We start from the raw sequence: 144179 nt of genomic DNA, 5'->3' as shown, positions 1-144179 counted from the left end.
CGGTGTTATTAAAAATGTTAAAAAAATATCAGTTGCTTAGACAATCATGGAGATATTTTTGGTTGATTCTATAAAAAAATCTCAACTTGTGTTTCGAACATATAATATCCTAATTCTATTAGCATATTCTGGTGCTAATTTGTGAGTAGAAAAGTTTGTTTGGATAAATTATGAGTCATTAAAATACAAAACTTTAAGAATTATTTTTTCTAAATCGCCCAAAATTCAGCAGGAAAAAATGCCAGCAATCTCTAAGCGAAAAATTTTGTGACGGAAAAAAATATTATTGGACCTTTGGGTACAGACATAAAATACTATGATTTAAATCATGTGATGTTACTAAAAATGTAAAAAAATCATCAATTACTTATACAATATTGGGGATGTTTTGGCCAATTCTGTCAAAAAAATAACTCAAGGCTTTTTCGTGTTTCGAACATATAATTTCCAGTCAACAACCCTGAGTTTTGCTAATTTGATGATTCCCCCCTTCTCTCTCTTCTATAGTGTATTTTTGCATATGTCAAGCACCTATTGTGGGTTTTTGCACCCGTGCCCCACTCGCAAGATCCTGACATATTTTGTGTTTATAAGTTTCTGGCCTACTTATAGAACAGTGGTGGTTTCACAATCAATCTGAAGCTTTCTTTCCTCTGAGGTACTCCTAGTCACTATTATAAAACTTATAGACTCAAGTTTGCTTTGTTGGGTCTGTTGAGTACTTGTCTTCTTCCCTTCATGTATTCACTTTAATTTCAGCTGCAGTGGATATCTTACGAGGATAAACATAAGTGATTCAGATTATGATAACACAATATCCCCAAACGAAGCTGGTAAGTATATCTTAATTTCCTTTTCTTAATACTTAAAGTTGGATGAAAATTATTGTATTAAATAAGATAACTACAGGAAAAATCCTTGTAACTAATGCTAATGCTAAAATTTTTGTTGAAGGTAGAACTCCTGGGACCTGAGTCTCACCTCACGGGACATTTGGATCAGAAAATTCCCCCTGCTGAAAGTTCCTCCGGTATATTTCCCTCCTGTCCTGCAGATCCCCCCCCCCCGAAGAACTCTCTTCGGAAAATTATCAAGAAATTATACCGGGAAATCCTACCCACGGAAATTTCCCTTAGAAAGTTTCCCAACGCAGAAAATTCCCTCCAGATAATTCTTCCTTTCTGGAAAATTCCCCCAGATACAAATTTAGGCAGCCACAGAGAAATCAAAAGCTGTATACCTTATAGGGCTGCATAAAAGGTGATTGGAACGACTGGGCCTAATAGGGCCCTGTCCTGCCATCAAAACGAAAGTTTTTTTTCTAGAACTAGAAATATTCTTAACAATTTCAATAAGCATTAGGCTACCCTGGAGAGAGATCATTTCTTTAGGCCAAAAGCAATAAAATCTATCTGATATCAACAATGACTTAGGGATGATTAGATAGTTTAGCAATTATGTCAATTGAATGTATTATATTCAATTATATTTTAAAACAGTTTTATTAATTATATTTTAAAACAGTTTTAAAAGAATTTCTAGAACAAAAACATAGAAATATGTCAATTTATGTATTTATATTTTGTATTTAAAGTCCAAAGGGAATTTAGAGTAGTTTCATATTATCTAGAGGACAAAACAGTAAAATAATATAAATTCAAAATGAGCACTAAAAAAGACAAAAGAAGATAAAGATGTAAACTTACAGTGAACAAACTGGACCATCAAATGAGGCAATATAAAGATAATGACCTGAGAAACTCAAATGCACCGGTGAAAATAAGCAGCCCATAGTATCAAAAGTGTCAAGATCAAGTCGAGCAGCTAACGCAAAGGGCATTGAAACTATGTCTGAAGTATTGATAAACAAAAATAAAGAATAAGAAATATGCAGCTAAAAGACAGGAATCGCCGAGAATTAAAACGACTCAAAAACCAAATTGAAGATCAAAACAAAAAATACGGCTACACGACATGTGACAGTTAAATCAAAAATCAGAAGAAAACAAAATAATAATGATGAAATATGTGGTTGGAACATATGCAAAAGTGAGAACAAAGTAATATACAGTTAGAAGATAAGCGGCAGTGAGAAATAAAAGCGACAGCGGGAATCAGAACTTAACAAATGAAACTGAAGAACGAAGAATTGTAGAGTTTGCAGATACGCTAAAGGAGTATCACAATGTTTCCAAAATTAGATTGAAGAATAACGAATGGTGCTGTTGGAAGACAAGCGAAAGCGAGAGTCTGAATAAGTCAAGAATGAAAGTGAAGAGAAAAAAATATTACTTTAGAAGAAAATCGCCATCGTTATCATATGCGCCAGCAAACTATAATACAAAACCCAGCAAAAAGCTATAAAGATGCCCTAAAGTACACAAATACTGATTACAAGTCATTAAGACCCTCCAACGTTATGTGTATTCACTGTGGGGTCCTCCATTTTCCCGCAGGAGATGTACCAAATAAAGGTGATATTTTCAAGATTTAATAATTTCAAATCTTTCATATATTACCTTGATATAAATAGGCGTTATTTTTATTTTTCTATTTTTCCAATTCTCTAATGATCTGAGCAAAATATAATTAAGTTCTTATATACCTGAAATATAAGTAGTAGGTCTCAAACAAGGTGGGCATGAGAAAACTTAAGCTCAAAAATGTTAAATCTCCAAAAAAGTATAAGATACAATAAAAATATTTACTATTTCATAAGAATTAATAATAATTAGAAATTTATTGCATTAAAAAAAACTCAAATTTGGACATTTTCAAGACTTAGGGTCTGAAAATACAGATTCCTTGTATATAAAGCCTTTTCTTTAATAAATAGGAACATGGAGATAACTGAAGAACAGCTACTTTAAAATTAACCATTGAAATCAAAAACAAATATGTCGGGTTAAAATAAAATCTGGGATTCTAAGCTCGTAAGTATATGCGATTCAGATTTTTTTTTTTTAGGGGAGTAGTCAAACACATAATTGTCAAAAAATTAGCATTTTAGTCGGTAAGGGCTAGACGATTTTCCCCGAATAAGTGTAATATTGATAAAATTTCTCCAATATCTACCGTTCAAAATAAAATACTCCATTCACTTTGAGCTGGGTTTTGTGACTTTCGCCGAATTGAGATGGAAACCTCAAAAATTTAGTATGTAGAAAACAGTCCCAGCATTGGACTGTAGAAGCGCATAATAAACATTCCTGAATTTACAGGTCATGGAGAAAGCACTATTGTTCTAAATGACTTAAAGTCATAAGTCCGAGTTATATAGCCCGTCTGTTCTTGTGAGTGGAGGGATCCTATGTGGGGCATATAGAGTTGCAAGTTTTCTCTGATAAAAAAAAATATAACTTAAACTAGCCTACTCTAAAGAACAAATGATCGTCTCTAAATGAAAGAAAAATATTTATATTAATTATCTGCCCTTAGCTTTCGTTTGAAGGTGAAGCGAGTTTACAGGTTGCGTCAACCCGTAAACGATCTTCCAGTAGGTTTCTCTCTCTTATGAGTGAACAATATTCTGTCCGTGGAGGTAATTTGTGCTAACGCACAAGCAACTCACTGTGGGAGGTGTCTGTGAAAGAATAACCCATTTAAATTTAGATAGAAAATATTATGTAATATTTTGTCACTTTTTCCTTAGATACAACAACTTAGTCTGTCTCAGGGGTTAGTACTGAAAAAAAGTGTTAAAGTCATTCTGAGATGTGATTCTCACAAACGTCTCTGGTAAAATTATTGTCATTAGTACGTACATCAAGTAGTAGGGAGCCCCTGAAAGTGACGTATAAGGCCCTTAGAAAATACCTCAAAAACTTGCGCTGCTAACACTACCTAGCAGTAAGGTTTGGAACTAAAAACTACCATAAGGACTGATGGATATCTCTTTACTAATGACAAAACATGATGCTACAGTGTTTGGACACACATAGATCCTTACCTGTAAAATTGTTTAATCAGGTTTGATTAGTCAATAGATACTATATTTTTTTTTTTACAATGTATTAACAGTGTTAAGATTATCAATAAAAATGTGATAAATTAAACCACTGCTTAATTTGTGCTGCTCGGTCTAGCCTTATCATATATAATAAAGATTACAATATAAAAGTAAGGTTACTCCGCTCTGACACTCTTTTTTATCCCTTCTATTTTTAGTACAAAACGAAAGCAGTGTCAAGGCTCAGGATATTGGTCTAATTGTGCTTTTGCATAGTGTCAACAAGATAGCTGATTCTGAGGCGGTAATTCAATTTTTGTTTTTTTCCGCTTTCTTCAATGATGTGTTTTATTTCTTATAGCCTAAATGGCGTTTCAGTTTTAACCTTGCTATCTTATTTCTCCTTCACACAATATATTTTGATTCTATGAAAGATGAAACAAAAAAATAAAATCTTTAAAAATCTAATCATACCAAACAGAAAGTATTTTCTAAGACCTGTAAGAAATAATTAGAAATAGTTCAAATACCGTACAGCACTAATGTGAACTGATTCCGGCCAAGGGTAATTAACGATTCATTAGCCTAGGTGCATGTTTAGAAAATTTTTTTCAAAAGTTTTTTGCATAGCAGGGAAAGGTGTTGTCCATCATGTTTCCTTTTAAAGTGTATTTTACTTTCTTTTATTCTATTGTGGTTTTCCTGTTTTCTACTACATCTAAATTGCTTCTATTCTGCATAAGAACCCTTTTCTGTTAGTTTTTCACTGTCAATTTTTTATCGTTTAGTCCACGCACTGTTATGTTTTAGTCCATGTTTTGTTTCTTAAAGTCATTTTTCTACTTCTATCTTTACGCAAATTGCGTATTGTTTGGTCTTTTGGTCTGTTTTGTTTGGTCTTTTTTAAATTTGTCGCTAATACCTGTAATTTTTTTTATCAAAAAAGATAACAACAATCAAATTCTACCTTCGAATATTTTGGAAAGATCCGAGATTGCAAATGAAGAGAAAGAAGGAAGTACGTGTTCCATTTTATTTGGCCAAATGCTTGTGGCAACCGAACTTTTACTTTCCAGAAGCAGCTTGGGAACGAAGGAAGCAAATCATATTTTCTGTTTATCCCAATGGATCCGTTAGAACCACCACTTTGTGAGTTGCTACTTTCTTAATAATTTGAAAATCACAGATAACGACAGGACTTCTCCTAAATTGTTTCTAGAAATCGCTCCAAACTGATTATAATTATTATCATCCAGTCTTGTGGCCTTTGGAATCAAGTTTAACTTTCTCCAGGGTTAATGTTCAGTTTCTTCATATGCATCTACATTTGCATCTACTATATAAGAATAACTATTTAATTTCTTAACAATAGATTTTTAATTAATTAAACTAAATATTATTCACAATCCAAAAAATGCTCTTCCCTTAAAATCCTACTTGTTTTTTTTTTCTATAAATTGTGATTGTGGAACACTTTACATGAGATCGACGAAATTCCATCATTTCTTTTTTATATAAACTATCTATGTTACTGTAATTGTAGTCTTTTTCCTCAAAGCTCTTTTAGTCAGAGAAATAATTTCTGAGATTCAATCTCTTCATATGCATCTACTTAAAATACACCCATCGCATAACGTCTAAATTACACAGCTTGGATTCTCAACAGAATTAATTGTAGCTAATATAAAAATAGTTATTTAATTTTGTAACAATAAGTATTTAATTAATTAAACTAAATTTTAGATACAATCCAAATAAAATACTCTCCCTTGAAAATCCTACTTGTTTTTTTTCTATGGATTGTGAATGTAAAATAGTTTACATACGACGAAATACCATCATTTTTTCCTTTGATTAAACTAAATCCATTTCCTCACAGCTCTTTTATTCAGAGAAATAATTTCTGAGATTCAATCTCTTTATATGCATTTACTTAAAACACACCCATCTCATAACGTCTAAATTACACAGCTTGGATTCTTAACAGAATTAATTGTAGCTAATATAAAAACAGTTATTTAATTTTGTAACAATAAGTATTTAATTAATTAAACTAAATTTTAGATACAATCCAAATAAAATACTCTCCCTTAAAAATCCTACTTGTTTTTTTTCTATGGATTGTGAATGTAAAACAGTTTACATACGACGAAATACCATCATTTTTTCTTTTGATAAACTAAATCCATTTCCTCATAGCTCTTTTATTCAGAGAAATAATTTCTGAGATTCAATCTCTTCATATGCATCTACTTAAAACACACCCATCGCATAACGTCTAAATTACACAGCTTGGATTCTTAACAGAATTAATTGTAGCTAATATAAAAACAGTTATTTAATTTTGTAACAATAAGTATTTAATTAATTAAACTAAATTTTAGATACAATCCAAATAAAATACTCTCCCTTAAAAATCCTACTTGTTTTTTTTCTATGGATTGTGAATGTAAAATAGTTTACATACGACGAAATACCATCATTTTTTCTTTTGATAAACTAAATCCATTTCCTCAAAACTCTTTTATTCAGAGAAATAATTTCTGAATATAGTATTTATTTTTTCACTAGAGCCAACATTACGATACCACTATTTTCAAATTTTAAATTAGTGGGAGATTCAATGAATATTTAATATTTTTGTTCATGTACCCCTTTGCATTTACACAGGGATGAATTTCCAACTAGTGAAGTGTAATTTTTATTCGTGATTCTTACTAGTTGATTTTTGCTAGTGATTTTTTTTTTTCCGAGGAAAAAAATGACAATTTTAAAAAAGCGAATCATTTCAATTCAACGAATGCTTTCCCTCCAAAGTCCCAATTCTTTTCATTGTAGATTCCAAACGCATGGTGCTTGCAAGGGATGTGATGCCAAATTTCAATAAATCACTTAATAAACTAAATCCATGTTCCCCAAATTTCAGCATAAACAAATCCAGCGTAGAAGATTATTCCCTTAGCTTGAACAAAGATTCCTGGGCTATTCGAGATCTTTTGCAGTTTTCAAATAGTGGGGATTTGAACTCAATCATTATTTGCTTTGATCATATACATTTCCCTAAGACTTATCCACAATGTTAATGCATCTAAACCACACAGACTGGGTTTTTCTTAGTAATATACATTAGTTGCATGAAAAGAAATTATATAAATACTAGCTGTTGGGGTGGCGCTTCGCGCCACCCCAACACCTAGTTGGTGGGGCGCTTCGCGAACCCCCAAGCCCCCCCGCGCGCGTAAGTCGTTACGCGCCATATTAGTTACGCGCCATTGTAGTTGTGTCCCTGTGTCCCACCTGTGAATATAGATAGATTTATATATGTGTTTCAAACTACGTAAAAATTGCGAATATACAACATTTTTGGCTTTCCCACTACTGGGAGCTTTCCGTTTCCAATTGACAGCAATTGATCTGAAAATGTTTGACCAGAGTCATCGTTTTGCAATCGGACACGCATATTTGTAGTTAATTTTAATATTTTTACGTGTGCCCATAAATTAGAATTTTTCAGGCAAGCATTCATTTCGTCTGCAGGAGTTAAACTACGTAAAAATTGCGAATATACAACATTCTTGGCTTTCCCATTGTCTGTGCATATACAAAGCCGTATGTACTAATAATGACGTCATATGCAAACGCTCTTTTTACAAACAAACAAACATGCATACACACAACTCGTTTTTATATAGATAGATAGATAGATAGATACAATACAAATTAACTGCGTAAAACTTGCGAATATACAACATTTTTCGCTGTCCAATTGTCGCTGCACATAAATAGATTGTCAGGTTTACCGACCCTCGAACATGCAACGCACAATTGTCCATGGGAAAAACAATCAGTATTAAGATCTATACCACATTTTTCAAATGATTGACCTTGAGCTTTGTTAATGGTGATTGCAAATGCTAATCGAATTGGGAATTGCAATCTTTTAAATTGAAAAGGCAGATCCGTTGGAATCATGGGAATGCGAGGAATAAGAACAGCCTCACCCTCAAAAGGCCCTGTCAAGATTGTGGCCTCTATTAGGTTTTCCATTGTTTTTTTTACGGCAAGTCGCGTGCCATTGCAAAGCTTTGGTGGGTTGATATTTCTTAAAAGTATTATTGGTACGCCTATTTTTAGTTGTAGCACGTGTGGTGGAAACCCTGAAAGATCTATGGAATTTAAAAATTCAGATGGATGGTCTCGAATCTTGGTTAAAACAATATTGTTGATTTCGTGGACGTCTATATTTTTGGGTGTGAGAATCGCTCTTTCACTTAGCCATTTATTATTTTATAATTTTTTAGAATATTCGGAAATACTTTTTCAATCAATTCATTTTTGGACGTCACTAAATTACAGAAATCAGCAGGTAGTTGTATACGTCCTGAAATTGAGTCTATCGTATCATAAATGTCTTTTTGTTCCGACGTTAACTTGGAAATGTTATTTTGTACATACGACAATAGATCATTCGTACTGTAGCTTTTTTCACGATCCAATTCTACACATGTCGAAACAGCAGCGATACGGTTAGGTGAAGGCATTCCCAAATCCTGAAGAGGTTTGTTTGCCATACGTACGCACAAATCTTCTATAATAACTAAAGTGTATTTATAAATTTCTGATGTAAAATCAAAAGTCATATCTGACGTCTCTAACTGTTTTCGATGGAGTATATCTTCGGACATTTTTGACTTATATTTTTCCCATAGCTCTGTAGGAGCTGATGGAGAGCAAGTTGTTAAAATGATGCCAAACAATGCACGAATTTGACTTGGGGTTGACGTTTCGCACTAATGGGGAATATGGAACAACCCACTGGTTATCTACTTCGATGGTGGTACCGTTGCCATTGTAGGTTCTTCAGTCATTTTACAATTAGAAATTTCTCTTTCAACGGTCTTCTTACAATTAAAAATTTGTCTTTGAACGATATTCTTAAATACCTGTGTCCTGGTCGTCATTTATATTCCCTGTGTCCCGGTCGTCATTTGTGTCCCGGTATCCCAGTCTGTAATTTCTCTGTGAGTGTCCCGGTCGTTATTTATATTCCCTCTGTCCCGGTCGTCATTTGTGTCCCGGTCTGTAATTTCTCTTTGAGTGTTTTTTCTTTTTAGTATTTTTTAGTTTTTTACATTTTTTCTTTTTTCAGTTTTCTTTTTCTTCTTTATTTTTCAGCTTCACTATGAAATACATATCGCCGAACCTTTGTTTTTTTAACTAAAATCTGGTAGGCATTGATGACCTTATCCAAGTCAAAATCCCAAACCCAATCATCATCGCTATCATTTTCAGTTTTGATATGTTTTGACTCTCGCTGTCCAGGTGGATCTTCATCTAACTGCGCGGTTTTGCGTTCTTTAGCCTCAAGCCTGTTTCCTTGCTGTTCTTTTGATTCCTCGGCACGCTTTCTTTTCTGACTTTCTCTATCAGCAGCAAGTTTTTTGGCATAGACTCTTTGAGCATCTTCATCGGCTTTTGCCATTGTAAGTTCATCAGTCATTTTAAACTTAAACATTAATAGATTTCTACGTGAACATATATGTCTTAAATATCTTTAATGACGTCACCGCCATAGCAAAAATGACGACAACTAACTTCATGACGTCAGTAGACACAGAAACATGACGTCACCTGATCCACAGACAGACACACAGACAGACAACTTATTTTTATATATATAGATTCCCTCTGTCCCGGTCGTCATTTGTGTCCCGGTCTGTAATTTCTCTCTGAGTGTTTTTTCTTTTTAGTATTTTTTAGTTTTTTTACATTTTTTCTTTTTTCAGTTTTCTTTTTCTTCTTTATTTTTCAGCTTCACTATGAAATACATATCGCCGAACCTTTGTTTTTTTAACTAAAATCTGGTAGGCATTGATGACCTTATCCAAGTCAAAATCCCAAACCCAATCATCATCGCTATCATTTTCAGTTTTGATATGTTTTGACTCTCGCTGTCCAGGTGGATCTTCATCTAACTGCGCGGTTTTGCGTTCTTTAGCCTCAAGCCTGTTTCCTTGCTGTTCTTTTGATTCCTCGGCACGCTTTCTTTTCTGACTTTCTCTATCAGCAGCAAGTTTTTTGGCATAGACTCTTTGAGCATCTTCATCGGCTTTTGCCATTGTAAGTTCATCAGTCATTTTAAACTTAAACATTAATAGATTTCTACGTGAACATATATGTCTTAAATATCTTTAATGACGTCACCGTCATAGCAAAAATGACGACAACTAACTTCATGACGTCAGTCGACACAGAAACATGACGTCACCTGATCCACAGACAGACACACAGACAGACAACTTATTTTTATATATATAGATGATGAGTTATTTTAACACAAAGACTATATGCATTAAAAAGCCTGTTTTTTATTCACTTTAGATTTCAAATGTTCAAAAGACTTTTCACAAAACCCAGCACACAAAATATCAAAGTTTCCTTAATAAATTGCTTATTTTCCCTTATTTTTTTCTTATTTAAAGGAATTTTTCTAGAGCAGAGGAATCATGGTTCTTAGAGCCATTATCACTGTCCTACTGTGATTTATAATTGTTTTAAATTTAAGACTTGAAGTTTAACGGGCTGCTTGACCCTCATATATAGGGAAAGTCATGTCTCTTAAATTTTCAAGAATTTTCTTTTGCGATATGAGTAAAGAGTAAAATAAAACCTGGAATGACCTGAAACTGCATTAAGCATAAAAAAGTATACAGTGGCCCATTTGACAAAGGTCAATGACGACTTTGTAAATTCAGTCTTTCAATTAGGCTATTGGTGGGTTGAATTCGATCAACATTTGTACTTTGCTAGGAAAATCAAGCTATCAAGCTAAATCGAACTATATGAAAATTTTGAAATCACCAATGAAATCACCAATATGTCTTGCGTGGAATCAATTAATTACTACTACTACTACTACTACTAATAACTCACTGCAGCACCAAGCCGCCTGAGGCCAACACAGCTACGCACGCTCCTCCTCCAACCTAATCTATTTAAAGCCTCCCTCTTTACACCCTCCCAGGAAGTTCCCATTTCCTTCAAATCCTTATTTATGACATCCTCCCAACCCAGACAAGGACGACCTGCTTTCCGTGTAGCCCCAGACGGTTGGCCAAAAAGGACAATCTTCGGTAATCTGTCATCCTTCATCCGTAGAACGTGGCCTAGCCATCTCAACCTTTCTTTCATTATAGCCCCAGAAAGCGGGATTGAACCACACTTTTCGTACAACCTACTGTTTGAAATACGGTCAGTCAGCCGGGTACCCAGAACAATCCGTAGGCAATTTCTCTGGAAAACATCTAGTAAATTTTCATCTGCTTTTCGGAGTGTCCATGCTTCAGAGCCATATTTGACAACTGTCATCACTGTAGCTTCCAATATTCTAATCTTGGTTTGTAGGCTTATCTTTCTATTCTTCCAAACTTTTTTTAACTGTGAAAAAACACCCTGAGCTTTAGCTATTCTACTTTTAACATCTTCACTGCTCCCACCATCTTTACTAATATTACTACCAAGGTAACTGAAGCTCCCAACCTGATCAATCTTTTCGTTACCTAAGGTCACCTGTTCATCTTCACTTATTCCTAGCCTTAGTGACTTAGTCTTCTTAACATTAATTTTCAAGCCTATTTTAGCACCCTGAACTCGTAAAACCTCTAAAAATTCATTCATTTTGCTCACACTTTCATCTAATATGCTTAAAACATCAACATAATCTAAGTCCAGGAGCGTTCTTCCTCCCCATTTGATTCCATGGTCTCCAATTGCCTTTCCTGTGCTCCTTAAGACGAAGTCCATCAAAATGATCCATATAAAGGGGGATAGAACACAATCCTGCTTAACTCCTGATTTAATACAAAACCAGTTGCTAACCTCATTTCCTACCTTAACCGCAGCAGTATTATTCTCGTACATAGCGCAAATCACTTTAATGTATTTTTCTGGTATACCATATAACGATAAGACCTTTGTTAACGCTGTTCTATCAACAGAATCGAAAGCTTGCTCATAATCGATAAAACTAAGGACCAAAGGTGTTTGACAACGAAGGGACTTCTCAATTATTAACCTAAGAGTGAAAACATGGTCGACACATCCTCTACCTTTTCTAAAACCGCATTGTTCTTCCCTTAAAACTTTGTCTACAGCATGTCTCAGTCTAAAAAGTATCATATTACTCAGTAATTTGCTACCTACAGAGACCAGACTAATGCCTCGATAATTCGATCACTCTTGTCACCTTTCTTATACAGTGGTTTAATTAAGGTTTTCCTAAAATCATTGGGTACTTCCCCTTTTTCAAAAATCATGTTCATAATCTTCAGTAGCTTATTCCTAACCTCAGAGCCACCATATTTAAGGAACTCATTAATCATACTATCAGCACCTGGGGCCTTATTATTTTTTAATCCTTCTAATACTGTCGCTAATTCTTCCTCACTAAACAAATCTTCCTTCACATCCAAGGTATCACAAACTTTTTCATTTTCATCTATATCTTTTCCTGCAACTGTATCTCGGTTTAGTACATTCTCAAAATGTTCCACCCATCTTTCTTTAACTTTTTCCTTATCACTAATTGTGGCCCCATTTCTATCTTTAACTGGGACTAGTCCGGATCGGCTACTCCCTTTCAATTTATTAACATGCCAGTATAATATTTTACTATTATGCCGTCCAGCCGCATCTTCCAGATCCTCAGCAATTTTATCCATCGCCTCCATTTCACATCTCCTTAATTCATATTTTAATGCTTTCTCCACTTTCTTTACATTCCTTTTGTTTTCATACGACCTATCGCTCAGATAATTCTTATACAAACCCCTTCTACTCTCTATTAAACCTAAAGCTTTTTCACTAATATTCCTAGTTGCTGTCTTAGCACTCTTCCCTAGGACACCATCAGCAACTTCACAAATTGTTTTTCTGAAATTATTCCATCCATCTTCCACATTGTCAAATTTTAAACCCCTCAAGTTTAGTACTCAACTGTTCCTGGAATTTTTTTCTCCAATTTTCATCCTGAAGTCTACCAACATCATAACTTTCCGGGAGGGAGTTACTCTTCCGAAATTTCAGCTTTAAATTAACCTTAGACACTACTAGATGGTGATCTTTACTTTTAACATCAATAACGGCACTCCTATACACCCTAGTATCTTGTATTGATCCTGCTAGTCTTCTGTTTACAATAAATACAACTCAGCAGCTTAAATACCCCTACCTAAATCGAACATAACTTTAGCTATTTTAATCGAGCCTGACTTCTGCTATTATAGATATACTAATGTGCCAAAACAAATTGTGCCCCCCCCCCCAGTTTAAAAGTTTTTCAGTTTAAAAATAATAAAACTGAAATTTCAAGTTTTTGGAAATGCCATTTTTTCCAATGACAGTTTCTTGAAGGAAATAGTGATTATAGTTGGTACAACATATCAATTTTCAAAAGTTTGTCAAAAAAGACCATACACTTATTCTGCCAAGCTGAAAAAACATAAGCCTGTACATGGAACTTTTTACAAAAACTACAAAATTTATTTCCATCAAAGAAACTAAAAATGTGTTTGCAAACCTTTGTCTACTATGAATCCTCCCTTCCCCATTGTTAAAACAAACAATCCACACGTATATTTCTAGAAATGTTTTGTTTCTGCTGCATCAGGATCCACGTCTCAAAATAAATCTGAGAAAAATCGATTAAGGATTGAAATTTAGGTTAAATTTTAGGTTACCAAATACCGCGAATACCAAGTTAGATTTGTCGCTTTTTTATAACCACTAGCGATATGAATGTTTCCAAAAAGAAATCGGAGACATTTAACTTGAAATGTTGTTTCTACTTTTTGCTTCAAACTCTAGAGCCTAAATCTCGAAAAGAAAGCTTAAATTGTTTCTCTGCAAAGATTAAGTATAAGAAGTGAAGGTAAATGAGTCCATTAAATCATTTTATTTGCAGCTCATCTTGAGGGAAAACTAAGTTTAGTGCTTTGAACCCAGGTCAGGCCAATCTGGATCTGTAGCCAGGGCAGTAGCTTGTTGATATCTTGTATTTAGAAATATGAAACTGTCTGAAATTGGGGATGTTGGCTCCTGCTTTTGTGGGTCTAATATATCAGTTGGATAACTTGATAGTGCATACGGAGAGTATCGACTTCGCATAGCTACTTTTGAAGACCGCTATACCAGGATAAATGAGTATGTGACGTTTGACGAAAAAAAAACAAACAAAACAGGAAACAGACATTGTTGATGTACAACCCCTACCCCCACACCAAAATAAGAAATCCCAATTAATACAATGAATTTTGTAAGCTAAAAAGTACTCGTTGTTTTGCTATCGAGGAAAGTCTCAGAAATAAAACAGAAACCCACCACCTCAGATTATTCACGCCATTTGGGAGGGTCTTTCAGTTAAGCCCATAGATTTTGAAAAATATCTTTTCTGTATGTTAATTTAAAACTATAAAAAAATCATCTGTCCTACCTTTTTAATAATAGCTTTTTTACATCTTCATTAAAAAAGAAGATTTGAAAATCCTTGCCCCACTGCGTTTTCATGAATCGGTACCACTACTCTGGATCAATTTTGAAAACTGCCTTTAATTAAATCCAATATATTAGATTCATAATGATACCGGAATTAGCAAGTGCCCATTCAGACTTTAGATGTTCTTGGGTCCTGAAATTGGTAAACTATTGCCCGATTCTAGATCCCAATTAAATAAAAGAAAATAGTTATTTAACTGGAAGTAAAGAGCGACATTAAAACTTAAAACGAACAGAAATTACTCCATATGTGAAAGGGGCTGTTCCCTCCTCAACGCTCCGGTCTTTACGCTAAAGTTTGACTCTTACTCTCAACTCTACTTTTTAAAACAGTAAAAACCATTTGCGTAAAGAGCGAGGCGTTGAGGAGGAAAACAGCCCCTTTCATATACGGAGTAATTTCTTTTCGTTTTAAGTTTTAAATAGTTTTAAGAAAAACTATTTCTTTCTGTTTAATTTCTGAACGTTTTTGAATTAATGCGTGTTTTGGATTTTGCTCTCCGCACATGAATAATTGAAACGAAATTTGCATATTAATTTATTTTTTGACTAAATGGATTTTTCATAACTTTGATTGGACGATTTTGAGAAAAGAAAGAGTGAGGGAGGAGGCCTAGTTAACCTCCAATTTTTTGGTTACTTAAAAAGGCAACTAGAACTTTAAATTTTTATACCAAACGTTTTTATTAGTAAAAACATACGTAATTCACGTAATAACTTACGTAACGAACTTACGTAAGTTCCCCTCGTCCCCTCGTCAGTACCTCGCTCTTTACAATAAAGCTTAAATTTTTTCCCAGTTCCTTAAGAACGACCCCTGAATCACAAAGACCGTAGAATAAGTAGTTGAAATTACTAAAAAGACTTTAGCGTAAAGAGCGAGGTATTAGGGGAGATGAACCCCTCATGTGACTAATAATTTCTGTTTGTTTTAAATTTTAATGCTGCTCCTTACCTTCAGTTGAAAAAACTTTTCCATAATTATTTTTCCATTTTTTTAATGCTAGAAAAACCTGCACCCCCTTCATGGAAATTCTCTTCCCCCATGGCAAATTCCTTCATGGAAAGCTCCCCCACATAACCCTCTCCCCTTAACCCCTCCCCTCAACCCTGAAAACGTCTATACACTTCCCAATAACCATTACTATATTTAAACAATGGTCAAGGTTTGTAACTTGAAGCCCCTCCCACGGGGACTGTGGGGGAGTAAGTCTTCCCCAAAGATACAGTTATTAGGTTCTTTGACTATGGTGAACAAAATTGCTATCTCAGAATTTTGATCCGGTGACTTTTGGAAAAATGAGCGTGGAAGGGGGCCTAGGTTCCCTCTGATTTTTGGTCACTTAAAAAGGGTACTAGAACTTTTAATTTCTATCAGAATGAGCCATCTCACGACGTTCTAGGACCACTGGTTCAATACGATGCCCCTGGGGAAAAAAAACAAAACAAATAAACACGCATCCGCGATCTGACTTGTGGCAAAAAATACAAAATTCCACATTTTATAGGTAGGAGCTTGAAACTTTTATTGTAGGGTTCTCTGATACGTTGAATCTGATGGTGTGATTTTGTTAAGATTGTATCACTTTTAAGGGGTGTTTGACCCTATTTTCTAAAATAAGGCAAATTTTCTCGGGCTCGTAACTTTCGATGAGTAAAACTAAACTTGCTGAAACTTACATATTTAAAATCAGCATTAAAATTTAGTTGTTTTGATGTAATTATTGGTATCAAAATTCCGTTTTTTAGAGTTTTGGTTACTATTGAGCCGGGTCCTCTTTACTGCAGTTCGTTACCACAAACTGTTTGAAAACTTTCGATCCACGTAGCGATGACATAATTTGTACGAGATCCTCCATCTTGTCTGCCATCTTTAGGTCCTTTAACGTCCTTAGCAGTAATCCTGTTTTTGGCATATGTTTTCGGGAAGAAACGAATTTTCAATGCTTGAATTGTATGCTAGAAGTTTATTTTATTAGTCTGACCTTAATATTTTCTGTTAATAATGATAATAGTTACAATTTCATTTTAATTTGCAACAAAGTTTTCATAGTCTGACAACTCAAAGCCTTGAAATTACTAGAATCTCAACTTTTTAAACTCTAAAAATCATAAGCTTGATTTTCACAGTTTACAAAATAAAAAAAACCTTCTCATGTTTAGAATTCTAAGCAATTTTACATTTTCACACTTATAAAACTTAATATTTTTACATTTTTTTTTATAAATTAAAGTCTTCAAACTTTCAAAACTATCTAACTCTTCTTGAAAATTCCACCATTCTTACACCTAATTCTCATAATTTGACAACTTCAAGCCTTTAAGTTTCAATAATATTGATAAACTACAAATTTTTAAGCTTCTCACACTTATGATCTATTCAGTTGAACCTCAATAAGCCCCCAAATTTTCAAGAATCTCAACGAATGTAATTTTTTTCAGAATTTAGCCATTTTTCTGCTTAATTTGGTAATGTGGCAACACAAGATCTTTTTATTTTAAGAATATTGACAAATTTAACATTTCTAGACTTAAAAGGGTTTTTGATTTTCAGATCTTTATAGCTAATACCTTCATGTTTCAAGAATCAGAATTTTTTCGAAATTTCATATTTCTTGCTTTCCTAAAGCTAAAAGAAGTGTATTTTCAACTTCGTTAAAATTGCTTGGAAATAGGTTAATTTGTGTGAATTTAGAGTAACATCGCTACAAGGGTGATTTCTAAGGAGAAAAAAAAACAACTTTCTCTTGATAAATATCACATTGTTCAACTTTACTCATCTACTCTTAGCTTTTGTTCATATAAACTATGTTTTTTTCAATTTTGCCCAGCAGTTTTTATATTTATTCAATTTCTATTCATTTAATTCTAATGTTGTGATTTTATCAGAATTTTTACATTTTTTTCAGTTTTGGTTCCAATAATTTTTGTTCGGTCAATTTTTATCAAGAGTTTTCACTACTTGTATTTTTTTTTAATTAAGTTGATTTTCATTTCTTTTCCTTGGATTTCAACTTTCTTCAATTTTTATTCTATTAATCGTCTTTTCTATCTTTTCCAAAAGTTCTCTCCTCTTTCAGTTTTTGTTCCGAAACTATGAAATGCATTGCTTTTAGGTGGATAAATATTTCATTATTTTCAGTCTTTGTCCCAGATATTACACCTTTTTTAATTTTTCTCACAAATTTTTCACATTTTTCAATTTTAGTCCCAATTTTCACCATTTTCAATTATATAATTTTATTACATAATTTTCTTTGTTCCATTCTTTACCCCTATGTTTTCACTGTTATAAATCTTTATTCACAGACTTTTCACTTCTTCACTTTTTATTCATGTAAGTTCGCCTTTTACCTTTTCGTTGCTATATTTTCACCAATTCAAATTTTTCCTCGCGTAATCCCGTTTTTTTTCAATTTTTATTATAATGTCCAAGGTATTAGTTTCACTTAATAGATTGTGGTTTGATAATTTGTCTTAATTTGTCTATATGTGTGGTGATCAATGACTAATGGTGTCTTTCGAAATTACAGGCAGCGCAATAGTGCTACTTAAGTAAAGAGCGATGTGGACACATTGTATTATTTATTCTTTTATTCATTTTTTGATCTTAGGCAAGGAAACTTTGTATTGAAGGACGTATCGTAGAAACTTCGCAAAGAGCTCAATCGTTTGGAAATTGAAACGGCTAGTGCTCTTATAATGTTTATATAGAAAGGGTGATCGTATAAAATTTGGAGGGGGCTCATTGGATTGATAATCAAAATTTAGTGTAATTAATCCCAGAAAGTTTGAAGGCAAGAAACCCACCTTCCAAGCCCGCCATTTCCCCAAACCCATTCAATAAAAATTTTTAGATAGCCATTTTGTTCAACGTATTTGAAAGGTCCGGAAATAATGTATTCGAGGATGGCAACTCCCCAACAACCCTCAGGGCAAGGGTTATAAGTTATAACCTGGGGGAATATAAGGTATTAGAGGCAACGCTACAGCGTTGCCTAGAGTAAAGGCCATACGGCTCCATTGTTTTATTGTCTATTTATTATTATTTCCCAGAGGCATTTCATATTGAATGGGTCGTCGTATAAAATTCAAAGGGGGCGCATCAGGCTGGAAACAGACAGTTTTGTGCCCCTTTCAAGAGTCAAAAATGATCAGAGGGCAACGAGTTCCCCAAGGCCCTTTTCCTCAAATATATCTAACAAAAATTTTGAGGTAGAGATTTTTTTAAAAATAGTTGGAGATCATATAACAAAAATTCCAGTATCGACACAGCCCCTAAGGGCCCAGGGACAGGCGTTGCAAGCTATGCCCTGGGGGCAAGTATGGTTTTTACAGAAAGGATGCTTGTATAAACTTCAAATAGGGGTCATTTAATTGGAAATTGAAAGTTCCAGTTCGCTTTTTAAGAGTCAGCGATGATTGGAGGATAGCTATCCCCCCATGCCCTTTTCCCCTAACACATCCTATAAAAATTTTAAGGTAGCCGTTTTGTTACAAATAGTTCAAAGATCATATAACTAAGGCTCCAGGTCAACACAACCCCTCAGGCGTTGTATGTTACGCCCCGGTGGCAAATATAGTCCTTATAGAAGGGATGCTCTTATAAACTCCGAAGAGAGTCAAAATTCAGATTCAAAAGAGATCGACGGGCAACTAGCTTCCCCCCCCCCTTTCACCCTTTTTTCCCCAAATGCATCAGATAAAAATTGTAAGATAGCTCTTTTGTTAAAAATAGTTCAAATGTAAGATAACGAAACACGAAACTCCCACGTCGACACAATCGCTCAGGGCCCGGGTACAGGCGTTGTAAGTTATGTCTTGGGGGCATATAAGATTCCAATGGAAGGTATGCTCATATAAAATTCAGAGGACTCATTTGATTGAAAAATGAAATTTTTAGTTCACTTTTTCCGAGTCAAAAGAGATCGGAGGCCCCGCCCCTCCTAGCCCTTTTACCCCAAATGCATCAGATAAAAGTTTTGAGAGAGATATTTTGTTAAAAATAGTTCAAAGGTCAGATAACAAAACTCCTATGTCGACACAACCCCTAAGGGCCCGGGGGTAGGCGTTGTTAGCTATGCCTTGGGGTTGTATATGGTTCTTATGGAAGGGATACTCGTATAAACTTCAGAAAGGGCTCATTTGTTTGTAAACTGAAAGTTCTGGGTTCACTTTTTAAGAGTCAAAGGAGATCAGAGGGCTACGGTTTCTATGGAAGGGATACTCGTATATATTTCATGGACGCCTAATTTGTTTGGAAAGTAAAAGCTCTTGTTCACTTTTCAGAGTCAAAAGAGATCGAAGGGCAACTAGCCCTTCCCCCATGTCTTTTTCCCCAAATGCATCAGATAAAAATTTTGAGATAGCTATTTTATTAAAAATAGTTAAAAGGTCAGATAACAAAATTCCGGTGTCGACAAAATCCCCTGGGGCTCGGGGGCATTCGTTGTAAGTTATGCGCTCGGAGTATATATGGTCCTTACGGAAGGCATGCCCGTATAAACCTGAGAGGACTCATTAGATTTGAAATTGAAAGTTCTAGTTCACTTTTTAAGAGTCAAAAGAGATCCATCCAATGGCAACTAGCTCCCCCAGGCCCTTTTTTCCCAAAGCCCATCCGAAAAAATTTTGAGATAGCCATTTTTTCTAAATAGTCCAAATATCATATAACAAAACTCCGGTGTCGAAACAACCACCCAGGGCTCTGGGCAGGCGTTTTAAGTTATGCCCTGGGGCCAAATATGGTTCTAATGGGAAAAATGCTCGTATAAACTTCAGAGAGGGCTCGTTTGATTGGAAACTGAAAGTTCTAGTTCAATTTCTAAGGTATAAAAGTGATCGGAGGGCAGTTAGCCTCCTCCCCCACGCCTTTTTTACCCAAATGCATCAGATACAAATTTGAGATTGCCATTTTATCAAAAATAGTTAAGAGGTCCCTTTTTGTTGAAACTATAAATGCTCGGAACGCCTGCTTCTTTAAAAGTTTAAATGACTCATCTGAAGAAAGTAAAAATAAATATATTCGTCAACGAAATTTAGTGAATATGTTTAGAGTTTCTGAAGAAAAGAAATATTACATTGAAAATTTTAACGAACAAAAGGAGATGTCTGGGGCACTTGGCAGACCATTAAAGGTGTGATTAACGGCACAAGTAAACATGATGGCCTCATAAATGGTATCACTATCAAGGGTGTTACAGTCACTGATAAACAGCAGATTGCTGATGAATTTGGTAAATTTTTCTCTGTTATTGGGAGTAAAATCAAGGAAGATACTTCGCACGGAGACCCAGGGAAAAGTGACACGCTCTTTGAGGAGAAAATCATAATTTTCAAATTGAAAAAGCGTGAACTGAAGAGGTAGCGAAAATTATGAAAATTTTGAAGTCAAATGCTGCTGGTATTGACAGGTTGAATCTGAAAGCCTTCAAAGTAGTTTCAGCGTATCTACTACCATGTCTTCTTTATCTTGTTAACCTGTCACTTGAAGTCTCCAAAGTCCCCGACACACTTAAACAAGCAAAATTCCTCCCACTCTTCAAATCAGGCAATAAGCAAGATATGACGAACTGACTACCTATAAGCTTCTTACCACTATTCTCGAAGATATACGAGAAAATAGTAGATCGACGGTCGTACAAATATTTAGACAAGATCGGAATATTAAGTGAGTCACGGTTCGGTTTCAGAACTGGACATTCAGCTGTTTATGTGGTATACCATCTAATGGAGTGAGTTCATAGTGCCCTAGAAAGGAACCTCAACCCTCTTACTGTGTTCATAGATTTTAGAAAAGCATTTTATACTGTTTATTTTAATTTTTTATTCTGTAGGTTAACTTGTTTAGGAGTCCGCAAAAAGAATTTGGAATGGTTTAGGTGTTACCTGCGTGGTAGGTCCATCAAATTTATGATAGATGATGTGGTAGAGAAAGCCTTCATTGTGGAGTGCCTCAAGGTTCTGAATTAGAACCCTCACTGTTTTTGGTTTGCGTGGATACAATACGTTTTTACCTTCTTGAAGCCGTAGTTACATCATTCGCAGATGACACAGCGCTTACAGTGATTGCGAAATCTATTGAGAATCCTATAGAGAATACTAATATAACTCTGAGGAATTTACCTCAGTTCACAAAGCATAGTTTTCTTGCAGTGAATATTGAGAATACTAATATATGATTTTTAGTCGCATTGGTAAAGTTGTAAATAATTGTAATAGTATTCTTTTACAAGGTGTTTCTCTTAGTCAGATTTCTCAATGTAGATATCTAGGATTTTATTTTGATGTAAATTTTAGTTCGATTTATCATTATAAAGTTATATCTCAAAAGTTGGCTCGTAGGGCTGGTATTTTAGGAAGATTTCACATTTTTTTTCCTCTACATGCTCTGAAAGCAATTTATTATTCAATTGTTCATCCATATTTAGTGTATGGTTGTTCATTGTATGCAAGCAATTTTTCTAGTCACGTGAAAAGGGTCCATATTATGCAGAATAAGGCAATCAGAAGTTTGGGCAAGTATCTTGCGTGTGGTAGCACTAAAGATTGTTTAAGAGATTTATATATTTTGAATATTGATTGTATTAAGTCTCAGCAGATTTTAATTTTTTTATACTAGGTTTTAAACGTCTCCTCAGTATTTTAGAAGTTACTATAGATGTAATTGAAATTATCACGATTATTCTACTAGGAGTTAACTAGTGAAATCAGGCATACAGCACGATCTGGATTTATGGTTAAACATGTGGGTGTTGATATTTGGAGCTCAATCCCTGAGAGTGTTAGGTGGTCTGAAAAGCTTATGTTATTTAAAGGAAGAATAAGAAGTATTTTTCGAATAAATTGTAAATTATGGTGGTTAAAATTTAACCCTCTGTTTTTTTCTTGTTTTATTTTGAAGATGAGAGATGGTTGTTTAGAGACTGCATAGTTTCTCGTCAGTTTTTTTCTTTTTTAAGTAATTCTTTGATCTTGAATGAATAAGTTACCATTTGTCGTTTTTTTGCTTTTTTTTTTTTGCTGCTTAACAGGGACATTTTAAATCCCTAAACTGTGCAGAATAATGGTGACTGTAGTACAATTTTAATAGATTTTTGGTCGAAATAAACGTATACCAGCCTGCCTATCTACCTACCAAAAGGTTAGATAACAATAAATCTGGTGTCAAGACGACCCCCGAGGCCCCGGGGACAAGCGTTATAAGTTATGCCCTGGGGACATATATGGTTATTATAGAAGGGATGCTCGTATAAACTTCAGAGATGGCCCATTTGATTGAAAGTTCTTGTTCACTTTAAAAGAGTCAAAAGAGATCGAAGGGCAATTAGCTCCCACTCCACACGCTTTTTCCCGAAACCCATCATTAAAAATTTTGAGATAAACATTTGGTTAAAAACAGTTCAAAAATCAGATAATAAAAACATCGAGGTTGACAAAAAACCCCAGAGCACCGGGGCAAATGCTTTAAGCTATGCCCCGGGGCTAATAAGGTTTTTATGTAAACAGAGGTCGTTTAAATTTCAGAAGTGGCTCCTTTGATTTGAAATTGAAAGTTCTAGTTACCTTTTTATGAGTCAAAAGGTATTGGAAGGCATCTACCCCTCCCCACACACGCACTCTTCATTTTCCAAATGTATCCAATCAAATTTTTTAGGCTGCTAGTTTGTTTGAAGTAGTACAATGATCAGATAACAAAAACTTCGGGCTCAAAATACCCCCCCCCAGATCCCAAGGGTAGGATTTTAACTTATGTTTCGGGGACATATATGGTTTTTATACAAGAAGTGTTTGTGTGAACTTTGGAGGGGACTCAGATGACACACCCCTAGCATTGAATCTGACCCCTTAATATCCTCATATTTGCAGCGCAAATGGGAGAATAGCTCTATATAGTCAACTGCTTGTTAGTGGTGATCTGTTATGTAGAGTTATTTTAGTTTTTTGTAATTAATGTTTTTTCTGCTACTAAGTCTTAGACAATAGAAAACTAAAGGTCATATAGGCAATAATATTTTGATGTGTTATTGCTTTTTTTAGTTATGCACTAAGATTAGTGAAAACAGGGCCAACACGGCAAGGTTATGCACAGCCGGCCCCGCACCCTAGCATTAAACAAGACCCTCGAATATCCTCCCGTTTGCAGCACATGCGGAAGAATAGCTCTCTATACTGCTTGTGAATGTTTATCTCTTGTGTTAAGTTATTTTAGTTTTTTAAATTATTTTTTTCTGTTACTAAGTCTTAGCCAATAAAAAACTTAAGGTCATAAAGGCAATAAGATTTAGATGTTTATTTTCTAGTTTTTAGGAAATTGAAAGTTCTAGTTACCTTTTTATGAGTCAAAAGGTATCCGAGGGCATCTACCCCTCCCCAGACATGTACTCTTTTTCCCAAATGTATCCGATAAAATTTTTTAGGTTGTTAGTTTGTTTGACGTAGTCCAATGATCAGATAACAAAAACTTCGGGGTCAACATACCCCCCAAATCTTTTGCCAACCTCAGCCCCGCCCACCCCTTAGCATTAAACCCAACCTTGAATATCCATCCATTTTTATCGCAAATGGAAGGATAGCTCTATATAATGCTTATGAATGGTTATCTCTCATGCAAAGCTGTTTTAGTTTTTTTTTTTTTTCTGCAACTAATTTTTAGACTAAAATTCATAAAGACCATGAGGCTTTGATGTTTTATTGGGTCTTTTTCTAAAAATTCCTTATTTTCTTAAAACAGCCCAATTGACTAGTGATCTCGTTTCCTTTTAAGAGTCAAAAGTTATGAAGAGGGGAGAGGGCAACCAAGTCCATCCTCCTCCCTTACATCTCTTTTGCTCAAATGGAACCTACCAAATTTTGAAATAGCTAGTTTTGTTCAAAGTATTCCTAAGGCAAAATATTACTGTGACATATAAGGTTTTTTATGAAAAAAACCTTTTCTTCAACCCTGAAGTTAAGGGTAAATTATACTAGCAGCCCATCGTTAACATATAGAGCTTCTATAGAAAGTGTGAGCGTATAAACTTTGGAGGTAGTTCATTCAACCGGAAATTGAAATTTATTATGCCCCTTTTAAGAATCGAAAATGATCAAAAAGTAAAATTCCTCCCCCCCCCCCTGTGCCTTTTTTCACCAAATGCATATAAATTTTGAAATAACCATTTGTTTCAAAATAGTCCAAAATCCAAATTACTATAACTTAAGGGGATTGAGAAATCCTCCATAGCCTCTGGGGCAAGAATTGTAACTTATGTAAGTTGCCTATTACTAGAGTATCAGGTTTTTGTGGAAGGTATGGTCGTATTAACTTTGGAAGGGGCTGGTTTGACCGAATATTTAAACTTCTAGTTCTTTTTTAAGAGTAAAAAAGGGGGCAACTAGCCCACACCCAACTTTATGGCATCTGATCAAAATTTAGAGATTGCAATTTTGTTCAAAAAAATCAAAGGTCAAATAACTATGCTTTGGGGTTGAAACCCCCGCCCCCAACCCCGAGGAAGTGGCTCTGACTTAAGGAACTTGCTTATTGTTACTTTGACACTTTGTTTACTTCAATACTTGGATTTAGTATTTACGTGGCAACTTCGATTTACGGTGCAAGGGCTTTAAGTTATGAAAGTTGCTTATTGTTAATTTGATATCTTGTTGCGTTACGAGAGCAACACTTTGGTTTTGTCCCGTTTTTTTTTTTTTTTTTATGCTGCCGATCTCAGCTTATTCCTGGAAACTGGTAAGGGTCTAACCTGTGCGATTTTTACGGAAAGTGTGGACCTCAGGCCGGATTGATGAATATGGCATTACATTTTGGAAAGCTCCATAGAACTCTTGCCTGGGGCTAAAAAGGATGGTTTTTGCTTGTCCACGAGCCAGAGCCTATGGTGTGCGAAGTGAAATAGAGTTATGTAGCCTATGTCAGAGAGGAGTATCTGAAGTTGCGCAGCCAAGCTTTCGTTTCATCAAACCATGTTTCTGCTTTCGAGAGGAAAGCTCCGTTCTAGCAGGCAAGCAGGCAGGCACCACTTTCAAATTGAAGATGGACTAAAATCAAGAAATATATGTGGCAGTTACCCGGCCCCACAGCCAATATATCTTCTTTTAGTGATAAATAGAAAAATTTATAGAAGCCAAAATGTGGCATTTTCCAACGAGTCCGACCCATTTCTGTTCGTGATTTCAGCTGAGTTTATCATTCGGTTTTTCGGACTTGGGATTGCGGTAGAGAAATGGTATCATATGTGCCTAATAAACTTTAAAAGTTCTCTCATTGCTAAAGAAATTGGAGCTTATCCTTTGCTCCTTTCTAAGTGGTGACGTTAGAAAGTTGGCCTACGGCAAAAAAAAATCAAGTTTTGAACTAAGATAGATAGAACTTTTTTTCACAGGCAATCGAGAGCTCTTGATGAGCTGATCAAAGTATATGACATTCTTTTTTGGTACAAAAATTCCTTCATGAGGTATACCAGTTCGAAAGTTTCAAGGGGTTGACAACTTCAGTAGTAAGGTGCACACTGAAACGAAATCTAGGCCGATACAAATCGTGAAACATATAGAGGACTTGTAAGCAACAGTTGGCTGTTAGGTAATAATCACCTTCGGCAATGAGGGGCTAGCAACTTTTGCTAGTTGGTGTATCTATTATTTGTTTCCAGTGTATTTGATGGTAAAACCAATTTGGTTCCAGTGGTAAGACATGTAGGGGACTTGTAAGTAGTAATCTGCTCTTAGGCTACAGTCAACTTCAGCGATGAGGGGTTTGCAACTATGCTAGTTTGTTTCCGGTGAACTTGATGCCTATTACGGGAGAGGGACTTATAAGTAAGAATCGGTTCACTTTGGGCGAGAAACGGCTGTTAGCTAATAATCATCTTCGGAAATGAGGGGTTTGACACTTTTCCAAGTTGGTGTACCTATTATTTGTTTCCGGTGTATTTGATGGTTAAACCAATTTGGTTCCAGTGGTAAGACATGTAGGGGACTTGTAAGTAACAATGGGCATTTGGGCTACAATCATCTTCAGCGATGAGGGGTTTGCGACTTTTGCTATTTGGTTTACCCGTTTATTTGTTTCCGGTGAATATGATGGGTATCACGGGAGAGGGACTTGTAAGTAAGAATCTGTTCACTTTGGGCTAGAAATTTGTTCAAATTGGTGCACATTGTATTCGATCTCTTTAAATCTGACAGAATTATGTGTTTACGCAACGGGTACAAACGGTAACGTAAAACAATGATGTAGTTTCGTAATAATTAGTGTCACCTATGGTATTTTAATCCTGAAAAGTTACGGATAGCTTTATAATACCAACTAGATTATATAAGATATTGTTTCCAGTTTTCATCCGTCACGATGTCTATGATTGAAAAGGATAAAGTTCAACTGGCTGCAAAGTCAATTTAGTCCTTCCTTTCGATATTATTTTGTAGTTCTTGTTTTTTCAACGCTGAGGAATAGATTTTGGTCATGTGATAACTTATTGCGTTCTTGTTTGAACATACCGTTTTAAAAACTTCAATAGGCTGACAACTTCATCATTTAATCGATAGTGAAGAAACAAGCACAAACGAGAATGTAAAACAATGAGATAGTTTCATAATAATTAATAGAATGTTATATATGGTATTTTGATCCTGAAAATTTAGGGATAGCTTTATAATACCAACTAGATTATATAAGATATTGTTCTGAGTTTTCATCCGTCACGATGTCTACGATTGAAAAGGATAAAGTTCAACTGGCTGCAAAGCCAATTTAGTCCCTTCTTTCAATACTATTTTGGTGTTGTTTTTTCAACGCTGATGAATAGCCTTTGATCATGTGATTACTGATCGATAGCGAAGAAACAAAACCAGTGTTGCTCTCGCAATACTTTAGTCGGCGAAACCGGACAAAGGTTGCCACAACGCTTCAAGTTGCCCGGGCAAACGCAGGTTGAGTTTACTTTGATGATTCATTTACTTTATTTATGCTTTTACTTTGATATTGTTACTTTGATACCAGTTTTGATACCTTGATGAGTAGTTGATGTGGGAAAAAATGTTTGATTTGGAATTAAAGAATTTTTAAAAACTTCAAATTTTTTGCATTCAAAACAAACAAAAGTTAATTTTAAAAGACTTTCCGAAAAAGACCTTTTTCAAAGAAAAGTAAAGGCCATTTTAAACTTAAGATCATCACATAAAAATACCAGTTAAAATTCAAACTCAATACGACCACAAATTACTACCAAAGAATAAATGAAACCCAAAACGAACGAATAGCAAAAAAACATACAACTGGTAATAATATAAATAAATAAACAAAACTCAAAGCGAGTAATGCTTGAGTTGTGTTGCGAGAGCAAAAATTTGGTTTTGTCGTTTTTTTTTTGGTCCTAGCACCCCGATTTCAGCTTATTCCTAGAAAGTGGTAAGGGTCTAAACTCTGAAGTTTTTACGGAGAGTGTGGACCTTAGGCCGGATTGATGAATACAACTTTGTATTTTGGAAAACTTGGCTTGGCGTGAGGTGCTAAGGCAAGGTTGCCTTAACACCCCACATTGCCCATGCAGCGTAGATCTAGTTGAATATGCAAATGAAGCTTAGAATAAAAAAAAACATTTCGCTATTGAAGTGTAAATGAAAGTTAAAAGAAAACAAAAAATTAAAAAAATTAAATTAAAGAAAATTAAATAATAGTTGAAAGGTCTGGAAATTATGTCTGTGACAACCCCTATACTTTCTCCGGACAAGAACATAATTTGCATTTTTCTGAAAAAAAATGGCTGTGGATTGTCAGTTTAGTACACTGACATTTATTTCTTAAAATTTAAAATGAAAACTCATTTATTAAAGTTTAAAAAGTTAAAAAAAAAATAAACATATTTTTTCGTTTAATGACGTAAGACATAACAGATTTAATGGCTTTTTAGTATTCAACGGGAAATTGAACGCAAAACAAATCCTTTTGTTTAAAAAAGAAAGAAACATAACTTTGTTCTAAAATAAGATTAATTGCTGATAATCATATATTATATATAAATTATAGCTATTGAGCTATTATATTCAGAAATTTACATTTTTGATGTGCCAAATTACTGAAAGATTAATACAATCTTAAGACGGTAAAACAATGGTGGTTCAGTGTTTAATTTCAATCTAAATAGTTTACAAATAGCAATCCATTTAAAACAAAGAACTATTTCACTTTGTTCCTACTTTCTTTGTCCTTTCTGGTAACGGGGAATAATGACCTAGTTTACTCATGTTGGTGACTCGTTGAATAGGCCCCTTTGCTGGTTCCCTTTCGGGTATACCTTACCTTACCTTTAACCTTACCTTTATTCTTCACCTTACCTTTACCTTTTAGGTATTGGTTTCGAAGTGTATTTTTCTACTGCGGTGTTTGAGTACATGTTTGTGGGAGTCGTTAGACTCAATATTAGTTGAAAACTTATTATGATTGCGATGGTCAGATAATTTTTCTCGATTCCTCATAAAAGAGCATATGATAACCTTTTTTAATTCTATATCCTGGTTACTCCCTATAGTGAGAAAGCCGATAACCTAAAAGGTTTTAATATTAATCATTAAGGGTATTATTACAACTTTGATAACAAAAAGATAACTATAACATTATTGTTATTTCTGCGATTCCAAAGTACAAAACAAGAAAGATAAATAAAACTTTTCGTTGAACAGTGAAAACACGAACCCTGAAAACGTTAAGTAGCTTACACACACACGGTCGATTGAAAGCATTGAAAATCGAAGTCAAGTGAACTTAAAGCAAATACTTAATTGATATGATGGATTTAAAGACTTTGAATTATCTCATCTAGATTATAAATAAAAGTAGCCTCAAATAAATTACCAAATTATATATATGAAAAAAGATTTATCAAATATTTATTTTATAGTTTATTTTATAGCCTTTTGGACCACTCCAATATAGAGCTGAATTATATGACTTTTTAGTTGAAATCAAGATTTCTTAGTTGGTATTGTACAGAGTTTACCCACCTCGAAAAAATTTTAACATCAATTTTTATATATGATGAAAATACAAATAAATAAGCTTTTAAAATATCATTAAGATTTTGATCCAATTTTCAAAAACTTTTCCAATGTATTACTTCTCTAATTTCAAACCTGAAATGAAAAATTCCTGCCTAACTTACTGAACCTTAGAAGAAAGGCTTAGAATGGCTTTTGAGTCTTCAACGGGAAAGTGAGCGCAAAACTGGTAAAAACACAAGACAAAAAAAAATGTTACATAACAAGATTAATAACTGATAATTAATAACATTCATTATAGTAGTTGATTAAACAGGCAGTTTCTGCAATTTGAGTGACTCTTATTAACATTTCCACTTTAGCTATTTAGATTTTAATTGATAACACTTCTGCAGGCAAAGTAAGGCAATTCGTAAAAAATAAAGGGGATGGCTTGATTTCTTCTCTTATTTTCATTTAAAGAAGATAGCATTTTTTTTATAGATGTATCGCCAGTTACTTTTATTTTTCATTTTTAGTCAAAAATTACTTGTATATAGTCCAAATAAGTAAGAAACTAATAGCAAAATTACTAGTTAGCTACAAAAAAGGACAAGAAAATAAGCTATTATAGCTATTAAACTAATAGCTATTAAGCTATTATAGCTTAAAACAGTTAAAAGTTTGTAGTTTAGCGTTTAATATAGATCTGTATTGTGTAAAATGAATAATCCAATTGTTTATGGCAAGTTGTTTTTATTTCTTTACCTTAGTTGGTCCCTAAAATGAGAAAGTCGATAACCTACAAGGTTTTAATATTAATTATTTAGGGCATTATTACAACTGTGACAACAAAAAGATAAATATAACATTATTTGTTATTTCTGCAATTCCAAAGTACAAAACAAGAAAGGTAAAAAAGACATATCTTTAAAAAGGGAAAACACGAACCCTGAAAACGTTAAGTAGCTTACACACACGCGGTCAATAGAAAACATTGAAAACCGAAGTCAAGTGAACTTAAAGCAAATACTTAATTAATGTGATGGACTTAAAAACTTCGAACGATTTCATATAAATTATACTTAATAGTAGCCTCAAATAAAGAATTTTACGCAGCAGTGGGGGAACTTGCACGTGGAGAATTTTTTGTTGGTAGAAATTTTTCCAGGAAAAATTTCCCAGGGGAAATTTTAAAGGGGAGAAATATCCAGGATGCATATAGGGAATTTTTTTTAATTCCCTCACTTTCTCTATGGTGGCTCAATTTCACACATCAAGAGATTGTTCGGAGGGAATTGTCTAGAGGGAATTCTTATGGGGGTACATTTTATCAAGGAAAAAATTGTCTTGGTGTGGGGAACGGGTATTATAAACGGGAGTAATTTCGCAAACGAAGAATTTACCGTTGAGGGGGGGGGGGGAATTTCCCAGAAGAAATTTTCTACGGAGTGGAATTTCATAGCTTTATTTCAAAAACGACCAGAAATTAAATTAAAAAACTATTTATTTTTCAACTTAAAATAAGGAGTATCATTAAAACTTAAAATTGAGTTCAGTTCAATTTTTTGTTATTTAATTTGCAGATTTAAATTAACTTTTTACTTTAAGGATATCATTAACCATTCCATACGAAGACAATCTGCGCGTATATCCGTTCGATGTATTGTCAGCGAAATTGAATCTTATGAGTTGTAAGTACGCCCGTTTTCGTTTTTGTGTGTTTCACCTTTTGATTTTACCTAGGCCTATATTTTTACTTCTATGTCTTAGTCCTTAACACACACAGTCGTTCACTAGCTTCCAAGTCGGTTACATCAGCTGAAATGTCACCACATTTATACAAATATAGGTACAGTACAAAGTAGTTACAAAAGGGCTAATCTGACATTGACATGATTTGATGGGGGGGACGCAAAATCTGTGGTGGTAACATTAAATATTTTATTTCACGATGATGCTAGTCAGAAATAGATTATTACCATACATGTGCAGTATGCACATACATAAGCTATTCTATAGATTAAACACAAACAATATGTCATTTAACATACATAGAAATACTGTACCTTAAATAAGTTTTTATTAAGGTCACTTATTGATATATTCTCAGTTATTGTCGTCAGTTCTTGTTATATATAGTTTATTGTTATTGCTATATGCTAAAACTACACTGCCAAAAAAGAAACCCAAGTCTCTTATTGTTTTATATTCATCCTCTATTCTTATATTATAAAACCGATATTTACGCAAGTATAAAATATTAGGAGACGTTTGTTACCAGGAAGATTACAATGAAAGACTAAATAATCCAAATGATCTTATTGACTGCTTGAAATCACGTCTGGCAGGCTGTTATTCAGCAAAACTAAGAGAAAAGTCCGTTCAATCGTCACTTGACAGCTATACTAACATCATTGGTCTTCAGGAGAAAATTAAAGAACGTATTTTCCAAGGGGGATATTTTCTGTGGGGTATTTTTCATGGGGGGTATTTTCTGCCGGGGGTATTTTTCTGGGGGTATTTTCCAGGGGGTATTTTCCGCGGTGTGTTTTTCAGGGGATATTTTTCGGGGGGTAAATGCTGGCCACCTTGGTGTAATATTGTTGACTTGCAATGCAAATGGATTTTGTAGTAAATACTTGTGAAATGGCCCAAAATTTTAAAAGGTTGTTTGTTGAAGTTGTCTAACAAAGACGGTGATTTTACAAGAGCAGGTAAATTTTTTGGTTAAATTTAGCAGTAAATTTTGACAGTTAAAAATAGCCGGAGAAAGTTTATTTGATTTACCCATGTGCTTGAAGACAGAAAGCAGTTGTGTTACTTTTTCAGCTGGATACACAGTGCGAATTAATGTACTGACACTTTTAGATTACAAAGAAGCAAGGCATAATACATTAGACTACCTTATATGGCACTTATCAGTCATAAGGGTAAATTTTGAAGACACCATTGATTATTATTGATGTTCCAACACATTGGGCACGTTTTGGACTATGCACCATGGCCTACTGCACTATTATTTGTTGGTATTTGATTGAAAAACTTCGATTCTGGGGTCTAAGACCATCCATGTGTCAATGATGCCAATTGAGAAGAGTTTATTTTTCAGCTTAGCATTAGTAAGCTTCTTCTAGAGTTTCCCTGGGTGAATTCGGGATCTTGAAGAACGATCCATTTAGAACGGGTTAGGGATTACGGTCTGGTCGGGAACAGTTTATTTGTCATTATTGCAATATCTTACTTACGTTGGTATGCTAGTTGAGACGAGAAGAACATGGCAAAGGCTGAAAAGTATTTTTAACATTCTTTATATCATTTCTTCTTTGTTTTTAGATAGTTATTCAAGTAGCATTTTAAAGTTCTATTGGTTGAGGCAGAAGATACTATTTGAATCCAAATTATCTGAATTCAAGCTATTGGGAATTGATGTTGGTGTATCTACAAGAATGATCAATTCAAGTGAGTCTTTGATACTCTTTGTTATTCTGTCTATCCCGCTACTTTCTTGTTTAAAACTTTATCACATTAGTAAAAACACTTTGTAAGATAAAAGCAAAATATACAAAAATACACTATTTTGATTAACATACTCACCTCTAAGCCATCCTATGCTCTACATTAACCATTTGATGAAGAAAAAGCATATAATGCTCACCCATAAAGTTCAGTTGAAATTAAAATTTGAATAAGATTAAAACCAATAGTGTAAAACAAATCAACACTGGACAGCCGCTGTATATTTTAGCCATACTAAGATTTGGGTCACTAACCATATCTTTTACTATTAGTGCTCTTAAAGTATTCAACCACATAATACTGGATCAACTTCAATCAAGCTACCATTATTAGACACGAGTCATTTCAAACCGAGTTTGCAATGAGTTTTAATCACGACTTCAAGTCAAGCACCAGTACGTGTAAAAGTTGAGTGTGAGTCGAGCTAAGGTCTTTAAATCTGACAGTTCAAGTCACTCTAAGACAGCAAAGACAGGCAGCTGTCTTAAGCCAGCATTAATACACAATTGAAAATGCCAATTGAAGAACAGTTGATTATAGAAGCGGTTCACTTCATCACGATCAGCTCTTGATTTCTTGCTTTCAATGATTTCCCCCTTTTTTTCATCTATCCAATTGAAAGAATGCAGCCTAGAAGGGTGATAAACAAGAATGGGATGTTTCTGTTTAAGTAAAAGACGCTGGTTTTGTTCGTGTGACTACTGAAAGCAGCCTGTTCTGTATTCAAAAAGCGATATGCCTCCGCATAGGATTCATAATTTTACAAACTTCGCCTCAAGGTAAAACTTATCTGACTCTTGAATCAACTAAACGTGATTTGAAGTAGACTAGGATTCATATTTAGTGACTTGGGCTTGGTTTATATTTCTTTTATTTAGTAAATAAGTTGGAAAACTTTGGGATGCTCCTTACTCTATGTAAATATAAATTTCAATCATCCATAGAATATAACATAATTAAAACTATAATTTGAGATTAAAGATTATAATTTTTTACTGAAATCATTTAATACTGAAATACCGTTTGTTTGAATTTAAGATTTACTTTAAGATCAGTCAGGTACTAATTGTAATTAGCCCTATCCACAAATAAAACAACAAATGGATGTGTCAGCCAAAATTCTCGTAATATAGAGGGGGAGAGAGCTGCTTACTACAGAGAATTGTACGAGTTGACGGAATTCACAAGAATTCGACAATATGGGCTTAAAAAAATAGTATTATGTAGGTTGCCCAGTAAGAGCTCCCCTGCGTTGGAGATCGCAGCTGTCTTTTAGAATGAAAGCATAGTAAAAAAAAAAAATAAACTTAAGAGAAAATTATCAAGTTCTCCATTAATTTTATTCTGGAAAATAGTCTTGATGAACAATTAAGTTCCCCGCCTAAAAGTTCAGTGATTTGGTCACATATTTGGAGAGTATAAGAAGCAAAGTGCGACTAAAATAATTGGAGCAACAAAATTCAGTGATTATGATTTTGAATGTAGTTTGTCCTTGAATTCAACGATTTTTACGTTAAAATTCAGAAACTCAAATAAAAATTCTATATAAAAAGAAATATATCCATTCCCTTTAAAACTGCACCACCTATTGGAAACATTACCTAAAATCTAACATTACCCTAAAATCTAACATTACCCTAAAATCATTAACATTACCCTAAAATCTAAAAACATTACCCTAAAATCATTAAGGAAACATTACCCTAAAATCTAAAAACATTAGAAGCAAAAGTCTCCCTTGAAAAACTTGAAAAAAAACTACCAAAGGATTTAATATTGATATTTCTATCCCCATAGTGGTGATAGAAGTTCAATATGGCACCTGTAAGGTAACCAAGACAAGTTTAGGAGAAAGTCAAGTCTCGAAACCCTTTCATAGCCATCCAACATTCAGTCCCTCTTTCAAGCCCTTATTAAGTTTTCTAACCTTAAGTTTTTTATATTCTATGCTCATCTTTTCTTTTTTCTATACTACATACACATTAATGTAATTTAATTTTAAACTATATAAATCGGTTTTAAACCCCATTAATTTTCTTAAGCGAAAATAATTAAAAACTTGAAAAAACTTAAAGAACTACATGAAGCATTATACCTTTTTTTAGGAACGATGATTGTTGTCGAAGAATATTGCAACTAAACATGAACGTAGAGAGCAAGAGGGGAATCTGACCGTGTCTTCATTATGGCTTTTTCAGGCAAAGTCGTCCGTGCTTTTAAGCTGTTTTAGGCCGCCCGTGTCTCCATTGGTACTTTTTAATGCTGAAAAAGACAAATCAGGTTTATTTGATTCCCTTTTTCAGAAAAGTTTGTTTTTTGACGGACAAAAAGCAGTTTTTACTCAGCCGACACAGCCTGAAAAAACCGTAATAAAGACAGGGCTTTACAGCTTTCCTCAAATTTAGGAAATGACTGAATCCAACAGGTCTTTCTTATGACATTTAAGTAAAGTGCGAGCCTTTTTAGAACAAACTGAAACTAAATAGAAATATACTGATTACAATATACATGTCATCAGAATCTAGTTTCTTATATTCTAATTCCCAAAACTCATCAATTTAAACTTGTACATCAAAAGTTATAAGAACAAAAAATTGCATAATTTTGAAAAAAGTTTAAACATTCTATAAAGAGACGCAAAATCCTCCGGTCTTCATAGCAGTTAAAAAATTAAAAATTTCTTTTCTCCCCTGAAAATAAGGAGCAATATAAAAATATAAAAAATATAAATATCAATCAAAAAATATAAAAAATAAGTATCTGAAAAGTAAGGAGCAACAACAAAACTTTATAATTCTGTGCATGAGGTGAAACCCTTCATGCTAAGATCTTGAAGTATATTAACAACGCTTTCATTCAGATTCAACGGCCTTTGTGTTCAGGAGTCTATCTGAAAGAACTGAGACAAAAATTCGAACTTTAATGTAAAGAGCAGAGGTTGAGGAAGGGCCAGCTTCCCAATAAATGAAATAGTTTCCGGTTCTTTCTAAGTTTTAATATTGCTCCTTACCTTAACTTTATAAATTTTTTCTTATCTAAAGTCAGACCGTTTTTCAAATAATATCTGGAAATTCTGCTCTCTCCCTCCAGTGTAAAATTTTTGCTGCATAATTTTCCCCATATATAATACCCACCCTAAGAAACCCCCACCCCAAAAAAATCATATATTACCCAAAAACAAATACCATGTGTGAACAGTTAGCAAATTACGTCACTCGGGGGGTCGGGTTATCCTGGAAGGGACAGCTATTGAACCTCTTAATTATGCTGAATCAACAGGCCGACTTGTTTTAAGCCTATGTTTCTAGACCCAGCGACAGCAGGTGGAGTTACTAATACTGTTATTGACTTGAAAAACTTGAATTCATTTGATCCAGTGTTAATTCCTACTAAGGTAGTTATATCAGGTTTTTCCGTCAATAATTTTGCCCTTAACAAATTTTTTTAGTCTTTCATTTGAATGTGGAGCATTTTCGGATGCTCTCAAGTGTTCTCGGACTATTGTTTTGCATAAGGGTCGATCAAGAAAAGACCCAGAAAGTTATCGATCAGTTGCAATTTAATTAGTATTTAGTAAGATCTTTGAAAAGACTATGCTTTCTCGTCACATCGCTTTTCTAAATTCTAAACATTTTCTTCGTGATTTTTAATTCTGTTTCCGAATGAAGCACTACACTATATATTCTTTTATGCCCCTTTTGAAATTTGTAAATTCTACGTTAGAATTGGGATTAATTCCTGCTGTTATATTCTAGGCTATTCTTAAGACATTTGATTCCCATGAAATTCTTTTATGAAAATTGACTCATTTTGGCTCATTTTTCCATTAAAAACAAGTGTCTATCAAGCCATTTGCCAATCAAACAGTTCGTGGTAACGAACACGTGGTAACGTGGTAAAGCAACAAGTTTTGTAGAAATTTTCAAATCACACCTTCAGATTCAGCGTATCAGAGAACCCTACTGCAGAAGTTTCAAGCTCCTATCTACAAAAATGGGGAATTTGGTATTTTTTGCCAGAAGGCAGATCATGGATGCGTGTTTATTTGTATGTTTGTTTTTTGTTTTTTGTTTTTTTTCTCAGGGGTGATCGTATCGACCCAGTTGTCCTAGAATGTTGCGAGAGGGCTCATTCCAACGGAAATGAAAAGTTCTAGTGCCCTTTCTAAGTGACCAAAAAATTGGAGGGCATCTAGGCCCCCTCCCACGCCAATTATTTTCCCAAAGTCAACGGATCAAAATTCTGAGATAGCCATTTTATTCAGCTTAGTCGAAAAACCTCATAACTATGTCTTCGGGGACGACTTACTCCCCCACAGTCCCCATGGGAGGGGCAACAAGTTACAAACTTTGACCAGTGCTTACATATAGTAATGGTTATTGGGAAGTGTACAGGCGTTTTCAGGAGGATTTTTTGGTTGGAAGGAGGGGTTGAAAAGAGGGGGATATGCTGGGGGAGCTTTCTATCGAGAATTTGTCATGGGAGAAGAAGATTTCTATGAAGGGAGCGCAGGATTTACTAGCATTATTTAAAAAAAAAAAACAATGAAAAAATAAATATGAAAAAGGTTTTTTCAGCTGGAAGTAAGGAGCAGCATTAAAACTTAAAATAAGCAGAAACTATTACCCATATGAGGGGCTCACCTCCTCCTAATACCTCGCTCATTACGCTAAACTATTTTTAGTAATTTCAACTATTTATTCTACGGCTTATGTGATTCAGGGGTCATTCTTAATGAATTGGGACAAAATTTAAGCTTTAGTGTAAAGAGCGAGGTACTGACGAAGGGGTGAACCCCCTCATATATATAATAAAAACATGAGAATACAAAATTTCTTTACGTAAGCTAATTTATAAGTTACGTAAATCTTTTACAAATAAAAAGATTCGTAAAAAATCAAAAGTTCCGCATTCATCTTTGGAGAACCAAAATCAAAACATGCATTGATTCAAAAACGTTCAGAAATTAAATAAAAAAGACGAGTTTTTTTAACTGAAAGTGAGGAGCGACATTAAAACTTAAAACGAACAGAAATTACTTCGTATATGAAAGGGCTGCTTCCTCATCAACGCCCCGCTCTTTACGCTAAAGTTTTTTACTGTTTTAAAAAGAAGAATTGAGAGAAAGAGTCAAACTTCAGCTTAAAGAGCGGGGCGTTGATGAGGAAGCAGTCCCTTTCATATACGAAGTAATTTCTGTTCGTTTTAAGTTTTAATGTCGCTCCTTACTTTCAGTTAAAAAAAAACTTGTTTTCTTTTATTTAATTTGAAACAAAGCAAAGATAGGTCACTGTTACCACGAACTGTTTGATACTCAACTCGTTCTTTAATGTTTTTCATTGTATTTTATAATCTATATTAGTTTCATTAGTTTCAACCCAGTGATACCGACACGGGAGGTGGGACTATGGGAACTTATAAAAGTAGGAACTATATGGTTGACTCCCCCCCCAAAAAAAAAAATATTACGAAAGACCCTCTACAGGTGCCTTTTACTTTTAAACAAATTAGCTTTTTCGAAAACTAAGAATAAAACTACAAAAGAACGGCAATAATAAGGGAGAATGAAAAATATAAGGTGATACTGAAGTCTTCATTAACAACTGAAAATAAAGGCGATTTTCGGCACATTCCTGACAAGCAAATAAAATTACACCGGGAGGACTTAAGCCTATCTTGCTAAATTGATTATTTGTAGGATTAATTACGAACATTTTAATTCGGTTACTATTGAGCTGGGTCTCTCCTTACTTACAGTTCGTTACCACGAACTTTTTCATACTCAACTCGTTCTTTAATTTTTTCACTGTATTTTATAATCTATGTTAGATAATTCGGATTTTTGTTTCAACTCAGTGATACCAACACGGGGGCAGGATTCTGGGGGTTTTCCAACAGTTCGTGATAACGAACTGTAGTAAGGAGCGACCCGGCCCAATAGTAACCAAAACTCTAAAAAATGGAATTTTGATGCCACTAGTTACATCAAAAGAATCGCATTTTAATACTGATTTTAAATATATAATTTTCGTCAAGATTAGTTTTACCCGTCAAAAGTTACGAGCCTGAGAAAATTTGCCTCATTTTAGAAAATAGGGAGAAATACCCCCTAAAAGTCATACGATCTTAACGAAAATCACACCATCAGATTCAGCGTATCAGAGAACCTTGTTGTAAAAGTTTTAAGCCCTTATCGACAAAAATGTGGAATTTCGCATTTTTTGCCAGAAGACAAATCACGGATGCGTGTTTATTTTTTTTTTTTTTTTTTTTTTTTTTTTTTTTTTTTTCTTTTCCCCAGGGGTGATCTTATCGACTCAGTGGTCCTTGAACGTCGCGAAAGGGCTCATTCTAACGGAAATCAAAAGTTCTAGTGCCCTTTTCAAGTGACCAAAAAAATTGGAGGGCACCTAGGCCCCCTCCCACGCTCATTTTTCCCCAAAGTCACCGGATCAGAATTCTGAGATAGCCATTTTATTCACCATAGTCGAAACACCTAATAACTATGTCTTTGGGGACGACTTACTCCCCCAGTCCCCGTGGGAGGGGCTGCAAGTTACAAACTTTGACCTGTGTTTATATATAGTAATGGTTACTGGGAAGTGTGCAGACGTTTTCAGGGGGATTTTTTTTGGTTTGGGGGAAGTTGAGGGGGGTTATGTGGGAGGATCTTTCCATGGAGGAACTTCTCATGGGGGAAGAGAATTTCAATGGAGGGGGCGCAGGATTTTCTAGCATTATTTAAAAAAAAACAATGAAAAAATAAATATGAAAAGTGTTTTCTACTGAAAGTGAGGAGCAGCATCAATATTTAAAACGAACAGAAATTATTACGCATATGAGGGGTTTACCTCCTCGTAATACCTCGCTCTTACACGCCAAATAATTTTTAGTAATTTCAACTATTTATTCTACGGCCTTTGTGATTCAGGGGTCATTCTTAAGGAATTGGGACAAAATTTAAGCTTTAGTGTAAAGAGCGAGGTATCGAAGAGGGATGATCCCCCTCATATACGCAATAAAACATATGAATATAGAAGTTCGCTACGTAAGTTAATTCGCAAGCTACGTATATTTTTTACTTATGAAAACGTCAGTAAAAAATTAAAAGTTATAGTTGCCTTTTTATGTAATCAAAAAATTGGAGGGCAACTAGGCCTCCTCTCTCGCTCCTTTTTTCTCAAAATCTTCCAAATATAACTATGAAAAACTCATTTAGCCCGAAAAAATTACTATGCAAATTTCGTTTTAATTATTTATGCGCGGAGAGCCAAGATAAAAAAATGTATTAATTTAAAAACTTCCAGAAATTAAACAAAAAAAAACAAGTTTTTTTAAATGAAAGTAAGGAGCGACATTAAAACTTAAAACGAACAGGAATTACTCGGTATATGAAAGGGGCTTTTCGACCTCAACGCCTTGCTCTTTACGCTAATTTTTTTTAATTTTTTAGAAGTCGAGTTAAGAGAAAGAGTCAAACTTTAGCGTAAAGAGCGAGGCTTTGAGGATGAAAACTTTTTTTTTTGTTTAATTAGAAGTAAGATCTATTTGGTTGACCTGAGTGGCCTATTTGGTTACCTGAGTGAGAGGCAAAGCTGGCATAAGCCTTTTTCAGGATTGCATAGAAACAATTATTATTGTTTATGGCACTTTTATGGCACTTGGTATCTACCAAGTGACATATAGTAATCGCAAATTCTGTCGGTCTGTCTGTCTGTCCTGGTTTTGCTACTTTAGGCACTTCCAGGTCAGCTCGGACTATAAAATTTGGCAGGCGTATCAGAAACCAGACCATATTATAGATATCAGGATAGATATGTGATTCACATAACCGGAATGGATCCACTCTCTTTGGGGGAGTTGGGGGGGCTAATTTTGAAAAATTGAAAAATGAGGTATTTTTAACTTACGAAGGAGTGATCGGATCTTAATGAAATTTGATGTTTTGAGGGATATCGTGTCTGGGCTTCAGCGTACGACACTGCAAACATTAAAAAGCGCCAAATACTTTGTCGTTCTGGTCGACGAAACAAAGGACAACTCGAAGAAAGAGCAGCTCGCCATTCTTCTTAGGTACTTCGACGAAGGAAAAGTAAAAGGAAGACCGATGAAAAGGATGCTATCACATGAAGAGCCTAGATTCTGAAAGTCTAGCAAATTTCATTAATGACACAGTGACAAGAATTTGATTCGATTGGAACTACTGTGTCGCGCAGTGCTACGATGGAGCAGGCGTAATGAGCGGACTGTTCTCCAATGTTCAAGCTCTTTTGAGAGCGAAATCGTCACAGGCATTCTATATTCATTGCCACGCACATAAGCTAAATTTGGTCATTGGGAGCTGCGTTGAACCTGTCGGCATTGTTGGTTCTTTTTTCTCACTGTTCCAGACTCTATACACATTCATTTTCAACAGCAACACTCGGCATCAGTTGTTTGTTGAGGCCCAGAAAGCTGCCGAACTGATAATTCTGGAGCTGGAAAGAAGTGCTGCCACACGATGGTCTTACTGGTATCAATCTATATCAAAGGTTAAACTCTGGTGTGAATGCATTTTAGCTGTACTGTCTGCTGTAAGCGAGGGAGCTGACGGCAAAGTATGGGCAGAGGCAGCTGGGCTGCAGAAGAAGATGGAATCTTTCCTTGTTATCTTCCAATTGCACTACATAGAAGCAATTATGTGAGCGACAAACTCGCTGTCTCAGCAGCTCCAGGCTGTCGACTTGGTTATTTCTCGATCGCACACCCTGATTCAGGCCACAAGAAGCGAACTCACCGACCTGCGTTCAGACGCTTCATTTGTATCGCTTTTCAAGAAGGCTAAAGAGTTTGCGACAGAACTCGAAATCAAAGTACCTGCTGTGAATGAACCCGCGACTAGACCCTCCTCTGTTGGTCAGAAAGGACGACCTCGAAGAACTCAAAAGATCACCCAGCATCTGAAACAATTTGTGAGAACTTTGACGCTAGGAAAGGATTTAATCGAATCTGGAAATCGGACTACGACTGTGGCGGATGAAATGAAGCGAATTAGAATTTGACAGAAGGTTCACAGATAACTTTCCAGTGCTGAGGTACACTCGAAGCCTTGGATCCAAGCTCAACCAAGTTTATGGGCACAGAGCTGCTCAAGCATTTCTCTGCTCTTTATGGCAAGCTGGATATCGACGACATTCTTCTCGAATCTCAAGCTGGTAATGCCAAGCGTTTCTTGCTCGATGAGGAGAAAAAGCCGGAAAACTTCCTAGACAATGTCGACCATCTTCAGGCATTACCAGTGGCTTACTCAGAAGTAATTCAAGTACTTCGTATTGCTGCCAAACTTTTTGTGACAACAGGGAGCAATGAGCGTTTGTTTTCTAGCCTAGAAATAGTGAAAAACTACCTGCGGTCTACAGCAGGAGACGATCGTCTCAGTCACCTCCTTTTGATATTTGCAGAGAAAGATTTAGTAAAAAATTTGGTCTACGACCAGCTTTTTGACGATTTTGCAAAGATGAAACCTCGGCGGTTCCCCTTGTTAACTTGAGTGTTGTAATATTATATTATCTTGTTATGTTTTTCCTTTTTTTAAATATATTTGATCTGGAAGATTTCTGCTGAAGGAAAACCGAGATTTTGGTTACAACCCTCAGCATGTAAATGAAGATTACTTTCACCGACGTATTGTTTACTTAAATAAGAAAGTTTCTCGCTGAGGAATGCTATCCTGTAGTCTGGATGAATTTTCCACTTTCAGTTTGATCACTTAACCTCGTTGCTTGTATTCTTCGTTGTTACAATTAATCTTAGAGGTCAGTGTGGCAGAGTTCCACATTCGGTTACAGTACATTTTCAAGCAACACACGGGTGCTGAAAATACGTTTTTTACTTAGAACATTCAATCGATGTACTGCCAAAACCCGCATCTTTCTTACGCGACACGAAGTGAATTGGGGGGGGGGGGGCAGATGGAGTTCATGTCCACCCCAAGATTTGGCCCAAATGGCGCCTCTGGAACAAGTGCCTTAAGCCTAATAGGCTAGTCCACTTAGATTCTCAGGCGGGCTACCGTGTTTTAGTATTGACACATGATAGACAAATCCCCTGGACTTGCAGGCGAATGGGGACACCTATAGTTTTTCTAGCGTTTTGGTAAACGGCACGGGCAAACGGTGGGAATAGCTATGACTCTCAAGTTGGAAAAATACTTGTGTGTTAGCTTTGGAGAGGCACGCCCAACTAGAGTCTCAGGGAGGTCGACCAGGTCTCAGAATTGACACATGACTGTTAAGTCACCAGGAATCCCAGGCAAACAAGCGTTCAGTACAAAGCCTTACAGGGTTTGCCCACCTACCTGGAGTCTCAGGCCAGGAGTCTCACTTTCAATTTGGACAATACTTGTGCGTTAGCTAGCTAAACTGAAATGAGTCAACTTTGACAGAAGAATTTCACGGTTAAGAATAGAATGTCTTACGAATAGCCAGAATTATAACAACAGGAATTAATCCCTATTCTAATGCAGAATGTAAAGAATTCAAAAGGGTCATACAAGAATATTCAGTGGAATGCTTCATTCGGAAACCTAATTGAAAATCGTGAAGAAAATGTTTAGAATTTAGAAAAGCGAGGAAACTAGAAAGCATAGCTTTTTCAAAAATTTACAAAATATTAATAAAATTGAAGCTGATCGATAATTTGCTGGGTCTTTTTTTGATCGACCTCTATGCAAAACAATAAGCCGAGTACCTTGAGAGCATCCAGAAATACTTCGGATTTAAATGAAAGACTAACAAATTATGTTAGAGGCAAAATTATTAAAGGAAGAACAGATTTGCCTAATTTATATGAAGACAAGTTTTTCAAGTCAATAACAATATTAGTAATTTCACTTGCTGTTGCTGGGTCTAGAAACAAAGACTTAAAACAAGGTGGCCTAAACAAAAACTTAAAAGTAAAACCTTAAAACAGAAAACTTTTAAAAACTATTTCTTTGAAAATAAAAATTTTTAACATCAAACTTTAAAACTATAACTCATAAAATCGAAAATTAAATTAATTTTTTTTAATTAAAAAAAAAAAACTTCAACGCCTATACTTTAAAACTGATACTTTAAAACTTTTAAAAGTAAAATTTTCAAACTGAAACTTTTAAAGTTACAGCTTGTATCAAAAATTTAGATCTAAACTTTAAAACTGATGATTTGAATCCAAAAACTTTGTGAATAAAAACTTAAAACCAATACTTGTAAAATTCAAACCTGAATTTTATAACTAAGCTCTTTAAAATTTCAAAATAAAAGTTTAAAACCAATGCTTAAGAACTAGATAAGTAAAATATTAAAGCTAAGACTTTAGAAGGAAAACCTTAAAACCAAAACCTTTTTTAAACTATTACTATAAAACTAATAGCTTTTAAAAAATAAAGCTTTGAATTTCAAACTTTAAAAGTAAACCTTAGATAAACTTTTTAAAGATAAAACTTTAAAATTGAAAGAGGCTTTAAGATCTAAACTTTAAAACGAAAATCTTTAAAACTATAAACTTTAAAATAAAACCTATTAAAAATAAACTTTTTAAAATAAAATAATTAAGATCTGAACTTTAAATCTGATAATTTAAAACCAAAAAACTTTATGTCTAAGACTTTAAAGCTAAAACTTTTAAAACAAAACCTTTAAAACTTTAACTCTTTAAACATAAAGCCTTAAAATAATTTTTTTTCTAAAACTACCTTTTAAATTAACGGAAGATCAAAGCTAGACTAGAGCTAATAAGTTGCAACTTAAATTTTAAGACTAAACTTTAAACCAGATGCTTTAAAATCTTAAAACTTTAAAATTGTCAGTTTAAACTAAAAGTTAAACTAAAGCAGGAATGCATAGTCTTGTCTTAAAGAAACGAGGCATTTTATTGAAACCTCAGGAGGTGTTAAGAGAATTTTTTCGATGCATGGGACTGAAACCTAACACTCAGTCAAAGACACATGGGGGGGGGCATTTTCATCAAAAGCTCTCAAAAATATCTCTCAATGTGGTTTAAATTAATCTCTAATGAGGATATACGAAATACGTAGAAGAATATTATTAAAATGTGCACTTTTCAACCAGGATTGTATACTCTTGGCTCAAAGAAACAAGGCATTTCCATTGAAACCTCAGGAGGCGCTAAAAGGATTTTTTCGACGGAAGGGGACTGAAACCTAATACTCAGTCAAAGAAACGGGGGGCATCTTCATTAAAAGCTTTCAAAATATTCCTTAATTTGGGTTAAATTTACCTCTAACGAGATTATGTGAAAAAAGGTTAGAATATTATTCAAGTGTGCACATGTCAACCAGGAGCTCATTGTTTCGGCTCAAAGAAACGAGGCATTTTCATTAAGGCCTTGGGAGGTATCAAAAGAATTTTTTGACGGAGGGGGTCCTCAAAACTACCACTCAGTCAAAGAAACAGGGCATTTTTATTAAAAGCTCTCGAAATTATTTCTTTATGTGGGCTAGATTCACCTCTAAGGAGAGTATGTGAAGTAAAAGGAAGAGTGTTATCCAAATGTGCGCTTGTCAAGCTAGAATGCATAGTCTTGGCCCAAAGAAACGAGGCATATTCATTAAACGTCAGGGTGTGTTAAAAGACTTTTTGGAAGGAGGGGACTGAAATCTTACGCCCAGTGAAGGAAATGAGTCATTTTCATTAAAAGTTCTCAAAAATATCTCTCAATATCTCTCAATTTACCTCTAACGAAAGTATGTGAAGTAAAAGGAAGACTGTTATTCAAATGTGCGCTTTTCAAGCTAGAATGCCTAGTCTTGGCTCAAAGAAACAAGGCGTATTCATTAAACGTCAGGGTGTTAAAAGAATTTTTGGACGGATGGGGACTGAAATCTTACACCCAGTCAAGGAAAAGGGTCATTTTCATTAAAAGTTCTCAAAAATATCTCTCAATTTGGGTTAAATTTTCCTCTAACAAAATTATCGGATCATCTGGTCATGCTTTTACCGTTTTTGTAAGTTCTGATTAGGCATACCACCCTGGACTAGAAATTCTTGGATTAGTGAAAGGTATGGTATTGTTGATCCATAGTTGGCCATTCAAAATCGTCTTTCTCGCTATGACCGATCTCTCTGCAAGAAGAATTCCCTGTATGGGTCGATGGTACCATGATTTTCTTCTTCTTATAAGCTATCTTTTTAGTTTAGTTATATTTTCTCTTGCTGTTTATGTATTATGTAGGATAAGTGTTTGGTTTTTTGGTCGTTTTGTTAATTTCGTTTGTTTTTCTTTTCTCTATTGGGTTATCTTTGTGGGTTAATGATAAATGATGAACATGATGAAATATGAGCGGCGGCCTATACTGTGTTTGTAGATATTTCTAGTTATCAATGCAGCTTTACTTCGTCTGTCCTACTGATCTGTTAATCTATTTTATAGTACTGTTTTTCTTTTTTATATTAGCTTTGTTGTGCTTGCCATTGTTGAGTTACGTGTGTTTTTGTTTTTGCTTTGTGCATTAATTTTTTTCTCTATACTCCACTGTTTGTACTTTTGTATGTTTTTGGGTAATAAATATTATTATTATTATCATTATTATCATTATTATTATTATTATTATTATTATTATTATTATTATTAATATTATTATTACTATTATTATTGTTATTATTATTATTATTATTATTATTATTATTATTATTATTATTATTATTATTATTATTATTATTATTATTATTATTATTATTATTGTTATTATTAAGCAAAATACGCAAAGATAATTATTCATATTTGCTTTTGCCAATCAGCAATGCATAGTCTTGGATTAAAGAAACCCGGCGTTTTCATTAAAACAGCACAGCTTTAAAAAAATTTAAATGAGGAGGACTGAAATCTAAACTCAGTCAGAGAAACGGTACATTTTCATTAAAAAACTTTCAAAAACATCTCTTAGTATGCTCTAAATTTACCTCTAACGGGTTTATGCGAAAAACGAAGAAGAATATTATCCAAATGCTTTGCTTATTAACCAGGAATGCATATTCTAGGCTCAAAAAAACGAGGCATTTTCATTAAAACCTAGGAAGGTATAAAAAGTTTTTTGACGGAGGGGGACTGAAATCATACATCCAGTTAAAGAAACGGTGCATTTTCATTAAAAGCTGTTAAAAACATCTCTACATGTGGGTTATAGTTACTTCTAGCAACATTATGCGAAATACGAAGAACAATATTATTCAAATATGTGCTTGTCAACCAGGAACGCATGGTCTTGGCTAAGAGAAAAGAGCCATTCTCATTAAAACTTCGGGAATGTAAAAGAATTTTTTCGACGGATGGGGACTGCAATCTAACACTCAGTCAAAGAAACGAGGGCCCTTTCATGACAAACTCTATAAATATTTCTTAATGTTGGTTAAATTTATGTAACGAGATTAAGCGATATAGGACGAAGAACTTTATTTGAAGGTGCGCTTGTCAAGCAAGAGTGCATAGCCTTGGCTCAAAGAAACGAGGTATTTTCATTAAAACCTCGAGAAGAGATAAAAGAATTTTTTCCACAGAGAGGGACAAAAATCTAACACCGAAAAAACGTACTGTAAAGTTGACATTTTCTCGTATTATTACTATTTTAAGTAATGAGGCTTTTCTGCATAAAGCGTAATACTTACGGTTCATTCCAAATGTGATTTTGCTAATAGCAAGATTTTAACTAATATAATGTCAAAGTCGGGTGCACTTAATAAAGTGATAGAAACAAGACATTTTCATTAAGGCCTCTTAGAAATATCTCTTAATATGACTTACATTTATCTCTATTAATGACCCACCCCTCTCCCCTCCCTTAAATAGCTTGCTAGGGGTGGGCCAGCCAGATATTTTCACGGTGGAGTGAATACGCATAGTCTTGGCTCAAAAAATGTGGCATTTCATTAAAACCTCCCAAAATTATCCCTTAATATTGCTTAAATATACCTCTGATAACAACCCTCCCCCTTTTCTCTGGAATTGGTTGCTAGGGTTCCCGAATTTCTTTAATCCGTTAATTACTTTTTCCGTGATCTCGTGATTTTAATAACTTTTTTTATTAGTAAAACTTGTATATACAATAAAAAAGCCTTCATTCTTTAGATTTCTTTTTCCAGGATGGATCTTCAATACGTAATCATTTACGTAATGAAATATCGAAAGCCAATTATATGCAACATCTTACTGGTTCAAAAGCTAACTTAACCTGTCTAAGTCATGTTAGAAAATTAATAACACCGTAACCAGCTGGTGAACATCAAATGTAACCAATTTCTAGTTATCGATTTCCCCTTACATGTCAATTATTGCTCACATAGGGAACATAGAATCCATAGCTTCATCGAAACGTTTCCTTTAGAAAGTATTCCAGAAAATAATACTAGAAAGGGACTCTTGGTCCAGCTGTCTAGCGCTCAATTCCTTTAATAAGGATCTAATATGGACAAATATATTTGGATTACACAGGTTCCTGCAAAAAAACTCATTGAAAGGAAATGAAGTCTCTTAAAGTATCATTTAGCATCCCAAGTGTGCCTCATCATTATGTAATGTCCCATGCGTTCGCTCTTAATACGTAATATTCCATGTTTTGCATCATTACGTAAAAGTAACGTGTACGCTGCCATTACGTAGCACCCCGCGTGTTTCCCCTCCTCAAGGGCCCTTGGAAAAACAAATCGTGCGATATTTCGTCATTCCCAATAAATCTACTTAGTCGCACAAGATTGCATGACCCTCAACATAAGTAAATAATCCCTATTCGATAAATAAATCTTGAAGAAAAAATAAATCTTGCAAAGATAAGAAGTATCTTGAAGGAAAAATTTCTTGAAGAAAACTGTCTTAAAAAACGTTCTGAAATGTTTTGAAACGTCTGGAAAAAACGTCTTGAAGAAAAACGTCTTAAAAACGTCTTGAAATGTCTTGAAAATGTCTTGAAGAAAGACATGTCCTGAAATGTCTTGGAACGTATTGAAAAAGGTCTTGACGGTGAAGTTGGATGCTAGAGCCCCGGTGAAACTGCTAGCTTTGGTCCGGTGTCTTTAGGCTAGCAGACCCTGAAGGTTTTTTCCCGCCCTCGTTAGTTTTTTAAACAATCAATGAAACTATTACGTAACGCTTTTTGAATCTTGACTAGCAGACTCTAACAAACCCTATTACGTAAGAAGCATCTGCATCTTAAAGAAAATTAATAAAATATGCGTCTTGATGGATTTGCCATTAAACTTCATCTTCGTCTTGAATCATTATAGACTGAGAACCGAGTTAAAGTACATAATTTATTACCTTCCAAGTTTTACGAATACCAATGCAACACGTAGAATAAGAGATTAGATGATCGAAAACTTTGTATCTACTCAAGGAATTATATATGCTCCCATAAATATTGAACTGTGAGAGGTGATTAACAATGGCTAAAGATGCAGATGACTGATAATCCCTGAAGAGACTACTTTTCCTTTTCCAGCTTTTGAATAGTTTTGACATGATCCATGCATTCCAGTAAAAAATCTCTTTGGACCTATGATTGGAAAGTGGTGCCTTACAAATGTTATCAATAGGCCCTTTTTTGGTCCCATAGTATGACTAAAATAAACAAGAAAAATCCTTATCATTACTAAACAGGCTTCGCGATCGTTCTGCTAATTTAGACCAAAGAAGAAATAACTCTTTCTCACCAAACTTAACAAAATAGGAATCAAACACTTGAGCCTAGATCATCTTCTTAAGCTTAAGACTGAATTGAAAATATGTCAATGAGAAAATGAAAATGATCAGAAATATCAGTAACTAAAATTGAGTTCCCCCTTAAACTAAGCGTAGAGAAAATATTATCAATCAAAAATGCTGCAACATGAGTTACGCGTGTAAGGACGGATGTAGATGGTAAAGTCCCTGAATTAAGCATGGCTGAAAAAAAAACGATTGAAGCTGAAGACTTTGGCTTCATCAAATTTATTTTAAAGTCGCCCATTATTATTAAATGGCACGGAAGTTTCAGCCTTGCATCAAGTATTTTCTCAAGAATACGAAGAAACAACAGAACGGCACCACTAGCAGAACGGTAAATATTACCTATGATTAGATCAATACCATTAGATCTAATTTCTATAGACTATGATTCAAAAATACCTTCAAATTTTCTTGATATATCACAATAAACAATGTGGCAAATTACTAGATATACATGGCAAAACCAGCTTTAGTCATCCTGGATCGGTTTATGTGTTCCTTGTAACCATGGATATCTAATAACATTTCATTGCCACAATCCAAGAATCTCTCACACAAGCCAACAACATCAAGCTGTACATCCGAAATAATTTTTCTTAAATGATCTATTGACGATGAGAGACCCTGCATGTTAAGCTAAAGCGCAGTAAGAGAATAATTTCCTTTGGTGACCTCCTCACTCCCCAAATTTGAAACATATTTACTATTACAAAAAGTGTTTATATTAATTTTGTTTAGCCTGAACCACAGAATTATTCACAATACTAATTACTACAAAAAGAATTATTTTGAATCTGGCAAAGACGCCTCTCTCGGGATAAAATGTTTTCAGAATTAGGTTTTGAGGTTTTGCTAGAGGTCTATCGAAATTACATGGTGAACAAAAAAAATCCTTACTTAAATCCATAATGAACAAAACCTACCAAGGCACATAGATAACTAATAGCACAGCAGATATTGTTGGAATGAACCATGAGCACGAAAAAAAAAAGAAAAAAGAGTTCTGATTCAAAAGAAAATCCAAAATCCTAACTATATTCACTGTTTTTATATTCTAATACACCATAGTACTCGATCTGGGCTTATCAGGTTCCTACCCAGATATTGTACTATTACTTAGTACATTTTTTTGCTTGTTTTACTAGACGACACATATCCCAACCTAGCATTTGAGTGCCAGAAAGGACCTAACCAATGGACCTTACAGTACCTGAAAGACGATATTGAAAGAAATATTGTAGGTAGCTCTCTAACTTATATAATGCTAAATTGTAGTTAGCTGTATTTTTAGAAATGTGTTAAAGATTTCTCGTTTTTTATTTTTATATTGCTTTTGTAGGTTTTGGAAACGCCTCATATGAAACCGCATGGATAACATTGAACCTATCAAGGTATCCTCAATTGCCAATTCTGTCAATATATCTTCCCGCGCTGATTGTTGTTGTTTCATCATGGCTAGCATTCCTTTTGCCAGAACGAGAAGCAGGGACAAAACTGAGCATTGGTGTTAGTTCATTTCTTGCTCTTTTGATGATAACAGCCTATGCTGAAAAACAAACACCGAAGGCACCGTACATCAGAGGTCATGATTTATTCTTTGGATTTTGCTTCGCAACAATGTTTTTCTCGTTAATGAGTAAGACATTTTTTTTTCTTTATTTCCCTAAAAAAATGAAGAGTACGCTACAATATAATATATAGAAAAGACAAATGATAACACTTACAATCAAAACCTATCAAATATTGATCAAAAACTGAAAAAGAGAAGAAAAAAAGATACAAAAAACACTTGCTAAAAAGTTTAGCCTATAAACAATCAAGTTTAACCTATAACTTTTCGCCTTATCTTCAAATGTTTTATATTTTATCAAATTGTTATGTATTTCACTTTGTTACTAAAAGAAAGGGGGAAACCAAGTAAAAATTTAAAATAAAAAACTTAAATCGGCGAAAGATCAGAAGGTCTGAAATTACGGAAGAGGAGGGACGGGAAAAATACGTGAGGCAGAGCAACAGCGCTATACATACGACCAAGGACGTCCCGACGGTAAAAACCCCGAAAACGAATTAAAAGACCAAATGCCTTGCGTAGTTTCATCTGAACATGCTGAACCAGGACTGGTATAAAATTTCTTTTCGAAGCAGCATAAGGTAATCCCAAAAAGTGGCTATTGGCGACGACTGAAAAATAACAGCATTGCCGCAATCGAGAGTCGCCCTGACATTATCCTTTAAAAAATTTACAACCGAAAATTTACATTTTTCAAAACTGATAGAGAGGCCAAAACCTTTTAAAAAATTAATTAAAATATTAAAATTAGAAACAAGACTAGACTTGGACCGGCTTAGAAGGATAATGTCATCAACATATGCAATGTAAGACAGATTTCGAGATAATGAAACAAAAGAGAAGGAAAGAGAATTAAGGGCAGTAGCTAAACATGAATTGAATGTATAAGGAGAAATAATTCCTCCTTGTCTAATTCCTCTATCCACTTGAATTAATTTGGACTGAGATGAAGACGAACTCGAACAAATACGGATCTTTAATCCAGATTACCAAGAGCGAAGGACTCAAATGACAGCTAGGGATAATCCAGCATAGATTAAAGTGAGCAGTGCAGATGCATGAGAAATACTATCAAAGGCCTCTTTGATATCAATCAAGAGGGTGTATAGCGGTTGGCCAGAGATTCTCGCTTCTTCAATAACTTTGCTGAAAGATGCATGGGAGTAGTCACATCCCAAACCTCTCTTGAAATCAACTGGATTAGAACCAGCGTCAAGAATTTCAAGAAGATCCTTCAAACAAAACTCAAACACTTTCCCAATCATAGAACCCCTAGTAATTGGCCTCCAGGAACTACAAGATGACAAGTCTTTTTTCCCGCTCTTAGGAATAGGCATAACTATACCAATATAGAATGACGATCGTACTAAACCAGTAATAAGTAAAAGGTTGAAAAATGCCAGTAGAGTAATAAGAAAAGAAGAAGGAGCAAGTTTAAGGTGATTAGAAAATACGCCATCATGATCCTTAGCCGACTGCGCCTTTAACGTTTTGATTGCTCTACGTAACATAACCTCAGAAACCCTGTAGTCAGTTGAAAGATTCTTCAACCTTCTATCTAATTGCAACACAACTCTGTTAGAATCGTGCGAAGTCGACAACTTAGAAAAATGATTTTCCCACTCGCTTTGCGATAGTGTGGAATTAGTATCAGGCATGTTAGTCCGCCTATTGCCTCGGAGAACTTTCCAAAGGAGATTCTTGTCCTTGTCGTTATCAATGTTTGAAGAAGCTTCTTCTATGATCAGGTTATTGACAACGGAGCTCCGCTTGGAATTCGGCCTTTCTCTTTTTCATTAGCAAAAAAACTGGATGCGAGTCTCTAGGCTTACCAAGCGCCCGCCATTCCCAATACGCTTGTTTTGCTGCCTTGTTAGAATTTATCAAAAAAGGATTGAGGCTCCAAAAAGGTTTCTGCGCGCCCAATCTAATCCTATTAGTAGGAAAAACTGCTGCAGCACCATACTTTAAGCAATGGATTAGTTAAAAATAAAGAAAGTTAATAGTCAAAGAGGGATTACTGTCCATTGAATCCAAACTATCAGGAATAAAAACTTTATCAATTAAAGTCCCAACTCTTTCTTGGTAAAGCGGTTTAAAATTTGGATTCCAATTAACGCGATCAAAAAATTTAGGAAGCTTATTACCAGAAAAACTAACTTGGGAAGGACGAGAAGGCAAAGCGGTAAAAGGAACTGAAGCGGCAAGTGGTCACTAACGGGGAAATCTTCGATTACAATAACCACAGGCAAAGGATCACTTTGGTTAGATGAAAAAACATGATCAATATTAGCTGTACTACCACTCCAATGAATATAAGTAAAACCCTGGGACTTCGGTAAAACAGAAAGATTAGGAAGACAAGATGATAAAATTGTACCCCTTTCATTTGCTATGTTTGGATCACAGTTAAAATCACCTAAAATATAAGCACGCAAATTTGACTGTAAACTAGAGACAAAACAACTAAGATTAAAATAGCATTGAGTAAACGCATGAAAAGAAATACCATCATGGTAATCAGTCGGAAAATAATAATTAATTAAAACTACGTTTGAAAAACTACAAGCTTAAAAAATTTGTATTAATTGCTAGAATAGTTGCATTAAGAGACCTGGGTAAAATAGTAGCTAAACTACCGGAGGAACGCCCACCAGTTGGTGTAGCGGGAACAGCAAAAATATCATGCTGAGTAGACAAACTAGAAAGCAGATTCAACGAATGATCAAGGAGGTGGTGTTCCTGAAGACATAATAACGATGATTTTTCATTCAAAAAACTATGAAGTGCAGGTAATTTCCCTAACACACGATTTGAATTAAAGGATGTAACACGAAGTAAAACATTCATTTACAAAACTTCTTTAAAATCCGACACCTAAAGCTGTAAACTGGATGATCATTCGAGCCGCAACTGGCGCATTTAACTAGCACTTGCCATGGGGAGTCTTTAGTCAAAATGTGATTACCGCTACATCGGGCACATTTGAAACATTCAGATTTACATTGATTTTGAACATGGTTAAAACTTTGACATTTAAAACAACGCCTAGGCTGAATACGATCACGTTCCACTCGGAAAAGCTCATAATCGAATTTGATGCCATGTGTGATTTAAAAATGCAGGTATTCTTCTGTTTCAAAAATGACTCTTACAGTTTGTGATTTTCCTAGCCGATTAAACTCGATTATACCCGGAAAGTCCAATGCGTTTCAAAATCAATGGCCACACTCCTGATAATTCTAAAAAATCGCCGAGGCTTGTATGCTTTCAGGAAAATTAACCTTTACATCAAAACTGAGCTTCGATGCATCTTGACATGGTACCAATACCATAACACTATCCTTAGTCGCTTTAACATAATGAATATTTGCACACCCTGTCTTATCAATTTTTTTCTTGCGGCAGACAGGATCATTCAGTAGGAGAGCGGGTGGGTTTTTTATCACTATGGTCTCTAATGGGACAGTCTTTAGTGGGAGAGGCGGCCTTTCATGGTGGGGCACAGTGGGGGGATTGAGATCAATATCATTGCCAGGCGTTATTTTTTTCTCCAAATTAGATTCGATACGCTCAATAGAAGACATTGTTTTTTCCAGCTTTTGGAAATAGTCATAAACAAGTTTATCAAGCCGGACGCTGATGTCAGACTTTAATACTGGACATTCATTAAAGCTCCGTGGGACGATTACAGACCATATGAACTGTTTCGAATCAAGTTCTATGATAACACACATTATGTCCGAGGCAGTAGTTTTTTCAGCTGTTTTTCCTCTCCTTTCTTGCAATCTACCAGCTTTACGACACAGACATGCGAGCAGCGTTTTTGCTATATTCAACTCTTCTAAACGATAGAATCCTGCCATTGCGTTGGATATTTCATCAACACTTATTCCGGCTTTCAACGAATCAAGAGCGAAGAATAATATTGAATTAACTACGACATACGAAATTCCTGTCTCTGACAAAAAAGTCTGATCAAAATTGCATGCATTGAGTGGCTGGCTTGTGACGTCAGACATATTGTCACTTGGAATTACTTCAGTGGAATGGTTATTTGGTCTTTAAATAGACTGGACTGACAGGTCCACGCCTCGGCTGCATGAATTTTTAGCTACAAAATTAGTATTAGCAGGAATGGATTTTTGACTGCTGATTATCGGGGATATACAGGGATTATTATTAGAGATGTAAGATTCATGAACTTCATCGTTATTTGAACAGATTAAGCAACTCCAATTCGGTTTTTCTCTACGCTCAGTTGGGGAAATGCCTGCACACTGTGGGTGAAACATCTCGAGACATTTTGTGCATTGCAGGGTGATCCCCTTGCCACAAGATTGACCACAACCAGGACAAATAAATATTGACATTTCTCACTCCTTAGGTCTGGGGTTAAATAAGCAAGGCCAAAAAAATAAAATCGCCTTTAGCGCTCCATTAAGCTTATAATGCAAAAAAATCCTTCAGGTTAAACTTGCAACACAGTACGTCTATGCGGTATGGACACTCAGATCTTCAAAGACAAAGGGGTGTGTGACTATCCCCCGTTAACAGAATATGGTCGAGCGAAAAATGAATTTATTCAATTCAGATCAAATCAGATACATAAATCTGCTCATATAGTTATATAAATTTAGTCACACTAAAGTAGATTGGTTTTACTCACAGTTCATAAATATACAATTCAAACCAAATCCTTTTACTTTGAACTCTGAATCAATATAATACAGTTATTTGAGATGTTCTCACTTTGAAAGCTAGTTCTGTACTGAAAACATATTTGAAAACATGTAATAAAGTTGGCCTCAGGCGGCTTTTGGCTGCGGTTAGTTGTTAGTAGTAGTAGTAGTAGCAATAGTGAATTATTATCAAAGATTTTAGCATCCTATTGCATATGACAAATTCTTTTGTCTTGCCTAAAAGACTAGTTAACAATCCTAACAGGGCGAGTCGCTTCCAGAATACTTTGCTCTGGGAAAAATTGCTCCTAAAGGAAGCTTTCCTCTCCGAAAACGTTTTGTGGGTGATTTCTCCATTAGAGAAAGTTTTCAGAATCTAATATCCCTTGCTAGGAAGCTTTAGCTGAAGGTAAGTTTTTCTAGGGGCAGTTTTAGAAATATCCTCTATGACAAAAGATGAGTGTGTATATTAGATGGTTCATCTAAGTAAATAACTATCAGGGTTAGCTGGTGATTTAGATAACAAAATGCAGCCTTTCTTCAGCTTGGCCAAGAAAAACTGACATTTCTGTCATATATGTCACCAGGCATGTGCTTGGGAATTTAGTTTACGAGGGGCTGACTTATACCTGGAAAAAAAAGGGGAATTTTAAGAAAAATATTAAAGAATACAAAAACTTGAACTTTCCGAGAAGCCTGGCAGATGCTTCCCCCTCCGGTTTGTATACATACAAGTATATACCCTTCTTCTTGTTGCTTGGATTCGTATAGAGATGCCCTTGTATAATCTCATAATCTGAGTCGACTTTGGAGGCTGCAATAGGTTGCTGCAACTGAGTTTGCAACTTTAGCACTTACTATGATATTTTTAATTCAAAAATCCGTCCAGAGAGATATAGCCTATGTTTGTGTGTGCGTAGTTATATTTCATGTGACTATTAAATATCGGTGTGTCTCGGGGTGGTATTGTACACTCTAATAGTGTAATGAAGAAAATACTGTAGCAAAATACACTTTAGTTAAACCATTGTTTTGAAACTATCTACAGAAATCAATTTTTTTTTGCTCAAGTTCTTTACGGTTTCTTCTTCTTTGCCTGCTATTCAAGACACAAGGTATGAAGTCTGTTATCATAGAGAATGGTTAAAAGGGGCGTATTATATTGCTGCATGAATGAGTACAAGAGGTGATTTGATGATAAACCTGTTTGGTGTTTCTATATGTGTAATTTTTTACTTACCCAAAAAATCTTGTGCGCATATTCAACAATGAATGTCACATGTGCATTTGTCGGAGAGGATTTGTGTTACAATTCTAATCTTGTCTGAGTGGTGGTTGTCTCCTGCGCTCTCGAGTTTCATGAACAGTATCTTATATAATCTGTTAAATATTCAGAATAATATAGGATATCTGTGCTTGGAGCATACCAAGATTGCTTATCCTTCAAGCCCAACTACTTATCCTCAGCGCTAATGACGTCGGTAAGGAGCATCACTACTTCAAAAGGTCTGAATTAGTTATTGGAAGAGTTTCACCTGCTAACCCTAGAAAAATTTGTGATAATCGTAGATAAGTGACGTCATATGTCTACAAGCAATTCAGTCACTCCAAAATGAAAATAAAGGAAACACATGAAATTAAGGACAAAGAAAAAAAAGGGAAAGTAACAGTGAAAAGTGTTACACCATCAGGTCTCAACGTGAGTTTTGTCACAGAGCAGTGTACTTTAAGTTTAGTTATTTCCTTTTTTAATTAAATCCGATTGAAAAAGTAAATAAACTAGGTTTGTATTGGAATAGACGTGATTATTGGTGTTATTCGCCTTGTTATCCATAAGCGTTTAAACAAAAACATGGCCGGATAAGTATTTACTGTTACCTTTTTTAGAGAGAGCCACCCTAGCCGAGTGGCTGGCACACTGGATTCATAGTCCTATTGCCTTTGGAATGCAAGTTCATGTCTTGGTGTTGCCAAGACCTAAGTCCTGGCCCGGAGTGAGGCTCAGTGATCTGACTCTGTAAGCTCAACCGTCTACGATACTTGTGTGAAGGCAATGCCATTTGAGGCTTGAGTCTTGACCCAGTTGGGTTAGCTTCATAATGAATTACAGTTACAACTATATTCTCTTACAGATTGTTTTCGGCGGTGTTAAGGGATGCTTGAGCACAGCCTTATAAATATGACTTTTAGTAGCTTGACATGTGAAGATAAAGATTAAAAACTACTAGTGCCCCTAAATGTGAAGTGTCTGGCCACTTAATAAAAAAGGCAAAACGCCCCAAAAATGCAAATAACCTTAATGAAGGTTACGCAAACAAGCGTATCAGAGAGGGCTATTGCTGGGGTCCCAAGTCTTTATATACGAAATAAGAAATTTAGCGTTTTTTTTAAAGAAGAGTTATCACTGATTATTCGTTTGATTGTTTCTTTAGGGATGATGATATCGAAGAAAGAATCCTTGGAAATCGAGAGAAGGCTCCTTTGAGCGGACATAAGAATTCTAGGTCTCAACTAAGTAAAAAAAAACGATATATATATTTATGTATTAAATTTAAAAAAACGATTTTTCAATTGAAAGTAAGGAGCAACATTAAAACTTTAAACAGTCAGACAATATTCAGCATATGAGGAGGGCCATTCATTCATCGACCCTTTTTCTTTAAGTCTTAAAGTCCTTTGTTTCATCCAAATACTTCTCATTCAAATTCAGTGGATCTTCTGTTTGAGCAGTCTTTTTTGAGAGATTGGGGCAAAAGTAGAACTTTAGCATAAAGAGCGAGGGCTGGGGAAGGGGTTACTTTATATTCAGAATAATTTATGTTCACTTTAATTTCAATAATTCTCCTTACTTTCAGTTGAAAGGCTTTGTTTCCAATTTAATTTCTGAGGATACTTCAAATCATGTCAGGAAATCTACCCCCTGAAAAACTTTTCCTGGAAAAAATCTCCCATCAAGAAAAGCTCCTCCTTGTGAAAAATTCATCCCCCCCCCCTAATAAAATGCCCCCCAAGAATGTCCGCAAACTTCCCAATAACAACCACTATATGTGAACAATTTGGAAATTGCGCAAATTACAGCCCTTTCACAGATTCATGGAAGGTCATGACATTCCCAAAGACATATTTATCGGACTTACTAGCTATATTTTTAAATCAATACTTTCGTCAGTCTATTTTCCTAATGAAAAATTTTTTGAGTCATCAAAAAGCAGCGCCTAACGAAACTATCTTACCGAATATTTTTTTTTTTACCGACTGGCTGAAAACATTGCCTATGTCGTCAACATTCCCCGCTCCCCCGAAAAAAAACATACGACACATCCTGTCCGTGATTACGTTTTTTGCTAATAATAATGCTAAATTTATTTCTATTTCTATTCTATTTCAGCACACATTCACAATCGAATATTTGGTATGCAGAATGTTACTCCTAGTGGAAAACCTAAAATCCAAAGTTGTTCAACTTTATCTTGGTTTTTGTTATCACTGTTTCTTTTCAATGCTTTGTACTGGCCGACCATCATGTATATCTCTGGGTATCTTTAGCGGCTCACTCTTATGGTTTTATTTAAACCATTCAAATTATTGGCAGATTGACACCAACATTAGTGATTTATTTTATTTTTAATTAATTGTGATTGATGGTTTTGTAGACTTTATTCATATAGACTTTCAGCAGCTTCTCAATATATTTAAATAAAAAAAAGTTTCTTCTTTAAAAGAATATAGAGGATGACATTCAAGATTAAAACAAATAGAATTTTAATACGTCTTACACAATTAGAATCGCCATATAAATTTGACACGTTTGGTGTTTATATTGTTATCAAAGCTACTTTTTTGGAATTTGTTAAACCAATTCCTAGATAATAAACCAGATTAGCAGATTCCTACTTAATACCCTATTTTATTGTATCCCGTTTAACTCTCATCCCAAAGAAGTCCTAACCTTTTTCTAATTCACGCTGGGGTTAGTCTAAAAGGTACTCTATGTATGTTGTTATTAAGAAATCGAGCTACAATTACAAGTTTTCTAATGTGTTGTTTTCGAGTTTCCCATGACAAATTTATTTACTGAATATATTCGTTTTAATTTCCGATTTTCCAAAAATTTGTGCTAGTATTTGAAATTGTACTAACAGATCTGAGATGTTGCATAATAGATATAGCACTAATATATGTCGCAAGATAAACACTGTACTAGTAGATATTGCACATGATAGATTTGACGCAAATAAACTCAATTATATAAGTATCTTTTTGTTTTGGTGCAAACTACTGCTATAGGTTTTTCATAAAACATAAGCCTTCGGGAATATAAACCATTAGAATGAAATTTTAGCTTTTTGTAGGTTTTTATTTAACTTTTTAAAGTATAACTTTTCTTAGCACAAAAGCTTAAGAAGATTTATGAATATCCTTAATTAAACAATGACGCAACTAATTATATTAAAGAACAAGTAGAAAAATATTTAAAAATAAAGCTATGCGAAAGCAAAGTCACGTAATATTTTAAGAATGCCTTATTATGATGCTTCAAAAATTTACTTATTTTTAGTGACTCAATTTCAGTGTAGGTTGAAATTCTCTGTGATCCAATAAACCAGACATAAACCTGCTATTTCACATATTTTAACTTGAGATTAAGTTCCCTTTAAATCGGCCTTAAAAAATTACCAAGTCATAAGTTGAAGTGACATTTCTTTGTTTCAAGTATTGAATAGCATTTGAAATCCGAATAAATAAAATGGCCTAATTTAGTCTAGTCCTTCTAGACATTAAATTAAAAAAACAAGTTTTTTGAAATGAAAGTATGGAGCGACATTAAAACTTAAAACGAACAGAAATTACTCCGTATATGAAAGGGGCTTTTCCTCCTCGACGCCCCGCTCTTTACGCTAAAGTTTTTATTGTTTTAAAAAGTAGAGTTGCGAGAAAGAATTAAACTTTAGCGCAAGGAGCGGGGTGTCGAGGAGGAAAAGCCCCTTCTATATATGGAGTAATTTCTGTTCATTTTAAGTTTTTATGTCGCTCCTTACTTTCATTTCAAAAAACTTGTTTTTTTATTTAATTTCTTAAAGTTTTTGAATTAATGCATGCCTAATTTTGGCTCTCCGTACATAAATTATTAAAATGAAAGTTGCGTATTAATTCTTTTTTGGGCTAAATGGCTTTCTCTTAGTTTTGATCAGATGATTTTGAGAAATAAGGGGTGGGGAAGGAGGCCTACCCTCCAATTTTTCGGTTATTTAAAAAGGCAACTAGAACTTTTAATTTTTAACGAACGTTTTTATTAGTAAAAAATATACGTAACTTAAGAATTAACTTACGTAACAAACTTTTATATTCTTATATTTTTGATTATATAAATCAGGGGGTTTGTCCCCTCGTTAATACCTCGCTCTTCACACTAATTTCGCCCAAACATCTTAAGTTTTGTTCTAATTGTTTAAGAATGACCCCTGAATCAGAAAGGCTGTAGAATAAATAGTTTATTACTAAAAATAATGTAGCATAAAGAGCGAAGTATTTATCTCCTCCTAAATACCTCGCTCTTTATGCTAAAGTATTTTTAGAACCCCTCATATGCGTAATAATCTCTGTTCGTTTTAAGTTTTAATGCTTCTCCTTACTTTCAATTGAAAAACTTTTTCATGTTTCTATTTTCATTGTTTGTTTTTTTTAAACAGTAATGCTAGAAATTCCAACGCCCTTTTAATTGAATTTCTCTTTCCCCATGAAATATTTCTCCAAGGAAAGATCCTCCCATATAGCCTCTCCTGAACCCCACACCCAAACGAAAAAAATCCCCCTGAAAACGGCGGTACACTTCCCAATAACCATTACTGTATTTAAACATTCGTCAAAGTTTCTAACTTACAGCCCCTCCCCCAGGGACTGGGGGGGGGGGGGTAAATCATCCCAAAGACATAGTTATTATGGCTTTCGACTATGTGGAACAAAATGACTATCTCAAAATTTTGATCCGTTGACTTTGGGAGAAAAATGAGCGTGGGAGGGGGCCTAGGTACCCTCCAATTTTTGTAGTCACTTAAAAATGGCACTAGAACTTTTCATTTCCATTAGAATGAGCCCTCTTGCAACACTCTAGGACCACTTGGTCGATACGATGACCCCTGGGAAAAAAAAACAAATAAACACACAAATAAACACGCACCCGTGATTTGTTTTCTGGCAGAAAAATACGAAATCCCACATTTTTGTAGATTGGACCTTGAAATTTTTTCTATAGGGTTCTCTGAACGCTGAATGCGATGGTGTGATTTTCAATAAAATCCTATGACTTTTAGGGGGTGTTTCCCCCTATTTTCCAAAATAAGGCAAATTTCTCAGGCTCGTAACTTTTGATAACAAAGACTAAATTTGATGAAACTTATATATTTAAAATCAGCATAAAAACCCAATTCTTTTGATATATCTTTTAGTATCGAAATTCCGTTTTTTAGAGTTTCGTTTACTATTGAGTAGGGTCACTCCTTACTACAGTTCGTTACCACGAACTGTTTGATTATCACGAACTGTTTGAAAATGAAAATAAAGTACAATTACGACATTACATGTTTTGAGAGCGAATCAAAATTAATTACCAAAATGAATAAAATGGATGGATCTGAGAGAAATAGAGGTTGTCTTGTGTCAAGATCAAATTAGGAAGGAGATGGACTTTATGGTAAGTAACCTTTCCTTAGCTTTTTGTGGCAAACACCTGTGTTGTCTCATTCTCTTCAAAGTTAAAATAATATTATAGAACGTTTCCATCACTTCTTCAAACCAAGATATCCAAACCAAGATTTATGTTTTGATCTGAGTCTCAGTTAAAGCCTTTTGGATTCCCTTTTGGGTTTCGGCCCTAAATTTAGCTAGAGCCGTATCTACCCCTTTGAGGATTTAAACCTTTGTGTTATTAGAATTATTGTAACTTGATTCCTTCGATTAAGGCATTTTATTAAAACATATTCTGTCCAAAGCAGAAAGGTGTGATTACTCTTTAAATAGCTTTAACTTTTTCTTAGATTTTACTTTGATTTGGCTACGGGTCTTATAATGTTCTCTCATCCATATTTCTTAGTAAAGGCAAAGTCAGTCGAATCTATTGCCTTATTGAAAGATAACTCAATCTCAAAAATAATGAATGTTAAGATTTGTCCCTTGTTACAAGGAAATCTGTGGGACCATTCACCCAAAATTATAATTACTTTGAACTGAGCGGTAGTGAGAGCTTACCCCAAATATTGAAACACAATTATGTATTTCCTCGTCACTATGTGAAACCTATAGTGACTCCGTAAATATAGTTTATTTTAACAATAGTAATAAACCTCTTAACTTACCATGAGGCAAAACCGTGTGTACATATGAAATGATAAACAACCACTATTTGAAAAATACAACCTTTTTAGCGAAAAAGGATCAATAGAAAATACAGCTGAAAACTTTTCTATAGAGTGTGATATAGGAATTGGAAACATCATGAATTTTTGCACAAAATTAAAACGGGCAGTTTAAGCCCAGAAAGAAAGCAAATCGTTTGAAAACCTTTTCTAAAACTGAAGTGAGCTTTTGCAACAGGACGTTATGATGTTGGACAAAATAAACTCCCTGGATATAAAGTACAAATACAACCAAACATATTTATTAAGTGCGTTAAACAATTTCCTTTACCCTTTTTAATTATAGAACATTTGCAGAAGCAATTAAATGAAATGATCAGAGTAGACATAAATTAGTTAGTGGTAACGAACTGTAGTAAGTAGCGACCCGGCTCAATAATAACCGAAACTTTAAAAATGGAATTTTTAACCAATAGTTACATCAAAAGAATCGCATTTTAATGCTAATTATAAATTTATAAGTTTGATCAAGTTTAGTCTCACCCATTAAAAGTTACGAGCCTGAGAAAATGTGCCTTATTTTAGAAAATAGGGGGAAACACCCCTTGAAAATGATAAAATCTTAACCAAAATCACACCATCATTTCAGCGTATCAGAAAACTTTACAGTAGACGTTTCAAGTTCATATCTACAAAAATATAGAATTTTGTATTTTTTGCCCCAATACAGATCACGGATGTGCGTGAAATGCGCATCGCTGTGAATAAGCAAAGACTATACAAGTGGGTATTTTATAAAAACTTCGTTTGCGGATACTACCCTTTCTAAAAAGGTGATTGCACTTAAGGATACCCCATGGAAGCCACATTCTAATTGGTCAGTAGTGAGTGTTTTGGAATAGTTGATGCCTCCTGTATCTCTTAGCAGTTTTATCTTTTAGTAGTTGAACTGAAAAAAGCAAAAATAAAATGCGCAAGATCGGTTTGTCGTTTCGTGCCGGCAGTAGATGTGACATATGCGAAAAGTCTTATTAAAAGTTTAACAAAGCTGAGGTACCTAAAACTTAAACTGAAATAATAGCTTATTGCAAAGCAGCTCCTTCCTCCAAAGCGCAAAACCTGAAATTCCCATGATGTTATTGCTATGTGAACCTCTCACTCATTTTTTTTATTTTATCGTAAAACTCCCAGTTAATTTTCAAAATTAAAATTTGTCTATCAGATGAAATTTGTTTTGCCAAAAGTTGCATTTTCAATTTTTGTTCAGCCAATTCAGTTTTCCCATGTCTTACCTGTGTTCTGGAAATTTCGGGTGGTTTTGCCGAAACATTCCTTCCGTTTAATCTCAAGAAAAACTTACCTTAAGCCAACAAAAATAATCACAACAATGCGAATAATTTCTCTACTTAATTTTAAAACAAAACTCAACGCTCTAGCTAAAGCTGATTCTGAGATACAAATGTGAAAATTTTCAAACTCGTTTTTCACGGTTTTTAAAAAAAAAATCGGCAAAACCATTTTCAGGTGAAGTATTAGGCAGGATCCCTCCTTACTCATGGTTCGCCACTTCAAACTCTTTTGGAAAGGAAAAGAATAACAATCAATTCAAACCTGTTCAGGTTAACAAATTGGAAAACTAAGGGTTGTTTTCTTTGCCTATTGTTCTAGTCAAATTCAGCCTCCAAAGGTAGCTTTTGTATTATGATTTGCCTTTATATCAACTATTGCTTTCTAATGCCAATTAATAAAATCACATTAAGGCTATATAGGCTGGCCTAGTGCTGCAGATGGTGCACTTATTTTCCTAATACCTAGCCTATGAACTATGCAGCAACTAAAAATTGTGGTTAAATTCTATAATAAATTTTTTCTGGCAAACAGAACTAGGCTAGTCTAGAACTCTAGAAGAGGTAAAGGTCTAGATTCAGGGCTATTCACTAGTAAAAAAAAAACAATTCTTACTTGATGATATGCTGATTAAAGTGAATATAGGCCTACCACTTGATGCATTTTATATGCTGTTTACAAACATAATAATTGCTTCTACGGCAAATTCAGATTTAAGCACTTTGCTTAGTTACTAGTTGCTTTTCTCTGCCTTTAGTTCTGAAAATGCAATTCCTGTTATTTGAGTAAAATTTTGAGCCATATATATGTTTTTTTTTCAAAATTTAGGAAATATATTTGCATATCTTTAAAACCTTATAAAATGGAACTGAGCAAAGTTATGAAGCTGAAAACAGTTTTGTTGTACTTCAATTAAGCAGAAGATCTATTTTCACTCTTATAACACATATTTTTAAAGATCAGGGTCTTCTAGAGGGAGAAGCAGTAGAGGTAGTTGCTTCAAAATAGCTTCCCAGGAAATACTTTAGTCTGTAGATTCATCCCTGAAAGTTTCATTTTCCTAACCTAAACCCTTTCTGAGATAGCAAGAAGTCAATTAACTAGAATTTTACCTTAAATTTGTTTTTAGGTATTATGTTTTAATGATATTTTGATAGATTTCATTAGACTAATCTAACTCTGCCTCTAAGTGTGTACCATTATGTACACAAGTAGTGTTTTTCTTTTCCAAAATTCACCATTTGAAACAAAACTGCATACATAGCTGCCTTAAATGTTACATGGATAGGCTGATAATTGTAAACTTATTTTCTGGTAGTTATGATTCATATTTTGAAATGTAAGTAGACAAAAAGATAATATGTTATGTGGGTCACAAAATGGCCTACCAGCTAACATGGCAGCAAGATTGAAAGCTAATACATTACAGTTTTTACTCATTTTAACTAGGAAGTTTTGCTAAGCTGTATTTTTCTATGACAAATCATAGAAAAAATACATAAATCAATGAAAAGGAATGGCTCTCAATTCAGGGAGAAAAAAATTTATGTTGACTATGCTATTTAAAAGAAAAATATGTATTTATTTATCATTCAAATTCCCTCCCCCCTCACAATACTGTCCCAGAAATTTTCAACTTTATACCCCAGCCTGGATACCAAGCCTTAAAAGCTTACCAAAATTATAATTGTAGAAATGCTCATTTAGGTAGTAGAAAAATCCCCACAACTTTAGTCAAAACTTTCGTTTACCTTGACATGTTAACTAGTCTAGTATCAATGTTATAATCAACGAATACAACCTTGACTATAAAAATATATTCTGAATAGTTCACTTTTTACCACCTCAAAAATAAAGCCAAACAAAAAGCCCACCCAACACCCTCAACCCCCCTTAATGTGCAAATATAGCCTATAGCCAGAATTAGGTCTTCATACAAATAGAAAATGCCAGAGCACTAAAAAGAGAAAAAACAAAACAAAAGTAAAATAACACTATACAACTATGACAACATAATTAGAGCTGAAGAAGTTGGCTCCAAGCATGTCTTAAATCTTTTGGTTGTTTTTTTTTTTCTGAAGTTTTGCAACAGCTATGGTAGGATCTGTTATGCAAAGACTATTTTTCCCTACATATTTATTTTTTTGGTTGTTTTTTTTCTTAAGTTTTGCAACAGCTATGGTAGGATCTGTTATGCAAAGACTGTTGATGAGCTTTGAATTGAGTGTCCAAATTGGATATCTCAGTAGCATAGGTATTTTGTAAAAGGGAAGAAAATAGAGTAGATTTTCAATTTATCAGCATTTGTAAAAATACTGAAGCCATACCCAAGATATTGCAGATATAGTATTTTGATGACTGGAATACACATTTTCATTACTGTGGTCCTTTCTCCCAGTCAAAATCTGATGTTCACTTGACCCTTTGAAGTTTGAATTTGATTCCCCAACTCATTCAAGAAATAACACAGATACACTGTTTTGATACCCTGGCAAGACATAGTGTCTTATGAATTACCTCACTGCTCAAGTGCAAAATTCTAAGTTGTATGTTCAGGGGGCAAAACTGTTTATTAAATTGAGGAAAAAATAATTTTTGCTAATCATTAATTGCAGATAAGTAATGTAGGCTATTAAGTTCCAATGACAGCCAAAGGGGGTATACTATTGGAGCTACTTTCCCTCAAGACGTTATTACATGCACCTGGGTCTTATGCATAACTGTGTTTTTAATGGTATAGTACACCTATATGTTACATAATAGGGTTTGTTTAATTCAGGATTTCTTTGGATTTTATGCTATAGGAGTTGCTAGAGTTCAGAGCCTGCCAAATCAAGATTCAAACATAGACATTACATCATAGTTTCTTTGATTGTTCAAAAACCCAAGAGGACCAGAAAAAAAACCCGTCAGGGGTGGCTAGTCAAGATGCAAACATATCCATTACATAATAGAGAATGTTTTCTTCAAGATTTTTTAAAGACATTTTTCTTCAAGTTCCAAGTTATTTCAAGATGTTTTTAAGACATTTTTCTTCAAGATGTTTCAAGATATTTCAGTATGTTTCTTAGACATTTTCTTCCAAGACATTTCAAGACGTTTTTCAGACATTTTTCAGCAAGACGTTTTTTCTTCGAATTCTTTTGGTTCTTACATAATAGGGAATGTTTTTCTGTGTTAAGGATGACGCATTCTCTTGTGACTTGTTTCTTCAGGTCTCATGGGGAGCACCGCTTGTAACTGAGGAGGACACACGTGAGGTGTTACGAAATGACGATGTGCACATGGGTTTATGCTTTAAGAAATTTTTCTTCAAGAGATTTGATTTTTCTTTCAAGTTTTTTTTTCTCAGGATGCCTTTATAATCAAAAGATTGTTGTCCTCTTTAGGAATCCCCTCAGAGGAATGATGCACCAGAGAGCCAGTTAAGAAAGCTTCCTAATATTTTGACTGGGGAGTACTTTCTAATGGAAACATTTTGGAAAATCTGTGGAATGTTGTTTTTCCTATGTCTGCAATAATTGACATGCCGGAGAGTAAATAAATGACTGGAAATTGGTTACGTTTGACATTCACCACCTTGTTAAGCAATACTTTATGGGATATTATCAGATAATATTGGAGATTGTTCTTAGCACATTTTGTAGTAATAGTCTTTTACTCTATTGGAACTTGATTGTGCTATCAGAAGTGAAATAAAAGCATGAGTATCATTATGGCTAGAATATTGTACACCTTCATATATGATCAAAAGTATATCTTTTCCTATTCATTACACGTAATATTCTTATATTAGAGGTAATCTTGAACAAGTGTACCTATGTACATAGGCTACCAGATTCTTAAATTACATTAGTGAAATATATTGAAGTTTTATCCTGGAACAAGAAATTTAAAGAATGAAGGATTATTTTTGTATACACAAGTTTTATTACTAAAAACAAATTAACAAGTATCATCAAAACACTTTATTCTTAGAACACTGAAATCAATATTATAAAGTTAGTAGGAAGATATTTTCAACTAGAAAGTCATTCAATATCCACAACATCAAAATTATAATGCTGCATGAAAATCATTACTTTTAACCAATACATCTAGATCTATTCTAGATAACCAACAGGACCCAGGACATGGACCTAATTCGATATTTTGTTCATTTTTGTTGGTTTTATTTTCTGATGTATCTCAGCCTGTGACACTCAATGGCTGACACACGGCACCCTCTAGCAGAATTATCTTACATTGGGCATTTTTCGGGAATTTTTCTGCAAAAATATCCACATTTTTGGGAACTTTTTCCCATAAAAATATCTTTATCAACAAAAATTACCATCGTTTTTATATGAACAGCAAAAACTTGCCATTTAAGTGTTAGATTGTGATTTTTCATGGCAGTTCCCAGCTTGTGAAACTCAATAGCTGTCACACGACATCTTCTGGCAAGCATATCAAACATATTGCATTTTCGGGGGTATTTTTCTGGCGAAAATATCCCTTTACAATGAATCAGTCATTTACACTTAATTAAAAATCCCCAATAGCGTTTTTTTTTTCTGATGACTCCTGGCAATCGAGGCCATTGTGGCGAAATGTACCCCATTGACTCCTTCTGGCACACATTACCACATCTAAAGGGTTATCAACCTTCCAACTTTGTTTTTATTTGAACAGCAGAAACTTGTCATTTCATTTTTAGATTGCAATGTTCCATGGCAATTCTAAGCTTGTCACACTCAATGGCTTTCCTTTCCTACAAAAATAACCCTTTGCACTAGAATCAATCATTTAAACTTAATGAAAAATCCTCAATAGCGCTTCTTCTGATGACTCCTAGTAATTGACTCCAGTGTAGCACTCAATGGGTAGCATATAGCACCATATATATATATATATATATATATATATATATATATATATATATATATATATATATATATATATATATATATATATATATATGTTAATAAGTTCTATTTTATTAATAAACTTAATTTAACTAGCATGCTGATACATTCTTCAATAAACTAGTTGTAAGTTGATTTTCCACTTCATGAAACTGCTTGTATGTTCATGAAACATGTTTTATGTCGATATTTTTTTGTGATGTTTAATGTATCTTGATTTGTTAATCCTTGTAAAAATGATGCCTGTTGGGTTTTTGTTCATGGAACTTGTTGCATGCTGATTCCTTGTTTGTGAAACTGTATATAGGCTATGTTGATTTTTTTGTTGATTTTTTCTTCTTGAATGTTATTGTATGTTAATTTTTCTTCTTGAAACTTATTTTAGTTCTTCTTTATGGAATTGGTTTTATGTTGATTTTTTAATTTCTTAATGAAATTAAATTTCTTAATTTCTAAAATTCTTGATTTCTTAATGAAACTAGTTGTATGTTGATTTTCGTATGAAACTTGTTGTATATTGGTTATATCTTTGTGAAACAAGTTGCATGTTAATTTTTTTCTTGAAAAAACTTGCTCTATATTTAGGTTTTTTTTTCTTGAAACTTGTTGAATGTTGATTTTTTTCATGGAAACTAATTTATCTATTTTTTATTAGTGAAACATGTTGCATGTTGTTTTTTTGTTCATGAAACTTGTTGCATGTTTTTTTTTTCGTGAAGCATAATCTATGTTTTGTTTCTTTATGAAACTTGTTGTATGTTAATTCATTATTCAAAAAACGTCGTATTTTTTAAGTTTTCATAATGAAACTTGTTGTGTGTTGATTTATTCTTCGTGGAACTTGTTGCAAGTTGGTATTTTTGACTGCGTAACTTGTTGTATGTTGATTTTGTTATCTTCGTCAAACTTATAGTATTTTGGTTTCATTTTTTTGAAAATTATTATCTCGTAATTTTTTCTTCGTGAAACTTGCGCTTTGATTTTCTTTTTCTTCGCGAAATAGGCTGTAGGCCTATGTCCATTTTTGGCTCATGGAACACATCATTAAGCTTATTGCATATTGATTTTTGAAACTTGATCTTATATTATAGATAAAGTTCTATTATAGAAGCTTGATCAACTATCTATTGATAGTTGATCTTGAAACTTATTTTATGTTAATTTTTCTGAAACTTGTTTATTTTTATTTTATCTTCATAAAAGCTGTTTTATGTCGATTTTGTCTTCGTGGAACTAGTTGAATGTTGTTTCTTCGAAACTTAATGTATCTTAATTTTTTGTCCGGAAACATGTTCCATGTTGTTTTTCTGCTCTTGAAACTTGTTGCTTCATGAGTTTTTGCTAATGAAGCATAATGTATGCTGTTTTTTCTTCGTGAAACGTAATGTATTTTTATTTTTCTTTGTGAAACTAGTCATATATTTATTTTTCTTCTTGAAACATGTTGCATGTTGAATTTTTGGTTCGTGGAGCTTATTGCACGTGGATTATATCCTTATGAAAATTGTTCCATGTTGATTTTTCACTTCTTGGAACTTGTACGTTTATTTTTCTCCTCATAAAGCTGGTTTTTCTCGTGGAACTTTTTGCGCGATGATTTTTGTCCTCAAAATTTGATATATGTTGATTTTTCTCTTCACGAAGCTTGTTGTACGGGTATGTTGATTTTTTCTTCGTGAAACATGTTGCATGAGGATTTTTTTATTTGTGAAACTTGTTATATTTTGAATTTTCTTTCTGAAACTTATGACATGTTGATTTTTTCTTCGCGAAACTGATTGTATGATGGTTTTATCACTGTGAAAATTATTGTACTTTTATTTTTTAACCTCGTTGCATGTTGATTTCCTTTTTCTTCGTGAAACTGAATGTATATTGATTTTTCTTCGTGAAACTTGATGCATCTTGGTTTTTTTATCTTCATAAAACTTGTTCTGTGTAGGTTCTTTTTCGTGAAACTTGCCGCATCTTGATTTTTTTCTTCGTGAAACTTGTTGTACGTATATTTTTTTGTCTTGGTGAAACTGGCTGTATCATGATTTTTCTTGTTCGTGAAACTTGTTATAAGTTGATTGTTTCTTCGTGAAACTTTGTGCTCGTCGATCTTTCTCTTCATGAAACTTGTACGCTGATTTTTCTCTTCTTGAAGCCATGCAACAAGTTTCACGAAAAAAATCACATGCTTGCCAGAGGGTGCCTTGTGTCAGTTATTGACTCTCACAGGCTTGGAATTGCCATGGGACATCGCAATCTAACAAGGAAATGGCAAGTTTCCGCTGTTCAAATAAAAACAAGTGTAAAGTGTAAACGATTATTTTTGCTGAAGAATGTCTGAGAATGCCATAGGTGTGATAATGCACACCAGAGGATGCCATATGTTAGCCACTGAGTGCCAAGCTTGCGTCAATTCCCAGGAATCATCAGAAGAGACACTATTGACAATTTCTCTTTGAGTATAAATGCTCGATTTTACTTCAAACGGTTGTTTTTGTTGGAAAGTGTCTGAAAATGCTTGACGTGTAATAATGTACGCTAGAGGGTACCATATACCAGCCATTGAGTGCCACACTGGAGTCAATTGCTAGGAGTAATGAAAAGAAATGCTATTTGAAATTTTGCTTTAAGTTTAAATGATCGATTCTAGTGTAAACGGTTATTTTTGTAGGAATAGAACTTTGCAATTTAACAAAGAAATGGCAAGTTCAATGTTGATTTTTTGGTTTGTTAGAAAAACGCAATTGAGTGTTTTTTTGGCACTCGGTATCTATCAAGTGACATATAGCATTCGCAAATTCTGTCGGTCTCTCTGTCAGTCTATCGGTCTGTCGGTCTGTCTGTCCCAGTTTTGCTACTTTAGACACTTTCAGGTAAGCTATGACGATGGAATTTGGCAGGTGTATCAGGAACCAGACCAGATTAAATTATAAATTGTCGTTTCCCCGATTGGACCCTCTGAAGGAGAGGGGGATGGTTAAATCAGAAAAATTAGAAAAAATGAGGTATTTTAACTTACAAACGGGTGATCAGATCTTAATGTAATTTGACGTTTGGAAGGATATCGTGTCTCAGAGTTCTCATTCTAAATCCCGACCGGATCCGGTGACATTGGGGGGAGTTGGGGGGGGGGAGAACCTAAAATCTTGGAAAACGTTTAGAGTGGAGGGATCGGGATGAAACTTGTTAGGAAAAATGTTATAAAACTTGTTATAAAAATAACCGTAACGGACCCGCTCTCTTTGGGGGAGTTACGGGGGGGGGGAGAGGGTTAATTCTGAAAAATTAGAAAAAATGAGGTATTCTTAACTTATGAAGGAGTGATCAGAACTTAATGAAATTTTATTTTTGGAAGGATATCGTGTTTCAGAGCTCTTATTTTAAATTCCGACTGGATTTGGTGTTATCGCGGGGAGTAGGGGGGGGGGAGGGACCTAACATCTTAGAAAACGCTTAGAGTGGAGGGATCGCGATGAAACTTGGTGGGAAAAATAACCACAAGTCCTAGATACGTGATTGACGTAACTGGAACGGATCCGCTCTCTTTGGGGGAGTTGCGGGGGGGAGGTTAATTTTGAAGAATACAAAAAGTTATGTATTTTTAACTTACGAATAAGCGATCGGATCTTAATGAAATTTGATATTAGGAAGGATATCGTGTCTCAGAGCTCTTATTTTGAATTCCGGCCGGATCCAGTGTCATTGGGGGGAGGGGACCGGAAATCTTGGAAAACGCTTAAAGCGGAGAGATCAGAATGAAAGTTGGTGGGAAGAATAAGCACAAGTCCAAGATACGTGATTGAAATAACCGGACCGGATCTGCTCTCTTTGGTGGAGTCAGGGGGGAGGGGGAGTAATTCGGGAAAATTAATTATGAAAGGGTGATCAGACCTTATTGAAATTTGATCTTTAGAAGGATCTTGTGCCTTAGAACTCTCATTTTAAATCCCGACCAGATCTGGTGACATTGGGGGGAGCTGGAGGGGGAAACTGGAAATCTTGGAAACCGGATATCTTGGAGAACGCTTAGGGTGGAGAGATTGCGATGAAACTTAATGGGAAGAATAATCACAAGCTATAGATATGTCATTGACCTAATTGGAACAGATCTGTTCACTTTAGGGGAGCTGGGGGTTGTTAATTTGGAAGAATTAGAAAAGTTAAGGTATTTTATCTTAAGAATGGGTGACCGGATCTTAATGAAGTTTGGTATTTAGAAGGGACTCATGTCTCAGAGCTCTTATTTTAAATCCCGACCAGATCTGTTGACATTGGAGGGAGTGGGAGGGGGAAACTGGAAATCTTGGAAAACGCTTAAAAATGTTATAGATACGTGATGGACGTAACCGGACTGGATCCGCTCTCTTTGGGGGAGTTAGGGGCTGGAGTTCAGTGTTTTGGTAAGTTTGGTGCTTCTGGACGTGCTAGGTAGGCGCGTCCTACCGCCTACCTAGGTAGGCGCGTCCTATTGGTAGGCGTTTCAGGGAGCTGCACAAATTGACTTGATAAAGTCGTTTTCCCCAATTCGACCATCGGGGGGGGCCGAAGGTAGAGGAAAAACTAGAAAAATTGAGGTATTTTTAACATATATATATATATATATATATATATATATATATATATATATATATATATATATATATATATACATATATATATATACATATATATATATATATATATATATATATATATATATATATATATATATATATATATATATATATCTATATATATATATAGATATATATATATATATATATAGATATATATATATATATATAGATATATATATAGATATATATATAGATATATATATAGATATATATATATATATATATATATATATATATATATATATATATATATATATATATATATATATATATATATATATATATATATATATATATATATATATATATATATATATATATATATATATATATATATATATATATATATATATATATATATATATATATATATATATATATATATATATATATATATATATATATATATATATATATATATATATATATATATATATATATATATATATATATATATATATATATATATATATATATATATATATATATATATATATATATATATATATATATATATATATATATATAAACCCCCGTGAATAGAAATACGTCTGGAAAGAAAAGTGCAATCCCTAAGAAAATCTCTGAAAATATCACTGAACACCAACGTGTGCATCGTCATTACATAACACTCCACAAGTGTGTCCTCAGTTACAAGCGGGATAAAAAATGTCTTGAAGATACTCCCTATTACGCAACGCGTACGTTTCCATCTTTACTAGCGTCCCCTGAAGTTTTTTTCTTCGCATCCGCGGTTTTTTTCTAAATAATTAAAGCAACTATGATGCAAGACCTGCGTCTGCATCTTGATTTGGCGGGGCTCTGAACTCTTAACAACTCTCATTGTGTAACATCCAAAGAAACACTGAAGTGAACCAATTCTATTACGTAACAAACTGGTGTACTATGGTGTACTGGTGTAACAGGTGCACTATATTAAGACCTAGGTGCGCGTAATAACGTCTTGAGGGACTAGTAGCTCCAATAGTATACCCCTTATGACTGTCATATGACCTTAAAAGCCTACTCTACTCAGGTAATTCTTCCTTATTTTTTGAAGCCTAGTGTTAGGATGATTACTAGGAGGGTCCTAAAATCATAGGGCAATGGAAAACAGTCAACATTCATGAACAATTTCTTTGCCCTCAAAAAGTCAACGAGCCTTTGCGTTTTGGGCAAACATAATCATTTGAGGCAATAATTTTTCGAAGCTTTAGTAATATATAGGCTACTATTACCGTTAAACATACGTTGAATGAATGACTCGTAGAGGTAAGCTTAGACATTGATATAACTGTTGTATAAACATTATTTTTCAGATTTTATCAGTTTCTGTTCCCAGAACTTGAATCTGGGTAAATCGTTAATTGCAGATAATTTCTTTTCATTTTTTCAATGGTGATCCTTCTTCTATCAGTTCTGAGGTCCTCAAATCTTGAGGTAATAAAAAATAAACACCATGCATGAGTGATATCTATGGTTTTGTCCTTCTTCTTATATCTCCAGAAAATACAACTCCCGTTGAAAATATTACCCCGGAAAATAACGCCCCAGTGAACAACCCCTCCCTGAAAATACCCCCCGCGAAAAATCCCCCCCCCCCCCCAGAAAATACTATCTTAGAAATATATCCTCAGTGGAGGGAAATTATTCCCAAAAATTCACTCACAACCGAAAATTTTCCAAGACAATCCCCCCTGCAGAATAAGTTGGTTTTAGGTTCTAATGCTGCTCCTTACTTCCACATGAAATAAACTTTTTTTAGTTATTTTCTCATTGTTTTTTTTAAATAATGCTAGAAAATCCTGCGACCCCTTCATGGAAATTCTCTTCCTCATGATAAAGTCTTCCATGGAAAGATCCTCCCACGTAACCCCCTCCCCCGACCCCTTTAACATTAAAAAGTCCCCCTGAAAACGTCTGTACCCGTCCCAATAACCGTTACTATATGTAAACATTGGTCAATGTTTGTAACTTGCAGCCCCTCTCTCAGGGACTGGGAGGATTAAGTCGTCCTAAAAGACATAATTACTAGGTTTTTCGACTAAGCTGAACAAAATCTCTATCTCAAAATTTTGATCCAGTGACTTTGGGAAAAAATGAGCGTGTGAGGGGGACTAGATGCCCTCTATTTTTTTTGTCACTGAAAAAGGGCACGATAACTTTTAATTTCCGTTAGAATGAGCCCTCTCGCAACATTCTAATACCACTGGGTCGATACGATCACCTCTGAAAAAAAAAAAAAAAACAACAACAAAAAACAAAGAAACACGCACACGTGATCTGTCTTCTGGGAAATATACAAAATTCCACATTTTTGTAGATAGAAGCTTGAAACTTCTACAGTAGGGTTTTCTGATACGCTGAATCTGATGGTGTGAATTTTGTTAAGATTCTTTGACCTTTAGGATTGTTTTCCCCTATTTTCTTAAATAAGGCAAATTTTCTCAGGCTCGTAACTATTACTGTTAAGCATATTTTGAATGAATGACTCGTTAAGGTAAGCTTAAACGTTACTGTAGCTGTTAATTGTAAATATTATTTTTCAGATTTGAAAAACTCGTAACTTTTGATGGGTAAAACTAAACTTGATGAAACATATATTTAGAATCAGTGTAAAAATGCGATTCTTTTGTTGTAACTATTGGTATCAAAATTCCATTTTTTAGAGTTTTGGTTGAGCTGGGTCACTCCTTGCTGTAGTTCGTTACCACGAACTGTTTGATAACGTTAGTAAATAAACTTTAAATTTCATTAGACTAATTGTCCAACGTCACATTGCCAAGCTTTGTCCTCTCGGCCTCATTGTTTAGGATGCCTATTAACAAATCATCAACTTTAAATTTCATTAGACTATATTTTTGTGTTTAACTTTCCTGGGATTTGCATCAAAGTTACGTTTTGTCTCACAAATTATACCCCAATATAGTATACTTTACAAATAATCTACATATCTATGAGGTATTTTGAGCCTTCATGCTCTCCCCCTCGAATTAGAATAAAATTTGTTCGAAATTTGTTCTAACTCTTTAACGACGACCCCTGAATCACATAGGCCATTTAATTAGAATAAATAGCTCCTTTGAAAGTACCAAAAAAAACTTGATTCTAAAGAGCTAGGATTGACGAGGGGACGACTTCCCTCTTATGCGTAACCATTTTTGCGTTTTAAGTTTTAATGTTGCTCGTTAATTTCAGCTGAAAAAAATTTCGAATATTTTTACTAATGCTGGGAAATCTGGCGCCATCTTAATGGCTAATTTTTCCATAGAAAGATCCTCCCACGTAACCCCCTCCCCTGACCCTTGACAGAAAACGCCCCCCCCCTAAAATGTCTGTATACTTCGCAATAACCTATACTATATGCAAACAATGGGCAAAGTTAACAACTTGCAGCCCTTCCCTTGGGACTTTGGGGGATTAAGTCATCCTTAAAGCCATAGGTATTACATTTCTCGACTATGCTGAACAAAATGGCCATCTCGAAATTTTGATCAGGTGACTTTGTAAAACATAAGTGTGGTGGGAGCATTAGTTGCCCTCCAATTTATTGGGTTACTTAAAAAGGGCACTAGAACTTTGAATTTTGGTTTAAATGCGCTGTCTCTTGATGTTCTATGACCAATGGGTAGACAAGATCACCCATGGAAAAAAAACAAGACACACACGCATCCTTGATCGGCAAAATATACAAAATTCCACATTTTTGCAGATATGATATAAACTTCTATGGCAGGGTTGTTTGATAGGCTGAATCTGACGGTGTGATTTTCATTAAGATTCAATGACTTTTATGGGGTGTTTCCCCCATTTCTAGAAAATAAGCCAAATTTTCTCAGGCTCGGTATATTTTATGGGTAAGACTAAACTTGTACATATTAGAAGGCAGCATAAGAATCCAATTCTTTTGATGTACCCATTTGTATCAAAATTCGTTTTTTTAGGATTTTTAGTTTCCATTTAGCCGGGTCACTCCCTACTTACAGTTTGTTAACATAAACTGTTCGAAAAACGCTATAAGTCTTTCCGTGTGTTTCCAATTTCACTAAAAAGAAACATCTTTCGTGTTTTTTTGACGTTTTTAAATATATATTTGAGAACATATTTAACCTAAGGAGTTACAGATAAACCGAAGATTTCCATGTCGGCAAACAGATGTAGATATGCTGAATGCATCCAACAAATACAGTTACAGAGGTAGAATAGGAAGCACAATCATACTCAAGTCTACTTATAAGCTAGATTTAAAAGTTGGGCCCCACCCATTGAATCCTGAAAAGTTCCATATCTAAGCAACCCGTTATGAGTTTTTGCTCATTGATAATATAATTGATTAATTTCTGCCTTCTTCCCCTCCGAATTGGTTCCCTGTAGATTGGCATGATTATCAATTAAAGTGCTTATAAAGATAGGGGTTTTAATTACAGACTCAAAATACATTTTTGACTGAAATATATTGATTTGGGTCTTTTGTTCACAGATCACAAACCAAAGACGAAACTTGTCTAAACAAACAAACCAAAAGTAATCTTAATAGTGAAGCCAAAGATTGAATCTTAAATATTATGGATTTTAACGATTTACTGTAACTTCCTGAATTTGGTGCAGTTTTCCTATTTTCCCACCGTTTCCCCCTCCTTCTGAAAAGGTTCTTTGCTAAGTTGTTTGTTATTGCCTGGTGGGGATTGTTAAATGCGAATGCAGGGTCAACATTTATTTCTTCCAAAAAGATAAGTTAGTCTTTTTGTTAACTAAATTATTGCTTTCCGAGTCACAGGAGAATTCTTCGATTTTAGTTTTCACATAGTTATATGTGTAATAATAATAATAATATTTATTGCCCACAAACATACAAAAGTATAAACAGTGGAGTACAAAGAAGAAATTAATAAACAAAGCAAAAACAAAAGTACACGTAACTCAACAATGGCAAGCACAACAAAGCTAATATAACAAAGAAAAACAGTATAATAAAATAGACTAACAGATCAGTAGAACAGACGAAGTAAAGCTGCATTGATAACCAAAAATATTTACAAACACAGTATAGACCACCGCTCATGTTTTGCCCTCAACATATTCATCGTTTATTATTAACCCACAAAGATAGCCCTATGGAGAAAAGAAAAAGCAAACGCAATTAACAGAATGACCAAAAAAACTAAACACTTATCCTACATAATACATAAATAACAAAAGAAAATATAACTAAACTTGAAAGATAACTTATAAGAAGAAGGAGATTATGGCACCATCGCCCCATATAGGGAATTATTCTTGCAGAGAGATCAGTCATAGCGAGAAAGACGATTTCGAACGGCAACTATAGATCAATAGTGCCATATCTTTTACTAATCCAAGAGTTTCTAGTCCAGGGTGGTAGACCTAACAAGAACTTACAAAATGATAAAAGCATTACCGAATGGTACGTTTATTTCGGTCGGTTAATAGAGCCCAAAACGTAGATCCATTTAGTGACAGATATAGAGTTAGGAATCCAATATTACTCTTATCTACTTTTAGGCTAAATCCACAAAAAATTCTTATTTAATCTTGAAAATTTCATGTAATCCCTCATTTAATTTTTTTTGCTCCCCCCCCCCTTCCGAAAGAACCTGTTGTAGCACAGTGGATTGGTGTTCTTCCTTGGGAATATGGGGCCCAGGGCAGTGCTGTCACTTACTTGAAGTACTACTTAAGTAAAATTTTCCATTACTTGTACTTGTACTTAAGTAAAAACTCTAGGGTGTACTTATTACTTGATACTTAAGTAAGATTACAAAATACTTATTACTTAAGATACTTTTAATGTACTTGTTTTTCAAATACTTTACCTTTGACACGAAAAATTTTGTGTGTGTGCGCTTTGGCAATGAACAAGAAACCTCACCTTTAGATTTAGAGCAAACTCAGATACAGCTTTTGTGTGTGTGTGCTTTGGCAATGTACAAGAAAACATCACCCTTTAGATTTAGAGTAAACTCAGATATAGCTCGATGCCCTATTTTTGGATATGAAATAAGGTATTTGTTTTTTACGAAAAAGAAATTATAGTAGGGTTAGCACTTGGTTTAATTTTTGTTTAAAAGTTACATAACAAAGAAAACAGAAATTACTTCACAGTTCACTGGTCGACAGTGAGCTAAAATCCCTTGTTTTGTGCTAAATGTTGCATACTGTACTCCATTTGGGCTTATATTTCTGACATTAACGTTCAAGTTTTGTCATCTCGTCAACTGAACCAGATTTCTACCATTTCATCGTCTTCAGGACCATATTATTGGTAAAACTACTGAAGCTATGAATCTTTGTCCATCTAAATGTTGTTTGCAATAAACAAGTCTAGGCAATTCTAGCTGGATCCAATGCAGTGGTATTTTGTCAAACTCGTTCCAGCAGATTCAGGTATTCAGACGAATCTGACTTCAGATTTGTCACTCCATTCATAAGTTATAAGCCCTACTAAATTAAAGGAAAACTCAACTTTCTTAAGACTTGACACCCTCTCCCCCTCACCCTATTTGAGATAGGGTTTGTGATACCAGAACTTGATATGAGCCCTGATCTTAGGCATCTTTGGTCTAGTTTTCATTTGGATCCGTTATTCTATTTGCAAGTTATACTAAATTAAACAGAAAACTTAAATTTTTCAGGAATTAAAACCCACTCCCCCTTGTTAAATTTGAGCTAGGGTCTTTATCTCAAAACTTGATATGTGTCATGGTCTTAGGGCACTTTGGTTCAATTTTCATTCAGATCAATCACTCCAGTTGCAAGTTACTCTGAATTAAACGAAAAACAGTTTTTAGCAGGTAAAGCCCTCTCCCCCCTGTTTTATTTTAGCTAGGGTCTTCATCTTTCAACTTGATATGTCTCATGATCCTTGGCACCAAATCTGGCCATTATAATTTTCATCCAAATCCAACCAGCTGTTCTCCCCCTATACGTGATTAAACAGACGGACGGACACACAGACAGACAGGCGGACGGATTTTGCAACATCTTAGGTAGCCATGTTGGCTCATTGGATCCAAAAAAAGGAACACAATAGCATATCATCATCCAGGCATCATCACCTATTTGGATAGTGGAAAATATCCATCCATATAGGTTTTTGAGATCTGTCTGTCTGTCCGCCCGTCTGTGCAATCGAGTATAGCGGGAGAACCGCCAGTCAGATTTGTACTAAAATTGAACTATTTGGATTAAAACTGAGCTTAATTAGGGCGATGGGGCTTTAAGTGTTAAAAAAAATCGAGTTTTTCATTTAATTCACTGTAACTTGCAAATGGAGAGATGAATTTCGATGAAAATTGAATAAAGATGCCTAAGAGTATGATATGCATTAAGTTCTGGGATGAAGACCCAAGCCTAATTAGGTCAAGGGGGAGGGGGCTTTAAGTGCTTAAAAAGTTAAGTTTTTTGTTTGACTTAGTTTAACTTGCGAATGAAGTAATGGATATCAATGAAAGTCAAGCCAAAGATGCCAAAACCATAAGATACATAATGTTTGAAGATGAAGACCCTAGATTAATTAAGGGGAGGGGGCTTTAAGTGCTAAAAAAAAGTTGTGTTTTTCATTTAATTCAGTTTAACTTGCGAGAGATTGATGGATCTCAGTGAAGATTGAACCAAAGATGCCTAAGACCGTGACAGGCATCAAGTTTTGAGATAAAAACCCTAGCTCAAAAGTATAACTTTCGAATGGAGCAACGGATACAAATGAAAGCTAGACCAAAGATGACTAGGATCAGGGCTCATATCGAGCTCTGATATCACAAGCCCTATCTAAAATAGGGCGAGGGGGAGGGGGTTTCAAGTATTAAGAAAGTCGATTTTTCCTTCAGTTTAGTAGGGCCTATAACTACTTCCACCCATGGCTTGCCCAAAGCCTGGAAATAACCCTTTTCCAAAATAAGTCATACTGAAGCCAACCTTCAACATAATATTCCATCCCCAGAGAAAAATTACTTTGTATTGCACTTGGTATTTACCAAGTGACATACAGTGATCGCAAATTCTGTCGGTCTGTCGGTCTGTCAGTCCCGGTCTCGCTAGTCTAGGCACTTCCAGATAAGCTAGGACGATGAAATTTGGCAGGCGTATCAGGGACCAGACCAGATTAAATTTGAAATAGTTGTTTCCCCGATTCGACCATTTGGGGAGGGGGCGTAGGAGGACGGTTAGTTTGGAAAAATTAGATCGGATCTTAATTGAATTTGATATTTAGAAGGATATCATTTCTCAGAACTCTTATTTTAAATTTTGACCGGATCAGGTGACATTGGAGGGGGAAAACTAAAATCTTGGAAAATGCTTAGAGTGGAGGGATCAGGATGAAACTTAGTGGTAAAAATAAGCACAAGTCCTAGATACGTGATTGACATAAACAGAACGAATTCACTCTCCTTTGGGGAGTTGGGGTGAGGGTTGATTCTGAAGAATTAGAAAAAATAAGGTATATCTAGTAGGACCTCGTAACTCAGATCTCATGTTTTAAATCCATTGGGGGGATTGGGGGGGGGATCGCAAATCTTGTAAAACGCTTGGAGTAGAGTGATCAGGATGAAACTTGGTGGGAAGAATAAGTCGTAGATACGTGGTTGACATAACCGAAATGGATTCGCTCTCTTTGAGGGAGTTGGAGGGGGTGTTAATTCGGAAAAATTACAAAAATTGAGGTATTTTTAACTTAAGAGCGGGTGACCGTTCGTGAGGTATTTTTGAATTTGATATTAAGAAGGAACTCATGTCTCAGATCTCTTATTTTAAACCCCGACCAGTTCTGGTGACATTGAGGGATAGTTGGAGGGGGAAACCGGAAATATTTTAAAACGCTTAGAGTGGAGAGATCGAGGTGAAACTTGGTGGGTAGAATAAGTAAATATCGTAGATACGTGATTGACGAAACCGGGCTGGATCCACTCTCTTTGGGGTAGTTAGGGGAGTCCATTGCTTTGGCGAGTTCAGTACTTCTGGACGTGCTAGGACAATGGAAATTGGTAGGCGTGTCAGGGATCTGCACAAATTGACTTGATAAAGTTGATTTCCCTGAATCAACCATCTAGGGGGGCTGAAGGGAGAGGAAAAATTAGAAAAACGAGGTATTTTTAATTTAACCGGGCTGGATCCACTCTCTTTGGGGTAGTTAGGGGAGTCCATTGCTTTGGCGAGTTCAGTACTTCTGGACGTGCTAGGACAATGGAAATTGGTAGGCGTGTCAGGAATCTGCACAAATTGACTTGATAAAGTTGATTTCCCTTAATCAACCATCTAGGGGGGCTGAAGGGAGAGGAAAAATTAGAAAAATGAGGTATTTTTAATTTGCGAATGGGTGATCGGATCTTAATGAATTTTTATATTTAAAAGGACCTTGTGTCTCAGAGCTCCTATTTTAAATGCCGACCGGCATTAAGCCTCTGTTTTTCTTTTAAATTAATCTATTGATTCTTATAATTTTCGCTAGAGCTCATGCCATATGAGCTCTTGGCTCTTCCTACCTCGTCACAAGTGCCATATGAGCTATTGGCTCTTGTTTTATTCCTTTTTTCTCAGAAGATTTTCGACTTAGTCTCATGGTTTTTGCCACTTCATGGTGTGAAAACTGCTGCTAGAAATAGATAGGATGTAAATTCTGCCGTATTGTCTTCTAGTATATTTAAGTGTGTGCTTGCATTGTGCCTGCGTCCCCTTAAAAGTTCTGTTTCTTACGGTAATATTGGTTTGTCTTCTGTTACATATGTAGACGACGTTCTTCTTGTTGCCCGGAATCACCGTGGATTGCTTTCCAATTTTACTATCTTAACCAATGAACTATCTAAGATTGGATTGTCAGTTAATGCGTCTAAATACGAGTTTATTTGTTTTAATAGCCCTTATGCGGTTACTACATCCGTTGCTGGGACTGCAATTCTGCCATGTTCTTCAATAGTTAGATGGTTTGGTCTGTGTTTCGGTCCAACACTTTCCACTACCTTTTCATCCCTAGTGAATCAAGCCGTGAAAAACCTAGGCGTCGTTTACGGAAAAATATCCCCAAACAAAAGCCGTTACAACCGCAACGGTTTGTGCATGATTTATAACCCTTATTGCGCCCCTGTGCTTTTGTTTTTATCAGCCATGGCTCATCTGTTTCGTAAGAAAAATCGCCATACTCTACGTGCAGCTTATTTCAGATATTGCAAGTTCCTCCTTCGGCTTCCTAGATGGCACCAAGACAGAAAAATAATTGCTCGATTTGGTTTAATAGATATGGCTTCTTGGATTCGGTCTTCCAGTGATGATTTATGTAAAAAGACTATCTACTCTATTCACGTTTTCGACCATCTGCAGCCTTTTTTCCATATTGATACTGGTTAATTAGTCCATGTTGTCTTTTGTTAATTTGAATTTTTTTTCTTGCTGTTTATCGTTTTTGTTTTTGCTTATATATAATACTCCGTACTTTGTGTTTTTTTTATACTTTTACGGATAATAAAGTTCATTCATTCATTCTGCATTTTGACCAGCCGTATGGAATGCGTCTGAATCCGCGGGCTTGCTGCAGGCCCGTGATTTTATAATATACGTTTGTAGGGAGTTTTACCGACCATCTGAATTGACTACACAGCATACGGCTTGCTTGAGTGAAAACCAGCCAAAGGATGTAGATGCCATACATTTTCATAGCGTGTCTGAAATTTAACTTGAAAACTTGAGGCAGTTTTCTTGTAAAGGTGCCGAGGGCCAGACATGTAATCAAAGTGTGAATCAAGACTTCATTTTTATACTCTTCTTTTCTTTCAGCATAATCCTGTCTCACTAGCCTAGGTGTATAATAGCCTAGGCTACTTTGTCTGACCTTCAGCTAGCTGCCAAAAGTGTGGATTTTTGCTGCTCCTTTTTATTGAGCTTTGATTTCTCTTATTAAAAAAGTCTGCAACTGATTCACTTGGCTCCTTACATTTAAATCTGAGTTTTTTTTTGCTGCTAAGGTTTTTATTTATTGAATCAGAGAATGAACTACTTTATTACCTTTCATCCGTTTTAAAGCCAATCCAAAGTTTATTTTTCTATTTTCAATATTTTTTCCACCATTCCAACATGTTTCAGAATAACCCTGTATTTTTTCAAACGTGCCAGATTTGACTGAACACTAATCGCCAGAAGTTCAACTGTATGTGCACCGTTTTAACCCTGTCATGTGATCTGTCCGATCCAATCAGAAGTTTTTTGACTGCACTTAATTGTTTTGATAGTCTTTTTCTTTCAAACCGTTGTGTTGAAAATTGGTTGAGATTATTTTTTGGGTTTCGTTGGGTGTCTACCAGCCAAACAAGGGAAAAAATATTTTCACTATTTTTGTTTTCATTCCCACATGTTTCAGAATAACCTTGTATTCTTTCAAACGTGCCAGATTTGACTGAACACTAATCACCAGAAGTTCAACTCTATGTGCGCTGTGTTGATCCTGTCATGTGATCTGTCTGATCCAATCAGGAGTTTTTTGACTGTACTTAATTGTTTTGAAATTCTTTTGCTTTCAAGCCGTTGTGTTGAAAATTGGATCAGAATATTTTTTGGACTTCGTTGGGTGTATACGAGCCAAACAATGGAAAAAAATACTTCATTTTTCATTTTTCCATCATTCCCACATGTTTCAGAATAACCCTGTATTTTTTTAAACGTGCCAGATTTGATTGAACACTAAGGGCCAGAAGTTCAACTCTACGTGCCCTGTGTTAATCCTGTCATGTGATATGTCTGATCAAATCAAGAGTTTTTTGACTGCACTTAGTTGTTTTGATAGTCTTTTCCATTCAAGCCGATGTGTTGAAAATTGGTTAAGATTATTTTCTTGGACTTCATTGGGTGTGTACCAGCCGAATAAGGGAAACGGTTAAAAACGATAAAACGGAAATTCTGGTTCTTGATTAAGATTTCCAAAACAGGAATGACAGGGGACATTTTATAGGCAACGGAAGGGGCTAAGATGCCTTCAGAATGGCTTTAAAAAAAGGTAGTATGGGCTTGATATCAGAAATATATCAAGCCCATATATATATATATATATATATATATATATATATATATATACTAGCTGTTGGGGTGGTGCTTCGCGCCACCCCAACACCTAGTTGGTGGGGCGCTTCGCGCCCCCCAAGCCCCCCCGCGCGCGTAAGTCGTTACGCGCCATATTAGTTACGCGCCATTGTAGTTGTGTCCCTGTGTCCCACCTGTGAATAGAGATAGATATAAATATATGTTTTTAACTACGTAAAACATGCGAATATACAACATTCTTCGCTGTCCCATTGTCTGTGCATATAAATAGATTGTCAGGTTTACTGACTCTTGAACATGCAACATATAATTGTCCATGGGAAAAACAATCCGTATTCAGATCTATACCTCATTATTCTAATGATGTGTCCCTGTGTCCCGGTCGTCATTTATATTCCCTTTGTTCCGGTCGTCATTTGTGTCCCGGTGTCCCAGTTTGTAATTTCTCTTTGAGTGTCCCGGTCGTCATTTATATTCCCTGTGTCCCGGTGTCCCGGTCTGTAATTTCTATTCGAACAATCCCTGTGTCCCGGTTGTCATTTATATATCCCGCCTGTGCCCCCGGCGTCCCCGTTGTAGTTGTGTCCCTGTGTCCCGGTCGTCATTTATATTCCCTGTGTCCCGGTCGTGATTTGTTTCCGGGTGTCCCAGTCTGTAATTTCTCTTTGAGGTTCCCGGTCGTCACTTATATTCCCTCTGTCTCGGTCTAATGACGTCACCGTCAAAGCAAAAATGACGACAACTAATTTCATGACGTCAGTCAACACAGAAACATGACGTCACCTGATCCACAGACAGACAGACAACTTATTTTTATATATATATAGAAGATATATATATATATATATATATATATATATATATATATATATATATATATATATATATATATAGAATAAATACTTTAAGTAGTACTTGAAGTAATACTTAAGTACAATTTTGGCAAGTACTTGATATTTGATACTTAAGTAAGAATTTGGGAATTACTTATTACTTGATATTTAAGTAAAAAAACAATGAGTACTTAATACTTGATACTTAAGTAAAAATTTGGAGTACTTGTTGCAGCACTGATTCGATCCCCGCCGCAGCAAGGTTGGGCGACAAGCTTGCTACTTGTCCTTGTAAAAAACACCCAGCAACTGAACGTCGATTCGACGCCCTATGCGCCAGCAATGGCTCTGGAGGATCTTTATCCTTTTTTTTTATCCCTTCCGAAAGCGATTTTTGTGTACTTGTATATTGTCTGGTATAGCTGAATTTGCCATTCCCTCCTTCTAACCGCTTTTGTATGTTCTGGATCGAGAAAAATTTCAGCTGCAGCGTCAGTGTATATTTCTTCCAAAAATGTAATCGTCGATCTTTGGATTTCGTAATTTGGCTCATTGTTTTTCAAATCATGACTCTTGAGTTGCAGCAAAATTCTCCGGTCGCAATTTTCTCCGAATGTTTAGATTCATGTTGCCTTAGAGATTTGGGACACAAGTCCCTTTTACCGTAGAATATGCTTTAGTCATGGATTTAACTGTTGATGCTCTGTTCGATATCAAAAGGATTATGATTTCTTGAATCAACTTGTCATTGTGTAGTTTGCTAGATAACTTTTTGTTATTGAGGTATTAATGTGGAAAGTGTTGGTGATAAATCTTTTGGATTGACTGTCATTAAAGTAATTGTGCTCTCTTTCAGTATTTTTTTTTTCGTAAGCAAAAATTCAAATAGAAAGTGGTTCTCCTACAGATCTTCGGTATATTTTCGCTAACTAAGGAAAGATCTGTTTGAATTTTTATGTCTTTATAATAGTAACGATTATATTCACGACCGACAACTTTATTGTGCTTATTGTCAATGTGTGCTTCCACAGGTCGAGAATTGATAGAGAAAGTATTTCTACTTAAATTTGTTAGGCCTTTGCTAAATTGTGAATACCTCTCTGACATGAATTTTGCTGCTTTTGAGAAACAGACGAATTCATTGGCTTAATGTAGGCTTTATTTGTGTTTATTTTTGCCGAGCCTTTTCTTCGTGGATCATTGAAATTCGAGCTGGTTCTTCGACTTAAATTGAAACACGACTGCCAAACGACGAAAGGCCATTTGAAAATCTGGATGATAGTAAGGGTAAACAGAAGAACACTAGCTATTTAAAGTGGAATAAAATAAATAAAGTGGAATAATAAACAGAAGAATATTAGCTATTTAAAGTGGAATAAAAATTGAAAATATGTCGAAGCAAACTAGTCCTCCTAGTTACTTAGTTTCTAATGCGAAGGGATCCGACAGTAGGAGTGAAGAGGCCAAAATGTGGCGAAGAAAATCAGGCTTTCATTGGCCTCTCCATTCTCAGCAATTGAGCGGTTATATCGTGCTTGTATCATCTGTCATTTTTCATCATGGAACCTTAATTATGGGTACCCCTAGATGGCTGCGTAATATCCTCCACATTATTTCTGGCATAAATGAAGCCGTTTTAGTTAGTGCTATTATTGTAGCCACTGTTAGAGACCCTTGTGAACCCGCCATTAAATCTGCCAACATCGTCACAAGCTCTTCGGCTTATGGAAGGTGCCATATTTGCCAAATATCTGTGTCTGACCATCAAACAAAACATTGCAGCATTTGTAATAAATGCGTAAAAAGCTTTGATCATCACTGCAAATGGCTTAACCAGTGTGTCGGCGGTTCAAATTACAAAGCCTTTATATCGGCTGTTTTAACGTCATTTGTACATAGTTTGATTATTTGCGGCTTGTCTGTGTACGGGGTAGTGATGTATTTTCTGTGTTTCTTCAATGATGGTACGGTATATCCATGGTTACAAAGAGACACTATCGATGATGAAGAAATTAGTGTGTTTGTGGATAACCCTTGCTTAGATATCAGTTACCAGTTCTTAACCATTCCTATTAATAAATACGTATTTGTAACCATCGCGTTTGTGCACTTGATAGTAGCTCTAGTTGCAGTGTCTCTACTTGTACATTTGCTTACATTTCATGCGTATATTAATTATCTTGGAATTACCACTTATCAATATATACGAAATCAATCCAGAAATAGTAAAGATACAAGCACAAAATTGTCGAAACAGTGTCCGTGTTTTAGTTATTACTCTAAGTTGGCTTTCAATTGTCGCTCTAAAAATAACCGGGTTGAGCCAAGCACTTTAGCTGCTCTAAGGAAAATAATCCCTAAAAATCGAAAGATATTGAAGAACAAAGTTAGTCCCAAATTTGCTGTTTCTTTAATAGATCCTGATGGTAATCAGTCTAGGTTCTAAGAAGCTTTTGTGAGACAACTATATGGATTTTAGTTATGTTTTGTACTGTTATTGAAATACAATTGCCAGTTATTGTTTCATTTTTGCCCAATACATTTGGAGGAATATTGAAGAATAAGAAGCTATGGTCTTGTAGGTCATGTTGTCTTCGAGGTATTGATGTCACCATCTTTAGACTACCTTTTGTTTTTGGTACGTTTCTTCTATCTCCCAGCTAAGAGTTACATGTGATTGGTGAAAATTCTTTTCCTCCAAATTACGAAAGTAGATTTTCAGCTCAAACTTTTGTAATGTGTGAGAAGGAAAGGTAATATTATTTTTTTTTCTGAATTTTTACTGCATCGAATTGTGTTTATTTGATGGTGAGAGTATTCTTAAAAGACCAAAACACTTTTCTGTAGAACCGTTTTAAACACCTTTTTTTTCGTTTAATTGGGAACAGAAATAAATTTGTTTTTGTTAAAGTTAGTTATGTTTACTAGTTTATAAGAACTTTTAGTAAGGGAAACACTAGCCTTAATTCTTCTAAATGCCGAATTTTTCAGTTCTTAATTATCAACATTTCAGTGATAGAATAACTAACTTTCAATCAGAGGTACAATGTTGAAGAGGTATGATAGTAAGGAAGATGTTGTATTGTTTATATTACTGCTACTACTACTACTTCTCACTGCAGCACGAAGCCGGGTGAGGCCAATAAAGTTGTGTACGCTCCTTCTCCTTCCCAATCTGTTCAAAGCTTTGCTCTTTATCACCTCCCATGAAGTTCCAATTTCTTTCGGATCCGTTCTTACGACTTCTTTTCACTCCGTTCGGGAACAATCTGCTTTCTGCTCTGCTTCAACTGCCATCCTTAATCTGTAAAAATTGGCTAAATTCTTTCTTTCATTACATCCCTGGAAAGTGAGATAGAGGCACGTTTTTCATACGGCTTATTACTTGATATACGGTCCATCAATCGAGCTACTAAAACTTTATTTAGACAGTTCTAGTACAGATAGTTTCCCTTTTAATTTTAGCATAAACATTTACCATTTCTGACAAAGTAGGGCCATGGAAATTTTGGCGAGAAGTGCTCAAACCGCCTCGATATGTTCTTCCCCCAATGGGTGACGCCTCTGAATTGGCATGGAGACTTTTGAGCAAGCGTTATGGAGTACAGTTAGTCTAAACCCTAATGTTATTTAGACAGTTCTAGTACAGATAGTTTCCCTTTTAATTTTAGAGCATAAATATTTACCAAGCTTGACAAAGTAGGACCATGGGAATTTTGGCAAGAAGTGCTCAAACCGCCTCGATATTTTCTTGCCCCAATGGTTGACACCTCGTAAGCGTTATGGAGCACAGTTAGTCTACACCCCAATGTTATTTAAGCAGTTTTAGTACAGATAGTTTCCCTTTTAATTTTAGAGCATAAACATTTACCATGCCTGACAAAGTAGGACCATGGGAATTTTGGCGAGAGGTGCTCAAATCGCCTCGATATGTTCTTGCCCCAATGGTTGACGCCTCTGAATTGGCTTGGAGACTTTTGAGTAAGCGTTATGGAGCACAGTTAGTCTACACCCCCATGTTTCATGCGGTTAATTTTGTACGGGATCAAAGATATCGGTCGGACCATTTACATACATGCCCAGAAGACCACCCACTGATCGTCCAGGTATTTTTTTTTCTTTCTTTTTTGGCCAATTAATAGGGGTAGGCGTACTTTTATCTGCGGATAATCTTTGTTCCTAACATAATTTTGACTTTACCTATTTTATTCTCTGGCTAAACCTCTCTAACCTTGAATTCTAATTTAGAATACATGCTGAAATATAAGCACTTACGTTTACAATAGCATTCTTCGTGTGAGAATTCACAGGAGTTCAGTAACTGAGACTGCATGTCTTTAAAGGAAATATGTTTACAGGTCAGATCTAAGGATTTTGTGTATTTTGATTTATTCTTTTTTGTTCTCAAAATTTCCTTTATTAATTGGGGGGAGAGGCACTTCGAACACTTGTGCTAGATTGTCATCCCCTCGACCTAGACGTCTTACAAGTTCACATACTTTTTTATGGGACCTATTGTGCAGTATACCACATGAGGTAAAGTGGAGAAAACCTTTTTGATATCTAGGAAGATTACAGGGTTTGAATTACGCATGTAATTGGGTCCGTGACCAAGGGTGCACGAAACAGGGCTTATGGGGTTAATATCTCCTTTTGTTGAAGATCTAGTGTCGTTTTTATAGCACATTCCGGTTTTCTCCTGCTAGAATATTCAGCAAATCTGTGTATAAGGGGTGGGGGCACATTTCTAATGAGAGGGATAGTAAAATAAAGGATTCAAATGCCACGATTGTCAAACTGAAGCACCGCTTTTGTTTATAAATCTAAATGTTTCCTCAAGTATATTTGAGAAGCAAAGAGAAGCTGGTTGTTTTCAGCTCCCTTGTCCCCTCAGGCTCTCAGTCGGATAAAAAGATAAATTTGGGAAATACTACAATAGGAGTTCAGTAGGCATATATGCTGAGATGCATATTAAAAGAAAGTTCTTGACTTCTATTATTTTTCCAATGACATCACACGTTTTCATAAAATTTCCCTATTTTTGTGTTTTCGTCAAGCTTGCACTATCAACCCTTCTACGTATATTCTACGCATCCTGAGCTTACCGAATCCAAAAGTAGAAAATTTGTTGTGCAGCTGTAGATTGGTCCTGGATAAATCTATTTAATGGTAAAACATCTCTTATTGGTATGGCTTCAAAAAATAAAAGTTTATGCTACTATTTCTATTACAGTTTAAGTTTTTTTTAAGTTTTGATAGCTCAAGATTTTCGAGAATTATAGAGTATTTTGAGAGTTTAAACAAGGAATGATTTTTAATTTTTGGAGGTCCTTAGAATTTTGCTGCCTGAAAAGTTCTTTAGGTTCAGGGCCCCGGCGAGCTGTCACTATTGAGTGAAGTTGTTTTCCGGTTGTTATTTCTTTTGAAAAATATAATGTTATCAAATTGAAATATTGCGAAGTTGATATTACTGGTAATAACAAATGTAAAGCTGATAAAACTGAGGATGTGAAAGAAAATATTGAAGGGGAATATAAACTTCTTGAGAGGCTGTAAAGAGGGAGACTTTGAATAGATTAGGATAGAAGACCATTATGCGTATTTGTGTTGGCCTCAGGCGACTTTATGCTGCAGTGAGTTGTTATTAGTATAATAGTAAAGCCAAACTGGCCTATCGTGACAAAACAAAGAAAAGAATCTTGAAAAGAACTAATGGGTCCTTTACAATTAGGAAGAAAAAGGAGAATAATTACACCAATATTTTCCCCGTATTAAACAAGGCGTCTAAAACCATCACTACATGACCTATTTTTATATTCAAATTTCTTGTTATTCTTTCTTAATGTTGAGGACACCCTGTTGGAAAAAGGGGAAGGGCTGGTATGATAATAGCCATCTTTCATATATTCTTTCCTTTGTGCGAAGTAAGAGGTGCTTAATTCCTTTTAATTCATTTTATTTGTTTATTAATTATTACTTATTTATTATTTTTATTTAATTATTTTTTTATCGATTTATTTATGTTAATTTCTTTGTAATGTGTTTCTTCAATCTATCCTCCTTTTTCTTCCTACTGGCCCAAGATCTGTTTGTTTTCTAGACTTTCTTCTTTGTTATGTGACCGACTGCGTATGATTATGACTAGAAATCAGTCAACTGTCGTAGTAACAGTTCTCGGCTGCTGTAAATGAGCAGTGACTGCGTATAATTATGACTAGAAATCAGTCAACTGTCGTAGTAACAGTTCTCGGCTGCTGTAAATGAGCAGTGACTGCGTATAATTATGACTAGAAATCAGTCAACTGTCGTAGTAACAGTTCTCGGCTGCTGTAAATGAGCAGTGACTGCGTATAATTATGACTAGAAATCAGTCAACTGTCGTAGTAACAGTTCTCGGCTGCTGTAAATGAGCAGTGATTGCGAAATTTAATAAAGACAGTTACTAGTTCTATGAGTTGGATTTAATGTATTATCCTTTTTTGTGACTTCAGTTTTTTATTTAGTCTTTTTTTTTTTAAATAAGTTAGAGCTAATTTAATTTACTAATAAGAATTTTGCCTCCAGTTTTGTGCAAATGACCCAGAAGTGTTGGTCCAAGCAGGAAAGCTTGCAGAACCCTATTGTGTAGCGGTTGATCTCAACCTCGGATGCCCCCAAGCAATTGCCAAGCGTGGACGTTATGGGTCTTTCCTACAAGATGAATGGGAACTTATCAGAAAGATGGGTTAGTGCATAAAAGTAATTTTTTGTCTGTCTACTAAGACTTAGTTTAGAAAAACATAATAATCAAACTTGGTTATCTGATTTCCGTCTCCAAAACCAGCGTACGACTAAATCGAACTAATATAAAACACGTTGTGTTAAATGGTCTTCCAAACTAAAAGTTATAGCCCACAATGTTAAATTTGACTTTCCTGGTCGATTGTTCTGATCCGTGTTTGTCATAAAATACATCAATGAGCGATTTTAATTGTTGATATTCTAACACAGGATTTTTATTAATGATTAATTTAAAAAACTTTTTCACAAAACAAGTTACTCAAAGAAAAATGAAGAGCTTCATTAAGCCAAGAACGAGTAAAAATAAAGTCAAATAACCTTCAAAGTGTTAAACTACCACAAATCACTATCAATAAATAAAGGAAACACAAAACGAACGGAAATTACAATAAATAGCCGAGTCAAACTCAAAACGAGAAACAATTAATATGAGTAGGGCTGATAACCCCTATGCCTTCTTAAAACCAGAACACAATTTGCGCTTTACTGAAAAAAAAAAAAACAAAAAAACAAAAAAACAAGCAAAGGACCGTGAATTGTCAGTTTAATTGACATATACATTTCCTCCTTAAGGTTTTGATATGGTTCATTTATGAAAGTAAGAAAGGTGAAATCATTTCAAACGTATTTTGTTTTCAGTAAAACGCAAATTGGGAACGCAAAAACTTGTCTTGTAGAAAAGTTTTTTTAAAATTGATTTCTGTTCGTTTTTTTATTGACATAGTCTTTTTCGTGGAAAAATTAATATTGTGTATCTTTTCAGTTTTTTTCTATAAGAATCCATAGTATGGGCTGCTATTTGTATGTTGGAGAAACTTTTTCAACAATTTTTAAGCCTGACACAAACAGTATTTTTTAATTTAATTTTATAGTTTTTGAAGTTGACCCTGAAAAACAAAGCTTAATATCATTCCCCAAAAGATTCTATCTACGCTCTTTGACAACCTGGATACACTCTTTTTATTTTATTTAAATTGTAAGAGCAGAAGTAGTAATAGTAGTATCCCCAAAAGTTTCAACTTAATACCCCCAGTTGATATATTCTCGATATATTCCTGAGGTGTTTTATTGATAGCCATAAACACAATGCCTTTTGATTTACTTTAAAGCAATATTTAGTTTTAAAGCATAATGGGCTAATTGCATAATTGTGAAGGGTAGACGTGCCTAATATCCCTAAAGATATAGTTGCTGGACCGTTCTACTGTGCTACTGGATGAATTTGGAAAATGAATGGGCTTGACAGAAGGGCTTTTGCCTTCCAATCCCACTTCATATATCTAGTAAAAACATTTTAAACAAGTAAAAACAAAGTGAAAATATTTAAAATGTATTTTGTTTTCTGTAAAGTGCAAATTTATGTTCTCGTCTTTAGAAGGCATGGCATGGGGGTTGTCACCCCTACGCCTGTTAATTTTTACTCGTTTTGAGTTTGACTAGGTTATCTATTGTATGATTTAAATAAACAGATAGGTTTAAAATGTATTAACTTTTTTAACTTTAATAAATTAAAAATTATTTTTATTAATTTTAAGGAATATATATTGATATATGTTTACTAAACTGACAATCCATAATCATTTTTTTTTCAGAAAAGTGCAAATTATGTTCTGGGCTTGATAAGGTATGGAGGTTGTCAAAGACATAATTTCCAGACCTTTCAACTACACTGAACAAAATGGCTATCTTAAAATTTTGATTCGATGTGTTTTGGGAAATGATGGGCGTGGAAGGGGGATTGTTGCCCTCAAACTCTCCTGACTCACAAAAAGAGCACTAGCCCCTTCGATTTCCAATCGAATGAGCCTTTTTCGAAGTTTCTACGACAACAAATTGCCATCTCAAAATTTCTGTCAGATGCATTTTGGGAAAATACGAGGTTTTGGGGGAGGTATTTACCCTTCGATCGCTCTGATTCTTAAAAAGGACCCTACAACTTCTGATTACCAATCCAACGAGCCCCCTCCGAAGTTTATTGGATCACCCCTACTATACATATATAGTATAGCTTCTATACACATGTATAGTATAGCCTCTTTTTACCTATCCCGAGTGTGTATAACGCTTACACCTTCCTACAGTTAGCTGGTTATATACTCCCTCCCTCCCTCTGCTTACCTCACCTATTGGTTATATACTCCCTCCCTCCATCTTCTAACCTATCCCGAGTGTGTATTAGCGCTTACTCCTTCATACAGTTAGCTGGTTATATACTCCCTCCCACCCTCTTCCTACCTTACCAATTGGTTATATACTACTCCCTCTCTCCATCTTCTACCTATCCCAAGTGTGTAATAACGCTTACACCTTCCTACGGTTAGCTGGTTATATGCTCCTTCCCTCCCTCCCTCTTCTTACCTATCCCGAGTGTGTATTAACGCTTACACCTTCATACAGTTAGCTGGTTATATACTCCCTTCTTCCCTCTTCATACCTTACCTGTTGGTTATATGCTCCCTCCCTCCCTCTTCTTACCTATCCCGAGTGTGTATTAACGCTTACACCTTCCTACAGTTAGCTGGTTATATACTCCCTTCTTCCCTCTTCATACCTTACCTGTTGGTTATATGCTCCCTCCCTCCCTCTTCTTACCTATCCCAAGTGTTTATTGACGCTTACACCTTCCTATAGTTAGCTGGTTATATACTCCCTTCTTCCCTCTTCATACCTTGCCTGTTGGTTATAAGCTCCCCCCTCCCTCTTCTTACCTATCCCGGGTGTTTATTGACGCTTACACCTTCCTACAGTTAGCTGGTTATATACTCCCTTCCTCCCTCTTCTTACCTTACCTATTGGTTATATGCTCCCTCCCTCCCTCTTCTTACCTGTCCCGAGTGTGTATTAACGCTTACACCTTCCTACAGTTAGCTGGTTATATACTCTCTTCCTCCCTCTTCTTACCTTACCTATTGGTTATATACTCCCTCAACCCCTCTTCATACCTCCCGAGTGTGTTTTATGGCTTACACTTTCCTACAGTTAGCTGGTTATATACTCCCTCCCTCCCTTTTCTTACCTATCCTGAGTAAGTATTAACGCTTACATCTTGCTACAGTCAGCTGGTTATATACTCCCTCCTCCCTCTTCTTACCTTACTTATTGGTTATGTACTCCATCCCTCCCTCTTCTTACCTATTCCAATTGTGTATTGACGCTAATACCTTCCTACAGTCAGCTGGTTATATACTCCCCCTCCCTCTTCTTACCTATCCTGGGTATGCATTAACGCTTACACCTCCCTACAGTCAGCTGGTTGTATACTCCCTCCCTCCTCTTCTTACCTTACCTATTGGTTCTGTACTCCCTCCCTCCCTCTTATTACCTATCCCGAATGTGTATTAGCGCTTACACCTTCCTAAACTTAGCTGGTTATATACTCCCTCTTCTTACCTATCCCGAGTATGTATTAACGCTTACACCTTCTACAGTTAGCTGGTTATATTCTCTTTCCTCCATGTTCTTACCTTACCTATTGGTTATATATTCCCTCCTATAAGAACTATAAGAATAAACCTTGCGATTCAAGCAACGGAGCCAAAAAGAAGGTCTCTCTCTTCTATTTGTTTGTCGGGCTTGCTTGCGTAGACTCTTCAACCGTTGACGGCTTAGCTTGTAATCAAGGGTATATACAAGACAAATATAATATGGGGGAGGGGGTGTTCGAAAAATATAAAACAATATGAATATATGAAGAACACCATAGAGCTGTAAACGCTTTGAGTTTTCTCAGGAGCCTATTCTCAAAGTGTTTTTCTGGTGTTAATTAAATAAAAACTAAAGAAGAAAATCAATAATAGGCTATTTGGTTGATAGAATATTTTCATTTGTTAGTGTCATATATCATGAGGTTTCAAAAACTACACAAATAAATATAACTCAAAATGAACATTTCAACTTTGATAAGGTGACGTAAATAAAAAATAGATAAAAGTAAATATTTCCAGGTTCTATTATTACATGGATTTGCTTTATATGAGAAGGGCAGATTTCCGAAATAATTGCTCACTTTCCTCTATTACTGACTTGTCAAGATTACATCATTTACTCTTTTCTAATTAATATTTAGTCTTGGACATCGGAAGCGGGAAGGAGCCTTCAGGCCAGTTTCCCCTGGAACGTTAAGATTTTTCAAAGTAGCTTCTCATTCCTAGTTGAGTTCCCCTCTGAGTAAAATCCTCTATAGGGGTCTGGTCCTACTTGGGGAATTATTTTTTTTTTTACTTATAGCAAAACTACACTCTAAAGTGTGATTCGTATACATTAGTAAAATTAATCATAAAAAACAGGAATTGCAATAAAATTGAATATAGATATTGAAAGCTTCCTCCACACTCGGTACAATTTTCGTCACACTTAGCACACTTCCACCATGTTTGGCATGTTTCACTTGGTTTACATGTTTTCTGATAGTGGGCGCTTCCTTGTAAATTAAATATAAAAACCTGTTTTTTTTTTAACAGAAAGTTACCTTACTCTTTACGCTAAAGCTATCAGTACTTTTAAAAAAGCTTCCTGTTCTAATTAAACGACCACTGTTTTCAGTAGCCGTTCTTAAAAATGGGAAAACATTCAAACTGTAGCTAATTGTAGAAAAAGCCTAGACAGATAGTCTAATTAAGTGGGCGTCAAGTCATGGTTTATTTTACCCCCTTCATTGCCGTCGTTACCATCTTCCAGTAATTTTTTTTTTTTTTTCGTTCATTTTCAAATAATTCAGGTAAATCCCTCTCTGTAAAATTTCTTCCGGACGATTCATCCAGAAAATTATCCTTGGAATACTTTCATTTGAAAAAGACTTAAATCTCTAATAGGTTTCTCGATCACTCCGGATGTCTCCTTCCGTAGAAATTTTTTCCTGAAATCAAAACACGCTGAAAATAGCCCGCGGATAATTCCCCTGGAATAATTCCACATGCAAAATTGAGTTTGCAAAGATAATTTAAGACAATTAACAAGAATATCGTATAGGAATTCTGTCAAATACCCCAAGTCTCAAATTTTCCCTGGAATTTGTTACCCTCCCCTGGAAATTTCCCTCCCAAAGATTCACTCAATGGAAATCCACCCCAAGCACAAATCCTCCCCCCAAAAATAACTGTATACTTTCCAATAACAATTATATACGTAAACAATGAGCAAATTTCATAACTTACAGGCCTCTCCCCGCGGACTGGAGGGGGGGGTCATTTTTACCCCTAAAGACATAGTTATTTGATCTTTCGACTATCCTGAACAAAATGGTCATCTCAAAATTTTGCTGAGATAACTTTGGGAAATAAATGGGCGTGGGAGGGGGTCAGATGCCCTCCAATCTTTTTGTCACTTAAAAACGACACTCAGTGTTTTAAATTGTGTTCGGATGCGCCCTCTCCCGACCTTCTAGGACCATTATTTCAAAATCATCACCCCTGGGGAAAAAACAACAACAAATAAACACGCATCCGTGGTCTTTCTTCTGGCAAAAATAGCAAAATTCCTCATTGTCGTATATAGGAGCTTGAAACCTTTACAACACGGTTCTCGGGTACGCGAAATCTGATAGCGTGATTTTCATCAAGATTTCTTGAATTTTTAGGGATGTTTCCCCTCTGTTTCAAAAATCAGGCAAATTTTCTCAAGTTCGTCAATTATAATGGGCAACACTGGACTTGATGAATCTTATATATTTGGAATCAGTATAATAAGCTGATTCTTTTTATGTATCTGTTGGTGTCAAAATTCCGTTTTTTAGCGTTTTGGTTACTATTAACCCAAGTCGCTCATTACACCGAACTTATCACGAACTGTTTGAAAATTAATCTTATGAAAATTTTAATTTTAAATTAACGATGTGATGAATACTAATTTTCGAAGTTACAAATGAACTTTCTCTGAATGAGCAATACTAATGAAAAACAAAACTGATAAGAATAAATTTAGTCAATCAGTATTGAATAAACATTAAGCCTCATTAGTGCTGCTGTCTAGTGCGTGGATCTAATGCCTTCCCTTAAATGAAAACTCCCTGTGAGACTCGAAAATATTTAAAAGCCGTCCTAGCCGAGTGGCTAGCGCGTTTTCTCTGTGAGGAAAGGGGTCCGGTTCTGGTGTTGCTGGTTATTTGGTTTGAACGGCAGTTAGTGGCGTGACTATAAGCTCAGCCAGAGTCAACTGAACACTAGATGGGTACCTTAACATCATCTGGGAAAGGTAAAGAGGAAGGGTGTACGAAACCACAGGATGGCTGCCCCCCCCCCTATTGCACTTCCTATCTGAAGGGCTGTGAAACTGAGGTCAGCACCGCCAGTTGAGATTGTAAAATATAATGACGTATTCTTTACCCTACCTTTACCTTATTAATAGTCAGTTCAACACTTCATAAAAAGGTGACTGACTAAGCGGTACTGCTGAATGCAAATCTCTGCATATAAATTGATTGTCCTATCTCAATGTGTTCAAATATTAGCTTTATTTTGAAAAAAATGCTTTATTTGTAAAAATTGCGAAGAAGGTGGCAGTCTACTGGAAAAAAGTTCGTCAAAAACCAGTATTCCTAAAAAATAAATGCCTCCACTGAGGATTGAACTCAGGACCCCTGGTTTACAAGACCAGTGCTCTGCCACTGAGCTATAGAGGCTTGTCGATGACGCACATCTACCAGGTTGCTTTTAATTTTGCTGTTGTATGTGTGGTATCTTCTAAAGATGATATTCGGTTATTTATACGTTAAAACAAGAAGTTTTCTTATAAAGCTTTTTTTTTTAATGAGAAGTGATTTAATTGAAAAGGTCAGTATATACTTGACTCATAACTGACACAGGAACAAGCTGAGCACACTAGTTACTGCTCGATCCCTTCTATATGCTCCTTCATGTATAGCTCAAGGAATAATTAAAAACTAAAAGAATATACTAAGTAATTTGACAGAGTTTGCGTCACAAAGATGCGATTGTGACAGAGTTTGACTCTGTCACAACTTTACTTTTTAAAACAATGATAAAAAACTTTAGCGTAAAGAGCGAGGCGTTGCGGAGGGGAAAACCTCTTTCATATACGGAGTATTTCTGTTCGTTATAAGTTTTAATGCCGCTTCTTACTTGCAGTTAAAAAAAACTTGGTTTTCCTATTTAATTTCTGAACGTTTTTGGATTAATGCATGTTTTGATTTTGGCTCACCGCACACGAATAACAAAACGTAATTTGCATATTAATTTTTTTTGCTGAATGGTTTTCTCACAGTTTTGATCCAATAATTTTGCTAAAAAAGGGGGTAGGGAAGAAGGCGTAGCTGCCCCCCAATTTTTGGTTACTTAAAAATGCAACTAGATTTTTTTATTTTTTGTATCAACATTTTTGTTAGTAATAAACATACGTACCTTATGAATTAACTTACGTAACGAACTTCTATATTTGTATATTTTTATTAGTTATATGAGGGGGTTTGCCCCCTCGTCAATACCTTGTTCTTTATACTAAAGCTTGAATTTATCCCAAATCTTTAATAATAACCCCTGAATCATAAAGGCCGTAGAATAAATAGTTGAAATTATTAAAAATACTTTAACGTAAAGAGCAAGGTATTGTGGAGGAGACGAACCCCCTTATATGCGTAATATTTTATGTTTGTTTTAAGTTTTAATGCTACTCATTACTTCCCGGTGAAATTTTTTTTATCTATTTTCACATTGTTTTTTTAAACAATGCTAGAAAACTCTGCACCCCCTTCATGAAAATTCTCTTCCCTCACGATAAATTCCCCCATGGACAGATCCTTCCACGTAACCGCCTCCTCGACCCACTCCCACCCTAACGCGAAAAAGTCCCCCTGAAAACGTCTGTACACTTTATTATGACCATTACTGTATGAAAACAATGGTCGAAGTTTGTAACTTGCAGCCCCTCCCCCGGGGACCGTGGGGGATTAAGTCGTCCCCAGAGACATAGTTATTAGGTTTTGACCAAGTTGAACAGAATGGCAATCTCAAAATTTTGATCCAGTGACTTTAGGAAAAAATAAGCGTGGGAGAGGGACTAGTTGCCCTCCAATTTTTTTCGTCATTTATAAAGGGCACTAGAAATTTTAATTTCCGTTGGAATGGGCACTCTTGCGACATTCTAGGACCAATGGGTGGATACGATCATGCCTGGGAAAAAAACAACAACAAATATACACGTATCCGTGATCTGTCTTCTGGGAAAAAAAATACTAAATTCCACATTTTTGCAGAAAGGAGCCAGAAACTTTCACAGCAGGGTTCTTTGATACGCTGGATCTGATGGTGTGATTTTTGTTAAGACTCTGTGACTTTTAGGGAATGTTTTCCCCAATTTTCTAAATTAAGGCAAATTTTCTCAGGCTCGTAACTTTTGATGGGTAAGACCAATCTTGAAACTTATATATTTAAAATCAGCATTAAAATACGATTCTTTTGATGTAACTATTGATATCAAAATTCCGTTTTTTAGAGTTTCGGTTACTATTGAGCCGAGTCGCTCCTTACTACAGTTCGTTACCACCAACTGTTTGATGGTAAATTGTAAATTAATAAGTAAATTGTAAATTAGTAACTACTAATTAGTAAATTGTATGTTTCTTTTAAAATACTAAGCTTATAGCTGCCCTCATTTATGACAAGTTATCCTGGTAGGATGAATGATTGTTTTTACTCGCATAAAACGTAAGTTAATAGAAATAATAAAAAATGTCGTAAAACGAAAAAAGTCTGTTGAATTTTAAATATTTAATTTTTTATCTTTGTTTTACTTATTTCATTTCTTATTTGTTTTTAGTTACATTTAATAAAAGTTTATGAAAATCACTTTGTACTCAGAGGCGTAATTTGCTATGGGACAGGGGGGCAACTGCCCTCTCCAGACCCAAGTTTTCCCCCCAGACTTTATTTTGTCCCCCCTGCTGAAATTTAGTTTTGGCAAAAAAAATCTTGTCAGGACTAAAATAAGCCTGCTTAACTCAGTATTCATAGAAAACGGCCAGTTTTCTATAGTATATATTTGGCTTTATGGTAGTACATGGCTCATTTTTCAGTTTTCACTGTAATTTTCACTTGATTTGGGAAGATTGCATCCAGCTCCCCCCCCCCCAAGGAATTCTACGAAAGTATGCCTCTGTTGGGTCTTCGTAGATAACTTCGAAGACCACACTGCCTTTCCATGACGAAAGTATAACAGTTCAAAATAGGGATGAAATCTTTTAATCGAGAGTGAACAGATGTAAAATTTTTAACTGGATATTTCGAACACATATACATTGTTCATCATCTGAAGTAAAACTCTTAAGTTTTACTGCTGTCGATGAACACCGTATATGCGTTAGAAATATCCAGTTAAAAATTTATATCTGTTCACTGTTGATTAAAAGGTTTCTTCTCTATTTTTAACATTTATTATTTTGCTGGGTTTTCTTTTCCGTCTAAAATCATGCTCATCATTTTCAACATCTGATTGCTATCTTTTTATTCAGCATATTTCGAAAATTTATTTACCGCGCTATCAGGAAATTTAGACTTATTATTTTCTAGTTATTTTAATGTCTTCTTTAACTTCTGTAATTTTAACTAAATTACATGAAAAAAAAACTTGTGACTGCTCTCACTTATTCTTATTTTCATTAAACTAAATGAAATAAAAAGCTAATAACTGCTTTCATTTGTTAAATGTGTCATTTATTATAATTCTCGTTAAATCAAATGAAATAAAAAGCTTATAAATGCTCGCAAATACAAGTGATTGTGCTAAGATAAATTAGATTCAAACAAAAGAGTTAGTTAAAAAAAGACGTTTGTCGTAAAATGGGAACGTAATTAATGAATTCTAAATATTTTTGTAGAAGCCAAGCTTGATAGTTTCATACTGAATGGTACTTAAATACATTCTGTAAATTAAAACTCTCATAAAATGCAAAATCATGCACGTTACACCATATGATGCACGTTGCACCATAAAAAGTACGTTGCATCATATGATTCGAAAATTATAGTTTAAACCAGGTTGAAACCCTGGGATTGAAATTACACTTGAAAATCAATTAATCATCTTTGTCACCTTATTTTATTTTATTTTTTTTGTGTGTGTGGAGTTTGTTTTAGGAGTTTGCTTGTAAAGGTTTTGTTTGTTTTATCTTCTATGTCGCTTTACTTTTTTGCTTTATCATCTTTGTCACTTTGCTTATTCTCTGTTTTCTGGAGGTAATTCGGGTAGCTTATGCCTAAAACTAGCATGAGTACTTTAAATGTGGCATACTAGGGTTCTTTAATAATAAGTATGTTTGAGTTATGTCGGGACTTGTATTCTGAAGCTATGGGCCAGGCTGCCACATCAACAAGTTTTACAGAAGTGAGTTTTGGCTCAAAACAGTGTGAAAAGATTGTGATTTTTGGGTTTAAAATATGGCAACATTGGTAATACAACCTCTATTGCTGTCAGCTCTAGTTTTTAGTCAAAATTGCAGGGATATGGTCCCGAGGAGTCACTTTCTCTCAGAAATCGCGTACACCAGGTGCCGCGTTCCAAGTGTAGTGGAAGTGTCCTAAGTGTGGTGAAACTGTGCTGCACATATGGCGTTCCGAGATGTACATCAAGTGGCAGAAAATCGCCGCTCACTCGTATTCAGGAGGTGGCATCAGACAGCTTTTAAAACGGGTAAATAAACAGCTTTAAAATCGGAAATACAAGGTTTTATTTTAAAATTTTAACAGTGAGATTTCTTCAAGGGGTTCCCATATTCAGAAATTGCCTACACCAGGTACTGCGTTCCAAACTTTGCAGAAATATGTGACATGCATGGCGTTCCGATATATGCACCAGGTGGTAGTAAGTCAGTGCCCTCTTGTATGCTTCAAAATATGCTGTTTTCAAATATTTGAAATTGAACATTATTTGACTATTGGATGAACTAGTTCAAAGTATTAATGGATTTTCTGTACCTTGAGCGAATAATTTAATTTTTTTTTTCAGTTGAAATGGCTTCAAAAGAATTGAAAGTTCCAATCACATGCAAGATAAGAGTTTTCCCTGATGTTGAAAAAACTATTGCCTACGCCAAAATGATTGAAAGAGCCGGCTGCTACGCCTTAACTGTACATGGAAGAACCAGGGAACAGAAGGGACGGGATACAGGCCTCGCTGACTGGGAACAAATCAAAGCAGTCAAGTAATTTTTTCGATTTCTGAGTCTTTTGGTGAATGTAATATTTTTTTTAACACAAAGTAAATTTTGTATTAAAATGATTACAAAGCTTGAGAAAATGCCAAGTGTCGCTAAAAGCTAAATGGCATTAATGGTTTTATGAACGACACTAGTGGCAGTTTAAACTCTTATACTACAGTTCATGGTAACGAACCTAGTAAGGAGTGACCCGGCTCAATAATAACCGAAACTCTAAAAACAGAATTTTGATACCAATAGTTATATTAAAAGAATTGCTTTTTAATGCTGATTTTAAATATATAAGTTTCATTAAGTTTAGTCTTACCCGTCAAAAGTTACGAGCCTGAGAAAATTTGCCTTATTTTAGAAAATAGGAGGAAACACCCCCTAAAAGTCATACAATCTTGAAGATAAATTACACCATCAGATTCAGCGTATCAGAGAACCCTAACGTAGAAGTTTCTAGCTCCTATATACAATAATGTGGAATTTCGTATTTTCTGCCAGAAGAAAGACCACGGATGCGTCATTTACCCATACTCTAAAACAAATTATGAATTATCTATGATAAATAAAGTCCTTAAAGTTTATGTTCACTCTAGATCTTGCGACAAGCCTTATGCAGTAACTTACACTGAAGGGTGATGTTGTTTATATTGTTGTTGTGGTATTTGTGACAAGCTGTGATATACAGTAGGTGGGACATTTAAAGTCCTTAAGGTTTATTTTCTTTCTTGATTTTGCGATAAGCCTTTAGCTGTAACTTATACTAAAAGGGTAAGATACTTGTATTATTAATGTGATATTTGCAACAGTAGTTTCTGCATGCTCATTCTCGATTTTGTAAGAAGTCTATTGTTGTAACTTAACTAAAATGTGACGGTACTTACATTCTTGAATTCAAGAATTTCAGATCTGTCTATCCATCGAGTCAGAATTATGATATTACTTAAAATTTTTCTTAGAGAATGATCTAAACTGACTTAAAAAATCGGAAAATTTGTTATTTCAATAATTTTTACCTTTGTTTTGCAATCTGAAAAAGTTGCTGAGCAAATTTTTTTTTTTTTTTTTTTTTTTTTTTTTTTTTTTTTTTTTTTTTTTTTTTATGTAATTTGTTGATGGATGAAGCTGATTCTTAGCTGCCAAATGATAGCAAGTCTTCTGACGTCTTCTAAAGATTAACATTAACGTCTTTGATGATGATAATGTTGAGCATTTAATATATATATATATGCTAGCTGTTGGGGTGGCGCTTCCCGCCACCCCAACACCTAGTTGGTGGGGGCGATTCGCGCCCCCCAAGCCCCCCCGCGCGCGTAAGTAGTTACGCGCCATATTAGTTACGCGCCATTGTAGTTGTGTCCCTGTGTCCCACCTGTGAATATAGATAGATATATATATATATGTTTTTAACTACGTAAAACTTGCGAATATACAACATTCTTCGCTGTCCCATTGTCTGTGCATATAAATAGATTATCAGGTTTACCGACTCTTGAACATGCAACATATAATTGTCCATGGGAAAACAATCCGTATTCAGATCTATACCTCATGATTCCTTGTGTCCCGGTGTCCCGGTCGTCATTCGTGTCCCGGTGTCCCGGTCTGTATATACATTCGTTTTTGAATTGGTCTTTTCTTAGTTTTTAGTTTTTTACCTTTTTTTAGTTTTTTTAGTTATACCTCATGATTCTAATGATTGCCCTTGAGCTTTGTTGATGGTGATTGCTAATCGAACATTCCCTGTGTCCCCGTCGTCATTTATATATCCCCCTGTGTCCCCCGGTGTCCCCGTTGTAGTTGTGTCCCTGTGTCCCGGTCGTCATCCCTGTGTCCCGGTCGTCATTTGTGTCCCGGTCTGTATATACATTCGTTTTTGAATTGGTATATGATGAAATAAATTTTTATGTTTTTCCCTTTTTTTTCTTTTTAGCTTTTTTTTGGTTTTTACTTTTTTTAGTTTTTTTTTAGTTTTTTTTTTCTTTTAGTTTTTTTGTAGTTGTTACCTTTTTAGTTTTTCTTATTTTTATTTTTTTTTGTTTTGTTTTTCTCCTTTATTTTTCAATTTTTTTTCCTTTTTTTATTTTTATTTCTTTTTTAGTTTTTTTAGTTTTTTAGCTTTTTTAGTTTTTTTATTAGTTTTTAGTTTTTTTTTTGTTTTTTTTGTAGTTTTTACCTTTTTTTAGTTTTTTAGTTTTTTTTTACTTATGTCCTGGTCGTCATTTATGCTCCCTGTGTCCCGGTCGTCATTTGTGTCCCGGTGCTTTGTTGATGGTGATTGCTAATCGAACATTCCTTGTGTCCCGGTCGCTTTCTCTTTGAGTTTCCCGGTCGTCATTTATATTCCCTATGTCTCGGTGTCCCGGTCGTCATTTGTGTCCCGATGTCCCGGTCTTTAATTTCGTCAGTAGAAAACATGACGTCAACCGACACACAAACATGACGTCACTCGACACACACACACACACACACGTCCCGATCGTCATCCCTGTGTCCCGGTCGTCATTTGTGTCCCGGTCTGTATATACATTCGTTTTTGAATTGGTATATGATGAAATAAATTTTTGTGTTTTTCCCCTTTTTTTCTTTTTGGCTTTTTTTTGTTTTTACTTTTTTTTTAGTTTTTTTTAGTTCTTTTTTCTTTTTAGTTTTTTTTTGCAGTTTTTACCTTTTTAGTTTTTCTTATTTTTATTTTTTTTAGTTTTGTTTTTCTCCTTTATTTTTCAATTTTTTTCCTTTTTTCTTTTTTTTCTTTTTTAGTTTTTTAGCTTTTTTAGTTTTTTTATTAGTTTTTAGTTTTTTTTGTTTTTTTTTGTAGTTTTTACCTTTTTTTAGTTTTTTAGTTTTTTTTTTACTTATGTCCTGGTCGTCATTTATGCTCCCTGTGTCCCGGTCGTCATTTGTGTCCCGGTGCTTTGTTGATGGTGATTGCTAATCGAACATTCCTTGTGTCCCGGTCGCTTTCTCTTTGAGTTTCCCGGTCGTCATTTATATTCCCTATGTCCCGGTGTCCCGGTCGTCATTTGTGTCCCGATGTCCCGGTCTTTAATTTCGTCAGTAGAAAACATGACGTCAACCGACACACAAACATGACGTCACTCGACACACACACACACACGTCCCGATCGTCATCCCTGTGTCCCGGTCGTCATTTGTGTCCCGGTCTGTATATACATTCGTTTTTGAATTGGTATATGATGAAATAAATTTTTGTGTTTTTCCCCTTTTTTCTTTCTGGCTTTTTTTTGTTTTTACTTTTTTTTTAGTTTTTTTTAGTTCTTTTTTCTTTTTAGTTTTTTTTTTTGCAGTTTTTACCTTTTTAGTTTTTCTTATTTTTATTTTTTTTAGTTTTGTTTTTCTCCTTTATTTTTCAATTTTTTTCCTTTTTTCTTTTTTTTCTTTTTTAGTTTTTTTAGTTTTTTAGCTTTTTTAGTTTTTTTATTAGTTTTTAGTTTTTTTTTCTTTTTAGTTTTTTTTTGTAGTTTTTACCTTTTTTTTAGTTTTTTTAGTTTTTTTTTTTACTTATGTCCTGGTCGCCATTTATGCTCCTTATTTCCCGGTCGTCATTTGTCTCCCGGTGCTTTGTTGATGGTGATTGCTAATCGAACATTCCTTGTGTCCCGGTCGCTTTCTCTTTGAGTTTCCCGGTCGTCATTTATATTCCCTATGTCCCGGTGTCCCGGTCGTCATTTGTGTCCCGATGTCCCGGTCTGTAATTTCGTCAGTCGAAAACATGACGTCAGCCGACACACAAACATGACGTCACTCGACATACACACACACACACAGACAACTTATTTTTATAGATATACTAGCTGTTGGGGTGGCGCTTCGCGCCACCCCAACACCTAGTTGGTGGGGCGCTTCGCGCCCCCCCAAGCCCCTCCGCGCGCGTAAGTCGTTACGCGCCATATTAGTTACGCGCCATTGTAGTTGTGTCCCTGTGTCCTACCTGTGAATAGAGATAGATATAAATATATGTTTTTAACTACGTAAAACATGCGAATATACAACATTCTTCGCTGTCCCATTGTCTGTGCATATAAATAGATTGTCAGGTTTACTGACTCTTGAACATGCAACATATAATTGTCCATGGGAAAAACAATTCGTATTCAGATCTATACCTCATTATTCTAATGATGTGTCCCTGTGTCCCGGTCGTCATTTGTGTCCTGGTGTCCCAGTTTGTAATTTCTCTTTGAGTGTCCCTTTTTTTTCTTTTTAGCTTTTTTTTGGTTTTTACTTTTTTACGCGCCATATTAGTTACGCGCCATTGTAGTTGTGTCCCTGTGTCCCACCTGTGAATATAGATAGATATATATATATATATGTTTTTAACTACGTAAAACTTGCGAATATACAACATTCTTCGCTGTCCCATTGTCTGTGCATATAAATAGATTGTCAGGTTTACCGACTCTTGAACATGCAACATATAATTGTCCATGGGAAAACAATCCGTATTCAGATCTATACCTCATGATTCCTTGTGTCCCGGTGTCCCGGTCGTCATTCGTGTCCCGGTGTCCCGGTCTGTATATACATTCGTTTTTGAATTGGTCTTTTCTTAGTTTTTAGTTTTTTACCTTTTTTTAGTTTTTTTAGTTATACCTCATGATTCTAATGATTGCCCTTGAGCTTTGTTGATGGTGATTGCTAATCGAACATTCCCTGTGTCCCCGTCGTCATTTATATATCCCCCTGTGTCCCCCGGTGTCCCCGTTGTAGTTGTGTCCCTGTGTCCCGGTCGTCATCCCTGTGTCCCGGTCGTCATTTGTGTCCCGGTCTGTATATACATTCGTTTTTGAATTGGTATATGATGAAATAAATTTTTATGTTTTTCCCTTTTTTTTCTTTTTAGCTTTTTTTTGGTTTTTACTTTTTTTAGTTTTTTTTTAGTTTTTTTTTTCTTTTAGTTTTTTTGTAGTTGTTACCTTTTTAGTTTTTCTTATTTTTATTTTTTTTTGTTTTGTTTTTCTCCTTTATTTTTCAATTTTTTTTCCTTTTTTCATTTTTATTTCTTTTTTAGTTTTTTTAGTTTTTTAGCTTTTTTAGTTTTTTTATTAGTTTTTAGTTTTTTTTTTGTTTTTTTTGTAGTTTTTACCTTTTTTTAGTTTTTTAGTTTTTTTTTACTTATGTCCTGGTCGTCATTTATGCTCCCTGTGTCCCGGTCGTCATTTGTGTCCCGGTGCTTTGTTGATGGTGATTGCTAATCGAACATTCCTTGTGTCCCGGTCGCTTTCTCTTTGAGTTTCCCGGTCGTCATTTATATTCCCTATGTCTCGGTGTCCCGGTCGTCATTTGTGTCCCGATGTCCCGGTCTTTAATTTCGTCAGTAGAAAACATGACGTCAACCGACACACAAACATGACGTCACTCGACACACACACACACACACACGTCCCGATCGTCATCCCTGTGTCCCGGTCGTCATTTGTGTCCCGGTCTGTATATACATTCGTTTTTGAATTGGTATATGATGAAATAAATTTTTGTGTTTTTCCCCTTTTTTTCTTTTTGGCTTTTTTTTGTTTTTACTTTTTTTTTAGTTTTTTTTAGTTCTTTTTTCTTTTTAGTTTTTTTTTGCAGTTTTTACCTTTTTAGTTTTTCTTATTTTTATTTTTTTTAGTTTTGTTTTTCTCCTTTATTTTTCAATTTTTTTCCTTTTTTCTTTTTTTTCTTTTTTAGTTTTTTAGCTTTTTTAGTTTTTTTATTAGTTTTTAGTTTTTTTTGTTTTTTTTTGTAGTTTTTACCTTTTTTTAGTTTTTTAGTTTTTTTTTTACTTATGTCCTGGTCGTCATTTATGCTCCCTGTGTCCCGGTCGTCATTTGTGTCCCGGTGCTTTGTTGATGGTGATTGCTAATCGAACATTCCTTGTGTCCCGGTCGCTTTCTCTTTGAGTTTCCCGGTCGTCATTTATATTCCCTATGTCCCGGTGTCCCGGTCGTCATTTGTGTCCCGATGTCCCGGTCTTTAATTTCGTCAGTAGAAAACATGACGTCAACCGACACACAAACATGACGTCACTCGACACACACACACACACGTCCCGATCGTCATCCCTGTGTCCCGGTCGTCATTTGTGTCCCGGTCTGTATATACATTCGTTTTTGAATTGGTATATGATGAAATAAATTTTTGTGTTTTTCCCCTTTTTTCTTTCTGGCTTTTTTTTGTTTTTACTTTTTTTTTAGTTTTTTTTAGTTCTTTTTTCTTTTTAGTTTTTTTTTTTGCAGTTTTTACCTTTTTAGTTTTTCTTATTTTTATTTTTTTTAGTTTTGTTTTTCTCCTTTATTTTTCAATTTTTTTCCTTTTTTCTTTTTTTTCTTTTTTAGTTTTTTTAGTTTTTTAGCTTTTTTAGTTTTTTTATTAGTTTTTAGTTTTTTTTTCTTTTTAGTTTTTTTTTGTAGTTTTTACCTTTTTTTTAGTTTTTTTAGTTTTTTTTTTTACTTATGTCCTGGTCGCCATTTATGCTCCCTATTTCCCGGTCGTCATTTGTCTCCCGGTGCTTTGTTGATGGTGATTGCTAATCGAACATTCCTTGTGTCCCGGTCGCTTTCTCTTTGAGTTTCCCGGTCGTCATTTATATTCCCTATGTCCCGGTGTCCCGGTCGTCATTTGTGTCCCGATGTCCCGGTCTGTAATTTCGTCAGTCGAAAACATGACGTCAGCCGACACACAAACATGACGTCACTCGACATACACACACACACACAGACAACTTATTTTTATAGATATACTAGCTGTTGGGGTGGCGCTTCGCGCCACCCCAACACCTAGTTGGTGGGGCGCTTCGCGCCCCCCCAAGCCCCTCCGCGCGCGTAAGTCGTTACGCGCCATATTAGTTACGCGCCATTGTAGTTGTGTCCCTGTGTCCTACCTGTGAATAGAGATAGATATAAATATATGTTTTTAACTACGTAAAACATGCGAATATACAACATTCTTCGCTGTCCCATTGTCTGTGCATATAAATAGATTGTCAGGTTTACTGACTCTTGAACATGCAACATATAATTGTCCATGGGAAAAACAATTCGTATTCAGATCTATACCTCATTATTCTAATGATGTGTCCCTGTGTCCCGGTCGTCATTTGTGTCCTGGTGTCCCAGTTTGTAATTTCTCTTTGAGTGTCCCGGTCGTCATTTATATTCCCTGTGTCCCGGTCGTCATTTGTGTCCCGGTGTCCCGGTCTGTAATTTCTATTCGAACATTCCCTGTGTCCCGGTCGTCATTTATATATCCCGCCTGTGCCCCCGGCGTCCCCGTTGTAGTTGTGTCCCTGTGTCCCGGTCGTCATTTATATTCCCTGTGTCCCGGTCGTGATTTGTGTCCGGATGTCCCAGTCTGTAATTTCTCTTTGAGGTTCCCGGTCGTCACTTATATTCCCTCTGTCTCGGTCGTCATTTGTGTCCCGGTCTGTAATTTCTCTTTGAGTGTTTTTTCTTTTTAGTTTTTTACCTTTTTTCTTTTTTCATTTTTCTTTTTCTTCTTTATTTTTCAGCGTCACTATGAAGTACATATTGACGAACCCTAATTTATGACTTTCGTCATAAATTACGACAACTAATTTCATGACGTCAGCCGACACAGAAACATGACGTCACCTGATCCACAGACAGACAACTTATTTTTATATATATAGATATATATATATATGTAAATATATATATATATATATATATATATATATATATATATATATATATATATATATATATATATATATATATATATATATATATCATGAAAAGAGAAATCACCAATGCAACAGCACAAACACAAAAAAAAGAGAGACAGAAGGAGAAAAGGAAGACTGTTTTCCTAAATTAGTGATTAATATAGACCAGCACTTGAATGAGGCCATAACCCTACTCATCCATACAATCACATAGGTCAAACAGCATAGCCACACACAATCAACCTTAAAGAATAATCCATGGACAGGCAGTCATGTCGTCAATAAGTATAAGTCGTCATTTACCAAACAATAGAAAAAATAATATAGACAAATAATTCAGAGGCAACACCCAGCATAAGGGCTCATCAGGAGAATACACTGGCCTATATAGGGTTTCGCCACTCTAAATTCTCTACCCAGCACAGTGTTGTGGCTACCACAGAATATCCATGGCATCCCCGCGTCAGGTATCACCCCCAAAATATATGCCTATGAAAGAAAAAAAACAGCAAATGTAAAACAACCAAGTAAAACCAAAACAAGCTTATCCTGTTAATATATCCCTCCCTTTAGCAACAATAGGTAAACTAAATATTATAAATTTTACCAAATCACAAATATTAACACATTGCAAAAAACCTGAATGAACTAAACAATTATAGAATTCATCTTTACCATGTGGCTAATTTTTAAGAAAATCCGCTCAATTAGAAACACAATTCAAAATAAATGGCGCTGCGACAACATTTCTCGAACCTCCGAAATCAGTTGAAAATTTCTTTAAGTATTTCTAGATAATTCTTTTGATATTTATTTAAAAGTTCGTTATAATGAAAACTAAATTTTTTAAATTGCCAAGTTAATTTATTTGCAGAAAAACCTCTTGATATCAATTTTTGGCTTAAGATTTTACATCTATTTTTAAAATCAATATAATTACTACAAATCCTTGCATAACGAAGTAACTGTGAGAAAAACGCTGAATATGTGATATTTGAGTGTATATTACTTTCAGGGAATGGGAAACTAATCACTTCAAAATCAAAATCATCCGTTTTATTATACATTTTAAAACTTAATTTATTATTATCACAAATATTAACATTTAAATCTAAGAAATGATCTCCATGACCAGCGCCATGACTAGGCTCAAGAATAAGCTCTGATGGATATATATTTTTAGAAATATCAATGAAATCCTTACAATTTAAGACCAAAATATCATCTAAATATCTTTTATTATTTGACAAAACATGTTTTAAACTAATTGGATTATTCTTATCCATCATATATTTAATACTAGTTGACTTAAAAACAAGTCGGCTATAAATGGGCTGGCATTCCCCCCCATGGGAATTCCCACAATTTGCTTGTACAAATCACCCCCAAATCTTGTATAAGTATTGTATAAAACAAATTCTAATAACTCAAAAATCATATCCAAGCTGTAACATCTCAAGTTAACTGTAGATTAAAGCAATTTGTCCATATAGCTTTTTTATTATAAGTGTCTATTTTTAAGAACCTTTTACTAGATAAGAGGAAAGATTTCTTGATAACAGTTTTTGAATTATCAAACACTACATTAAGTGATAAATTAGTATACATTGTCGCAAAATCGAAAGACTCAATTCTTTTAGCTGAAACCATTGTTAAAGAATCTATCACCTGCAGTGAATTATTAACACTCCAATATGGATTAAAATTCGAAAATTTTTTAATACCAGAACAATAGGTTTTAAGTTTATTTACAATTTCCTTTAAAATTAAAGAAAGGTCAGTAGCAGCAATGCGGGTTGGACATTTAGCTGCTCCAGCAATAAACCGTGGTTTATATATATATATATATATATATATATATATATATATATATATATATATATATATATATATATATATGGTATATATATATATATATATATATATATATATATATATATATATATATATATATATATATATATATATATATATATATATATATATATATATATATATATATATATATATATATATGCCTGAGACTTTAGGCAGGCGTGACTTGCTAAAAGATAACAATCAAATATTGGTCCAATAAGAGAATCACGCCTACTCCCGCCGTTTACCCGTGCCAAATTAACCAAACACTTGGAAAACCTATAGGTTCTATCACTATCTTAGCTCTATGACTTCCTACCTTGGTTCTACTGCCCTAGGAATGACGCATGGAGGGATAATAGATAGAAATATCTATTAACAAATGAATTAACATCATTTTTATACAATCCTGAAAAGTGGGGTATTAAGGCCAGGTTTGCTTTTCACTCAATTGGACTGTCTGTCTTGGCTTTTTCTACATTAGCCATGACGTGATGCCCACAACTATTCCATTTTAATTCAAATGTTGCTTGCTTGAGTAATCGGGAAGGCTACATATTCTAGCGCTACATAATGATTTTATTTTTTTCTCGATAGTTTTCTGCTGATTTTTCACACATGTTGTTTATTTTTAAACTTGACGTCTGTTAAGTTTTGAAACTGCATATGAGCATCAACCATCTTTTTCATTGAAAAAAAAAAAACAAATAAATACGCATCCTTGATTTGTCTTCTGGCAAAAAATGCGAAATTCTGGCAAGAAAGTTCTCTGATGCGCTGAATATGATGGTGTGATTTTCGTTAAGATTGTATGACTTTTAGGGGGTGCTTTCCCCTATTTTCTAAAATAAGGCAAATTTTCTCAGGCTCGTAACTTTTGATAGGTAAGACTAGTCTTGAAAGTTAAATATTTAAAATCAGCATTAAAATACGATTTTTTGATGTGACTATTGGTATCAAAATTCCACTTTTTAGAGTTTCGGTTACTATTGAGCCGGGTCGCTCCTTACTACAGTTCGTTACCACGAACTGCTTGAAAAATGTGGTGTCCAGGTTTTTTTATATATTTTTTTAAAGACGCATATAATTGTGTAAGTTTCCAATTAACCAATTAATAGAGTCAGATTTTATTTTTAGTGTATTTGGTACTTTTAGGAAAACTCAACCATTGGGACTGGAGGTGTCTGTGAACCTGAATTTTAACGTTAATAAGTATTTTGTCACTAATAAAATAAACAGGATATTCAAATTCCTTTTTCTGAATTAGTACCAAACCTGGAGGAGGTAAGCAAGAAGCGTGTGTAAAAGTACGGGATGGCTGGCTCCAACCCCCATTGCACTTCATGGTTGAAAGGCCACGAAACGGAGATCAGCACCGCCGGTTTGGACGTTAAGGGTCTAGTGCCGTCATACTTGCTTACTTACTTGATTGTTCAAGATAAGATGGCAGGTCTTCAAATAAGTCAGGCCTTCAAATAGGGTGAAAATAATGAAAGAAGATGGCCAATAAGATTAAAAGAAAGCCGAACATAGGCCTTGTTGGAGGCTGAAATCCTGTTTTGTTCTTCTGACAACCATCAATAACTATTGACTCTAGCTATATTATTGATTATAGTTACTAATTTATTTTATTATTATAGGAAAGCGGTAAATATTCCAGTAATAGCCAACGGTAATATTCAATATCTGTCAGATGCAGATCGATGTTTAATGGAAACCGGAGTGGATGCTGTTATGACAGCAGAAGGCAATTTAACCAATCCGGCCATATTTCATGGAATTCAGCCTCCAGTTTGGGAAATGGCAGAAGAATATATAGAAATTTTGGAAAAATACCCGTGCAATTTGTCTTATAGCAGAGGGCATCTCTTTAAAATGTTTAATCACTGGTAAGGGCTCTTTGAACTTAAGAAATAATTGTTCCTAAACAAGTACAAAACAGCTGATTTAATACTTGCTTTTTAGCAAGGGGTGACATCTGTGGTTGCTGCTCGTAGTCTTACTTTGAAAAATCTTCAACCCAAGAAGTAACAATCGAAACAAACACAAATGTTCATCTGGATACAGATTATCATTTCCATACCGTTAATTTTGTAGAATGAGAGTTTTTGTCAGTATTCTAGTTCAAGGTATTTTTCCTAATTTTTGGCAATTTCATCGTCTATTATCAAAAGGCTTCATCAAGCGATTGCGTAAGCCTTATCACGCTAGGCATTCTGCATATTATGTTCTATGTAGTAAGTTAGCCTTCAGACAGGTAGTTTTAATAATTAGATTATTATATAATATGAGCGTGGCTTTTTAATTACGTAAAAACCATATTCTAATTTAACTGGTGTAACTACCGTAACTTGCATTTGGAATAATACTAGGCTAGGAATATCGTCTGGAATTCTGCAAGGCACAAGATACAGATATTTTTTTCTCAAGATCCTAACAGATATTCTATAATGGGAGCTGAAATCATCCGGTAAAGGGTTTTTGACTATGATGATTCCAATGGGGCACTTCAAGGGGTTAACATTTTCAAGGAGTTTAAGCTATTTTTCTAAATTTGTTTCCCAATAAATTGTTAATATTCAGATAAAATTAGTCACCATTCCTGAATTAGCATTAAACATGGATTCTATCTTATTTGACATTTTCTTCTTCAAAAGGACTTTTAAATTTTTGGTTAATATGGAGTGTCTGATCTTGGCTATGTTGCCTCTTAGAGAGGGGTCCATGATCTCCGTTATTTCCTATCCAACTCGCATATTTGTGTGTTTTTCCAAAGTGAAGCAGCAGTTTTACAATATGGGTGCATGAAAGCCTCTTTTAGGTTTCAATCGAGAGGCATGTAGGTGGGGTGATTATGCCTGTAATTGATTCGCGATTGACTGGTTTTAGATGGTAAAGTTTAAGATATTTTTTTTTTGAAAAAAAAGACGCCGTTGATTTTGATTTGTTATTCAAGTCGTACCTCATAGAAAAGGGGTTTGTTCCTACTCTCCATTCAATTCTAGTTTTCAATACAATTTTTTCTTTTTTATTCAAGTCTGCAGCACCTTGTCTTCTAGGATTAGGTAGGAAAAATTAGATAAGTTAGTAAAGTGTATTTTGAAGAGACTCTTGAAACGGATTTATTACAAGTTGACCCCGATTCTTCCAAGAAAGTTGTAGTTGCCCCCCCCCCCCCGTCGTTTAATTTTGATACAAAAGGTTTTGAATCATAGGCTAGGATATATCCCGCTTAAGTTCATTTTTGGAATTGAGCCGCCAAAAGACCTGGTAACGATATATCATATTGTACAAATGTCCTATCAAGGGCAATTTTATTCTTTACTATAATGAATTTATTTTTTACCCCAAAAGGGTCGAGATTTGCTCCAGCTAGAGTCTCTTTTTTAGCAAGTTTCTCAGAACTTTTTTTTTTTTAAAGGTGATCCGGAAATCAACGTAACTTGTCGCTTATTGTACTACTCATTTCTGCTTCAATGCTTCATAATTACTTTAAGTCCTTGTTTATCTGATGCATAAATGTACTTAACATAAAGGTTCATTTTACCCCAATTTTACAGAGAGGAAAATAGTATTATCTTTCCGGCTTTTCGAAATCTCAGTCTTCAATGAATCAAATAAGTCACCATAAAAAAAAAGAAGCCTGGAACAATACTTACCTTATCAAAGAATCAAATACAATTTATGCTTAAACCATTGCCTTATTTATTTTTGCCGTAAAGCAAATTTACCCCAATTTACCCAAAAAAGAACAAGATCTGACCCGCCAGAGACTCCGATTTTTAATTGATATTTGCTATTATGCCATCTAGCTGCATCTTCCAGATCCTCAGCAACTTTATCCATGGCGTCCATTTCACATCTACTTAGTTCATGTTTTAATGCTTTCTCCACTTTCTTTACATTCCTTTTGTTTCATATGAACAATCACACAGATAATTCTTGTACAAACCCTTTACTCTCTATTAAACATAAGGCTTTTTCACTAATACTCCTAGCTGCAGTCTTAACTTTCTTTCCCAAGACACCGACAGCAACCTCACAAATTGTATTTCTAAAATTATTCTATCCATCTTCCACATTGTCAAATTTTAAACCTTCAAGTTTAGTATTCAATTGTTCCTGGAAGGTTTTTCTCAAATTTTCATCCTGAAGTCTACCAACATCATAAGTTCCCGGGAGGTAGCTACCCTTCCGAAACTTCAGCTTTAAATTAACCTTCGACACTACTAGATGGTGATCTTAGCATTTAACATCAATAACAGCACTCCTATATACCCTAGTATCTTGTATTGATCCTGCTAGTCTTTGGTTTACAATGACATAATCAATAAGGTTTGCTGTCTTACCATCACGTGAACACCATGTCAAGTTATGGGCCATTTTACGACCAAACACCGTATTTGTTATAACTATGCTGTTATACCTACGAAATTGCAAAAGTCTGTAGCCATTACTGTTTTCTTTTCCTACACCAAATTTATCGAGGCTAGGATGCCATCTATCCATATTTCTACCTGGTACCCTGTCTATTTGCTCCTGTAACTGTAAGTAAAATTCCTCTGAGTCGCTAGTATCTCCGTCAGTTGGTTCAACAGGGGCATATGCTACTATAACTGATACCCTGAACTTTTTAGTCATAAAATGAGCAATTAGTATTCTATTATTAATACCTTCCCAGCCTAAACAAGACTTAGCAGCTTCCTTACTCATCCTGAGCCCTACTCCCTGCCTATGTACCCCATCCTTCCTGCCTGAGTAAACAAATTCTATGTTACCTAATTTCATGCTTCCTACCCCTGGGATATGAGTTTCTAAAACTCCTAATAAGTCCAGTTCAAATCGTCTGAATTCATCAGTCAAAATGTTGATGCGATAGTCATTTTTTAGCGTCGTAACATTCCAAGTTCCAATTTTCATGTTCTTTAAATTATTGAAATTATTTTGGCCTCAGGAAAAGCAATGATCCCGGATACCAGTGCAGGACGAGGACTAACATATCTTCTCAAGTCTACACTGAAGCGCTTAAGCTGGCTTAGAACCAGACAGCAAGAAGTCCCTGGGACCTGCAGTTTTGTTGGAGGCTTTGTGCAATCCTGGACCCATCTTGGTCACAACATAGTTTTCAGCACTTGGCGATGCTCTTCTATCAACAAGAGTGGAAATCCTGCACAGACAGTCCCAAGCCTGTTACCTCCGACTCATTATATATTCATGTCTACAAATATTATGTCCTTTTTGTCCTTTTTGGCCAACCGTCTGGGCTAAACGGAAAGCGGGTCGTCCTCGTCTGGGGGGGGGATGTCATAAATAGAAATTTAAAGGAAATGGGAACTTCGTGGGAGGGTGTAAAGACAGAGGCCTTGAATAGATTGGGCTGAAGGAGGAGCGTGTGTAGCTGTGTAGGACTCAGGCGGTTTGGTGCTGCGGTGAGTTATTAGTAGTAGTATATGGGTAACACCTTAACGTTTTAGGTCTCAAAACTACTTGAAGCACAGGGGGCAACTTAACCCCTTTATAAATTTTTGTATGGGGGAGGGCGTTTTCGAACTGTGATCATATCACACGCTTTTGCATTGCTTAAGTATAACTTAAAGAATCAGGTTTGTGAACATAGTATCTCAATTCTATGCTTCTTAATTTCAGTTTTACATTACCCGAGTGTTGTGAAATTCGACAACTCCTTGCTAGAGCTAGTGATTTGTATGATCTACGGGAAGTGTGCGTAGCCCTTAGAAATCACTTTCAGAAGTATGTTGACGGATCAGAACAGTGGAGCTCTGAAGGTACACGTTTTTCTTTTGTGTATACTATGTGTTTGATTATTCTAGTAACAAAAACATTCGATGAAGAACACAACCATAAACCAAATAAGGATACGGGAGTTGAACCTTTCTGTTGCTATAAACGAGATCGTTGTCTGTTGCCCCCATGCGCTCCCTCCTTCCAAAAAGTTACCCAACATCTAATTTCTATTGTTTCCCTGCCCGCGCAAAAAAAGAACAAATATTGCGAAAATATAAATTCTTTTCTTTTATTTTAAATTTCTAGCTCATAATTGAACAGCTGCCGTTATATTTGATGGGTCAATAAAAGCTTTCTAAATCCCTTTTTTTGACTCTGATATTCCAGATATTCCAGAGACTTGTTTCGTTCTGTTTTAATCACAAGCAAACGTTGTAACGAGATTTGAAACTTTTAAAAAGATTTGAACGAGAAAATTGAGTCGCCAACCAGTCGTCTTATGAGCATTAACTGTTTGCTAGTTTGTATTTAAATAAGATGAACACGATCTGTTGACAATTAATCTGAGTATGTCAAAATAAGCTCCTCCGACAGGACAAAGAGTATCATAATAATAATAAAACTGTGAAATTCTGGTCCTTAGTCATCTTTAGTTGCAAGACATTCTAGATTTTTTCACAGTAAATTGTGTCCGATTAAACTTGCCATGAGTGAATCAAATATATTAGCTGTAGTAGTTTCATTGGACCTGAGGATAATTGAATAAAGCTCTTTAATAACTGGCAGGCTCATGCTGTAACCGCGAAAAAATTTGAGTTAGTTGAGTTATACCCTGTACATATTCACTTTAAGCACCTGCTATGTATTGGGCCTTATACTTATTTTGGTATTTTCCTGGCTTTATACTAAATTCTGCTAACAGTGGGTGGCCTCCGATGACTTGTCCCAGGATTGTTCCTCCTCCCATCAGCCTGACATTTGAATACTTGACCCAGCACTACTTACGCCTCCCTCCAAAAAAAAGTGTTTATGAAACTCGAACACTGATCTCGGTCTAAGAAAATAGCCAGCTCATCAATGCCAGTATATACCGATAATTTCTGGGGTTTTATGAATCCCGGTACAAATTCAAATTCAATAATTTCAAAATAAGCTTTGATTTCCTATAACAGTTTGAAGTTACTTTACAGTTTGAACTTACACTGGCAAGCTGTGTTTTATATTTTGGATTGATAAAAAGATTATGTTGAGAAACTGTGTATTTTCTCACGCGCACCTAATAGGCATATCCGTAGACATGGGAGGTCTTAGTACTAACCTATTTGTGAAAAATTAATATTACTTCTTTTCTGTTATGGATGTTTGGCAATAATGATCGTGTGCTAGTGAATTGCATTACAGTTGGTCTTTTTTTTTTAATATAAATGCATTCATTTCGTAGAGTTAGTTGCAAGTGCAAAAGGTAAAGTCAGATAAATTAGGTGATAGTTGGATGGCATGCATGAAAAAGAGAAAAAAAGATTCCTAGAATATGCTCTTTTTTGAGGACTGGAGACAAATATTTTGCCCTCTCCCCTCCAACAGAAAGATTGAAGCTTTCCCCTCCAACATAAAACTTATTGACAAAAATTTTAGTGCCTTTAGTCTTGGAAATTAGTTTATCTTCTTAGAAATTCATCTCCTTTAGTCGTTGGTTTTACTCTCACGTTCCGTTACCCTAGTGACTAGTGTCATTTTAGTGACTAGGTCATTCTGATACTAATGGGTCAAATTGAGCTTCAAATCATTTCGTATCAGTAAAAGACTTTTAGGGGCTTCTCAAAATTAACCAATTGATAGTATAGGGTCGGTAGCAATATATTGTGCTTATGAATAATGTGTTTTGAACATTATATAATGAAAAAAGAAATCACCAATGCAACAGCACAAACACAGAAATAAACATACACCATAAAAAAAAATAAGTTCAGCTGTTCCTTCCAAACAATTAAGCCCATTGACTTATCTATATCTAGATAGGCAGGGCAGAATCAAGTGAACGCAGCTGTTGGTATTCATCCACCTTTTCTCTATAGTAGCCACCCAAAGCCACCCATTGACTTAGCTATATCTACATAGACAGAGCAGAATCAAGTGAACGCAGCTGTTGGTAATTATCCACCTTTTCTCTATAGTAGCCACCCATTGACTTACTATATCTAGATAGGCAGAGCAGAATCAAGTGAACGCAGCTGTTGGTAATTATCCACCTTTCCTCTATAGTAGCCACCCAAAGCCACCCATTGACTTAGCTATATATAGATAGGCAAAGAAGAATCAAGTGAACGCAGCTGTTGGTAATCATCCACCTTTTCTCTATAGTAATCACCCGAAGCTTCAATGACCGATTTTCGTATTTTATTGAGGAAAGCAATTTAAGTTGATTTCAGACTTCACCCGAGACTGTTACCGTTGAATCAGCTCCTGAACATTTTGTATCCATTGTTTTTAAAATTAGCAGCAAACATTAGGAGATGATTCGCCCTTATGGAAAGTATTATTAACGCCCTTCTTTTCTCATGATTCAGTCGTTCACTTTGAAATTTTCTTTGCTGAAGAAAGAACAGGGCGCGTAAATTCAAACATTAAAAACCTATTCTCTATATCGATTCTCTAATTACTGAAGAATATTTTATTTTTTATTCATTCCGATCCCTCTCAAACTCACCAATCAATCTTTCTGTTTTTGATTAAAACAATTTCCATACCCGACACTTTTACTGTTTCAATACTTCTGTATAAGCTCCTTCGGTAAATAGCTTTGAGTTGTTTGGAGTAAATGTAAAAATAGTGATAGGATAACGAATCGGAACCAGAATTGATGTAGCTTTGTTATCTTCTATTGGTTTGATATGCTAACTTTTTTTGCCTCGGTCGATTCTATAAGTATGTGTGATGGAATTGCGTATCAGATTTGAGGTAGCTCTTTGGGATACGTTTTGTTATGTCTTTTAATATGATAAATGTAGCAGACTTCAATAGTTTCTTTAAATCTAACACTTCTTTTACAGAAGAAAGAATTATTGTCCCTTTTTTATGAAAGCTGCCATTTACTTCTTGAGTCCATTGGTTTTACCCAAATTGTTAGCCAACTTTTCGGCTTTATTCAACTAAATAGCAGGGCTGCCATAAAGTCCTTAAAGTCCCTGGAAGTCTCTAAATCTGGCTTTGGTCTCTTTTGGTCCCTAAATCAGTGATCAGGTCCCTTAATATTTATTCCTGATCAACATTCTTCCATGTTAGTTGAATATCTTATCTCTAAGTAACGGAAGCCACTTTTCAAGGTATGGTATTTCAGTTTCGGTTTCATGTAAGTCATTTTTAACTTGTGTTCTTGTAACCATAATCCTGTTTCAAGGCTACAGTGTTACTGTCTGAATGAAAGAGACTATAAAGTAGCGAAAAGGATTGACATCCTTTGCCTCTATAATCATCTTAGGATTTTTTTTTTATCCTAGCTTTCGGGAGCTTAATTATTTTGTCAGTGTTGTGCTAGATACGTGGCCTAGCTAGCCTTTAATCCTAAGGGGTTGATTATTCTGTTAATATTATACTATATACGTTTTTTATCCTAGCTTTGAGGAGAGTTAATTATTTTTTTAGTGTTTTGTCAGGTTCGTGGACCAGCCTTGGATTTTAGGGAGTTGATGGGTAATAGCCTCTTGGCATAACTGAATTTAAATGGGAAAGTGCAAATCTATTATTTTTGGCTTGAGGAGAAACACAAAATAGGGCACCAGATTGAGTCGTGTAGAGCAGTCCCAGGGGATGTACAATTATTCTGCTGCGTCATTTGCAATTCATCACTTGCTTGTCAGAAAGGTTGTTACTCTGTACTGCAGCACTCTCGGACTGAAGAACATAAGAAAAATGTCCAAACCAAGCTGAAACCCAATCAACTTCACTTGACTTCAGCCTCCAACTGCGCCCTGTAAGGCAATCAAACTGGGAACTACACTTACTCAGTAAATGAGCAAACAGTGATAGCTGAAACTACATGGACTCTAAAGATGATTTAATCTGACTACTCTGATAATTCGACAGACAGAATAGCAGAAATGTTCAAAAAAATGTTAAAGGACCTGTTCTTGATAATTTCTCCATAAGGGAACCAAGTTTAAATACCTGTTGAACGAAGCTCTTGGACCACATTTTCAAAAGATTACATTGGAGGAAATCGGTAAAAGTTATTATGTGACAGAATTGCATGAAACTACCAACAGCGAAAGCAAAAAATAATTGCAGATTAGAATCCGAATCTGGTCTGAAAAGATGAATGAGGTGGTAGAGAGGCATCTGAAGACTTGTTTCTTAGTTCAGGCCACTGCAGAAGACCTAAAATCGGAAATTCTGAACGCAATTGATGGTAGCAGTTTGCCCCTCTCTAAGCTGCTTACTTTGAGTAGTGACGGCCCGAATTGTGAATAAAAAACTGTTCGGACTGATGGACAGTGAGAAACGTAAAAATGGTGACAGACTTTTAGAAATTAGCACCTGTAGAATCCCCATTGTACACAACGCCTTTCGCAAAAGCCTAGAAGAGGTTGGGGAGACTTGCTCTGATCTCATTGTGAAGGTGTATTGCTTTTTTCGTGGGTGGCCTGCGCGTCAGGACGACTATTCAAAAATCCAGCAGAAAACTGGCGTTCCCAGGTCGAGCTTTGTAAACCATGTACCATCCAATGGCTATCGATTGGTCCTGCTGCTGCTAGGATGATTGAGCAATGGCTAGCTATTGTCGAGTATTTTACCGTCTTCATTCCAAAGAAAAATGTTTCAGAGTTTCAGTTCATTGTTGATAGTTTTAGTCTTTTCACTCGGTTAACTTTGAAGTTCCAGCGCGAAAAACCATTGGTACATAAAATTTTTGTGGAAGTGGAGCTTTATGTTCGGACACATGCTGGGCGTATCTTGAAAGCTGAAGCAGCTCAGAAACTGTTAGAAGATTTGAGTCCAAGACCGTTTGAAGATGACAAAAATATGCTTCCTCTGTTGGAGGTTGCTGCCTCTCTAAGTGACGAAGTTCAGACCTGTCTCAGAGCTACTGACGAGCTGTCAAACGTGTGTTTTTGCTGAATGTACAAAAGCACTATGCGTTGGCTGCAAAGTACGTTTTGAAGCAAACTTTGAACAGTGAATCTTTGCTGTTCCTGAAAAGCTTGTCTTTCTTGCACCGAAGCCAGTTCTCGAAGTCAAATTCTATACAGGATTTTTTGTATGTCGCCCGAAAACTGCCCATCCTAGTAAAAACAGATTGGTTCCTATACGAGTTTAAGCTAGTCCAGATGAGTGAGTTCGAATCTGTGCCGATCCGTGCCAAGGACAGATGAACGATGGAATAGACGCATTGAAGATGGGAAGCATCCAAATTTGGCTGTTGTGGTGAAGATTACGTTGATTATTTCTTATGGTTCGGCCAGTGTTGAGCGCGGTTTTTCACTGTGTGGGAGAATCCTCAGTGAGTAGAGAGCATCCATGAATGAGTGCACATTGAATTTCAAGCTTTTTGTTGCTGATGGGCTGCGTCGAGTTGGTAGGGGTGCTCAAAAGGTTTGTGTTACTGAAGATTTAATAAAGCTTGCCAAGTCAGTGCAGGAGAGCTATCAAAACTATCTGAAACGGGAGAAAGAGTTGAGAAAAAATGGCGAAGGAGAACAGCTAAAGTTGGAAAAAGAAGAACAGCAAAAGTATCAGCTAATAGCTGAAATGTTGTCAAACAAAGAAATGATAAAGACTCTTGAGGAGACTTTGAAAGATAAAAGGAAGCATTCAGGACTAGGAAAAAGCAACAGATCAGATGCTTGAAGAAGCAAGGAATTGACTGAAGAAAGGAATTCAGAAGAACAATACGGTAGAAATTTAGCTTGCTCAGGCAATGCTAGGTGGATCGTAACTGGTCTTTTGAAACAGTCAGAAAAGTGAGAAATGTGTTTCATCCAGTTTCAGTTTATATATTTTTACGTATATATCTGAAATAAAAATACTGAATCAAAATTAAAAATGGAAAGAAAGATTAAAAGGTGTTGTGGAAGGACAAATATGCTCTATAACCCTTCTGGGATTTGATCAAATTCCTGGTGATCTTTTTTTTTTTTTAGTTGATCTTTTTTTATCTTTTTTAGGCATACGGTATTTGTATTATAGGTTTGGTAGTAATAACCGTAGGTCCCTAAAAATCCCTTTTTGGTTCCAAGAAGTTGGCGAAAAACTGGCACCTCATTTGAATATTTACCCAGAGTTGGCTCCATATCCATCAGCAAGGCCGTATCAGGAAGAAGGTGGAAGGGGGGGGGGGTACCGGATTTTTGAAGAAATACCCCCCCCCCCTCTCCGAACGGAAATCCTGGATACACTCTTGTCCATCAATGCTTCAAAATTGTATATGTACTCTCGAGCAGAAAGTTCCAGATGCCTAGCACCCTTCTTGGCGGAATTTTGCCTTTTATTTATTTTTAATGTTTTAGGCCTCGTTCTACTTACAATATTCTGTCGAATAAGTAATAACAATAAATATGAATATAGAATGTATTTCACTTTATTCTCAACATTTTATTTACCTTATGTGAAAAGATGAATTTATTCCGAGAACTAGAGGAGCATGTCTCCTTTTCTTTGCTTCAAGTTCTTAATTTGTTAAAACTGGTTGGCATTAAAAGAGGGTCCACTCAGGGTCAACTTTCAGCAGTGCTGACATTAAAAATACCCGAACCCAACCCTTTTCATTAGAATAAAATAGTTTGTACACGAAGGTTTTGTACCTAGTTTTGTTCTAATCAATTTACCTTAATTGTGCTCAACCGCTACGCGGATCAATGACCTTATTTAATTAATTAATTACTTCCCATTTCTTTTCTACCATCGTAGATTGTAAACCTTTAAGTATGACATTATATATACCAGAATTAAATTCATTTATTAAACCAAAGATTTTAAGGAGTGGATAGAAAGGACGACATAGAAAAATTACTTAAATGAATTTTTTTTTCAAGAAAACTTCACAAATTAGTTCATAGCTTTTTTAGACTTCTTTGATGTCTTAAAATGCTTTAGTATGCAAACATATTTGACATTACAGGTTGAGAGTGAATGATATCTGATTTTTTTTTATTTGTATATTGTATATATAATCATTACATAAAGTTTTCAAACAAAAATCAAGAAAAAAATATCATAGAAGTGTACAACCTGCTTCATATTTGAGGAGGAACCTTTTCCTTCTTTATCCTTATAAGTCGCTTAAGGAAATGCGACATAAAGTTATAGCAAATACAAAAGAGTAATATATCTTCAAGAAAACTCAAATCCAATCTTTATTTCAGATCCAAAATCTGAAGCCCCATTTTCCCTTAATCTGAAAAAGTAATAGAATTAGAAGCTACAGGCATCGCTTTTATTTGCAGTTTTCTTTTTTTTTTTTGCAAATACCATAAAATGGTAGCATTTTATCTATCTGTATATAAATCGAATTTGGGATTTGAACTCGGAAATTTTTAAGAACGAGAAGATTGGATAACAGGAAAAAATCATGCGAAAAAATTTGACCGCCTAAACGGAAAGGGCATTGAAGCCCTTACCCCGACCCCTCAGATCTCGGTTTTTTACTATCGTTCATAAATATCCCGTACATTTGGCTACATTATTTTAGTTTATGATGTTCCTCCATTCACGAATAACTCCTACGCATGTGCGTGAAAAGCACGTACGTAGCACGTGCTCTAAAACATGCTACAAAGCATTGCTGTCCGCGTATATAAACAGATGTACACGGCTTGTATATGAAGAAGTGATCATACATACTTACAAAAATTTACTTTTTTCTGTTATTGCCTAATGTTTGAAGTAGTTAATATTGCCTCTATAATATCGAAAATTTTTACATATTTGTTTTGGCTTGTCAAAACAATTTGGCATATTAAAGCTTGCTGTAATTCTAGCATATTTTTTTTATTTTTTTCAGGGTCGACACTGAAGTTTCCGCCTTGGATTTGTCAGCCATATGTTCGACCACCAGTTAAACCGCCCTCCATTGAAGAGGTAAAGTATTCTGTTTTATGCTTGATTAATGTAAATTCTCAGTGACTTTATTTTTGGATGAGTGGTGCCCTACTTGAGGTTTCTAATTCCTAATGTAATAATTCCCTTTTTTATCAAAACAGTAGCAGAGTTTGTAAGACGGCAGGCATAGCAGAAAAAACAATGCAGTGTATACTCTTTTTTTATCCCTCCCAACGTAAAATTCTGAGCCCTTTACTATAAAAAAAGAAAAATAACTTTTCCAGATAGTTCCAACTCGATATCCCAGCCGTGAGATTAAACAGGGTAAACAAAAGCTTTATATAAGATTCGTCGTTTTTTTTTTGTTGAATCTAAAGACTGTACATGTAATAATAAATACTTGCTTGGCTTCGCGCACCCGCTGCATAACTGTACGCGATTGTTATCAGTGCGGAAAATTCTTGATTGACTGCAAGTTACGGGTGCCTACCTATTGTATAAGTAAATTCTGTACCGATGAAAGAACATAATTGCCCTCGGGTCACTTTTGACTCTTAAAAAGGGTAATAGAACTTTCATTTGCTCATTTCAATGACCTATTTCCGATCCTGGCATATTGCATATATGGTATTTTAATAGCCTGGATGCAGATAGTTTCTTCTGATTTAGTTCAACATCCCCTGAAAGTTAATGCTTAATACCCTTAGCTGTTCTTGATACATTGCATTTGCCTCATTTTTACAACCTGGCAGCACGTAATGTCTTTTGATTTATATTATCACTTAACCATGCATAAATTATACGTTTCGTAGGAGCTATGACGCAAAACTGATATTTCAGCTTCTTCTTTTGATACCGTTGAGCAATACACGATAATCATAACATTAATTTTCTGTGAAAGGGGGGGGGGCGGGGCTGATTAAATCAATGCTCAAGCGTTGATAAATTACCGATGCCAATCCGGACGCTTACAATTTCTGTATTATTAAATCCAACTTCTTGAATGTTCTGCGGTACGATTCCTAAGTTTGAAAAACCAAACATGCTTCTGATTTTTAGTAATACTTTATTTACATGTATTAAACAAAATTATCACATTTATTATTATTAATTGTCCTTCAGTTTGAGGCACAGTGATTTAAATGCCAAAAATAGCAAAAAGGCAAAAAAATTAACAGTGTAAATACAAACATATAATGTAAGAAAAAAAAATGTTGTCCAAAGAGAAAACGGCCTAGGTTCAGCAACTCTAATATTTTGACTCTTGACTTTCAGTTGCTGCAGCCAAAGTAAATAACCGACTGTCCAAATAACCGAGTGCGCCAAATAAAAGAAATGAATAAATGACTATTTATTAGCTCATAAATTAGTAATTGGTTAATAAATAATTATTTATTAGTTAATAAGTAACAGAGTGAACCAAATAAAAGAAACCAAGAAGAAAGGAGGAAACTATGCAAATGATCTTACAGTCCCTTTTGCTATATCCTTGTGGTATCCCAGTGGATTGACCCCTACTTGGTGCCACAGGACCCTGGGTCCTCTGGTTTAGCAACCGTTCCATCAGCTTTTATTTAACTAATAAATAAGCAATAAGACGATTGGGTTTATTTGCTGATTTTTTAAGGTACAGTTACGTAGTACACTAAGTAGCACACACCTTAAGTTGTACACTACACACAGCTAAATTATTTGGGGAGGGGTATTTATAAGCGCCCCTAAGGATGGAGGAAGACTGATCAATTGACATTGAAAAAGAGAATGTTTGCTCTTTCCGCTGATTATTTTTATGTTAAGCGGCGTTTCTTCGCCGATTCCTCAATTTTTAATAATTTTTTTTCAATAGTCTTAGTTTTGAATATTCTTAAGTTTGCCATATTAGGCTTATTGCTTAATTGTTTGTTTATCTATCCAAAGCTTTTTCGTTGCTTAGTTATGCGTTAGTTAAATTAAAACTGATGAAACTATAGCTTGTCCTATAAGATTATTTGTTTAATTTTCCTCCTCTGTTATTCGTATCTTTAATAAAGTTACCTTCTTTGGTATTAAATTTTTGTTATTTCGATTTGAAGACTAAAAGTTCAATGATTTTTATTATTCTCTTGCTATCTTAAATGGTAGATCTGCAGCAAAATTTATTTTCGTTTATGAATTTATCTACTTGCTTTTTTTTTTACCTGATTCCTTCGTTAGAAGCGGCTTTCATCTGCAGTATTTTTGTTTTGTTATTAATTAAATTTCTCTGTTTGATTGTATCAATGCTTTTCCATCGTTAGTGTGAGTATGACTCGCAAACATTGGGGAGGGACTCTTTTAAACATAGCACTACTCTAAGATTATTGAACGTTGTGACCTTAGATAACGCACCAAAATTTTAGAGCGATTTTGCAAATCCGTCAGTGTGAATGTTATTATAAAAGATGGGGGGGGGGATACATCAATGCTATGTCAGCTAAAATACGATTTTTTTGCGTCTCCAAGTTGAAGCAGTAAAAAATTTCTTTTAAGAGTTTTTATTACTGGGGTTTTAATGACTATATTTTTTATTTCGGTCAGCTGAGGGATTTCAAGCTCTTATTTGAAATTACTGATAATTGATTTTCATGATAACTTTAAACTGTTCTGTGTAACCTGGAGAATATTTACCATTTCTGAATCAGCTTCAACTTGTTTTAACGTGTTTTTCCCTTCAAACACGTTTTAAAATTTTAGTTACTGTAGACCGTAATTTGTCTTTACTGGGTCTCCGCTACCGCTGCAACATGATACTATAAGGTTTTTTTGGGACTAAAAGCAACTCATAGACTTGTAAATGAAGAGTACATACTGCAATTAGACCAAGTCCAGAATGATAACTTTTGAGATATAAATCCTAGGGTTAAACAGTAAAAAATTTCATACTCAGAGTTTTAAATGAGCAAAAGGAGTATTCAATTATAAGGTAGATCAGCCGAGGCAGTTATGACAGCTTTTGGGTAAAAGCTAGTTAGGTTTGTTAGGTTTGGTTGTCTATTGGTAAAAAAAGGAGATCAGTTATTTTGGAGTCCTTCAGCTAGTCCAACGCATAAATTAGAGCTTAGTTTATAAATTTGCTGCCAGCGGCTAGCAATGGTAGTGATTTAAGGGCTTAAAGCATACCCACGTGCAAGATAGGGGGAAGGGTAGAAAGAGGAAACAAGTAAACATCTGTAAGGTCACTTTGCGGTGATGTTTATAACAACTTTCTGGTAAAACTCGATTAGATTTGGTGGGTTTGGTTCATGCTTGATAAAACAAGATTTTGTTTATGCCTTTCCGCAGTTAATAGCGACAAAGACTATATTGCCTTTCCTTCACAAACATCAAAAGCAAGAAGAAAATAGGGACTAGGGGGAATATTCACTAAATGATTTATACATAAATTTAATTAAAAACGATCTTACAAAATATTTAAAGAAAAAACAGTAGATATTAACACAGAACCAGTCACAAATAGACCTTTGAGGTCAGGTGCCAAAAAAACAAGATAAGCACTAAAACGTGTTTTTAATTATTCTTCTTTCATTTCAATGAATTGCCTCGTTTTATCTCACTTTATTTATTAGACCTGGTTGAACTTTGCTGAAGTAAGGATGCTGGGACTGTTTTAAAAAAATTTCATTATAGTTCTGTTAGTTGTATGTTTTTGTAGGTTTTCCTTCTTCTATATATTTATGTTTTGCTGAGGACGACCCTTGGACATAGGGCCGAAATATTCATTCAAATTAGATTTCCACTGTCTTGCGAAAGGAATTCCCTGTTGTTTTTCTACTGAACTTTAGTTCAAATCAGTAAAACGCATTTACTAAACTGTCTAATCTACTGCGTAAAATAGAACTTATATTATAAATACATCAGACAATTCTGATTTTTTGCCTTGATTTAGTGCTTATAACATGTTGAAAAAACGTTTGATCTTTACTGAGACTTTCCTACCTTTTCTACATTAAAAAACATCAAAGACAAAAAGAAATAACTGACAGTGATCATTGACAGTGATCAATAACTGACAGTGACTACAGTGATCACTTCTAACTGTTACGTGTAACATGGAAAATTACAAATAATATGCGCTTTAGAAAAAAAAAATTCGACATTGAATATTAGTACACAATAGCAAGATTGTCCTATAAAATTTAGATATAAATTTAGCAATCCCATAGACAAAAGCGGCGATCACTAAGGAAAAATCAAACAGTTTGATTTCTTTTTATAATTATGTTTCTTTTCAATTATTCTAAAAAATACGAAAGCAATATATTTACCAAATTTAGTGGATACACATCCCCCCACTAACTGAAAACAACAATGTTTAATTTAACAATACTTGACAAATAATTCCACCTTCACTACGTTCAAAACTGCCTTAAATCGTATCATTGTCCGAAACTTATTTTCATATGACGGAAGAATTTTAATCGTAGTCTAAAGTAGTCGTGGTTGTTCCCAGAATGTGATCGTATCCGAAATGTAACTTTTTTACATTGATGTCCCCAACAAGAAGAACAGAGAAAAGTGTGATGTTTGCTTTTCGATGGTGCTTCTTCATCTGAATCTCCGGGAGAAGGTGTTGTGCTTCCTTTTATGTGAGTAGTAGTGGAGACCGCAGTGTCTTTCCATCATTCAAAAAACAAGAGATTAAGAACTGAATTTTTTATTGCGATAAAGCTTCGGTTTTTAGTTTATTTCTTATTATCATAAGTTAGATTTTTTATTAGTCTTTTTTTCTTTTGCTGGCGTGGCTATTGGTTGTACAGCTGAAAATTTTGCTATTTGGTGAAAGCTGAATTTCCTAAAAAATTGTCACATGAGAGTTGAAGACGTTGAACCTTGTATGTGTGGTCACTGTTTTACTAACTTCGAATTCTATTTGTTCACTATGACTTCAGTGACTCCTTTTTTTAGGTTAGCACAGAAAAAACGGAGGAAGAATCAAATCCCATCAAAGAAGGAAGAAAACGGTTGGAACCTGAAAGACAAACTGGTGAAGATGGAGAAATTGTTTTGTCGAAGAAAAAGGCCAAGAAACTATTGAAAAACCCAAATTTCATTTTCAAACCTGATAGAAAGCCAATTGGAAAATGTGCCAGTTGCCGCAATCAGATGGTAAACTTTTCTGAAAAACGACCTTTGCGTTCGGAAATTAAGTTCGAGTATTCATGCCATTTATACCCGAACTTAATTTATTTGTACCTTTCTATTCATGTCCGGGCTCAACGTAGATGTTGCTTTGTTTCAGTTGTTCTTAGCTGTTAAGCTGTAATTAAATGCTAAACATTTCTGAAGAGCAATGCATATTTTCATGCCATTCATAACAGACTTTAACATGTATTCTTCTTATTTAAGCTGTTTCTTTGTTGTTTTAAAGCCATACACTTATTAATTTGTTAATTAAAACTTACATAATGTAATGTTAATTAATACTTATGCATAAGTATGTGTATATCCATGTCAGTAAAGCCACTTAAAGCCACAGAGTTACTTATTGTCCTAAGATCTCTTGTAGAGATTGATCTCAGGATCCCCTTAACTCATCATTATCGTTAGTAAATTTTACTGCTAACTTTTTATTTCACTTTAGAGTGATTTGGACATCAGAATAAAAACACTTGTTTTCCCATGAGTCAATCATACGCGTATTCATACCCGGGAACTATGATTTTCAATATATTTCCTTTTGGATGTCTAAAAGTCATAAAGTTTTTAAGGCAGTGCCCCATTTTCGTCGGTGTTGCCAAGTCTAACCATGAAAATAAATAGGCAAAACCTATTAATTATGTTTGACAACGCTTTTTGTATTTAAGAATTAAAATATTAACAATATAATTATTCCCAATGACAGTTACAGCTTCAAAGGAAAGCTTCTTAATCTGTTTGGTGCCGTTTGTTTTTGTCCCATTTTCTTTTCCCTTTTTCCCTTTTTTTTGTCCACGATGCTTTTTTTAATTTGGCGCCACCTGCTACCAAAAACTGTATATCTGCAGATAGGGTTCTTATCATTAAAAACCGAATCCCGATATCTCCTAATTTTTATTTTAGTCTATAGGTATAAAAGTCAATGGTAAAAGAAAAAACGAGGCTTGGAAGCACGGGGAGTGTCGGAGGGACCAAGGACTAATTTTGGTCCTCCCAAAATTTTCCCATTTAGCGTTTCCCAAAAAGCGTTTCCCATTTAATGTGTATAAGCATTTTACACATCAAAATGCTTATATTATTCGTGTTCAAAAAATGTGCAACATGCTCACCTTTATACTATTATTAAAATAGTGAACTATTAATGGATATATAATCTTGTCAAATCTATCAGTACATCTTTTGTAAATAATTACTGCAGTACAGCAGCTATAGGATGCTCCCCAGGAGACAGAGAATTTAAGTTTAAATGGCTCTATGTTAAAGAATAAGTATAGTTAAAGTTTTATTTTAGTTCCTTGGTTCTTTTGTATCCCTTTATTTCCTGTATTCCCTGGAACACTCACTAGCTGGGATACAGGGATACTTGGAATTTGTTGATATTTGTTTAAGGGTTGTTTTAAAAGCTAATGATTATATTCACGTGCTTCTTATAAATACTTTCTCGATAAAAATATTTAATTTTTTTGTTTAAATTTCCAGCCCATGGAGGGAATTGAAGCGGGTATTTAGTAAACCTGACGAAGCACGAACCAATTCCTCGTTTATATGATATAGTAAAAAACTTTCCATATGGGTGCAAAATTTAGAATGTGAGGAACGGTGAATGAATTAACAAGAGGTGTAAGGTATTGGTTGTAGGACAATTTATAGTAATTGTGAATGTATGTGCAGTAGTAATTCTAAGCGAGAAAAAAGCAGACACGTACCCATACAACGTTCACACACCAGTCCTTGCAAAGTATTCACATTTTTCACTAAAAAAAATAAAGGAGATAATGGGGAATTTTCAAATAAATGAAAAATGTGCTGAAACACAGGTGCTTTACGCTGAAACATTTTAAGGCAATGACAAAATAACAAGGAAAGGCAAGTTTGTTTGAAAAATAAATATTTACTAAATAGGTTTAAATGTAAGGCAAGTAGAACTTTTATAGAATAATAAAATTGAAAGGTTTTTTTTTTTCGAAACAACTGAATCTGTTTAAAATTGTTTTCTTCAATTTTAAAATAAATTTTAAATTTAATAAAACTAAAACTGGCATTTAAGATAATCGATTTATATAATTGTTAAAATTTGTTAAAGAGTATCAAAAGAATTGTAACTTTAAAAAATCTTTGATAATGGATAGTGTTTCTTCAGAATTTCAAATGTTAGTCTTATAACTGCTTTCCAATAACTTAAATAATTTAAAATATCAGACTTATGAAAGCTTTCTAATAATTGGAATTTAATTAAATTTAAAGAAAACTTTATTAATGTTTTTTAATTCGGTTTAAAGATAAATGGAACTGATTTGCTCTATTATCTGAAGGTGTTATTTTCATAAGATCGAATAACTTTTTACTGGTTTGCTTACTGTTTTCTTTGTTAATAATATTTGATACGTAATTTTTAAGATAATACAGTTTAAAGATTTAGTTGGTAGCAAGGAAGACAGATTCTTCTGTGTGTTTTTGTTTTTATTACTATAATTTTAGTTTTAAAGGGTCGTTTCACTATTTGGACAGGTTGCCCTTTGCATACAGCTTGTTAAAATAACAAAGTATTAGAATTCAACTATCTGAATTTGTAGGCAGCAATAGGGTACAGATACATTTTGAAGATCATGTCCCATGAGATACTACCACTATGTATTATTCTATCATCTTTCAGTCAAGGAATTGACGTTTTTTTGTTTTTTTTCGTTTTAATTTAAGTTATGAACATTTTTATCCTATAGACTCCGTGTTGCAGTGAACCAAGCAGAAAACCAAAGAAAAAAAAGATTTGGGTAACAAAGAATCTTGTATCCTACTTATGATAGACTAATTTTTCTTCGGTTTATGTTTAGCCTTGAACTTCACTTTTGCGTGAAAAATTGTTTTTATTCAGTAATTCTCCAAGAACAACAAAATATTGTAACCATAATTTGCGATGAAAAATTCAGTCTTTCATGTTGAAGAAAAATTAAATAAGCTAAACCAAGCTAACGGACTTGGTTACAACTTGAACAGAAAGAAAAAAAAAATCATTTTCAAAGTATTTTTGCAGCAGCTGAAAGATCTTGGCCATTTGAAACTTAAATTGTGCAAAAAAATGTTATATTTTAGCTATGGAAGTCTCTCAGTATTTTTAAATTATATAAAAATTGTTGTTGATATCCTTTAATTAAAGCCTTCTATTCACAAATGTTAAGAGTAAGGGATTTGGAACTGTCTTTATTTCTAGGGTACAAAGTGTGCTTACAGCCGATGCAAGAAATGCTGTCATGATCACTGCTCTGTCAATGTCTTCGACTGTACTGGTCACAACATCTTGATCAAAACTAAAATGGAAAAAGCCATGAAAATCACGAATAACAATCCAGTGCGTTCGTCCAATTTACCTAGCACACAAAGCTGATATTGACCATCTTTAGTCTATTAATTGCGATTTATGAACCACTATGACATGTGCAAAATTTATTGTTGTTTTAAATGTTTGATTAAAGTTATTCTTGATACTTTTTTTATTATTGTGTGTGAGTTTGCAAAGGATGTCACCTTGTGACACCTCAGTGGATAGAGTTGTGCTTTGAAGCTCTGTGAACCTCAAGCAGTTTTGTGTTGTGATAAGTCATTGTTTTTCTTTGAGTGGTGGTGTGCCAGAAACTCGTCACTTCTGAATGAGAATACTCACTATTTCGTTGTCTATTCTTATCTATCATGTTCTTTTCATTCATTTCTTTGGAAGTGGCTTGTTCAGCTAACAACGCTAGTGATTTGACAGTGAGTGTCGTTTGTGAAAACAATAAAAAGCAAAAATTAGGTCGTTTTCGGGATTTTAAAATGAGCTTATATGAATTCGAGTATATACATTGGTACTTTCACTCGGGTGGAGGTGGCCTGCTAAATTCATAATAAAAAAAATGTTAACTGTAAGAAAGCTACGGGGAACTAAGGAAAAATCTTAAAAATCATGCTGTTCAAAGAGTAAGGCCCAGAAACCCGTCCCTGGTGTAAGTTTGCTTGTGACAATATTTCTTTCTTTTTTATTTTCTGATTGGTTGACGCTGTGTTACTGAAAAGGTTGGAATTGTCAAGTTTTTTTTTCGACAAAATAAAAGTTAAATGCCTAGAATTTGGTTCCTCTGAGGACACTTGTAAAGATGAGGAAGTATAAACTGAAGGAAAATAGTTCTGCTCCTAATGACAGAAATATCATATCCCTATATAGACAATACTTACTAATTAGTTTATAGACTTTATCTTAACTCTTATGTCGATAAATTAATTGGAATTTTTGGTAAATTTCCTTGTACGCAAACTTTGGTCTATATAATAATGGTTAGTTAGCGTATGTTTAAATCTTGAGCTTATTAGTGTCTTGAATCATAAGGTGAGAAAGAATATAATGATTGAATAAAGGATAAATTGGATGAAAGGATAAAAGAAAGGTATACTGATTGACTTGGCCATGCCTACAGTAAACTTCGAATTTTGAGGTAGAATTATCAAAACCAAGAACTTTTCTTATCAAATAGTGCAGTCGGACTTCAAGTCTTGTTACCAGATTTGACGATAAGACAAAGTTTAACCGACTCGAACTCTGAATTATTACAGGGCAAATATATGGCTCGGTTCAATGTAGAAATACAAAATTGGGCTTAAAGTAAGGTCATTTAATATATTCATTTATTCAACCTAGTATTCATTACATTTGTAAAAATCTGCTGCTGGTGAAAATGTGCCATTAATCTGAAAACAGAATTGCTGGTCAAAATTCCTTGGTGCCCCGGTCTTATCATACATTTTTAGCATATTTTGAATTAAAGTGGAATAGTTGTGTGCATCAAGTCATGGCTAATTGTAGAAAAAGTCAAGACGGATAGTCCAATTGATTGAGAAGCAAACCTGGCATTAATACCTCCCTTATTAGGATTGTATAAAAATGATGTTAGTTCATTTATTAATAGATACGTCTATCTTTTATCCGTCCATGTGTCATTCCTAGGGCAGTAGAACCAAGGTAGATAGTCATAGAGCTAAGATAGTGATAGGACCTATAGTTTTCCAAGTGTTTGGTTGATTTGGCACGGGGCAATACATTTTTATGCTCCTTCTTTGAAATCCGAAATCCATGGACCTGTTACATTTTATCCTGTTTTAGTTTGGAATATTGGAAAGTGAAAAAGTAGCGCTCCCTTTGCTACGGTGTTCAACATTTTCTTCAGTCAACAACGGTTAGTATTAAGAACATCATCTTTTCTTCTTTTTCTATCCTTTGGTAATCTTTGCACAGAACTTAAGAGAACTCGTTTAGAAGCCCTTAAAAATAATGGGTTAGATTTGTCGGATAAAATAAAGTCAATAGCAAACTGTTTGCTCTTGATGTTTACGTGATAATGCTCGTGGAGAAATGAAGAAGATAGTCAGAAAAACAAAACATTTTTTCATGGACTAAAGCATCAAATTTGGCTATTCAAACTCGTAGCTCCCACTTAAAGAGTCTATGAGACTTGCAGAAGTCATAAGTGTCAACAACATGCTTCTTATATATTTTCTCATGAAGAAATTTATTGAGGTAAAGCCGAGACTTGTTTTAAGGCAGTACAAGGAACACAAGGTCTAAGGAGAGAAAATTGAATGTATTCAGGACTTCAGAGTTGCTATCAGCAAAGAGCGGCCAAGTTTTTAACTTCCTTCCTCAAGGGCAGCAAGTTTGGCTTTGCGAAGAAGGGCTATATAAAGGACTTCTCCTTCGTTAAAGATAATATCTTAGCCGCCTTCCTTGAGCTGCCTTTAGTCTAACGATTCCTTGGAGATACAGTGCAGGACCTCTTAGCTGTTAAGCGTGAAAAAGAGAGGAAAAGTTCCCAAACTGTGATATGTAGTTATTTGAACTTATCTAAATGTTCTTAATATTAACGTGCAACAACGTTTTGAGAGCAAGTAGTTGCACGTGCGACAATTCATTCGGAACCGAGCATAAATTATGGTTGTCAAACGGTTTATTTATGCGCCAAAGTAAGTTTCAGCTAGGAACTACCTGTAAACTCTGGCCTTTCTATATATTCCTGTATTTTTTTTTAACTTTTTGTGGGTGGATAGCTACATGAAGTACATGATATTGTGACCTTGGTATATGAAGAAAATAGCTAGCATTTTCTTACAATCTCAGGCTTTTTACAATTTTATTTACCATATTCTATATAATTCCCGTAAAATTGGGATGCAAGATCCCCCAGAATTCACGTGTATTTCTTTTTATTTAGCCCCTCTCCCACGGAAATGCTGTTGAGTATCCCTGGCCAAAAAAGAAAAAAAATGTATAAGAAACTGAATGAAAATAAGTCATCTGTACACCCCCATCAGGAAGGTTACACTTTTTCTTTATTTTTTTCAGTCGGAGCCCTGTTGGTGGGACATCTTGAAGACAAGTAAATAAATTCTGAGGTCGCATTGGCGAAGCATGACAAAACGAGAAAATGTTGGACAACGAGAAAAACAAGGCAATTCACAGCTAGTAAAAAAAAAGATGAAGGAAAAGGCAAAAACTTTTGGCGAAACTTCAGCTGAGCCTGCCTCGGGGCAAAAGGAATGAAAAAAAGCCTGTAAAAGTCTACAAAACAAAGTTAAAAGACAACAAAAGTAATAGAGGTCTTTTAAATCGATGTTATCAGTGCCAACCATACTTTTAGAGATCCATAAAAGCAAGTTTATGATTCTTTAAGCTAAATCAGCATTCCTTTCAGTGTTTCATTCCGCTGGATTCGGGATCCCTTGTCTGAGAGGACGCGGGTTCGAATCCCGGTGTACCCAATTCTTCAGTTTGGGACGGGGCTCAGTGGCGTGACTTTGTAAGCTTAGCCAGAGTCGACCCAGCTCTAAATGGGAACAACCAGGAGAAATCTGGGGAAGGTAAACAGGAAGGGTGTGCGAAAGCACAGGATGGCTGGCCCCCAACTCCCCATTGCACTTCCTGGCTGAAGGGCCAAGAAACGGAGATCAGCACCGCCGGTACGGACTGTAAAGTCTAATGCCGTATCCTTTACCTTTTTTTTACCCTTTTTTTTATTCCACTGAACACCAGAAGAAAGAAAACTGCTATATGAAAACACGATAAAATCAAAAATAAGGATAAAGAATTAAACTGGAATAAGGTCATATTTCAGTTCTTATGTAGTGCTCATTCACTGAACATCTAAAAAGAATTAAATGTATATATAACGAAAATAACCGATTAAAAGTTGGCTTAATATCAAATACGATTTAACTTTCACCATGATCAATTGAAGTTTTAAACTGAGGACTTGCATATGATTTATGGATGGTGTTCTGGATGTCAGAGTACGATGGTTAACAATCAGCAGGACTCCACGGTCCATCGGGCCGTCGGCCAATAAGGTGATTGCCGCAGTCATCCGTGGGTCTACCTACTGAAAAATAAGCTAAGTGTGGTCTTTATCTGTTTCTAAGTTAACTCCATTGCTTTTTAATATTTGTTGCTGCGGTCACGGACCCTGCGAACGTGAAAATTCGAGATTTGTTCTTCATCAAATTTGTGGGTTATCCCCTTTCACCGGTTCGAATCCTAGAAGTGAAGAAGATGAATAGGAGTGATTGCAAATTCGTTTTTTTTTGCTACGGCAAAAAGTAAAATCAGTAACTTTTTCAAGTCGCTAGTGTATATAGTTTTGATGATAGTGTTAAGGAAGTATGGTAAGTCTCTGCCGGTATTCGATCATAGTCTGGGAATTTGTTACGTTCTGTGCTTATTAAAAAATCATATAATTCCATTCCCAAATATAAACTACTATATTTGTTGTCACGGATAGTCATATGCTAAATATATCGTACATGCTGAACATAAATTTCTATTATGCAAAATTAATGTCAAGATGTTTTGATTATTTAACACTGAGAATAAAAAAAATCCAACTGAATTTAAAATAAACGCCCTAAACTTTTATGTTTATACATAAACAGTGGGTTACTCTTTCCGAAAAGAGACTCAAGGATAAAATCTAAGAGGTTATTAAAATTTCGCTGATTTGTTTGATAGTTAAAACGGCGTAAAAACACTATTCCAAAAGCCAAAACAAATACTAGAGACAAAATAATGAAAATAAAATGTGATTGTTGATATTGGGGACTTCGGCAACCACATATATACTAAAAAAATTATGAAAGATTATAAATTGAGTTTTCAGAGGCAACGCTTTAGCGTTGCCTATTCCACGAGGTTTCAATACATTTTTATTATTTTTTCGATGGGCACTTTATATGAAGGAATGGTAGTACAAACTTCAGAAGGGGCTCTTTCAATTGGAAATTGAAATTTGTAATGCATTTTTAATAGTCAAAAGCAATCGAAGACCATCCGGCCCTCTCCCACGCCCTTTTCCCCAAATGTATCTGATCCAAATTTTGAGATGGCTTTTTTGTTCAAAATAGTCCGAAGGTCAAACTATGCAACTATGCCCCTCGGACTGACAGAAACGCCTGCCGCCCACGGGGCAAGGGCTGTAAGCTGTTCACTTTTTTCTTTATTAACTTATAAGGTTTTTTTTTGGGGAGGGGAAAGAGAACATGTTCAATCCCGGGTCTCCAAAAAGGCTTCGGGTATTAAGGTGATGCTTAAGAAAATGTTAAAAGGGATGGCGAACACAACCAAAACACACTATATACTCGCTAGTTGTCAAAAGGGAATATCAACAATATCAAAGAAACGAATGAGAAATTGTTCTTTTTAAGAGCCAATAGGAATCGGAAGACAACAAGCCCCCTCCCGCTCTCTTATTTGCCCAAGTGCATCTGATCAACATTTTGTGATTCCCCTGTTTTAAAAATGATCAAAATGTCAAATAACTATGCCTCTGGGGTTGATATAACCCTCACAGTCCTTGGGACAAAGGCTGTAAGCTCTGCAAATTGCCCATTGTTTACATATAAAGTTTTATTATTGCGAAAAGAGGGCAAGTTTGATCCTGGGTCTCCAAAAAGACTTAGGGTATTAAGGTAAATCTAAATTAAAATGCTGAGGGGGTACCAAACACAATCAAACACGGTACGTGCTAAATAAATAAAAAACAATAGGTAAATCCTATTTTTCAAAAGGACAAATCTCTATTGATCTCAGGAACGGTTATGGGTATTTGGTTGAAACTCTCATGGAATTCTACTGGAGGCATTAAACAGAGTCAAATAACGCTATATGTATCCAGGTTGCCAAAACGACGCATCTTCAATATTTCAAGAACAGCTATTGAAGGTTACCAAATTGAAACATTCAGAGATTGTTGAGTGGGATTTGGAACTTAGGCACACTATGTGCATTCCATTTGTTAATGGATGTAATTGTAATATCTCAGGAGCGGAAAAAATTAGTAAGTTTAAAATTTCAGGAAACTTCGAATGGGATGTTGAACCAAATCGAAAGAAGCCACATGCATTCTGGTCGTCAAAATGTAATATTTGCAATATCTGTTGTCAAACGTAGGTATGTGCTATATCTGATGATTAATTGGCTAATGATATTTAGTTGGAACTTTCAGGGGATGTTGGGCCCCCGCACGAATTCTTCCTAACAAGGAATACTTAGAATTAGAAGACCAGCCTAAAAGATAGTATCTACATTTACACCGAGCACAGTGGCGGATCCAGGGGGCGCCCTCCCCCCTCTGACATAGTAGTGGCTTTGTGGTTGGGTCCACTTTCTCCGGTTTTGGTTGGGAAAAAAGCTAATTTTTTTTAATTTGTTTTTAATAGTTTAGTTTTTAATAAGTTTCTAATTATTAAGACTGTTTCTTTTTGCAAACAAGTTTGAAACAAGGTTTAGCTACTTTGTGCGGTCTCTTTTAGATTTTACTAATGACGCATAGTGCCAAAAAGTATCTAATTAAATTTAGGTTTATCAAGGGAATCTGTCCGTTTTACCACAAAAGCCAACTGGGAGGCAAAAATCTTCATTTCGTAATAACAAGGAGGGGAAATTTAAAATCCTAACTTGTTTAGGGTGTCAAAGTGATATTTAGATTTTTCTGTCGCAATGAGGCTGAAAAGCAAAATATTTAATTATATTTACTGTCAAAAATTTGTTTTCGAGTCTTGCTATGGCACTGAGGAAAAGAAATTGATATCATTACTTTTTTGGCTGTCTGTTTTGGTTTTTTGTTTTTTTTTGCGAAGCAGGGTGGTTTTTACAACATTGTTGTTTTCAGGGGATTTGTATAATAGAAAGTAAATGTATTAACAGTGCAAAAATCATTAATTTAAGTTTCGGATTTTGGTAATCAAATGGTGGCCACTGTACCACCTATTTTCATCTAATTAAAGCTCTACATTATATGAAAAATCATCTCTGTTCATCCTAAAACATTAAAATAAAGGTTATACTCTTTAAACTTTAATAAAGGTTCTAAGTATATGAGGCGAAATACTCCTTCAAAGGTTGAAGTAATCATTTAAGAAGAATAGATTTCCGAATAATTGTTTATAAAAGAAGGAAAACAATTATGTGTTTTTTTTTTGTTTTTTTTTTTTTATCTAGCTTGTATAGATGGGTCTCTGATTTCTCAGTTTGAATCAGTGGAATGGCATTGATTTTTTTTTCAAACTTTTAAAAATATAAAAAAAATGTTAAAAAGTGAAAATTCACACAACTTGAGTTAACCACGGAAACAGAATGCAACTGCAATATTACTTCAGAATTTCTCACTTTCTCAATACCAACCAGTCACAAAATAT

General features: G+C 34.9%; 3 protein-coding genes and 1 non-coding gene across 11 annotated transcripts in view; 3 read left to right on the top strand and 1 right to left on the bottom strand.

Annotated features, from left to right (window-relative positions):
- The window catches only part of LOC136026333 (glutamate-gated chloride channel alpha-like), an 83480-nt gene extending 23253 nt beyond the window's left edge, over positions 1-60227 (top strand). For 5 of the 7 annotated variants that reach the window (XM_065702785.1, XM_065702818.1, XM_065702796.1 and 2 more), the window contains exons 2-7: positions 760-833; positions 4896-5098; positions 31079-31161; positions 32804-32929; positions 51060-51356; positions 59361-60227. In XM_065702785.1, the coding sequence (XP_065558857.1) occupies positions 804-833; positions 4896-5098; positions 31079-31161; positions 32804-32929; positions 51060-51356; positions 59361-59518 (897 nt within the window). In that variant the 5' untranslated portion in view covers positions 760-803 and the 3' untranslated portion in view covers positions 59519-60227. Of the gene's footprint in view, positions 1-759; positions 834-4167; positions 4254-4895; positions 5099-31078; positions 31162-32803; positions 32930-51059; positions 51357-59360 lie in introns of all 7 variants that reach the window. The other 2 variants (XM_065702775.1, XM_065702766.1) reach the window with 1 other exon arrangement.
- Positions 60228-64868: 4641 nt separating this feature from the next.
- LOC136026321 (tRNA-dihydrouridine(16/17) synthase [NAD(P)(+)]-like) lies at positions 64869-136954 on the top strand. 2 transcript variants are annotated; one of them, XM_065702753.1, is made up of 10 exons: positions 64901-65011; positions 89646-89816; positions 90920-91169; positions 93628-93787; positions 104797-104992; positions 116180-116428; positions 120186-120325; positions 128281-128357; positions 133242-133442; positions 136681-136954. In XM_065702753.1, exons 3-10 carry the CDS (start codon positions 90936-90938, stop codon positions 136852-136854), a joined length of 1431 nt encoding a protein of 476 aa, XP_065558825.1. In that variant the 5' UTR covers positions 64901-65011; positions 89646-89816; positions 90920-90935; the 3' UTR covers positions 136855-136954. The 2 variants fall into 2 exon arrangements, with proteins under 2 accessions (XP_065558819.1, XP_065558825.1); XM_065702747.1 differs by lacking the exon at positions 89646-89816 and having other exon boundaries at positions 64869-65011.
- LOC136038920 (palmitoyltransferase ZDHHC1-like) lies at positions 87199-89613 on the top strand. The gene has a single exon (XM_065722464.1). It carries the CDS (start codon positions 88454-88456, stop codon positions 89507-89509), a length of 1056 nt encoding a protein of 351 aa, XP_065578536.1. The 5' UTR covers positions 87199-88453; the 3' UTR covers positions 89510-89613.
- Positions 100388-100459, bottom strand: Trnat-ugu (transfer RNA threonine (anticodon UGU)). The gene has a single exon. It is a non-coding gene; the product is annotated as a tRNA-Thr (tRNA).
- Positions 136955-144179: the final 7225 nt, after the last annotated feature.

The sequence above is a fragment of the Artemia franciscana genome, chromosome 1 (assembly GCF_032884065.1).
Source record: "Artemia franciscana chromosome 1, ASM3288406v1, whole genome shotgun sequence".
NCBI lineage: Eukaryota > Metazoa > Arthropoda > Branchiopoda > Anostraca > Artemiidae > Artemia > Artemia franciscana.
The sequence above is the reverse complement of the archived record's forward strand: the minus strand, read 5'-3'. Positions and strand labels throughout refer to the sequence as shown.

Excerpts from the sequence above, each read along its gene's own strand:
- LOC136038920 (XM_065722464.1), top strand. The coding sequence starts at position 88,454 with ATGTCGAAGCAAACTAGTCCTCCTAGTTACTTAGTTTCTAATGCGAAG.
- LOC136026321 (XM_065702747.1), top strand. The coding sequence starts at position 90,936 with ATGCCTGACAAAGTAGGACCATGGGAATTTTGGCGAGAGGTGCTCAAA. Across the intron at positions 91,170-93,627 it reads ACCACCCACTGATCGTCCAG|TTTTGTGCAAATGACCCAGA; the intron begins GTATTTTTTTTT and ends TTTTGCCTCCAG. Across the intron at positions 104,993-116,179 it reads GAACAAATCAAAGCAGTCAA|GAAAGCGGTAAATATTCCAG; the intron begins GTAATTTTTTCG and ends TTATTATTATAG.